The sequence below is a fragment of the Bombina bombina genome, chromosome 3 (assembly GCF_027579735.1).
Source record: "Bombina bombina isolate aBomBom1 chromosome 3, aBomBom1.pri, whole genome shotgun sequence".
NCBI lineage: Eukaryota > Metazoa > Chordata > Amphibia > Anura > Bombinatoridae > Bombina > Bombina bombina.
The window spans coordinates 959,365,407-959,509,585 of NC_069501.1; the positions used below are offsets into that span (position 1 = coordinate 959,365,407).

The following is a 144,179-nucleotide window of genomic DNA, read 5'->3' on the forward strand; positions in this document are numbered from 1 at the left end:
ATAAGGGTTAACTTCATAAATGGTATAGCGGCTTGGCTAATAATTAGTGGTTAAGCTAAGCAGTAAATTGATCAGTGAAATAATGCTCCAAACTATAAGGTTAACAACAACTCCTTCCCTTATTAAAAAGGAGCCCCCACACGCTCTCGTAGAGCCCCCTTTGTTTTGTGGTTAGGTAGAGGACTCTACATGCTGTATTATATCTGTACTTATAGTCATAATGTTTTGTTTTGTTTGCACCAGTCATATTTCATATTGTTTATCAATCACCAACAGGTGGAAACATGATATATTTGTATAAAATGATATACAGTATATGCACTTATGAACCAAGTTATTATTATTTCAAACTACTGAACGTCCTTAACTAAGCATTTAACATACGTAAAGAGGTGAAACATGTAAGTCAGATCCAGATTGACAATACACTTACTGTCCTGAGCTGGACACTGCTGGTGAGCCAATCAGGATGAACATACTGTATATGTGTAGTTGCCAATCAATGGCCTACAGCGGAATTTAACTTTGTGTTTAACCCCACTGAAGTGTGCTTTAGCATGATATTAAACTGCCCAAGCTATTAAAGCATTTTACTATCACTTTATAATATCCCTTTAATGCATATATTAAGAACATATACTGCATTGTATCTGGAACTGCATTATATATAAGATAGATATGTGTCAGATTGAATGTAACAAGATGGGGTTAATAATTTTCTAAGATGCTGTTTAGACAACAAAAATATTTAGTTGTATGTAATACTTTTTTTAAAATTTTATTAAAAACAAAAAGTAATTTATTTTCTGATAATGCAAAACTACAAATAGGTCTGCTGCTGTAAGTTCTGTTAGTTTACCATAACCCGTTGACTCCCAAACAGGACTGCAGATCAGTTGTGCATCTGTTTCTGCCAGCCAAAGGGGTATGGGCTTTTTTTTTATTATTTCAGTACTGAGTAGATTAGTACCAGAAACAGATATTAAAAAAAAACATTTGCTCAAAAAAGCTCATTGTAATCCAGCCACTGCCACTGAAAAGAAAGAGTAACATAAATGACTTTTGCTATAGTTCTTCAGACTCTCAGTCCTCGCCCCATGAGACAAGCAAACACAGTCATCACCATCTTAGGTTTCACTTCCACTAGATCTTCTGGAAGTGCGTAGACTCTTGCGCCAATTTTTCTTGACATTGAAATGGCGTATCTGTAAGGAAGAAAACATTTAATAAGATAAGTTGATAAGATCTTGAGTGTATTCAATGTCATATGGTATTCAATTTACTAAACATTTGTTTTATGGTTGTAACTATTTTACTTTAAATACAACTGTTACTATTATATTTACACGGCCTCTTGTTATCACATTGAATCTTATAATATCCTGTCTATGTACCATTACTCATGAACATAATTTGTCTTTGCTCTGAAAGTGGATCCTCATTTCTAAAATAAAGATGTAGATAAATAATGCTTATCTGTATTCTGGGGACTATTTTTGGAGGATTGTACAATTTTAAATTATAAGCAATCTGCCAAGCTTGTAAGTCAACTTAAAACTAATGTTAACCACTAATACCAATTTTTGCTTTAGGAAACACTGTGGACTACATAAAATACTAGTCAAGGCAAATGGAATATTATGTATGAAAAATACATAAATCAACACTTTATCCTATATAATAAAAGGCAAAGTGTGTTTGTCCGAAGCTGTCATGCGCAGTAGAGACAGCACGAGGACAAACACACCTGGCCTTTTATTAGTCCCTAGCTGAAGATCTGCGCCGCGGCAGAAGTGGGTATGACCGGGCGTGGCCGGGGGGTGGTCGGGTGTGAAGGGGAGTGGCCGGACATGAATGGCCGTGAAGGGGCATGGCCGGGCATGAAGGGGGTGTGGCCAGGCATAGTCGCGCGATAGATGGAAGATGGGAGAGAGATAGAGAGGGGGAGAGAGATAGAGAGGGGGAGAAAGAGAGGGGGAGAGAGACAGCAAAAGACAGGTGGAGAGAGACAGCAAAAGAGAGAAGGGGAGAGAGACAGCAAAAGAGAGGGGGGAGAGAGACAGCAAAAAGAGAGAGGGGGAGAGAGACCGCAAAAGAGAGAGGGGGATAGAGACAGCAAAAGAGAGAGGGGGAGAGAGACAGCAAAAGAGAGGGGGAGAGAGACAGCAAAAAAAAGGGGGAGAGAGCGCAAAAGAGAGGGGGGGAGAGCGCAAAAGAGAGGGGGAGAGAGAGCGCAAAAGAGAGGGGAGGAAGAGCGCAAAAGAGAGGGGGGAGAGAGACAGCAAAAGAGAGAGGGGGAGAGAGACACCAAAAGAGAGGGGGGGGAGACAGCAAAAGAGAGAGGGGGAGAGAGACAGCAAAAGAGAGAGGGGGAGAGAGACAGCAAAAGAGAGAGGAGGGGGAGAGAGTGCAAAAGAGAGGGGGAGAGAGCGCAAAAGAGAGGGGGGGAAGAGAGAGCGCAAAAGAGAGGGGGGAAGAGCGCAAAAGAGAGGGGGAGAGAGAGCATGCAAAAGAGAGGGGGAGAGAGCGCAAAAGAGAGGGGGGAGAGAGAGAGCGCAATAGAGAGGGGGAGAGAGAGAGCGGAAAAGAGAGGGGGAGAGAGAGAGTGCAAAAGAGAGAGGAGAGAGAGCGCAAAAGAGAGGGGGAGAGAGAGAACACAAAAGAGAGGGAGGGAGAGAGAGCGCAAAAGAGAGGTGGGAGAGAGAGAGCGCAAAAGAGAGGGGGGAGAGAGAACGCAAAAGAGAGGGGGAGAGAGAGAGCGCAAAAGAGAGAGGGGGAGAGAGCACAAAAGAGTGGGGGAGAGAGCTCAAAAGAGAGGGGGAAGAGAGAAAGCTCAAAAGAGAGGGAGAGAGAGAGCGCAAGAGGTGGGACCGCTGTACTGCAAAAAATGGCCCGTGTGAACGGGCTTTAGGACTAGTAGTATATAATGCATAATAGTATTATGACTGGTATTTAGGTAACAAACAAAAAATGTAAAGTTTGTTGTCAAAATGAGGTTATTAGCCAAGAGCTAAAATACCAAGAAATATTAACAGACATCATCAAATTCCATAATTTCGAGCCAAGAGACGGAAATTGTGCTTACTTCGCATTATTGAGTTTTTCTTCGTCATTTAAGTCTTCTGTTTTCAAAAGATCATAGTTGATTGAGCTAGGTTGTATTGCATCAATCAGGTCCAGGACAGGCATGCTAGTGCTGATTTTACCGTCCTGCAGAAACAATAAAAATGTTCTATAGAAGGATTTAACATTACAGAAAATGTAATATAAACATTTGATCAAACAGGGATAAATGTTCTGATTGGATTTTGGAGAAATATTTGGATAATATCTCTAAATGTATCAGTTGTATTTACTAAAAAAGGAGCTCTGGAAGGCACAATTGACAGGATATATGGCAGTTTGAAGAAACTAGAAACAGTGTTGCCATGTTACAGTGTCTTGCGATGATAAGTAATAAAGCGTACACTTAAAATGTCCCATTAATCATTACTAGTGCATATGGCGTGCTTAATCTAGGAAACGTCTATTCAACTAAATTGAATAGATATTTACCTCTTACTGTACATATTTGTATATGCTAAAGGATTTCATATGTTGCCAAACGTGAATCAATTCTGAAATCAGTCTTTGCAATTATATAGTAAATAGGCGATAAGCCTGTACAGAGGGCAGTCTATTTTTTTAAAAAAAACTACAACTCCCAAAGCTAAAATTACAAACAATAAAAAATGTAAAATTACAGAAAAAAATAAACAAAGCTATCCAAAATAAAAAATGTAAACCTAAACTAATACCCCTATAAAAATAAAAAATCCCCCCCAAAATAAAAACACCCCCTAATCTAATATTAAACTACCAATAGCCCTTAAAAGGGCTTTTGTAGGGCATTGCCCTAAGTTAAACAGCTTTTTTACCTAAACAAATTACAAATTACCCCCAACAGTAAAAACCCCCACCCACCAAACCCCCCAAAATAAAAAAAAACTAACACTAAAAAAACCTAAACTACCCATTGCCCCTAAGGGGGCATTTGTATGGGCATTGCCCTTAAAATTGCATTCAGCACTTTTACTGCCCTTAAAAGGGCAATCAGCTCTTTTCCAGCCCATTAAATACCTAATCTTAAAAATAATAATAATAAAAAAAATCCTAACACTAAGCCCAAAATAGGTAGTCACCGTTCCTGAAGTCTGGCAGAGAAGGTCTGTCTTCCCCGACGCGCGGATCCTCAGCGGCGGTCCTCAACTGAGGCTGTTCTTGGCGGCATGGAAGCTCCTCTTCATCCGATGTCCGTCGTACACTAAAGATTGAATGCAAGGTACCGCAATCAATTTGGGGTAACTTGCATTCCTATTGGCTGAAATTTTGAAATCAGCCAAGAGGATTAGAGCTACTGAAATCCTATTGGCTGTTCAAATCAGCCAATAAGATTTCTGTAGCTCTCATCCTATTGGCTGATTTCAAAATTTCAGCCAATAGGAATGCAAGGTACCCCAATAAATATTGGGTACCTTGCATTCAATCTTCAGTGTGCGACAGACGATCGCATGAAGAGGAGCCTCAACGCCACAGAGAACTGCCGCTGCTGAGGACCGCTGCAGAGGACAACCACCACTGAGGATCCAGGCATCGGGAAGACAGCTCCGCACCTCCGCTCTGCGCTGCCTTTGCTCCGGATTAAGATAGAAGATGATGGAGCCGCCTGGAAGAAGACCTCCGCCGGACTTTAGGAACAGTGAGTACCTATTTGGGGCTTAGGTTTAGGCTTTTTTATTTTAATTGTTTGGGTGTTTTTTTTTATAATTTTGTTTATTTTTTTTCTGTAATGTTAGACTTTTTTATTTTTTGTAATTTAATGTTAATTTTTTTTATTTTAATTGTAATTTAGTAGTAATTGGGGTTAATTTAGGGAGTGTTAGGTTAGGGTGCTTATTAATTTAAAAAAATGTTTGCGTTGTGGGAGGTTTTTGTGGTTTAGAGGTTAATAGGTTAATTAGGTTTATTGCAATGTGGGTGGTTGACGGTTACGGGGTTAATATTTTAATTATGCTATATGCAGATTAGGGGTTAATTACTTTATTGTTTTGCGATGTGGGGGTTGACAGTTTAGGTGTTTGTTAATACTTCATGCGGGAGGTTTGGGTTTTTTGTTATACTTCGTGCGGGCAGTTACTTGGCTTTAGTTTTATTTCTTGCGGGCGCTTACGTGTTTTTTTAGTTATTTTGTGCTGGTGGTTGCATGTTTTTTTAAAGCTTCGGGTTTGCCTATGCTGCATCCAGGTGGATTCTTTTGGCTGGCTTGCGCAGCCAACATTTCTTTGAGGATGCGTGCGCAACTGGCGACGGACACGTTACAAAAGCAATTTTAGTATAGATGTTTTGCATATTTGCACTGTATAGATAATCATCTAAAGGTCACAATTAAAGTTTCATGATTTAGATTAAGGGGGCTATTTATCATGATGTGAGCAACCATGATCCGATATTGCGGATCATGTCCGCTGCACATCAATAAATGTTGACAGCATATGCTCTCGGCATTTATCATTGCACCAGCAGATCTGGTGAATTGCTGGTGCAATACCGACCCCTGCAGATTTGCCGCCAATCGGCCGCTAGCAGGGGGTGTCAATCAACCTGATCGTATTCGATCGGGTTGATTTCTGGCGATGTCTGTCCGCCGCCTCAGATCCCCAAAGCATGCAATTTTAAAAACTTTGCAATGTTACTATTATCAAATATATTTTGTTTCCTTAGTACCTTTGCTTAAACATATCTCCTTTTCATGACTATATACCTAGGTAGGCTCAGGGTCATGCATTTAAGAGACAGTAAAACATGAGATTTAATTCAATATTGATCACTATTGTGAGTTGACTATCAATATCAATTCATGACACGTGGTATTAACAACTTCATAGCATTTTGATATATTTTATAATGAATATGTTTAACTATACATACATGTCATTGAACTTATAAATGTACAATATTATCATATTTAATTTGACTACTGTTGTCAGGGTTTAAAAGAGTCATCTCAACAATATTTGTAACTGTTTATTAAAAAAACAAAAAAATATGTTTATTAATGTGTGAACTGAGCATGCACAAATAATAAAACACTAAAGTAAAAATTAAACTTTCATGATTCAGATGCAATTTTAAACAACTTTTCATTTCACTTCCATTATCAAAATGTGGACAATATTTTTTTATGCACACTTTCTGAGGCATCAGCTGCTACTGAGCATGTGCAAGAATTCACTGTATATGCATTTTGTTATTGGCTGATGTTTGTCACATGATGAAGGTGGTAGGAAAACGGAACTGAAATTTGTCAGAAAACAATCTATTAACTTTTTATTATGCATCTATTAATTATGCAGTTCTACTGTATTTAATGGTCCTTTAACAGATGATCCATTTCTACCTGTGCTGTGCTGTTTTGGAGTTTTAAGATGCTGCTCACATTTAATCCCTAATGTAGGCCATTTTTGTGCAGTGAAAAACCCACACATATTTGTATATGAGATCAAGGCGTTTGAATATTTACCCCACCTTTAAGATCTCTTAAACTCCTTACTGGCATACCTGGATACCCCCAGCAATGCTGGGCCACTTGGCCACCTCGTAAATGGGTTTAAGTACAGGGGGCTGCTAGTAGTTCAGATCTAGTCTCTCAGGACAGTCATTACATTAGGTTGACTGTGGTTGATGATTAGGTTTTTATCAATACAATAGTGATATATTAGTAAAAGATCTGTTAAAATCCTTCTTCTTTTATGGTACTTGTGTGAATCTAAACTACCTGCTTCTAACTTATTTTGATGTACTTGATGATACAATAAAAAAAATAAGTCTAATATGTTTAACCACATAATATTTTTATGATTAATACAGCAACTATTTTTGTTTATAAGTCATGGCATTGTTTTTCCTTTTTCCATTCATCATCCTCAAATGGCAGAAGAAACCAAAACAATCTTGTGCCCTTGAAACTAGCATTATTCTATACAAAAAAATGTGTTGAGAATATATTACACATAGGGGGATATTTATCAAAGCGTCAACTGAAAATACGCTTGAATCCCGCGTTGTATCTGTCACGAGATTGATCCGCCGTAGTTATCAAAGTCATAGCATTGTTTTTTCCTTTTTTCATTCATCATCCTCAAATGGCAGAAGAAACCAAAACAATCTTGTGCCCTTGAAACTAGCAGTATTCTATACAAAAAATGTATTGAAAATATATTACACATAGGGGGATATTTATCAAAGCGTCAACTGAAAATACGCTTGTCACGAGATTGATCCGCCGTAGTTATCAAAGTGCCAAGTTCGTCAAATGTTGAAATGTGTGACAAAATATATGCTCCCGCAATCTTATTCCGACACAGATCGATGCCTGCGTCATTACAGATGTTTTGAATTCACATTCGACTCTATTTGACCCTTTTCCCAATTTATCAAACATTTAACAGGTACGCTTGCGTCTATTCCGATGCAAGTGTACCTAGTTTTCAAACCGCCACCCTTGAGGTCGTGGATGCCATAGAAATCAGTGGGAGTCTGAAAACACAGAAAGCTTATGTTCGATGCTGCAAGAGAATGAAGCATATTACATAAAAAAGTAAATTAGAAACAATTAAAATTGTATACTCTTTCTAAATCAAACAATATTACTGCTGCACATTTGGTGCACTAGTAGATATAGGGATAAAAATGAAAAATTCATTATTACTTATGGATTGTTACATCTTTGTCTCTCATTACAAAGCAAGGGGACAATATTATTGCTTCAAATTTGGTGTGAAGTATTGCTCCATATTTGGTGCACTAGTAGATATAGAGATAGAAATATAAAAACTATTTTACTCAAGCATTGACATTGCTTTATACTAGGATATATGACGCAGATATTATTAGATTATTTTCCATGTTTGACATAAAGGGCATTATCACATGATCAATAAAAAAATCAAATCAAAACTTACAATACTTTTTCTACTCACAATAATCTGCAAATCAAAAATTACAATACTTTTTTTTATCACTATAACCAATCAGATTGCTCAAAAATTGTGTCATTAGTGTCGAAGATAACATTTTTTTTCATAACATTTCATAGACGATCATGGTGCACCCACCTCCATTCTCTGAGGGGGAACTTTTCTGTCTTGTATACGGGATGGACAAGTACTTCCCGAAGAGAATTGGAGGACTACGTGGAGTCGCACATGAAGATCGAGACAAGATCGTCTATGAAATGTTTAGACGAATGTATCGCGTTGTGAGAAGGTTGCGTCGTCATTGTCTATGGAGGTTTTCTGACCTTAGACGGTGCGAAAAGGAGCACTACAGGACGCTACAATCGCTCATTAGGGCCTGTAAGTAGCATTCATTATATTGTGTATTATACTTATAAATTATGTATATTTCAATGACACTGAACCCACATATTTTATTTCATGGTAGAGCATTACATTTTAATCTACTTTCTTATTTAATCCTATTATTCATCAAATATTATTTAAATGCCTGTTTTTCTCTGAATGAAGAAAGCTGTCACATATCATGCCAAAGAGAGAGTGACCTGAGCGCTAGTACTTCTCCTAAAACTCGCTTACATAAAGTCCCCTAGCAGACTATCAAAAGAAAAGCAGTATAAATTGGGGCGTGTAAGAGAGCGCTAAAAAGCTGAATAGGTTAGGACCACAGTATTATAATTACAGAATCATTTAATTAAGCTTAAAAATCAGACATAAAAAATTAAGCATAAAAAATTACTGTCTTATCATCGTCTAAAAAGCTCATGGATCCATGTGAGAATTTATAACCGGTTAAAACATATCAGTTTACAATAAAAAACAGTTTGTGCAGTAAACAATAAAAAATTTAAAATCAACGGTGTGATTGAGTGTTACACGTCAAATCTAAGCAGATCAATTAAATACTATCAATGTTCAAAGTAAAAAATAGGTCCAAATACCCACAGGGCGGTGAGTTCTAGAAACAAAACTCCAAAGTGATAATATCCATTGAAAACAAATGTCAGTGTGGTGTGTAAAGTCCCCAATTGAAAAAAGGATTCTTAGTGTTCCATCAAGTGATTCCAAATAGTGATGGCCGTGATCTAAAAAATGATCCAAACAATAATCCAAAAAATAGTCCAAAATGAGTGACCCAAAGATAAATCCAATTAATCAGGGATGTGTAATAAAAACAATCCAAAAGTGGAATAAAAATACAAAAATGTGTAAAAAGATGGTGTGGAGGTGAAAAGTAAAAAATCAAAAAGAATGAAAAAACATACACATCAACATTCAAAATAATAGTAAAAACCTGCAAAAAAAACAGAAAAAACATATATAAAGCAACAGCTAAATATACTCAAAGGTATAAGGAAATGTGCTCACCAGTAAGTCGATTTAAAACGCGTCGACTTACTGGTGAGCACATTTCCTTATACCTTTGAGTATATTTAGCAATTGCTTTATATATGTTTTTTCAGTTTTTTTGCAGGTTTTTACTATTATTTTGAATGTTGATGTGTATGTTTTTTCATTCTTTTTGATTTTTTACTTTTCACCTCCACACCATCTTTTTACACATTTTTGTATTTTTATTCCACTTTTGGATTGTTTTTATTGCACATCCCTGATTAATTGGATTTATCTTTGGGTCACTCATTTTGGACTATTTTTTGGATTATTGTTTGGATCATTTTTTAGATCACGGTCATCACTATTTGGAATCACTTGATGGAACACTAAGAATCCTTTTTTCAATTTGGGGACTTTACACACCACACTGACATTTGTTTTCAATGGATATTATCACTTTGGAGTTTTGTTTCTAGAACTCACCCACCTGTGGGTATTTGGACCTATTTTTTACTTTGAACATTGATAGTATTTAATTGATCTGCTTAGATTTGACGTGTAACACTCAATCACACCGTTGATTTTTAAAGTTTTTATTGTTTACTGCACAAACTGTTTTTTATTGTAAACTGATATGTTTTAACCGATTATAAATTCTCACATGGATCCATGAGCTTTTTAGACGATTGTAAGACAGTCATTTTTTATGCTTAATTTTTTATGTCTGATTTTTATGCTTAATTAAATGATTCTGTAATTATAATACTGTGGTCCTAACCTATTCAGCTTTTTAGCGCTCTCTTACACATATCATGCCAAACACTAATAAAGGGGGCAATTGCTAAAATGACCTGCTGCTTGCCCTGCATGAATCATGCTGCCCTTCACTCACTGACTGACAAAACTGCCCATGAAAAGGAGGCTGAAAATTTTTATTTTTAAATGGGGGAGGGAAACAGAGAGGGAAGAGACAGACAAGGGAATGGATAGTGAAGAGAGAGAGAAGAAAGGGTTGAAAAGAGAATGAGTGGAGGGAGAGAGAGAGGTAGGAGGAAGAGGGGGAGAGAAGAGAGAGAATGGTTAGTGTTAAGAGAGATAAATAAAATAGAGAGATATTGAAGGGGGAAAACACTAAGAGAGGACAGAGAGAAGAGAAAGGGGAAGAGAGAGGAAAAAAGAGTGGAGAGAGAGAAGTAAAAAAGTGGGGGACAAAGTGGTGTAAGAAGGGAAAGAGAGGAAGGAGATAATGAAGAGACAGAGAAAAGAGATTGTGGGGAGAGAAATGGAGAGGGACAGAGGGAGGACATAAGGGGAAAAAGAGAATATAGAGAAATTACAGAGACAAGAGAGATGGAGACGTGAGAAACAGATAAGAGAGATTAAAGAATGGAGATATAGTAAATAGATTGAATAAAGAAAAGAGGAAAAGGATAGTTGAGAGAAAAGGGAAAATGTGAAACAGGGGGAGAGGCAGATAGAAGGAAGGGAGAGACAGAGGGAGTCAGCATGACAGAGTGGATAGTAAATAGAGTAAGGTTTAATAAACTGTTCTTGCTGTGAGCTTCAGGGAAGGAGGTTGGGAGCACTTTGCAGAGGCCAGGCATCAGCACAAATCAAAGAGAAACCTGCCCTTAACAAAAGCCAGACACTACTTAGGTTAGTAGCCGCCTGCCCTCTTTACCTTAAGTCAGAACTTTCTGTGTTATGCTGCGCAGTGTTCTGCCTCAATGGAGAGGATGTCAGTGCCGCACAGAGGGGGGGGGGGGGGAGAATGCTCTTGAGGGAGAATAAGTGCAGACCGAGCAGTGCAGATGTCCTGGGACTGGGAGGAAGATGGGGGCAGCAGGGCCACTATAATACCAAGCAAGTCTGCCACAGATGCGCCCACATTTTCACTAATGCTGATTAGCAGCTTGAAGCCACTTTTCTACTCCTTGGCTGTACTAGTGATATCAAGAGGAAGTGCCAGACCGGCAGCCCAGGCTCCCTCCACCGCACAAACTTGAGTGCTCAACACCCCCCTCCCAGGCCCCTCCCACAGTCCACCCCAGAAAGTTTCAGTATTGTGAGGCCAGCAATAATTAAAAATAAAATGTAATATATAAAAATAATAATAAAAAACAAACATGTTTCCTAATTAATGCTGCATCTGCCTGCACTAGGGGCCCTCTAAGATGCAGGGCCATCAGACAAGGGCTTAATTACCCGACTTGTCAGGCCGCCCCTGAGTACACCCCTAAGTGAAAATGTCCAAATTGGGCCCACAATGTCAATATTTTGTGTGGCCACCATTATTTTCCAGCACTCCCTTAATCCTCTTGGGCATGGAGTTCACCAGAGCTTAACAGGTTGCCACTGGAGTCCTCTTCCACTCCTCCATGATGACATCATGGAGCTGGTGGATGTTAGAGACCTTGTGCTCCCCCACATTCCGTTTGAGAATGCCCCACAGATGCTCAATAGGGTTTAGGTCTGGAGACATGCTTGGCCAGTCCATAACCTTTACCCTCAGCTTCTTTAGCAAGGCAATGGTCACCTTGGAGGTGTGTTTGTGGTCATTATCATGTTGGAATACTGCCCTGTGGCCCAGTCTCCAACGGGAGGGGATCATGCTCTGCTTCAGTATGTCACAGTGCATGTTAGCATTCATGATTCCTTCAATGAACTGTAGCTCCCCAGTGCTGGCAGCACTCATGCAGGCCCAGATCATGACACTCACACCAGCATACTTGACTGTAGGCAAGACATACTTGTCTTTGTACTCCTCACCTAGTTCCCGCCACACACACTTGACACCATCTGAACCAAATTATTTTATCTTGGTCTCATCAGACCACAGAACATGGTTCCAGTAATCCATGTCCTTAGTCTGCTTGTCTTCAGCAAACTGTTTGCAGGCATTTTTGTGCATCATCTTTAGAAAAGGCTTCCTTCTGGGACGACAGCCATGCAGACCAATTTAATGCAGTGTGCACCGTATGGTCTGTGCACTGACAGGCTGACCCCCCACCCCTTCAACCTCTGCAGTAATGTTGGCAGCACTCATATGTCTATTTCCCAAAGACAACTTCTGGATATGATGCTGAGCACATGCACTCAACTTCTTTGGTCGACCATGGCAAGGCCTGTTCTGAGTGAAACCTGTCCTGTGAAACCGCTGTATGGTCTTGCCCACCGTGCTGCAGCTTAGTATTAGGGTCTTGGCAATCTTCTTATAGCCTAGGCCATTTTTATGTAGAGCAGCAATTCTTTTTTTCAGATCCTCAGAGAGTTCTTTGCTATGAGGTGTCATGTTGAACTTCCAGTGACCAGTATGAGAGAGTGTGAGAGCGATAACACCAAATTTAACACACCTGCTTCTTATTCACACCTGAGACCTTGTAACACTAAAGAGTCACATGACACCGGGGAGGGAAAATGGCTAATTGGGCCCAATTTGGACATTTCCACTTAGGGGTGTACTCACTTTTGTTGCCAACGGTTTAGACATTAATGGCCGTGTGTTGAGTTATTTTGAGAAAACAGCAAATATACCTGTTATACAGGCTATACACTCACTACTTTACATTGTAGCAAAGTATAATTTCTTCAGTGTTGTCACATGAAAAGATATAATAAAATATTTACAAAAATGTGAGGGGTGTACTCACTTTTGTGGGATACTGTATATATATTATTTTACATAGGTTGTTATTTTCATCAGAGGAAATAAAGATTACATGCATTACAGCTGCAGATACGTTACACAAAAGAAAAGATATCACATGGATCTAATGTTGACATACAACTTTATATGTTCACAGATCTCAGACGGCCAAGAGACAGAATCCCCTGGTACGTCAGGTCAGTGTCAATGGCGACACCAAGGAGCAACCGCTCTTCTCCCCAGCTGTCATTGACACTGCTTGAGGGTCGTCCAGAGTATGAGTCAGGGACAGATGTGGATGTCCCTGATATCCAAGGTAATTTTCAAGTATAATACTATGTTTGCAGTATTTAACATTAAAAAGGGATTTTTCTACAGGTTCATTCAGGATGCAGGTTAATGTAATGGATTTCGTTTTACTGTAGAATTAAAATGTTTGTACAAGTTTTTCATTGTGTGTTCATAACAGTCTACAGCAATGATGTGTATAATATAGGCCTTGTCACATATTCCTCATACTAACAATGATTTGTGTTTGTGCCTTATCTCTGACAGATGACCAAGTACCGGGGGAGGATCCTTGTTTTAATTGGTAGAACATATTTTTTGTGTTTTTTTAACAATGATGTGTATAATATAGGGCATGTCACATATTACTCATACTAACAATGATGTGTATAATATAGGGCATGTCACATATTCCTCATACTAACAATGATGTGTATAATATAGGGCATGTCACATATTCCTCACACTAACAATGATGTATATAATATAGGGCATGTCACATATTCCTCACACTAACAATGATGTGTATAATATAGGGCATGTCACATATTCCTCACACTAACAATGATGTGTATAATATAGGCCTTGTCACATATTCCTCATACTAACAATGATGTGTATAATATAGGGCATGTCACATATTCCTCATACTAACAATGATGTGTATAATATAGGGCATGTCACATATTCCTCATACTAACAATGATGTGTATAATATAGGGCATGTCACATATTCCTCATACTAACAATGATGTGTATAATATAGGGCATGTCACATATTCCTCATACTAACAATGATGTGTATAATATAGGGCATGTCACATATTCCTCATACTAACAATGATGTGTATAATATAGGGCATGTCACATATTCCTCATACTAACAATGATGTGTATAATATAGGGCATGTCACATATTCCTCATACTAACAATGATGTGTATAATATAGGGCATGTCACATATTCCTCATACTAACAATGATGTGTATAATATAGGGCATGTCACATATTCCTCATACTAACAATGATGTGTATAATATAGGGCATGTCACATATTCCTCATACTAACAATGATGTGTATAATATAGGGCATGTCACATATTCCTCATACTAACAATGATGTGTATAATATAGGGCATGTCACATATTCCTCATACTAACAATGATGTGTATAATATAGGGCATGTCACATATTCCTCACACTAACAATGATGTGTATAATATAGGGCATGTCACATATTCCTCACACTAACAATGATGTGTATAATATAGGGCATGTCACATATTCCTCATACTAACAATGATGTGTATAATATAGGGCATGTCACATATTCCTCATAGTAACAATGATGTGTATAATATAGGGCATGTCACATATTCCTCACACTAACAATGATGTGTATAATATAGGACATGTCACATATTCCTCATACTAACAATGATTTGTGTGCTTGATTTTTGACAGCTGACCAGGAATCCATCCCGGGCGCTGCTGCTGTCATCTTACCAGCACTGGAAGAGAATGTAAGAAAACGTAATATTATGTTTTAACAATTGTATATTGATAATGAATTTGTAGAACGTATTTTATTTTGTCTTTTTATAGCTCGCGATCAGGGGACACAGACCGAGCCCTTCCTGCAAGATGTTTTCAATCAACTGGCAGAGGGGCTCCAGATTCTCGCCACTGCAGTGCGGGGGATACAGGGGGCCATACGCAATGTTTTAAAAGTTTGTTGGGAAAAAAAAGTTAAAATTTATTTATAATAAATAATATTTAAACAAAATTATAGTGTAGCTGTATTCATTTAAATATTATTTTGAAGGGACATGAAAAGCAAAATATATGTTGAATGATGTATAAATAGCATGCAAAGTGGTAAATTATTCTTTGGTTTTATATATATTTTATTTCTCTTCATTTGTTAAATATAATTTGATGAAGAGCATATGCAGATAAGCTATGTAGCTGCTGATTGATGACTGCACATAGATGACTCATATGATTGGCTTGCAAATGTGCCTTGCTATTTCTACTAAAAAGGATATCTGAGGAATAATAAAAGTACAAAGGTTGTAATGTTGCTTGAGATGGTCTTCTATATCTTCATAATAATATTTCTGATATGAGTTTGATGTCTCTTTAAGATCAGAAATAACATTATTTAAAAATAAAAATATGAAAGAATAATTAGAATATATATACATATATATTTACATATATATACATAGATACATATATACCCTGTATGTACATATATACATATATATTTAGATATACATATATATTTAGATATACATATATATTTACACACATATACTGCTTATACATATACTGTATATTTACATATATATATACAATTAGATACATATATATATATATATATAGATACATATATATGTACATATATATATATATATATATACATACATATTTACAAAAGTATGTATGTACAATATTAAAAATAATTTGAATACTTCACTCTCCACTTCGCACCAAATATGTCGCAACTTGGTTGTTCAGAGGTTTCCGTCATATTTGACGCAATACTCAAACTCATAAAGTCACAAAGTAGTAGAGTTTTCCACAACTTATTGGTAAATGCATAATCACATGATTATTGACATCAGCCAATCTGATTTAAAAATACATTTTATACTATCACTAACGAATCAAATTGCTCTATAATTGAGTAATTGATCACTCATCAGAACATGTAAGTGCCATTTGTTACATTTAGTATTATACTTTGGAAGCATGTATATGTGAAATTAGTATTAAAGATAAACATTGATGCTGACATTAGGACACACAGTGTAATATTTTAGGCAGATTTTAAAATTTGAATTTAAGTTTGATTCAATATAATCTTAAACTGATAGCTCAAAGGGATAGCCCACCTAACATTAAACTGTCATGATTCAGATAAAGCAGAAATTAAAATCACCTCTTTACTGTCATGCTTTACAGTGATTTCTTCCTTCTCTTGAATTTTTTTTTTCTCAGTAAGAAATGTCATCTTATAGGGCAGCCCATTTTATAACACCTGTGTAGGGGTGGTTTTTAAAACTAGATTGCAATCAGGAGGGGTTACACAGGTACAGAGAGAAAACTGGCCCAGCTCTTAAAATATCCATTGATTGCAAATAAATACATATAATACCGTGATGACATGTTATATTGGCAAATTATTCCTGCTCAGAATAATAATAAATTTACACTATATACATACAGGGAGTGCAGAATTATTAGGCAAGTTGTATTTTTGAGGATTAATTTTATTTTTGAACAACAACCATGTTCTCAATGAACCCAAAAAACTCATTAATATCAAAGCTGAATATTTTTGGAAGTAGTTTTTAGTTTGTTTTTAGTTTTAGCTATTTTAGGCGGATATCTGTGTTTGCAGGTGACTATTACTGTGCATAATTATTAGGCAACTTAACAAAAAACAAATATATACCCATTTCAATTATTTATTTTTACCAGTGAAACCAATATAACATCTCAACATTCACAAATATACATTTCTGACATTCAAAAACAAAACAAAAACAAATCAGTGACCAATATAGCCACCTTTCTTTGCAAGGACACTCAAAAGCCTGCCATCCATGGATTCTGTCAGTGTTTTGATCTGTTCACCATCAACATTGCGTGCAGCAGCAACCACAGCCTCCCAGACACTGTTCAGAGAGGTGTACTGTTTTCCCTCCTTGTAAATCTCACATTTGATGATGGACCACAGGTTCTTAATGGGGTTCAGATCAGGTGAACAAGGAGGCCATGTCATTAGATTTTCTTGTTTTATACCCTTTCTTGCCAGCCACGCTGTGGAGTACTTGGACGCGTGTGATGGAGCATTATCCTGCATGAAAATCATGTTTTTCTTGAAGGATGCAGACTTCTTCCTGTACCACTGCTTGAAGAAGGTGTCTTCCAGAAACTGGCAGTAGGACTGGGAGTTGAGCTTGACTCCATCCTCAACCCGAAAAGGCCCCACAAGCTCATCTTTGATGATACCAGCCCAAACCAGTACTCCACCTCCACCTTGCTGGCATCTGAGTCGGACTGGAGCTCTCTGCCCTTTACCAATCCAGCCACGGGCCCATCCATCTGGCCCATCAAGACTCACTCTCATTTCATCAGTCCATAAAACCTTAGAAAAATCAGTCTTGAGATATTTCTTGGCCCAGTCTTGACGTTTCAGCTTGTGTGTCTTGTTCAGTGGTGGTCGTCTTTCAGCCTTTCTTACCTTGGCCATGTCTCTGAGTATTGCACACCTTGTGCTTTTGGGCACTCCAGTGATGTTGCAGCTCTGAAATATGGCCAAACTGGTGGCAAGTGGCATCTTGGCAGCTGCACGCTTGACTTTTCTCAGTTCATGGGCAGTTATTTTGCGCCTTGGTTTTTCCACACGCTTCTTGCGACCCTGTTGACTATTTTGAATGAAAAGCTTGATTGTTCGATGATCACGCTTCAGAAGCTTTGCAATTTTAAGAGTGCTGCATCCCTCTGCAAGATATCTCACTATTTTTTACTTTTCTGAGCCTGTCAAGTCCTTCTTTTGACCCATTTTGCCAAAGGAAAGGAAGTTGCCTAATAATTATGCACACCTGATATAGGGTGTTGATGTCATTAGACCACACCCCTTCTCATTACAGAGATGCACATCACCTAATATGCTTAATTGGTAGTAGGCTTTCGAGCCTATACAGCTTGGAGTAAGACAACATGCATAAAGAGGATGATGTGGTCAAAATACTAATTTGCCTAATAATTCTGCACTCCCTGTATAGTGGTATAAATAAATACAGACATTTGTTGTTTAGAACAAAAAAATGAATTTAGGGACATGTAAATATGTTTTCAAAAGATTTCTGACATAACACACACACATATATTGTGCAAAGTTATATGTACAAATTCTAGCATTAATAATCATTTATAAAAATAGACATGAGATAAAAGCTTATCATGACTTCTAGAAATACAAATACACATTAATTTATGTGAAAATATCATATAACAAATAAATATAAAAATATCTGTCTATGAGATATTGTTTGTTGAGGTATAAATCTAGCAATTTCTTGGACATTAACAGATGAAAAATAAAAGATTAGCTTTAGAGAAATGTGCTTGTTCATGGACAGTAATGAAATGGTATAAATAAAGTTGGGAAAAACCCGAATAACTGCGACATTGATGACTGTTAGTTAACAACAGTCCAATGCTCATCGCGCCGTACTTGACACGGGTGTTTTTGATGTTTTTTTAATAAAAATGTGCATCTTATGTGGATTGACGCTTTGATAAATATCCCCCTAAGGGCTGAAATATAGCAGAAATATATTGTATTACATAAAACATGTTAGCTGTTAGAATTTGCACTTAAATCTTTATCTCTGGAACTTGTACCTTAAAACCATGTATAGAGGATGATTTTCCAGCTTCTTTCAAAGTCTGATTAACCCAGTTGACAATGGTATCATCATTAACCTTCTGCCCTCCTCCAATCTCTTCAAGGATATTTAATGTGTACCTTCAACAAAAAATAGCATGAATTTTGTGTGTCTAATATAAACAATGATTTTCCAATTATACAAATCAATTGTTTTTGAGAAATTCAGAAACAAAACAATGCTACTGAAAATGGGTAAATGCTTGTGTATGTGTTGTCAGTTATTCAGTGTAACATTATTAACCCCTTAGTGACCAGACAATTTTCTTACCCTTAAGGACCAGGGCTATTTTTACATTTTTGCGGTGTTTGTGTTTAGCTGTAATTTTCCTCTTACTCATTTACTGTACCCACACATATCATATACCGTTTTTCTTGACATTAAATCGACTTTCTAAACATACCATTATTTTCATCATATCTTATCATTTACTATAAAAACATTATAAAATATGCTGAAAAAATGGAAAAAACACACTTTTTCTAACTTTGACCCCAAAAATCTGTTACACATCTACAACCACCAAAAAATACCCATGCTAAATAGTTTTTAAATTTTGTCCTGAGTTCAGAAATACCCAATTTTTACATGTTCTTTGCTTTTTTTGCAAGTTATAGGGCAATAAACACAAGTAGCACTTTGCTATTTCCAAACCATTTTTTTTTCTTCAAAATTAGCCATAGTTACATTGTAACACTGGTATCTGTCAGGAATCCCTGAATAGCCCTTCACATGTATATATATATTTTTTTAGTAGACAACCAAAAGTATTGATCTATGCCCATTTTGGTATATTTCATGCCCCCATTTCACCGCCAAATGCGATCAAATAAAACAAATTGTTAACTTTTTTACTAACTTTTTCACAAACTTTAGGTTTCTCACTGAAAATATTTATAAACAAATTGTGCAATTATGGCACGTATGGTTGTACATGCGTCTCTGGGATCCCCTTTGTTCAGAAATAGCAGACATATATGGCTTTGGCATTACTTTTTGGTAATTAGAAGGCCGCTAAATGCAGCTGTGCACCACACTTATATTATGCCCAGCAGTGAAGGGGTTAATTAGGTAGCTTTGTAGGGAGCTTGTAGGGTTAATTTTAGCTTTAGAGTAGTGTAGTAGGCAACCCAAAGTATTGCTTTAGGCCCATTTTCGTATATTTTTTGCCACCATTTAACCGCCATATGCGATCATATAAAAAAAATGGTTAACTTTTTCACTAACTTTAGGTTTATCACTGAAATTATTTACAAACCGCTTGTGCAATTATGGCACAAATGGTTGTAAATGCTTCTCTGGGATCCCCTTTGTTCAGAAATAGCAGACATATATGGCTTTGGCGTTGCTTTTTGGTAATCAGAAGGCCGCTATCTTGTAGGGTTCATTTTAGCTTTAGTGTAGAGATCAGCCTCCCACCTGACACATCCCACCCCCTGATCCCTCCCTGGCCCCCTTTAAACAGCTCTCTTCCCTCCCCACCTCACAATTGTAATCATCATCTTAAGTACTGTCAGAAAGTCTGCCAGTACTAAAATAAAAAGCTTTTTTTATTTATTTATTTTTACCTATTGATTCTGCAGTGTTGGATCCCCCCTTAGCACCCAACCTCCCTGATACCCCCCATATAGCTCTCTAACCCTCCCCCCTCTACCTATTTGCCACCATCTTGGGTACTGGCAGCTATCTGCCAGTACCCAGTTTGCCCAAATAAAATGTATTTTTTATTTTTTTATTTCAAATAAAAAGTATTTTCTGTAGTATAGATGCCCCCCTCAATACCCTTCCTTTCTCCCCCTCCCAGATCCCTTTACCAACATCCCAGAATCCCCCTCCATCTCCATCCTTCCCATACATTTTCTTATATAATGGTAGATGTGGCACGCGTGCGCAAACACCCGCCCCCCGCGTTTCTGCCAACTTGCGCGCACGTGTGGAGACAAAGGAAATGGAAGGAACCATTGATGGGCTGCCCACCCACCTCCCTGCTGCACCCACCAACCAACGATCAGAACCATCGATGGCCGATGCAGCGAGGGCCACAGAGTGAGTGCAGAGAGAGTGGCTCTCTCTGCATCGGTGGCTAAAAAAAAGTATTGCAGTGATGCCTCAACACCGAGGCATCACTGCAATACCTTGAAAGCGGCTGGAAGCAATCACGATCGCTTCCACCGCTTGAAACCCCTGAGGACGTACAGGGCACGTCCTTGGTCATTAACTGACAGTTTTTGTAGGACGTACCCTGTACGTCCTTGGTCGTTAAGGGGTTAAAATGCTGACGAGTGCCAGAGGAATTTTAAAGGACAGAAAACCCAACATTTTTCTTTCATTATTCAGACAGAGCATTCAATTTTAAACAACTTTCCAATTTACTTCTATTATCAAATGTTCTTTGTTTTCATGTTATCCTTTGTTGAAAAGCAGGAAGGTAAGTTCAGGAGTGTGCACGTCTGTAGTACTATATAGCAGTATTACAACAATGTTATAAATAAGCAAAAGCACTAGATGGCAGCACTCTTTCCTGTCATGTAGTGCTCCAGACATGTGCACGATACCTACAGTATCTAGATATCTCTTCAACAAAGAATAACAAGAAAATGAAGAAAATTTGATATTAGAGGTGAATTGGAAACTTTTTCAAAATTGTATTCTCTATCTGAATCATGAAAGAAAATATTTGGATTTCATGTCCCTTTAACCCCTTAACGACCAACTACGTATGGGGTACGTCCTGCAAAAAAATGCAGTTAATGACCAAGGACGTACCCCATACGTCGTTGGTCTTTGAAAGCAGTGGAAGGGATCCTGATAGCTTCCAGCTGCTTTCATGTTGAGGCATCCTGCAATAACTGTTTTTAGCCATCCGATGCAGAGAGAGCCACTCTGTGGCCCTCTCTGCATCGGCTATCGATGGCCGTTATCGTTGGTGGGTGGGAGCTCATCCAGGGAGGCGGTGGGCAGTCATTGGTGGAGGAGGGGGGAGGGATCTTGTGCGGGTGCGTGCACGGGCGCGCGTGTGCATGAGAGCCGTGCACGCGCGTGCACTTGAGATCTGTTTCAGCATCAATATGCTGTAGATCTGGAGGGTGGGAGAGAGGACTGGGGAGGGTGGGATTTTAACATCAAGGCATCTGGGAGAGGGTGGGGGGTTGGATGTTGAGGGGGGGCAGCTACACTACAGAAATAAAGAACATATTTAATAAAATAAAAAAATTAAAAGGCATTATTATTTTTCAAACTGGGTACTGGCAGACAGCTGCCAGTACCCAATATGCTGCACAATAAAGGCAGAGGGGGGGGGGGGGGTTAAAGAGCTGTTTTGGGGGGGATCAGGGAGGTTGGGGGCTAAGGGGGGTCCTACACAGCAGAAGAATTTTTTTTTTTTTTTTTTTTAAAACCTAAACCCCCCCAAAAAACTTTTATTTTAGTACTGGCAGACTTTCTGCCAGTACTTAAGATGGCGGGGACAATTGTCGGGTGGGGGAGGGAAGGGAGCTGTTTGGGAGGGATCAGGGGGTGGGATGTGTCTAGTGGGAGGCTGATCTCTACACTAAAGCTAAAATTAACCCTGCAAGCTCCCTACAAGCTACCTAATTAACTCCTTCACTGCTAGACATAATATACGTGTGATGCGCAGCAGCATTTAGCGACCTTCTAACTACCAAAAAGCAACGCCAAAGCCATATATGTCTGCTATTTCTGAACAAAGGGGATCCCAGAGAAGCATTTACAACAATTTGTGCCATAATTGCACAAGCTGTTTATAAATAATTTCAGTGAGAAACCTAAAATTGTGAAATATTTAAAGTTTTTTTAAATTTGATCGCATTTGGCGGTGAAATGGTGGCATGAAATATACCAAAATGGGCCTAGATCAATACTTGGGGTTGTTTACTACACTACACTAAAGCTAAAATTAACCCTACAAGCTCCCTACATGCTCCCTAATTAACCCCTTCACTGCTGCGCATAATACACGTGTGGTGCGCAGTGGCATTTAGCGGCCTTCGAATTACCAAAAAGCAACGTAAAAGCCATATATGTCTGCTATTTCTGAACAAAGGGGATCCCAGAGAAGCATTTAAAACCATTTGTGCAATAATTGCACAAGCTGTTTGTAAATAATTTCAGTGAGAAACCTAAAGTTTGTGAAAAAATTTGTGAAAAAGTGAACATTTTTTTTTATTTGATCGCATTTGGCGGTGAAATGGTGGCATGAAATATACCAAAATGGGCCTAGATCAATACTTTGGGATGTCTTCTAAAAATATAAATCTACATGTCAAGGGATATTCAGGGATTCCTGAAAGATATCAGTGTCCCAATGTAACTAGCGCTAATTTTGAAAAAAAGTGGTTTGGAAATAGCAAAGTGCAACTTTTATTTAGTGCCCTATAACTTGCAAAAAAAGCAAAGAACATGTAAACATTGGGTATTTCTAAACTCAGGACAAAATTTAGAAACTATTTAGCATGGGTGTTTTTGGTGGTTGTAGATGTGCAACAGATTTTGGGGGTCAAAGTTTGAAAAAATTGTTTTTTTTCCATTTTTTCCTCTTATTTTATAATTTTTTTAATAGTAAATTATAAGATATGATGAAAATAATGGTATCTTTAGAAAGTCCATTTAATGGCGAGAAAAATTGTATATAATATGTGTGGGTACAGTAAATGAGTAAGAGGAAAATTACAGCTAAACACAAACACTGCAGAAATGTAAAAATAGCCTTGGTCCCAAACGGTCAACAAATGGAAAAGTGCTCTGGTCACTAAGGGGTTAAAGAAAGACAAAAGAGGAAAATATAAAAAAAGAAGACAACCACACAAGGAAGAATGGGAGTAAGAGTGTTAAAAGGCTGAACACATATTCTTACATATACATTTAACTAGAAGCAGATGTGCATGCATGATCTATTAATGATAACATGGAAGTTAAATAATATATCATACTTATAATATGCTATACAAACAATACACAGTTATGGCCTAGTTTCCATTGGGAACTGATGATAAAAACATTTATCTCCATTAAAGTCTATGGAGAATTTTTAAGTTACCACCAGTTCCAAACTTTACCACTTGTCCTATGTTGGGCATATATACTGTGTACCACAAATCTGTTTGCATGACATAAGTAGCACGTTTCTACCTCATACCTTCTCATCAGTTGCCAAAGCAAGGCTAAGGTCAGAGTTCGATTTCCTTCATGCAGATCTTGCCCAGCGATACCAACAAGAGAAAACTTGGCCTTGTTCTTACCAAGATCAACTGCATAGTTGCAGTTTTCAAGCTAAAAAAACAAACAATTACAAAAAATGTGAACATCTGAGATACCTGAGATACTCTATGCAGATCATATAAATGTCAAAGTATGATAACCTTTCTTTTTTTGTTTGCACGTGGAGGGTTTTTTGCTCCTATCACACCTTGAGCGCAATTTAAGTATCAAAAATACATTAATAAGTACACTTACACTCATAACAAGAAATATGGTACAAAAAAGTTAAAAAGACTCAAAGATATGAAGTCTCATGTGTTAGAAAAAAAGTGAAGCAAAGGGCTTTGACATAGAGATGAATACATATACATGTCTAAAGATCTCTCTCTCTCTCTCTATATATATATATATATATATACTGTATATATATATATACATTTATATGTGTATACAGTATATGTAGTTACAGATATAAATACACATATAAACACATAAATACATATGTACACATATATAGACATATATAGAAGTGCATTGGAGCCCTTTGCAATTAAGTAGCTGAAAACAAGAAAAATCATATTTCTGCAATATTCATATTTAATAAAGGTTTTAACTGTGTATTTACTGTAAATATTTCATATTCCAATGTTCTGCACATAGCAGAATATGTTCTATGTAGTTATAAATAGATATTCCTATATATATATATATATATATATATATATATATATATATATATATATATATATATATATATATATATATATATATAGTCCTGTGTATATATAATATATATAGAATAGATGTGTGTATATATATATATATATATATATATAGTCCTGTGTATATATAATATATATAGAATAGATGTGTATATATATATATATATATATATATAGTCCTGTGTATATATAATATATATAGAATAGATGTGTATATATATATATATATAGTCCTGTGTATATATAATATATATAGAATAGATGTGTATATATATGTATATATAGTCCTGTGTATATATAATATATATAGAATAGATGTGTATATATATATATATAGTCCTGTGTATATATAATATATATAGAATAGATGTGTATATATATATGTATATATAGTCCTGTGTATATATAATATATATAGAATAGATGTGTATATATATATATATATATATATATAGTCCTGTGTATATACAGGGAGTGCAGAATTATTAGGCAAGTTGTATTTTTGAGGATTAATTTTATTATTGAACAACAACCATGTTCTCAATGAACCCAAAAAAAACTCATTAATATCAAAGCTGAATAGTTTTGGAAGTAGTTTTTAGTTTGTTTTTAGTTATAGCTATTTTAGGGGGATATCTGTGTGTGCAGGTGACTATTACTGTGCATAATTATTAGGCAACTTAACAAAAAACAAATATATACCCATTTCAATTATTTATTTTTACCAGTGAAACCAATATAACATCTCAACATTCACAAATATACATTTCTGACATTCAAAAACAAAACAAAAACAAATCAGTGATCAATATAGCCACCTTTCTTTGCAAGGACACTCAAAAGCCTGCCATCCATGGATTCTGTCAGTGTTTTGATCTTTTCACCATCAACATTGCGTGCAGCAGCAACCACAGCCTCCCAGACACTGTTCAGAGAGGTGTACTGTTTTCCCTCCTTGTAAATCTCACATTTGATGATGGACCACAGGTTCTCAATGGGGTTCAGATCAGGTGAAGAAGGAGGCCATATCATTAGATTTTCTTCTTTTATACCCTTTCTTGCCAGCCACGCTGTGGAGTACTTGGACGCGTGTGATGGAGCATTGTCCTGCATGAAAATCATGTTTTTCTTGAAGGATGCAGACTTCTTCCTGTACCACTGCTTGAAGAAGGTGTCTTCCAGAAACTGGCAGTAGGACTGGGAGTTGAGCTTGACTCCATCCTCAACCCGAAAAGGCCCCACAAGCTCATCTTTGATGATACCAGCCCAAACCAGTACTCCACCTCCACCTTGCTGGCGTCTGAGTAGGACTGGAGCTCTCTGCCCTTTACCAATCCAGCCACGGGCCCATCCATCTGGCCCATCAAGACTCACTCTCATTTCATCAGTCCATAAAACCTTAGAAAAATCAGTCTTGAGATATTTCTTGGCCCAGTCTTGACGTTTCAGCTTGTGTGTCTTGTTCAGTGGTGGTCGTCTTTCAGCCTTTCTTACCTTGGCCATGTCTCTGAGTATTGCACACCTTGTGCTTTTGGGCACTCCAGTGATGTTGCAGCTCTGAAATATGGCCAAACTGGTGGCAAGTGGCATCTTGGCAGCTGCACGCTTGACTTTTCTCAGTTCATGGGCAGTTATTTTGTGCCTTGGTTTTTCCACACGCTTCTTGCGACCCTGTTGACTATTTTGAATGAAACGCTTGATTGTTCGATGATCACGCTTCAGAAGCTTTGCAATTTTAAGAGTGCTGCATCCCTCTGCAAGATATCTCACTATTTTTTACTTTTCTGAGCCTGTCAAGTCCTTCTTTTGACCCATTTTGCCAAAGGAAAGGAAGTTGCCTAATAATTATGCACACCTGATATAGGGTGTTGATGTCATTAGACCACACCCCTTCTCATTACAGAGATGCACATCACCTAATATGCTTAATTGGTAGTAGGCTTTCGAGCCTATACAGCTTGGAGTAAGACAACATTCATAAAGAGGATGATGTGGTCAAAATACTCATTTGCCTAATAATTCTGCACTTCCTGTATAATATATATAGAATAGATGTGTATATATATATATATAGTCCTGTGTATATATAATATATATAGAATAGATGTGTATATATATATATATAGTCCTGTGTATATATAATATATATAGAATAGATGTGTATATATATATATAGTCCTGTGTATATATAATATATATAGAATAGATGTGTATATATATGTATATATAGTCCTGTGTATATATAATATATATAAAATCATGTGTATATATATATATATATATATATATATATATATATATATATATATATATATATATACACTGTATATATATAGCTCATGGTTTTTCATGCTGACCTTCGCAGGAGCTGCCCTGGTAGAATTATTGTATAAAAGGGGCGGCCCCTGTGAGTGGCGAGATGTCTCCTATTGAAAGTAGCAGGAAAGGGGCACTTTGCTCTTCAGAGCGAAGGTAGAAGTGAGCATGGGGCGCATTTTAAAAATTAAATCCTGCAGCCAATATAAATCCCATTACGCTACTTTCTGCATATATTATCTTACAATCGCCCATATTTTCCGATGTATGTGTTTTTCTATTAGGGTTATAACAGTATTTTAATTGTTTTGAGATGAGCTCGCCACCTTTTAGTTTGTGAGAAAAAGCTATGAGATCTGTAGCGTAAAAAAATCTTTATAGAATTACGCTGGGATTAGAGAGACAATTTTGTATACACCAATGAAACGCCTATGTTCAGCCCATTGTATGAAAAAAACAATTACGCTTTGTATTTTGTACTTATAAGTATAAATTTCTAATTGATTTTTACACATCCAGTGTACTTAAATTACGATTTATGCTGTTCATATTTAATACAATTTATTCCTGTGTAATTTTCATACAAATTTTACTTTTTTGATAAAATATGATTTTTGGTAAAGAATTTTGTTATGATTTTGATGCACCTTAACAATACATTTTTTTCTGCTTATTTTTGTATGAGTTGTTCAATTATTCGCTTTGTAAGCTTTTTAAAAACAAATTTTAGTGCACGTTTGTAATGTCTGTATATCCTCCCCATATGAATTTGCAGTATACGTCCCTTTGCGAGACACCTTGTTTTCAGATCTTTCCACCAAGAAAATAGAAATACTGGTGAGCATTCTTAAAAAATCTCGCCAGCCGAGAGACCTTTAGATCATTGGACCCTATGTGTTGAACATAATGGACCAGATATGATTCTTCTTTCTTACCATAAATGTTCCTTTACTGGGTTCACTTAAATTTGTTATGTAGACACTGAGCATCAGTGATCTAATAGCCATAAACAGTCTGTGAAAGAATTGCAATTAACTTATATTGATCTAGTACCTTTTTCATATTTTCCCCCAGTTTAGGATAGGGGGGTTTGTTAACTCTGTTCCAGTCCACTGGTACTTTAATCTTTTCATATAGCTGGAATATCACAAGGGCATCTGATAGGTCACTGAAACAAGCAAAGTAAAAATGTATATTGAAAAATATGAGAAAGGCAAGACAAAGTACTTTAGCTGTGCAAACATAATTTTCATTAGACCTCATGGTAGACATGAGAAAATACATTGCCACATTAAAGGGACAGTAAACACCTTTTGTCTTATGTGGAAGAGCCAATCTGGGCTTTAGTCCCTAGACAACAAGGCTAGCCACTGTCATAAAGTTAATATAAAATAATTTGTTTTGCAGTTGTTATCTGATGAATCCATTAAGAGAAATATATGAAGCAGGGTTAGCCTTGAGAAGTCAGCAGGGTGTAAGTTCTGTTAATTAGAAATTGCTTAAAGGGACAGTATACACCAGAATTGTTATTGTTTTAAAAGATAGATAATCCCTTTATTACCCATTCCCCAGTTTTACATAACCAACACAGTTATATTTATACACTAAGCCTCTGCAAACTGCCCCTTTATTTAAGTTCTATTGACAGACTTGCAGCTTAGCCAATCAGTGCCTGCTCCCAGATAACTTCACATGCAAGAGCATAGTGTTATCTATATGAAACACATGAACTAAAACCCTCTAGTGGTGAAAAACTGTTAAAATGCATTCTGAAAAGAGGTAGCCTTCAAGGTCTAAGAAATCAGCATATGAACCTCATAGGTTAAGCTTTCAACTAAGAATACCAAGAGAACAAAGCAAAATTGGTGATAAAAGTAAATTGGAAAATTGTTTAAAATTACATGCCCTATCTGAATCATGAAAGTTTATTTTGGCCTAGACTGTCCCTTTAATTTTAAATTAAGTTAAAGTGATGGTAAACTTTAAATAATCAAATGCCATAAATGTAATCTTTGCCATTAAAAAGTATATGTGTACCTTTTTTTTTTTTTTTTAAATCCATCTGTGAAAGGGTTAAATTAGTGCAGTGAACATCCAATCAACATGTGTGTCAGATGACAATCTTGAAGTCCAGCCCATTTAAAGCCCATAGAAAGCCTGTGTGCAATACCAATTAGGACTATAAACCTTTTATTATAAAATATATATACACTTTAAAAAAAGTAATTATGTGGTTTTAGTTGCGAACTAATATGTTTTATTGCAACATTCTTATAGTCTGAAATTTACCATCACTTTAACATTCCCTCTTTTTCAAATAAAGAGAACGAAGAAAAATTGATAATAGGAGTAAATTAGAAAGATGCTTAAAATTGCATGCTCTGTCTGAATCACAAAAGAAAAAAATTGCGTTTACTATCTATTTAAATTATGAAAAGAGTGCAAAATAAATCATGAAAATATATTGCAAAGTTGTTTCATTATGCAAAATGAAGCATTTTATATACAAATCTCAAATTGTTTAAATCTATTTAACAAAGGTCTGTCGGACATGATCCGACAGTGCGGATCAGGTCCAACAGACCTCGCTGAATGCGGAGAGCAATACGCTCTCTGCATTCAGCATTGCACCAGCAGCTCTTGTGAACTGCTGGTGCAACGTCGCCCCCTGCAGATTTGCGGCCAATCGGTCACCAGCAGGGGGTGTCAATCAACCCGATCGTACTTGATCGGGTTGAATTGGGGCGATATCTGTCCGCCTGCTAAGAGCTCCTTCATAACTCGCCAGAAACATGGGGCTTCAAGCTCCATACGGAGTTTGATAGATATGCCCCTTTGAGACATTAATACAGAATCTTTAATTATATGTAAAAAAAGAACTTTGCAATATATTTTCATTATTTATTTTCTTGTAATTTAATTCCGAATATTGTGGACTTTCCAAAGTGGAAGTGTAGACACAGCTATATTCCACACAGTCATTGGTTGAATACTCTAGTAAGCTATTTATAACCATCCCCAATTGGCCTTAGCAGAAAAAGTAACCTAAGTTATAATTTGGCAGCGCCCACGGCTTTATGGACATTAAAACTTTACCCTTATTTTTTCAATATTTAAAGAATCAATATTATTTGAAAAAATGCATGTACATAGTATCCTCAAGCTAATCTTTGTTCTGAATATACTATTCTGTCAAGTATTTGTTTAGGGTCAGATTACAAGTAGAGCTCTATTTAACGCTCCTGCTCACATGTTAACTGCGCTAGAAGTAAGCTTTTTGTGCTCGTTGGGCTGCGCTTGTATTATGAGTTGAAAGTAAACAGTTTTCACTCTTGCTCTAACACGATGAGCGCAAAAAGCTGAACTTAGAATATTGCGTGTGCGTTCACATATTCTCCCATATAAATCAATGGAGCAAAAAAAAGTGGAAAAAAACCTACTCTCACGCAAATCCGACATGAAAATATGAATATTTTACATTTCAATATTCTTCACATAACTGAATATGTTCTATTTATTCTTAAATACATATTTCTACATATATTTGATGGTATTTTGGTACAATATATCTATCTATCTATCTATCTATCTATCTATCTATATATATATATATATATATATATATATATATATATATGATAATATTTAGGTATAGATATATACAAATATATTTAGGAATATATATTTAAAAATACTTAGAACATATTCTGCATTGTGCAGAACATTGGAATGTGACATAATCACAGTAAACACACAGTATGGCACTTTATTTAATATGAATATTGCATAAATATGCTTTTACATGTTTTCATTTACTTAACTGCAAAGGGCCCCATTGCACTTCTATGAATGTCTATACATGTGTACATATGTATTTATGTGTTTATGTGTGTATAAATGTCTGTAAATACATATATACAAAATATACATATAAACATATATATATATATATATATATATATATATATATACACATATCAACTTTTAGACATGTATATGTACTGTATGTATTTCTATGTAAATGCCCTTTGCAGCCAACACCTGAGACCTCATATCTTTGAGCCCTCATAACTTTTATGTGCAATATTTTTTTGAATAATTGTAATAGATGGTGTTATTTTGAGTGTAATTGTACTTTGTAATGTATTTTTGATCTGTTTTCCAAAACAGTTAACCACAGCTCTAAGAACGATGTAATCATTGTAACGTAAATCGCGATTGCGCTCAATGGATCACATTTACTTTCAACTCTTAATATGAGCGGTAAACCCGACGAGCGCAAACACCAGTAACTTGTTCTTTTTTTTTTCTTTCTTTTTTTTTAAAGTTATTTTAAGATGAAATTAAAGACACACAATTGGGCATAGCAAAACGTTTCGAGATTCAAATGAAAATATAAGTTGAAGGTCGCTGCCGAAAAAGAGGCTAACATATGTCTGTAAACTAATGTGTTTTTAAAACAAAAAATGAGTTAAATATTTTCCATATGAATGCATCTCCGTGAAAGAATGCATGTGCACCATTTATGTGTTCATATGTGTTTTAGATATGTGTGCATATATATATATATGTGTGTGTGTGTGTACTTACCTATACAGGTGATTTACACGTGGAGTAACACCAAGAGAGTTAATCCAGTTCCTGAATGTTCTCTCCTCTCTTGTTTCTCCTAGTAATGAAAAAATAGACTTCAAATAAATCCTCAATTATTTTTAGAATTACAATTTTATTAGTCTGTTAATTGTCTGCACAACACCAATATAACTCAAGCACCGTTTTAAATAACATGAGGGTTATATTTAATTTCTTATCAAAATGAAGTATTCAACAAATCTTAATGCAGACTTCTGAAGTTTAGTACAGCGGATGCAAATTTGGAGGACTTTTGCTCACGTTATTAATCAATAGCTGCTGTATTTGGTAAACAAGTAAAAAATAATTTATATTTCTATGAAAGTCTAGAGTTAAAAACAACTCCAAAACAGAAGGACTGGCCAGAAGAATCGTAGAACAATTGAAATGCTTTCAAGTCATTGTTGTGGTTAAGACATTACTGGAAGGGAAGACAATTATTCAAAGTTGCAGTAAGTGGTGAGATATCCAGGAGAAGAAGACAGAGAAGCAGTTAGTGGTACTGGGTAGGAAATCAGTACACATGTTAGTATTAGAAATATATTTTTGTAAGTCATCTAAATGATGAGTTGAATGGAACAATTCATTTTCCTAATGGGGACGTATAAATTGAGAAGAGAATAAAGACATGACATTGGGAGATTTTAATGACAAAGAAAGATGAAAAGAGGCAAAGAATAGATTGTAAGAGAAGTACTGTGAATGAGTAATGTCACCAGGAAGAAATGGATGTGCAGAATTAGAAAATAGTCAATAGCATCATAAACTAGACTGATAAATGGCATGCAATGAGAAATTACTTTTCATTTGGAGGAAGTTTATTAGCCCCTTAAAGGGACACTCAAGTCAAAATTAAACTTCACGATTCAGATAGAGCCTGCAATTTTAAACAACTTTCCAATTTACTTCAATTAGCAAAATGTGAACAGTCTTTTTATATTTACACTTTTTGAGTCACTAGCTCCTACTGAGCATGTGCAAGAATTTACGACATATACGTATATGCATTTGTGATTGGCTGATGGCTGTCACATGATACAGGGGGAGTGGAAATAAACATAACTTTGCAATTTATTTAAAAAAAATCTACTACTCATTTGAAGTTCAGACATAGAGGCCTATTTATCAAGCCGTCAACTGCAAATACGCTGGAATTCCGCAGCGTAATTGTTGCAAGCCTGATTAGCCCTATTTATCAAAGCCTACAGACCGGCAAAAGTTGAAATTTGTGACGTAACATATGATCCGCCGGTCTCAGTCCGACACAGATCGATGCTAACAGGTACGCGCGACACTATTCCGGCCCAGCGCACCTGGTTTTCAATCCGCCACCCTGGAGGGCGCGGATGCCATAGGAATCAATGGGAGTCTGAAAGCAGCAAAAGCTTATGTTCGATGCTGCCAGATATCCAATTGATTTCTATGCTAGAATAAAAGTAACGTTTATACCTAACACCCTAACATAAGCCCCAAGTCTAAACACCCCTAATCTGCCGCCCCGACACCGCCACCACCTACATAATGTTATTAACCCCTAGTCCGCCGCTCCCGGACCCCGCTGCCACTAAATAAATGTATTAACCCCTATCCCGCCGCTCCCGGACCCTACAGCAACTAAATAAATGTGTTAACCTCTATCCCGCCCCTCCTGGACCCCACCGCAACTAAATAAATATATAAACCCCTATAACGCTGCTCCCAGACCCCTCCGCAACTAAATAAATGTATTAACCCCTAAACCCCTGGCCTCCCACATCACTACCACTTACTAAACCTATGAACCCCTAAACCGCCAGCCCCCCACATCGCCATAAGCTAAATTAACCTATTAACCCCGAAACCTAACAACCCGCTAACTTTACATTAAATATGAACTCATCCATATCTTATAATAAATGTAATCTTACCTTTAGAATTAAAATAAACTATATTAAACTATTAATTAACCTACCCTAACTATTATCCTACAATTACATTAAACTATATTAAACTATTAATTCACCTACCCTATTATACTAAAAATACATTAAACTATATTAAACTATTCATTAATCTACCCTAGTATGCTAAAATTACATTCAATTACATTAAACTATATTAAACTATTAATTAACCTACCGTTATACTAAAATTACATTAAACTACAAATTAAATTAGCTATATTACATATTTAAACACCTAACCCTACTCAAATTATTTAAATCTACAATAAAAAATTACTAAGTTACAAAAAAATAACAACTAAGTTACACAAAATAAAAAACAGCAAGTTACAAAACATAATAAACACTAAATTACACAAAATAAAAAACACTAACGGCTAGATTTAGAGTTCTGCGGCCAAAGGGGTGCATTAGCTACGCTTGCTTTTTTTCCCCCGCACCTTTTAAATACTGCTGGTATTTAGAGTTCACAGAAGGGCTGCGTTAGGCTCCAAAAAAGAGAGCGTATAGCATATTTACCGCCACTGCAACTCTAAATACCAGCGTTGCTTACGGACACGGCCAGTTTAAAAAACGTGCTCATGCACGATTCCCCCATAGAAAACAATGGGGCAGTTTGAGCTGAAAAAAAACCTAACACCTGCAAAAAAGCAGCGTTCAGCTCCTAACGCAGCCCCATTGTTTCCTATGAGGAAACACTTCCTAAGTCTGCACCTAACACCCTAACATGTACCCCGAGTCTAAACACCCCTAACCTTACACTTATTAACCCCTAATCTGCGGCCCCCGCTATCGCTGACTCCTGCATATTATTATTAACCCCTAATCTGCCGCTCCGTACACCGCCACAGCCTACGTTATCCCTATGTACCCCTAATCTGCTGCCCCTAACACCGCCGACCCCTATGTTATATTTATTAACCCCTAATCTGCTGCCCCTGCTATCGCTGACTGCTGCATATTATTATTATTAACCCCTAATCTGCCGCTCCGTACACCGCCGCAACCTACGTTATCCCTATGTACCCCTAATCTGCTGCCCCTAACACCGCCGACCCCTATGTTATATTTATTAACCCCTAATCTGCTGCCCCCGCTATCGCTGACCCCTGCATATTATTATTAACCCCTAATCTGCCGCTCCGTACACCGCCGCAACCTACGTTATCCCTATGTACCCCTAATCTGCTGCCCCTAACACCGCCGACCCCTATATTATATTTATTGACCCCTAATCTGCCACCCCCAACGTTGCCTCCACCTTCATACAATAATTAACCCCCTAATCTGCCGACCGGATCTCACCGCTACTCTAATAAATGTATTAACCCCTAAAGCTAAGTCTAACCCTAACACTAACACCCCCCTAAGTTAAATATAATTTAAATCTAACAAAATAAATTAACTCTTACTAAATAAATTATTCCTATTTAAAGCTAAATACTTACCTGTAAAATAAACCCTAATATAGATACAATATAAATTATAATTATATTGTAGCTATTTTAGGATTAATATTTATTTTACAGGCAACTTTGTAATTATTTTAACCAGGTACAATAGCTATTAAATAGTTAATAACTATTTAATAGTTACCTAGTTAAAATAATTACAAAATTACCTGTAAAATAAATCCTAACCTAAGTTACAATTAAACCTAACACTACACTATCAATAAATAAATTAAATAAAATACCTACAATTATCTACAATTAAACCTAACACTACACTATCAATAAATAAATTAAATAAACTACCTACAATTATCTACAATTAAACCTAACACTACACTATCAATAAATTAATTAAATACAATACCTACAAATAAATACAATGAAATAAACTAACTAAAGTACAAAAAATAAAAAAGAACTAAGTTACAAAAAATAAAAAAATATTTACAAACATTAGAAAAATATTACAACAATGTTAAACTAATTACACCTACTCTAAGCCCCCTAATAAAATAAGAAAGACCCCCAAAATAAAAAAATGCCCTACCCTATTCTAAAATTAAAATAGAAAAGCTCTTTTACCTTACCAGCCCTGAAAAGGGCCCTTTGCGGGGCATGCCCCAAAGAATTCAGCTCTTTTGCCTGTAAAAAAAAACATACAATACCCCCCCCCAACATTACAACCCACATTCCCCTAATCTAACCCAAACCCCCCTTAAATAAACCTAACACTAAGCCCCTGAAGATCTTCCTACCTTATCTTCACCACGCCGGGTTCACCGATCGATCCAGAAGAGCCTCCGATGTCTTGATCCAAGCCCAAGCGGGGGCTGAAGATGTCCATGATCCGGTTGAAGTCTTCATCCAAGCGGGAGCTGAAGAGGTCCATGATCCGGCTGAAGTCTTCTATCAAGCGGCATCTTCAATCTTCTTTCTTCCGGATCCATGTAGTTCATCCCGCCGACGCGGAACATCCATCTTCACCATCGACTTCCCGACGAATGACGGTTCCTTTAAGGGACGTCATCCAAGATGGCGTTTCTCGAATTCCGATTGGCTGATAGGATTCTATCAGCCAATCGGAATTAAGGTAGGAAAATTCTGATTGGCTGATGGAATCAGCCAATCAGAATCAAGTTCAATCCGATTGGCTGATCCGATCAGCCAATCAGATTGAGCTTGCATTCTATTGGCTGTTCCGATCAGGAACCGTCATTCGTCGGGAAGTCGTCGGTGAAGATGGATGTTCCGCGTTGGCGGGATGAACATGGATCTGGAAGAAAGAAGATTGAAGATGCCGCTTGATAGAAGACTTCAGCCCGATCATGGACCTCTTCAGCTCCCGCTTGGATGAAGACTTCAGCCCAATCATGGACCTCTTCAGCTCCCGCATGGATGAAGACTTCAGTCGGATCATGGACATCTTCAGCCCCCCGCTTGGGCTTGGATCAAGACATCGGAGGAGCTCTTCTGGATCGATCGGTGAACCCGGCGTGGTGAAGGTAGGGAGATCTTCAGGGGCTTAGTGTTAGGTTTATTTAATGGGGGTTTGGGTTAGATTAGGGGTATGTAGGTGGTGGGTTGTAATGTTGGGGGGGGCATTGTATGTTTTTTTTTACAGGCAAAAGAGCTGAATTCTTTGGGGCATGCCCCGCAAAGGGCCCTTTTCAGGGCTGGTAAGGTAAAAGAGCTTTTCTATTTTAATTTTAGAATAGGGTAGGGCATTTTTTTATTTTGGGGGTCTTTGTTATTTTATTAGGGGGCTTAGAGTAGGTGTAATTAGTTTAAAATTGTTGTAATATTTTTCTAATGTTTGTAAATATTTTTTTATTTTTTTGTAACTTAGTTCTTTTTTATTTTTTGTACTTTAGTTAGTTTATTTCATTGTATTTATTTGTAGGTATTGTATTTAATTAATTTATTGATAGTGTAGTGTTAGGTTTAATTGTAGATAATTGTAGTTATTTTATTTAATTAATTTATTGATAGTGTAGTGTTAGGCTTAATTGTAACTTAGGTTAGGATTTATTTTACAAGTAATTTTGTAATTATTTTAACTAGGTAGCTATTAAATAGTTATTAACTATTTAATAGCCATTGTACCTGGTTAAAATAAATACAAAGTTGCCTGTAAAATAAATATTAATCCTAAAATAGCTACAACATAATTATTATTTATATTGTAGCTATATTAGGGTTTATTTTACAGGTAAGTATTTAGCTTTAAATAGGAATAATTTATTTAATAAGAGTTAATTTATTTCGTTAGATAAAAATTATATTTAACTTAGGGGGTGTTAGCGTTAGGGTTAGAATTAGCTTTAGGGGTTAAAAAAATTATTAGAGTAGCGGTGAGCTACGGTCGGCAGATTAGGGGTTAATGCTTGAAGTTAGGTTCGGCAATGTTAGGGAGGGCAGATTAGGGGTTAATACTATTTATTATAGGGTTATTGAGGCGGGAGTGAGGCGGATTAGGGGTTAATACATTTATTATAGTAGCGGTGCGGTCCGGTCGGCAGATTAGGGGTTAATAAGTGTAGGTAGGTGGCGGCGACATTGGGGGCAGCAGATTAGGGGTTAATAAATATAATATAGGGGTCAGCGGTATTAGGGGCAGCAGATTAGGGGTACATAGGGATAACGTAGGTGGCGGCGGTGTACGGAGCGGCAGATTAGGGGTTAAAAAATTTTAATAGAGTGGCGGCGATGTGGGGGGACCTCAGTTTAGGGGTACATAGGTAGTTTATGGGTGTTAGTGTACTTTAGAGCACAGTAGTTAAGAGCTTTATAAACCGGCGTTAGCCCAGAAAGCTCTTAACTCCTGACTTTTTTCTACGGCTGGAGTTTTGTCGTTAGATTTCTAATGCTCACTTCAGCCAAGACTCTAAATACCGGCGTTAGAAAGATCCCATTGAAAATATAGGATACGCAAATGGCGTAGGGGTATCTGCGGTATGGAAAAGTCGCGGCTGCAAAGTGAGCGTTAGACCCTTTCCTGACTGACTCCAAATACCAGCGGGCGGCCAAAACCAGCGTTAAGAGCCTCTAACGCTGGTTTTGACGGCTACCGCCAAACTCTAAATCTAGGCCCTTGTTACAAAAAAAATAAACACTAAATTACACAAAATAGAAAATAAATGATCAAATATTTAAACTAATTACACCTAATCTAATAGCCCTATCAAAATAAAAAAGTCCCCCAAAAATAAAAAAAAAGCCTAGCCTACAATTAACTACCAATGGCCCTTATAAGGGCCTTTTGCGGGGCATTGCCCCAAAGAAATCAGCTCTTTTACCTGTAAATAAAAATACAAACACCCCCCCCAAAAGTAAAACCCACCACCCATACAACCAAACCCCCCAAATAAAAACCTATCTAAAAAACTTAAGCTCCCCATTGCCCTGAAAAGGGCATTTGTATGGGCATTGCCCTTAAAAGGGCATTTAGCTCTTTTTCAGCCCAAACCCTTAATCTAAAATTAAAAACCACCCAATAAACCCTTAAAAAAAAGCTAACACTAACCCCCGAAGATCCACTTACAGTTTTTGAATACCGGATATCCATCCTCAACGCAGCGGCAGAAGTCCTCAGCGAAGCCAGCAGAAGTCTTCATCCAAGCAGGCCAAAGTCTTCATCCAACCCGGCAAAAGTCTTCATCCAGACGGCATCTTCTATCTTCATCCATCCGGCACGGAACGGCTCCATCTTCAAGACATCCAGCGCGAAGCATCCTCTTCTTCCGACGTCTTGTGAACAATGAAGTTTCCCTTTAAATGACGTCATCCAAGATGGCGTCCCTTACATTCCAATTGGCTGATAGAATTCTATCAGCCAATAGGAATTAAGGGGGAAAAAATCCTATTGGCTGTTGCAATCACCCAATAGGAAGAGGATGCTCTACGCCGGTTGTCTTGAAGATGGAGCCGCTCTGCGCCAGATGGATGAAGATAGAAGATGCCGTCTGGATGAAGACTTCTGCCCGGTTGGATGAAGACTTCGGCCCGCTTGGATGAAGACTTCTGCCGGCTTCGCTGAGAACTTCTGGCGCTTTGTTGAGGATGGATGTCGGGTCTTCGAAAACTGTAAGCGGATCTTCGGGGGTTAGTGTTAGTTTTTTTTAAGGGTTTATTGGGTGGGTTTTTGTATTTTTATTTACAGGTAAAAGAGCTGATTTCTTTGGGGCAATACCCCGCAAAAGGCCCTTTTAAGGGCCATTGGTAGTTTATTATAGGCTAGGGTTTTTTTTTATTTTGGGGGGGCTTTTTATTTTGATAGGGCTATTAGGTGTCATTAGTTTAAATATTTGATAATTTATTTTTTATTTTGTGTAATTTAGTGTTTGTTTTTGTAACTTAGTGTTTTTTATTTTGTGTAACAGTGTTTATTATTTTGTGTAACTTAGTTGTTATTTTTTTGTAACAGTAATTTTTTATTGTAGATTAAAATAATTTGAGTAGGGTTAGGCTTTTAAATATGTAATATAGTTAATTTAATTTGTAGTTTAATGTAATTGTAGGATAATAGTTAGGGTAGATTAATGAATAGTTTAATATAGTTTATTGTAATTTTAGTATAATAGTTAGGGTAGATTAATTATTAGTTTAATATAGTTTAATGTAATTTTAGTATAATAGTTAGGGTAGGTTAATTAATAGTTTAATATAGTTTATTTTAATTCTAAAGGTAAGTTTAAATTTATTATAAGATAGGGATGAGTTAATATGTAAAGTTAGCGGGTTGTTAGGTTTAAGGGTTAATAGGTTAATTTAGTTTATGGCAATGTGGGGGGCTGGCGGTTTAGGGGTAAATAGGTTTAGTAAGTGATAGTGATGTGGGATGCCAGGGGTTTAGGGGTTATTACATTTATTTAGTGGCGACGGGGTCCGGGAGCGGCGGGATAGGGGTTAATAACTTTATTTTGGTTGCGGTGGGTCCGGGAGTGGCGTGATAGGGGTTAATAACTTTATTAGAGTTGCGGTGGGCTCCGGGAGTGGAGGGATAGGGGTTAATAACTTTATTAGAGTTGCGGTGGGCTCCGGGAGCGGAGGGATAGGGGTTAATAACTTTCTTAGAGTTGCAGTGGGCTCCGGGAACGGCGGGATAGGGGTTCAACATTTTAGTATAGTGGCGGTGTTTAGTGACAGGGTATAAAGTTGTGAAAAAGTCGAATAGCAGCAAGATCGATGACTGTTAGTTAACAACAGTCCACTGCTCATTGCCCCATTCTTGGTGCGCGGCTTTTTGACAGCTTTTTTTATAAATATGGAGAGTGTATTCAGGTCCGCGGCCGCGATGATAGGCAATGTTAGGCGAGCGTATTGGTCCCAGCGAATGCAGCACAGTTGACAGCTTGTTAAGTAGGCCTCTAAGTGCTATTGCATTGTCTTCTTATCATGCATTTGTTGGTTATGCAAATCTACTGTATTGGCTGGTCCTTTAAGTAAACATGTTCTCTGGGAGTGCAGTAGACAGAATGGAGGTAGTTGTTCTTGAACACGTAAATTATCTAAGTTTAGATTAATTGTGCTTATGAACTTGAATGTAAAATATTAAATGATAGACGGATAGTAGATGGAAGGAGAGGTTTAATGATAAAAATGTTCTTTAGAATAAGCAGACCACAGCATGTGTAAATAAAGAGTTTAACATAGTAGATTAAAAGAAGATGGAAGATATATACGTCAAGCTTTGGTGAGTATTGCTGAAAAAGGAGAAATTAAGAAATACAAGTACCATATTTAATGAGATACATCCTCCTGTGTTCACATACACTGACCCCTAGGTTACCTGTATAGGGTAATCTGGCACATGAAAAGTTCACAGACATTTGCTTGGTAGAAGGAAAGAGGAGCGTGAACTCCTTATCTAGATACTACAGAGGCACATTTATGCACAGGCCTACAAGGCCATTGTATAAACTCTTGTTGTGTCTATACAAACCTATCATTATTGGTTACATTTTCCATCATGAAAATATGCACAAAAGACTTTATGGATATACAGTAGGAGATTTGATTATGAAGGTCCTTATGTAAGTTATTCACTATTTAGCTCATAGACTCTGTTGAACAAATATTGAACTCTCTGCCAGAGTTGTCCAATCTTAGGACAGAACCAGAACATGTAAGGAAGGTCCGCTCTAGGATTAGAACAACATGGGCATACTGCCAGTTTAGTTGGGTAAAATTTTGATAGTTTAAGCGGAGTTAAATAAAAATTATTTATTAATTTCAAATGAAATTCTTTCCAACTAACAGAAATAGGATATTTAGCTAAAGTAATGAGACTTTGTGTGATCTTATCTCCATCTATTGTAGGAATAATAGGTTACCAGAAGTTACATAATTTATCTACGGCTGCTATGCTTTGTTTAGTAAGCATGATATCATATATTAGGGAAATCGAAGCATCCCCCACTATAAATTTCTGGATGCAAGTCTTGACCTCGGTCCACTCAACCTTAGTAGAGAAATATCATTTTTGCGAGCAGATATAATGTCGTTTTTGAAAATATGCAAAACGATTTAGACGAGGAGAATGAAGTATTGGAGGATAGTCTCCCACGGGAGTATCTGATAGTCCGCGTTCAACATTTGTTGAATATCTTTGAGACCTCTATCCTGCCATTCTTGAAATATTTTTTGGTCTATTCCGGGGGTAAAAAGAGGATTACCCCTAATAGGCAGATATTCTGAAAAGGAGAAATCTATTCTTAAGATATGACAAAACTTATGCCAAGCAAGAATTATAGTTTTAAATGACCGAAGAAGAGTAACATTCAAAGGAAGATTCTGTAGAGGACAATGTAATAGGGCCTTTAAGGACCATGGAGCAAAAGGATATAGTTCCATATCACTAGAGGTGACAAGATTAGTTTGGGCAATCCAGTCTATGGCAAATTTAAGCAAAGTCACCCAATTGTAAAATTTCACATTAGGAAGAGCTAGACCGGCAGCAGAGTATTCTTGTGACAGTCTACTAAGAGATATACAGGATTTTTTGGATTGCCATATAAATTTTGAGAACCACGAAGCCAGCTTACGTAGGTCTTTATTTAATATAAAAAGAGGTACATTTTGCAGAGGATACAAAATACGTGGAAAGATTATAGTTTTATTTAAATTTATAGATGCTGTAATAGATAATGGAAAAGCTGCCCATAACTCAAGATCTTCTTTAACCTTTTGAAAGAGAGATGTAAAGTTTGCCTGATACCAATGCTTAGGATCTTTATGGATTTCAAGACCAAGATATTTAATAGCATCAACTATGCGAAACGAAGTCTTAGATTGTTTTACGCTCTGTTTACCAAGCCACATTAATTCACTTTTCTCCAGATTAACTTTATATCCTGCAAAAGAGCTAAACTCATCTAAAGATTGTACTACCTTGGGAATTGAATGAACAGTGTTTTGTAAAAATATTAATATATCATCTGCATAGAGTAATATCTTTAAACTTTGAGTACCAACTGGAATCCCCAATAACACCTCTCTTAATCTTACTGCCAGGGGCTCCAGCGCAATATTAAATAGTAGGGGTGAAAGGGGACAGCCCTGTCTTGTACCCCTATGAAAAATTATTTTTGGGGACAAAGTACCATTAATAAGAAGAAACGATACTGGGCTCTGATAAAAAATTTTGGTAAATTGAACAAAGTTATCTGTAAAGCCAAATTTCACAAGAGTTATAAAGAGATGTGCCCAAGATATACTATTAAAAGCTTTGACAGCATATAATGTAAGAATAGCTATGTCTTTAAAGTCATTCTTCTCCTTAAATTGATCGCAATTCCATATATAGTCAAGCAAGGTAATTAGGTTACGTATATTTTTAGAGAGATTCCGAGCAGTCATGAAACTGGACTGATCAGGATGAATAAGTTTGTCCAGACAGAGAATAAGTCTGGAAGACATAATAGAGGCCAGAATGTTGTAATTGGCATTAAGCACAGAAATGGGACTGTATGATGCTGGGTCTTCAGGGTTTTTACCATTCTTTTAAACTAATGAGATATTTGTTGCAGTAAAAAGAGCTGATATTGGATTATCAGTGGAAAAATAACTATTAAAGAGTTTAAAGAGTTTCTCTAAAGTTGGAATTAACTCTTCAGCTATACTTTTATAATATTCTGCTGGAAACCCATCCGGGCCAGCTGCTTTGTTAAGTTTAGATGTATCAATTGCTTTGCCTATCTCTTCTGCCATAATTAGGAGCATTAAGAGATAATAGATTATCTTTCTGTATCCTAGGTAAGATGATCTTTGACCAAAAATTCTCTTGATTAAAACAATTAACATCAACTTCAGCATAAAATTGTTGATAATATTTGAAAAAAACATTACATATCTCTTTTGTATCTGAATATCGATTATCACCATCGATGGCTACATTTTTAGCTGAGCATCCATGGAAGCTCCTAAAATACAGATTCATTTTGATCTCTTCTTCCTGTAGCTTTTGCAATAAAAATGCATCTCTCTCCTTCCTCATATCCATATATTTATGCCAATTCCCTATAGAACGGTAACTGATATTTTTTGTAGGCATTCTTAACTTGATTGACAATTGTATATCACGAGCCCGTTTCTTTTATTTCGAACATCGAGATATGCCTCTATGCTATTCCTTTTTCAGAAACTGTTTTGCTGATTTTAAAAACAACATTTGCACTCTGTACTAAACTGTTAATATTAGTTTGATGCTATACTGCTCTCTTCTACTATTATCAAGAACCTGTTGGAGCTTTGTAAATAAAGACAACTGAGAATTAAAATACATTTAAGTTTTTGCCTATTACAAATATTTGTATTGATATATATTTTTTTTTTAAGTTGTTTACATCCAATTACCAGTGGCAGGGGGAGTGTTTTATCTCTGTAGTAAGTATGAGATTTAGCATTGAGTGAGTGATACAGGGAAATTGTTTATGTATTGATGAAATATGTAAGATTTTAATCATGGCCAGATGAGCACAGGCTGTTTTTTACATGGATTCACATTACTTCAATGCATATCACTCATTGGTGATTGGTCTGAGCATGGGCTGGATTTATACATGGACTCACATCACTTCAATGCGTATCACTCATTGGTAAGTGGTCTGAGCATGGGCTGGATTTATACATGGACTCACATCACTTCAATGCGTATCATTCATTGGTGATTGGTCTGAACATAGGCTGGATTTATACATGGGCCTCTAGTTATGAAGGTCTGGCGGACCTGATCCGACACTGCGGATCAGGTCCACCAGACCTCGCTGAATACGGCGAGCAAGAGCTGCTGGTGCAACGCCGCCCCCTGCAGACTCGCAGCCAATAGGCCGCCAGCAGGGGGTGTCAATCATCCCGATCGTACTCAATCAGGTTGATTTCCGGCGATGTGTGTCCGCCTGCTCTGAGTAGGCGGACAGGTTATGGAGCAGCAGTCTTTGTGACCGCTGCTTCATAACTGCTGTTTCTGGCGAGTCTGAAGACTCGCCAGAAACGGGGGCCATCAAGCTCCATACGGAACTTGTTACTGGACTCATTTCACTTCAATGAGTTTCACTCATTTGTGATTGGTTGATACTCTCTGTATTGACAATAACCTATATATGTAATGAAACACATGTATTGTTTTTTAATTTTATTTACCTTTATTAGGCCAGGAATTCCAGGATATTCATGCAGTTGTGTGTTCACAGAATGGCTTTACACATTAACTATAAATAGAGATAGCTGTTCCTATAATTTAATCAGACTTATTGGGGTCAATTTATTAAGCTCCGTATGGAGCTTGATGCCCCGTGTTTCCGGCAAGCCTTCAGGCTCACCGGAAACAGAAGTTATGAAGCAGCGGTCTAAAGACCGTTGCTCCATAACCTGCCTGCTCTGAGGCGAATGACAAAAATCAACCCGATCGAATATGATCGGGTTAATTGACACCCCCTGCTAGCGGCCGATTAGCCGCTAATCTGCAGGGGGAGGTATTGCACCAGCAGTTCACAAGAACTTCTGGTGCAATGATAAATGCCGACAACGTATGTAAATTGTAAATGCTCGCACATTAGTAAATTGACCACATTGTGTATTTCAGCATTGTTTTTTATCTACTTGAACTTAGTTTATCTCCTATTTATTAAACAATTGAATAACAAACCCCATTAACAAAATGTAAAATTTGGGGTTATGCTTTTTTTCTGCTTGTTTTATTTCTCTATGTAGGAAAAGTAAAATGCTCTTTATAAAAATACAAAGGCCAAACTAACTTTGGTTAAAAATTACCATAAAATAAAATAGAACTCATGGATGTCTTCAAGGAGGGGATAAAAAAAAAATAATCTAATAATAACAATAATTGCAATGTGCAGCAGGACATTGTTGCTTTTGGTACACACATGTAACATCATTTTTAAAATGGTGACTGAGTAGCATCAAGTTCCAATCTCCAGACACCCATGGTTTCAGATCCAGGGGAATGATCTGTGACGTTATGTGGGTTTGTGGCTGTGAAAGAAGCAGGGGTCACAGATGAAGAATGACATAAATATGTATAGCTTAGAGGAGAGAAGGGAAAGAGGTGATATGATAGTAATCATCAAGTATATTAAAGGGCTTAGTAAATCTGAGGAACAAGGGGTCATGATCTCAAGTTGAAGGGTAGTAGATTCAGGAGTAATTTGAGGAAATACCGAAAGGGTGATTGATTCATGGAATAAACTTCCACAAGAGGTGGTAATGACAAACACTGTGGGGGACATTACCAATTGAGGCTATATCAGGAGGACCTGAAAGTTGGGATAGATATCATATGAGCCTCATAATATTTACAAAGGTGTTCAGAGCCATCCCCCCTTCTTATAGCTGCTAATTCAGTAGAGAAGAAAGAGGCGCCCACACACACCTACATTTTGCAGCAAATTAATGTGCCCTTCTATAAATCTGGGCAGCAAACATTTTTAAGGGGGGCAATTGCCCCCTCTTGCAGACAACCATGGTAGAACATGCATAATAAAAAGGCAATGCAGTAGCATTTAGTATTAATTTGAAATGATTAGTAGATTTTTTCTAGCAAATTTCAAAGTAAGGTCCATTTTCCTTCCCCTTTATCATGTGACAGCCACCAGCCAATCACAAAATGCATATACGTACATACTGTGAATTCTTGCGCATGTAGAAGCTGGTGCCTCAGAAACTGTAAAATGGTTGTGTGTATTTTGATAAAGGAAGTAAATTGGTAAGATTGTTAAACTTGCATGCTATCTGAAAGTTACATTTTTAATTTAGTGTCCCTTTAAATTATTACAGGTATCAAAAAGAAACATTTTGTTTCTCTAGAGGAAAACATGAACATCATGGCCTTTATAAATGATGGCAAATTACACAGTAAACAAGTTAATGTTTGTATTGATTGAGAAATTGGCAGTACTATACTGTGAATCATAATGCCATGACATATGCCATATCCCTCTATCGTGTTATACAATTTAGTGGACAAACTAATTAACTGAACTTTACACTTAAGATCCTGGTCTTCAGGTGTATACACTGGGCATATCTTGTTAATATTTGTTCAAATAATATTTAATAATGTATTCTTTTTAAGCCTAATGATAGTAACATTCTATCTTAGAATTAAATTGTTGACCAATGCCTTATATAGTTTTAATTGGGTATGTAATTATTAGATGCATAGTCTCAGATCACCTATCCTGTATTTCTGTTACTATAGTAAGTTTTAATGCTGGTTGAGCCACAGGTTGGTGAGGATTTGTATAGTGTTGGATAATTACATGGCTGTGATATTTAGATATTTCACAGTAATATAAAATGTATTTTGCAAACAAACTGATACAACAGTCAAGGAGTGAAATACATTTTAGTTTTTTGTACATAAGTTAGCCTTACTTAACAATAACAAGGTATTTCCAAATTCATAAAGGGACTTTCTACTAGTGACATGATTTTATCTATTTGTCCCCAATATTTAATATTTAAAAACATGATGGAATATAATTTTTATTCAGGTAACAAAAGCAACGTCTTTTTAGTTTATTCAAAGATTGATGCTATTTGCAAGCCCGGTTGCTTATTATACAGAGAAGATTGTCGGTTCGTACATACTGCGCATGCGCCTGGCTGTGCATATGCACAAATCAGCTTTTCAAGATGCAAAACATACTGATGCCAGACTAAAATAATGATAAAAATAGGATTGTTTAATACAAATATACTGCAATTTAAAAAAAAAGTGATTCTGGGAAGAAACTGATCTATTCATATTTCCCCTAGACTGTCCTTTTGAATTGACAAACTAGATTAAAGGGACAGGAAACCCCAACATTTTCTTTCATGGTTTGGATAGAACATACAATTTTAAACAACTTTCCAATTTACTTCTATTATCAAATTTGCTTAATTTTCTTGTTATTCTTTGCTGAAAGAACAGCATTGCACTGCTGGCAGCTAGATGAAACACATCTAGTTAGCCAAACACAAGAGACAAATGTGTATGGGTACCAATCAGCAGCTAGCTCCGCCTCCCACTAGTGTAGGATATGAGCGTATTCTTTTTCAACAAGTGATACGAAGAATACAAAGCACATTTGAAATTAGATTTGCATTTAAAAGTGTCTTAAAATGAGATGCTCTTTCTGAAACCTGCAAGTCTAATTTTGACTTTCCTATGCCTTTAAGTAAATCTTAGTGACCCCTAAAAATAAAATTATATTAATTAAATGGGAGAACTCAGTACAAGGTATCACCAGTACTTAATTATTTATTTACAAGGAACATGTTTGAGCATAAGCCCCCTTATTACCAGAGACCCTGTATTTCACCAAATGCATAATATCAGCTAAACCTGAAAGGGACACTGAACCCAATTTTTTTAGTTCATGATTCATATAGAGCATGCAACTTTCTAATTTACTCCTATTATCAAATTTTCTTCATTCTCTTGCTATCTTTATTTGAAAAAGAAGGCATCTAAGCTAAGGAGCCAGACATTTGGTTCAGACCAGTAGACAGCACTTGTTTATTGGTGCTGTCCAATCAGCTAGGACAACCCAGGTTGTTCACCAAAAATGGTCTGGCATCTAAACTGACATTCTTGCTTTCAAATAAAAATACAGAGAGAATGAAGAAAAATTGATAATAGGAGCAAATTAGAAAGATGCTTAAAAATGCATACTCTGTCTGAATTACGGAAAAAAAAATTGGGTTCAGTGTCCCTTGAAGTAAGACTAATGTATTCATATTACCTTCAGAATATAGTGGAATTATTAAGAATAAATGTTTAAATGTTGGAAACTTTAGTCGAAAATTCAAATTCCTAATGATATGCAAACTACGTAACATTTCCACAGTATTTCTAATCTTAATTAGGACTACCTGTGTATACAGAGTGTAAGACTAAAGGTGGGATTCCTAATTTCTCTCTAATTTGTTATCCTTTCCTAACTTAGGCCTAGATTTGGAGTTTGGCGTTAGCCGTGAAAACCAGCGTTAGAGGCTCCTAACGCTGGTTTTGGCCGCCCGCTGGTATTTGGAGTCAGTGATTAAAGGGTCTAACGCTCACTTTTCAGCCGCGACTTTTCCATACCACAGATCCCCTTACGTCAATTGCGTATCCTATCTTTTCAATGGGATCTTCCTAACGCCGGTATTTAGAGTCGTTTCTGAAGTGAGCGTTAGAGCTCTAACGACAAAACTCCAGCCGCAGGAAAATAGCAGTAGTTAAGAGCTTTCTGGGCTAACGCCGGTTCATAAAGCTCTTAACTACTGTACCCTAAAGTACACTAACACCCATAAACTACCTATGTACCCCTAAACCGAGCTCCCCCCACATCGCCGCCACTCGATTAAAATTTTTTAACCCCTAATCTGCCGACCGCCACCTACGTTATACTTATGTACCCCTAATCTGCTGCCCCTAACCCCGCCGACCCCTGTATTACATTTATTAACCCCTAACCTGCCCCCCACAACGTCGCCGCCAGCTACTTAAAATAATTAACCCCTAATCTTCCGACCGCAAAGCGCCGCCACCTACGTTATCCCTATGTACCCCTAATCTGCTGCCCCTAACACCGCTGACCCCTATATTATATTTATTAACCCCTAATCTGCCCCCCTCAACGTCGCCGACACCTGCCTACACTTATTAACCCCTAATCTGCCGAGCGGACCTGAGCGCTACTATAATAAATGTATTAACCCCTAATCCGCCTCACTAACCCTATAATAAATAGTATTAACCCCTAATCTGCCCTCCCTAACATCGTCGACACCTAACTTCAATTATTAACCCCTAATCTGACGACCGGAGCTCACCGCTACTATAATAAATGGATTAACCCCTAAAGCTAAGTCTAACCCTAACTCTAACACCCCCCTAAGTTAAATATAATTTAAATCTAACGAAATAAATTAACTCTTATTAAATAAATTATTCCTATTTAAAGCTAAATACTTACCTGTAAAATACATCCTAATATATCTACAATATAAATTATAATTATATTGTAGCTATTTTAGGATTAATATTTATTTTACAGGCAACTTGGTAATTATTTTAACCAGGTACAATAGCTATTTAATAGTTACCTAGTTAAAATAATAACAAATTTACCTGTAAAATAAATCCTAACCTAAGATATAATTAAACCTAACACTACCCTATCAATAAATTAATTAAATAAACTACCTACAATTACCTACAATTAACCTAACACTACACTATCAATAAATTAATTAAACACAATTCCTACAAATAAATACAATTAAATAAACTAGCTAAAGTACAAAAAATAAAAAAGAACTAAGTTACAAAAAATAAAAAAATATTTACAAACATAAGAAAAATATTACAACAATTTTAAACTAATTACACCTACTCTAAGCCCCCTAATAAAATAACAAAGCCCCCCAAAATAAAAAATTCCCTACCCTATTCTAAATTAAAAAAGGTAAAAGCTCTTTTACCTTACCAGCCCTGAACAGGGCCCTTTGCGGGGCATGCCCCAAGAATTTCAGCTCTTTTGCCTGTAAAAAAAAACATACAATACCCCCCCCCCAACATTACAACCCACCACCCACATACCCCTAATCTAACCCAAACCCCCCTTAAATAAACCTAACACTAAGCCCCTGAAGATCTTCCTACCTTGTCTTCACCATCCAGGTTCACCGATCCGTCCTGAAGAGCTCCTCCGATGTCCTGATCCAAGCCCAAGCGGGGGGCTGAAGAGGTCCATGATCCGGTCAAAGTCTTCATCCAAGCGGGGCAGAAGAGGATCTTCCATCCGATTGAAGTCTTCATCCAAGCAGCATCCATCCGGAGCGAAGCGGCAGGATCCTGAAGACCTCCAGCGCGGAACATCCATCCGGCCCGACGACTGAACGACGAATGACTGTTCCTTTAAGGGACGTCATCCAAGATGGCGTCCCTCGAATTCCGATTGGCTGATAGGATTCTATCAGCCAATCGGAATTAAGGTAGGAATTTTCTGATTGGCTGATGGAATCAGCCAATCAGAATCAAGTTCAATCCGATTGGCTGATCCGATCAGCCAATCAGATTGAGCTCGCATTCTATTGGCTGATCGGAACAGCCAATAGAATGCGAGCTCAATATGATTGGCTGATTGGATCAGCCAATCAGATTGAACTTGATTCTGATTGGCTGATTCCATCAGCCAATCAGAAAATTCCTACCTTATTTCCGATTGGCTGATATAATCCTATCAGCCAATCGGAATTCGAGGGACGCCATCTTGGATGACGTCCCTTAAAGGAACAGTCATTCGTCGTTCAGTCGTCGGGCCGGATGGATGTTCCGCGCTGGAGGTCTTCAGGATCCTGCCGCTTCGCTCCGGATGGATGCTGCTTGGATGAAGACTTCAATCGGATGGAAGATCCTCTTCTGCCCCGCTTGGATGAAGACTTTGACCGGATCATGGACCTCTTCAGCCCCCCGCTTGGGCTTGGATCAGGATATCGGAGGAGCTCTTCAGGACGGATCGGTGAACCTGGATGGTGAAGACAAGGTAGGAAGATCTTCAGGGGCTTAGTGTTAGGTTTATTTAAGGGGGGTTTGGGTTAGATTAGGGGTATGTGGGTGGTGGGTTGTAATGTTGGGGGGGGGTATTGTATGTTTTTTTTTACAGGCAAAAGAGCTGAAATTCTTGGGGCATGCCCCGCAAAGGGCCCTGTTCAGGGCTGGTAAGGTAAAAGAGCTTTTACCTTTTTTAATTTAGAATAGGGTAGGGAATTTTTTATTTTGGGGGGCTTTGTTATTTTATTAGGGGGCTTAGAGTAGGTGTAATTAGTTTAAAATTGTTGTAATATTTTTCTTATGTTTGTAAATATTTTTTTATTTTTTGTAACTTAGTTCTTTTTTATTTTTTGTACTTTAGCTAGTTTATTTAATTGTATTTATTTGTAGGAATTGTGTTTAATTAATTTATTGATAGTGTAGTGTTAGGTTAATTGTAGGTAATTGTAGGTAGTTTATTTAATTAATTTATTGATAGGGTAGTGTTAGGTTTAATTATATCTTAGGTTAGGATTTATTTTACAGGTAAATTTGTTATTATTTTAACTAGGTAACTATTAAATAGCTATTGTACCTGGTTAAAATAATTACCAAGTTGCCTGTAAAATAAATATTAATCCTAAAATAGCTATAATATAATTATAATTTATATTGTAGCTATATTAGGATGTATTTTACAGGTAAGTATTTAGCTTTAAATAGGAATAATTAATTTAATAAGAGTTAATTTATTTCGTTAGATGTAAATTATATTTAAGTTAGGGGGGTGTTAGTGTTAGGGTTAGACTTAGCTTTAGGGGTTAATCCATTTATTATAGTAGCGGTGAGCTCCGGTCGTCAGATTAGGGGTTAATAATTGAAGTTAGGTGTCGGCGATGTTAGGGAGGGCAGATTAGGGGTTAATACTATTTATGATAGGGTTAGTGAGGCGGATTAGGGGTTAATAACTTTATTATAGTAGTGCTCAGGTCCGCTCGGCAGATTAGGGGTTAATAAGTGTAGGCAGGTGTCGGCGACGTTGTGGGGGGCAGATTAGGGGTTAATAAATATAATATAGGGGTCGGCGGTGTTAGGGGCAGCAGATTAGGGGTACATAGGGATAACGTAGGTGGCGGCGCTTTGCGGTCGGAAGATTAGGGGTTAATTATTGTAGGTAGGTGGAGGCGACGTTGGGGGTGGCAGATTAGGGGTTTATAAATATAATATAGGGGTCGGCGGGGTTAGGGGCAGCAGATTAGGGGTACATAGGGATAACGTAGGTTGCGGCGGTTTACGGAGCGGCAGATTAGGGGTTAAAAAAAATATGCAGGGGTCAGCGATAGCGGGAGCGGCAGATTAGGGGTTAATAAGTGTAAGGTTAGGGGTGTTTAGACTCGGGGTACATGTTAGAGTGTTAGGTGCAGACGTAGGAAGTGTTTCCCCATAGGAAACAATGGGGCTGCGTTAGGAGCTGAACGCGGCTTTTTTGCAGGTGTTAGGTTTTTTTTCAGCTCAAACAGCCCCATTGTTTCCTATGGGAGAATCGTGCACGAGCACGTTTTTGAGGCTGGCCGCGTCCGTAAGCAACTCTGGTATTGAGAGTTGCATTTGCGGTAAAAATGCTCTACGCTCCTTTTTTGGAGCCTAACGCATCATTTGTTTGAACTCTCGATACCAGAGTTAAATTTATGGTGCGGCCAGAAAAAAGCCCGCGGAGCGTTAACAGCCCTTCTACCGCCGAACTCCAAATCTAGGCCTTAGTTTATCTAGATTACTTATATAGTTGTTATATTACCACCTTAAATAGCAATTAATAATCTATATTTTAAATAATGAATTATCTATCTATCTATCTATCTATCTATCTATCTATCTAATAGTAGTAATAGTAAAAAATAATAATAATATAAAAAGTTAAATAACACTTGTTTTCCAAGCATTTTACCTTCAATAGAGCTCCAATCAATATCTTGATTTTCTGGTTTCTGAAGAGCAGGATATTTGTTGAACAGGTTTGCAATGAAAGCCAAGTTGAGCTTTGGATTCCCACGGACAACGTCAGTGGCTGTCACAAACTGGCGGCACCCCAGCCTGTCCGCCTGCACTAGCATACACTCTGCTCTCTTAAGGTCATCTTTTTCCTATGGAGAGGGCAGCTTCAGTATATTTCAAATAAAGAAAAAAACTCAAAACCCTTGCAAAATAGTTTATTAACTCTTGCATTATTTTTATAGGCCACTGTAAAGAATTAAAAAATAATAATTAATAAATTATCTGCTTGCCAGGGTTAATGATGAATGTATTTATCAATATTTGGTTAGCAGTTCTCAACCCTGTTTCTTCATTCACTTGTAAATAACAACAATAACAACTAATAATAATAACAATAATAATAATAATAATAATAATAATAATAGCAGTGTCCCTTGTGCTATCACCCATACAAAGATAAATGAGAATAAATAATAAGCCTCTATACAGGGACATGATAATCATACAATGAGATGCATGAGCATAACATTACTATACAATTTGTTTAAAAACATGTTAAAGCACTAAAGCTTAAAGGGACATGAAACCACCCAAAAAAGTATTTTATTATTCAGACAGAGCATGCCATATTAAACAACTTTCAAATTTACTTCTATTATCTAATTTATTTTGTTCTGTTGTTATCCTTTGTTGAAAAACATACCTAAGTAGGCTCAGGAGGAACAATGCACTACTGGGAGTTAGCTACTGATTGGTTGCTGCACTTATATGTCTCTTTAAATTGGCTTACCATATACGCTCAATTATTTCCCAGTAGTACATTGCTGCTCCTTCAAGAAAAGATACCAAGAGAATGAAGCAAATGTGATAATAGTTGTAATCTGGAAAGTTGTTTAAAATTGTATGCTCTGTGTAAATCATAAAATAAACATTTGAGATTTCATGTTCCTTAATTTGAATTGGACACTTAACATGCACCAAGAATATTCTGGAAGTGAGCTTCACTCATAAAAAATATTAGTTTTGTTAGGCTTGTTTCAGCACTCCACATTATGGACCAGATTATGAGCGGAGTGCAAAAGTTTGCTCCCGAGCAATAAGGTGTTTATCCCGGGTGTTTGTGCTTGTCAGGCTTACTGCTGGTATTACGAGTTGGAAGTAAACACGATCACTTGAGCGCAATCGCGATTTACGATAGAATGATTACTGCGACTTCAGATCTCTGGTTAACTCTTTTGCAAAACATAAAAGTTGCACCAAACACATAAAAAATACTCTACTAAGTACAGTTACACTCATAATAACACATACTAATAAAAATGTATGCAATATTAAAGTGTTATAGTGTATACATTCCAATGTTCTGCACATAGCAGAATATGTTCTATGTATTTATAAATAGATATTCCTATACATAACTGTATATATCTATACCGATATATAATCATCTATATATATTGGTATAGATAGATATTGTATAAAAGAAACATCAGATATATGTAGAAATATGTATATGAAAAATTAGAACATATTCTGTTATGTGTAGAACATTGGAATGTGAAATATTTTTTATGTCTGGTTAGCGCACATGAAAATATGCAATCAGGTTTGCGTGAGAATAGGGTGTTAGGTTTGCTTTCCACTCCTTTTTCTCAATTTTCTATAGGAGAATACGTGAACACGCAAGCAATATTCTAAGTTCAGCTTTTTGCACTCATTGGGTTATCGCGCGAGGGAAAACAGTTTACTTTCAACTCATAATACGAGCACAACCCAACGAGCGCAAAAAGCTTACTTCTAGTGCAATTAATGCTCGAGAGGGAGCATTAATAACTGTCTTTCTCACATCTCTTCATGGATGTCCTCTCATTACATTAAGCTAAATCTCTCCAAAACTGAGCTTCTTATTTTCCCTCCTTCTTCTAAATTCTCCAATCTCCACCCCTCATCTCTCTATAACTGTCGACAACTCCATCATTAACCCTACCCCGCATGCCCGATGTCTTGGGGTCACACATGACTAAGTGTGACTCAATGTTCACTCCTCACCTTCAGGCCTTGGCAAAATCCTGCCACTTCCACTTTAAAACCATCTCTAAAATTAGATATTTCCTTACACAAAACACAACTAAGATTTTAATCCACTCTCTCATCCTTTACCGCCTTGACTATTGCAACTCCATCCCCTCTGGTCTCCCTAGCTGCCGTCTAGCTCCTTTACAAACCATAATGAATGCCTCTGCCAGGTTCATCTTCCTTACACGTCGCTCGTCATCTGCTGCCCCTCTCTGCCAATCCCTTCACTGGCTTCCTCTTGCCTCCAGAATTAAACACAAAATTCTGACTCTGACATACAAAGCCCTCAACTGCACTGCTCCCCTCTATATCTCAGACCTTGTCTCCAGATACTCTCCCTCCCATCCCCTTCGATCTGCTCACAAACTCCTCCTCTCCTCCTTTCTTGTTACCTCCTCACATTCCCGTTTACAGGACTTCTCCAGACTGGCTCCCATCTTGTGGAACTTTCTGCCTCCCTCCACAAGAATCTCCCCTAGTTTTGAAAGCTTCAAGCACTCCCTAAAGACTCTTCTGTTCAGGGATGTATACAACCTACACTAACCTTTCCTAGTCTTTGATTTGTGGAAATCATTATATCTAGCATGTTAAAGTATTTGCCGTTTAATATCTATATAAAGGGACAGTCTTCTAAAAAAATTGTATTGTTTGAAAAGATAGATAATCCCTTTCTTACCCATTCCCCAGTTTTGCAAGACTGTTATATTAATACACGTTTTACCTCTGTGATTACCTTGTATCTAAGCCTCTGCAGACTGCCCCCTTATCTCAGTTCTTTTGACAGACATGCACTTTAGTCAATCAGTGCTGATACATAAATAACTCCACAGGAGTGAGCACAATGGTATCTATATGACACACATTAACTAGCAGTTTCTAACTATGAAAAAATGTCAAAATGCATTGAGATAAGAGGCAGTTCAATGGCTTAGAAATTAGCATATGAGCCTACCTAGGTTTAGCTTTCAACAAATAATTTTTTTATAAGCATAGTACTGAGATTATTCCCACCTCTCTCTAGCCATGGGGGCCACCATGTTGAAATCTGGCTTTATTTACTCCATTCCAATGTTTGCACTGGTGCTGCAACTCTCCTTTAGATACTTGCAGTGAAACCTAAGTTTCAATATGGCGGCACCCATATTTAGAGGGAGGTACATGAAGAATTTAGTGTCCCTTTAAATCTCAGGGCTAGATTACAAGTGGAGCACTAAATTATCACGCTCCCACAAAAGGGGATATTTTCCCATTTGCGAAAGCGCGATAATTACCCAACCATTACAAGTGGCTTGTTATTGCTACAGTGACTTCGCGGGAGCAATTAGCGCTCCAAAAATTAATTTTCTAAAAGTGCCCCAAAAGCCATCAAAATAGAGGGAATTATAGTTTTTTATTTTAAAAAAAGTACTATTATATTTTATATATATATATATATATATATATTCATATACATACTGTATATATTAAAAAATGCTACCCATCACTGCACTACCTACCTGCTTTGCTGCGCGAGGTTCTACTGCTTTTTAGAGCCTATGGAAGAGCACTCTCATGAGTGCAATGCTTCCTAGCGATTTACTTGTAATACCAGCGCACATTATCGTGTACTGGTATTACAAAGTGGAGCGCTAATATCGATTGCATGCAAGTGATATTTAGCGCTCCACTTGTAATCTAGCCCTCGGTGTTCAATGTCCATTTTGATAACTGACATTCTTTACTTTGCCTTTTTAATAATCTAAAATATTAGAACACTTGGAAAAACAAAATATGTATACGAACAACAAGGACTGAAAAAATGAGGTCAGAGACGTGCTTGCAGATTAAAACAAAACTGCTTGATCCCTGACGAAGTGCCGATTACGTCAGGAAACGTGTCGGATAACAGCTGTGGTGTAAGGAGTGGTGTCTGTCCTATGTGTTTCACTTGAAAATAAAGCAGTTTTGTTTTAATCTGCAAGCACGTCTCTGACTGCATTTCTTCAGTTCTTGTTGTTCGTATACTTAGTTTGGCTTGTAGGAAGCCGCCAGAAGACTACGGTCGTCTCTGTTTCACTGTGGATGCCCGGACCGGTGTTGGCGAATCGGAACATTGAAGGTCGCTATTCCGCAGAGTGGGGCTAGTACCGTGAGTAAAAAGCTGTTTGTAGCCATGTGTTACTTACTACGTGAGATCAGGGTATATTTACCTGTTTGATAGAAGATGTGTGATACATACATAGGGGCCGATTTACTAATGTCTGTCGGACATGATACACTGCAGCGTATCATGTCCGACAGACATCGCTAAATGCGGACAGCATACACTGTCGGCATTCAGCATTGCACAAGCAGTTCTAGCAATGCCGCCCCCTGCAGATTTGCGGCCAATCAGGGGGTGTCAATCAACCTTGATAGTATTTGATCGGGTTGATTGCTGTCCGCCGCTCAGAGGCGGCGGATACAGTTAAGAAGCAGCGGTCTTAAGACCGCTGCTTCTTAACTGCTGTTTCCGGCGAGCCTGAAAGCTTGCGCAGAAACGGGGAACAGGGGCCATTCAGCCCTTGTTAAATTGACCCCTTTGACACTGATGCTGATATGGATATAAGTTTACTAACTTGAGCTTGACTATCGTGAAGATGTTTGCACAGCAGGTCAGATGTGTTATATAGTGCAGCTGAACGGAGAGCATTTAATCTTGAAACTTCTGAAGTATTGCTGTTATATTTAGTAAGGGAGTAGGCTTACACCTGTTGTATTTACAGAAAGGCATTTATCCTGATACGTGGTGTCAAAGCCTCCCCTGATTGCAAATTTATTTTGTTTACCCAAAGGGTGATGTGTTGACCACGGACAGCAGAAAGTATTACAGAAAACAAAATGATGTTAGCTGCTTGTTATAATAATAATAATAATAATAATAATTATAATAAAGTAGCATTCATAATTCTGCTAAAGCTGAAGTAGTGTTGATTTACTGGTCTAATTGCGGATTGGGACCTTTGTTCTTTTACAGAATAATCAGATACACATTTAACAGTTACTACAGTTACATGTTACTTTTGTATATTGGAATGTACACTCAGTTTTTGGAGTAGGCACTTAGCAGTAGGTATTTATAGCAGCAACTCACACTTACCCTGAGGCCACTTATATCAATCTCCACAGGAGGAATCCCATCATCATTCTCCTTTGGAGCTATTTGATTTAACAAATTGTAGTATGCTCTAGAGTCCTGCAAAAAAAACAAAGTGCAACATAAAATGACTGATTACCACATCAAAACAGAAATAGTAGCATCAAAACAGAAATAGTAGCATCAAAACAGAAATAGTAGCATCAAAACGGAAATAGTTAAAAGGAAAAGTACTGTAAAATGTTCTCATCTGTAATGTGTCACAGTGATCCATTGTACCTGCTGGAGTGTATTAAATTGTTTACAATTAGCTATTTGCCTTTATTTTGTCATTTAAAATGACTATTTTTGCCTGTTAAAAACCACCACCTATATTAAAACAAATCAGTTCTACAGTGTGACTACAGAAAATCTATGTAAATAAGATATATCAGAAGTAATATACCTGCTAGTGGGGGTTGTGCAAAGACAGAGACCAGCCACTTTTAAAGGGTTTTCCTGCACCAGGGGCGCGATCAAATATACGGCGCAGGTTTCGGCACAAGTGTGGGAACCTGCGCCGCCCGTAATTTCACCTTGCACATCGGGGTATTACATATACCCCGCCGGCAGTTCCTAAAGTGCCGTAAGTCGGATAAACTAGCGATGTCCAGGAATGAGCGTAAATAGAAATTTCTGGAGTCGCCAGTGACTTACGGCACTTTAGAAACTGCCGGCGCCTAAGAAAAGTACAGAAAATAACAAATCTCCCGTAAAAGTCTAACATGTCTCCCAAAAATAAGCCCGACCCGTAAAAACCCCTATATCCGCAATCCCCCCCTCTCACTACTAATAATAAATGTATTAACCTCTAGACCGACAACCCCCCACAACGCAATATGCCTATTTAAACTATTAACCCCTATATCCGCCATCAAACCCACACCGAAAGTAATAACTAAATTATTAACCCCTAAACCGCCATAGCCCACAACGCAATAAACCGATTCAAGTATTAACCCCTAAACCGCCATAGCCCACATAGCCTATTAAATGTATTAACCCCTAATCTGCCGCGGCCAACGTCACCGCCACTATAGTAAATTTATTAACCCCTAAAACTAAGTCTAACCCTAACCCTAACACCCCCTAACTTAAATATTAATTAAATACATCTAAATAAATTTGCTATTATTAACTAAATTAATCCTATTTAAAACTAAATACTTACCTATAAAATAAACCCTAAGATAGCTACAATATAATTAATAATTACATTGTAGCTATTTTAGGATTTATTTTTATTTTACAGGCAACTTTGTATTTATTTTAACTAGGTACAATTGTTATTAAATAGTTAATAACTATTTAATAACTTCATAGCTAAAATAAGTACAAATTTACCTGTAAAATAAAACCTAACCTAAGTTACAATTACACCTAACACTACACTCAAAGTAAATACATAAAGGCCTGGATTTAGAGTTGGGCGGTAGCCTTGAAAACAAGCGTTAGAGGCTCCTAACGCTGGTTTTGGGCTACCGCCGGTATTTGGAGTCAGTCAGGAAAGGGTCTAAAATTCACTTTCCAGCCGCGACTTTTACATACCGCAGATCCCCTTACGTCATTTGCGTATCCTATCTTTTCAATGGGATCTTTCTAACGCCGGTATTTAGAGTCGTGGCTGAAGTGAGCGTTAGAATTCTAACGACAAAACTCCAGCCGCAGAAAAAAGTCAGTAGTTAAGAGCTTTCTGGGCTAACGCCGGTTTATAAAGCTCTTAACTACTGTGCTCTAAAGTACACTAACACCCATAAACTACCTATGTACCCCTAAACCGAGGTCTCCCCACATCGCCGCCACTCGATTAAATTTTTTTAACCCCTAATCTGCCGACCGCCACCTACGTTATACTTATGTACCCCTAATCTGCTGCCCCTAACACCGCCGACCCCTATATTATATTTATTAACCCCTAACCTGCCCCCCACAACGTCGCCGCCAGCTACCTACAATAATTAACCCCTAATCTGCCGACCGCAAAGCGCTGCTACCTACGTTATCCTTATGTACCCCTAATCTGCTGCCCCTAACACCGCCGACCCCTATATTATATTTATTAACCCCTAATCTGCCCCCCTCAACGTCGCCTCCACCTGCCTACACTTATTAACCCCTAATCTGCCGAGCGGACCGCACCGCTACTATAATAAAGTTATTAACCCCTAATCCGCCTCACTCCCGCCTCAATAACCCTATAATAAATAGTATTAACCCCTAATCTGCCCTCACTAACATCGCCGACACCTAACTTCAATTATTAACCCCTAATCTGCTGACCGAATCTCGCCGCTACTGTAATAAATGGATTAACCCCTAAAGCTAAGTCTAACCCTAACACCCCCCTAAGTTAAATATAATTTAAATCTAACAAAATAAATTAACTCTTATTAAATAAATTATTCCTATTTAAAGCTAAATACTTACCTGTAAAATAAACCCTAATATAGCTACAATATAAATTATAATTATATTATAGCTATTTTAGGATTTATATTTATTTTACAGGTAACTTTGTATTTATTTTAACCAGGTACAATAGCTATTAAATAGTTAAGAACTATTTAATAGCTAAAATAATTAAAATAATTACAAAATTACCTGTAAAATAAATCCTAACCTAAGTTACAATTAAACCTAACACTACACTATCAATAAATAAATTAAATAAAATACCTACAATTACCTACAATTAAACCTAACACTACACTATCAATACATTAATTAAATACAATACCTACAAATAACTACAATTAAATAAAGTAACTAAAGTACAAAAAATAAAAAAGAACTGTTACAAAAAATAAAAAAATATTTACAAACATTAGAAAAATATTACAATTTTAAACTAATTACACCTACTCTAAGCCCCCTAATGAGATTACAAAGCCCCCCAAAATAAAAAAAATGCCCTACCCTATTCTAAATTACAAAAGTTCAAAGCTCTTTTACCTTACCAGCCCTGAACAGGGCCTTTTGCGGGGCATGCCCCAAGAAATTCAACTCTTTTGCCTGTAAAAAAACACATACAATACCCCCCCCCAACATTACAACCCACCACCCACATACCCCTAATCTAACCCAAACCCCCCTTAAATAAACCTAACACTAAGCCCCTGAAGATCTTCCTACCTTATCTTCACCTCACCGGGTATCACCGATTTGTCCTGGCTCCAAAATCTTCATCCAACCCAAGCGGGGGCTGGCGATCCATAATCCTGCGGCTGAAGAGGTCCAGAAGAGGCTCCAAAGTCTTCATCCTATCCGGGAAGAAGAGGCGATCCAGATCGGCAACCATCTTGATCCAAGCGGCATCTTCTATCTTCATCCGATGAGGAATGGCTCCATCGTGAAGACCTCCATCAGCCAATCAGAATTTTCCTACCTTAATTCCGATTGGCTGATAGAATCCTATCAGCCAATCGGAATTCGAGGGACGCCATCTTGGATGACGTCCCTTAAATGAACCGTCATTCTTCAGTTGGATATCGGAGGAAGAAGATTGATCCGCGCTGGAGGTCTTCACGATGGAGCCGTTCCTCATCGGATGAAGATAGAAGATGCCGCTTGGATCAAGATGGTTGCCGGTCTGGATCGCCTCTTCTTCCCGGATAGGATGAAGACTTTGGAGCCTCTTCTGGACCTCTTCAGCCGCAGGATTATGGATCGCCAGCCCCCGCTTGGGTTGGATGAAGATTTTGGAGCCAGGACCGATCGGTGATACCCGGTGAGGTGAAGATAAGGTAGGAAGATCTTCAGGGGCTTAGTGTTAGGTTTATTTAAGGGGGGTTTGGGTTAGATTAGGGTTATGTGGGTGGTGGGTTGTAATGTTGGGGGGGTATTGTATGTGTTTTTTTACAGGCAAAAGAGCTGAATTTCTTGGGGCATGCCCCACAAAGGGCCCTGTTCAGGGCTGGTAAGGTAAAAGAGCTTTGAACTTTTGTAATTTAGAATAGGGTAGGGCATTTTTTTATTTTGTGGGGCTTTGTAATTTCATTAGGGGGCTTAGAGTAGGTGTAATTAGTTTAAAATTGTTGTAATATTTTTCTAATGTTTGTAAATATTTTTTTATTTTTTGTAACTTAGTTCTTTTTTATTTTTTGTACTTTAGTTACTTTATTTAATTGTAGTTATTTGTAGGTATTGTATTTAATTAATGTATTGATAGTGTAGTGTTAGGTTTAATTGTAGGTAATTGTAGGTATTTTATTTAATTTATTTATTGATAGTGTAGTGTTAGGTTTAATTGTAACTTAGGTTAGGATTTATTTTACAGGTAATTTTGTAATTATTTTAACTATTTTAGCTATTAAATAGTTCTTAACTATTTAATAGCTATTGTACCTGGTTAAAATAAATACAAAGTTACCTGTAAAATAAATATAATATAATAATAATATCCTAAAATAGCTATAATATAATTATAATTTATATTGTAGCTATATTAGGGTTTATTTTACAGGTAAGTAATTAGCTTTAAATAGGATTAATTTATTTAATAAGAGTTAATTTATTTTGTTAGATTTAAATTATATTTAATTTAGGGGGGTGTTAGGGTTAAAGTTAGACTTAGCTTTAGGGGTTAATAAATTTATTAGAGTAGCGGTGAGCTCCTGTCGGCAGATTAGGGGTTAATACTTGAAGTTAGGTGTCGGCAATGTTAGGGAGGGCAGATTAGGGGTTAATACTATTTATTATAGGGTTATTTAGTCGGGAGTGAGGCGGATTAGGGGTTAATACATTTATTATAGTAGCGCTCAGGTCCGGTCGGCAGATTAGGGGTTAATAAGTGTAGTTAGGTGGAGGCGACATTGGGGGCGGCAGATTAGGGGTTAATAAATATAATATAGGGGTCAGCGATGTTAGGGCAGCAGATTAGGGGTACATAGGGATAATGTAGGTGGCGGGGGTGTACGGAGCGGCAGATTAGGGGTTAAAAATAATATGCAGGGGTCAGTGATAGCGGGGGCGGCAGATTGGGGGTTAATAAGTGTAAGGTTAGGGGTGTTTAGACTCGGGGTACATGTTAGAGTGTTAGGTGCAGACGTAGGAAGTGTTTCCACATAGAAAACAATGGGGCTGCGTTAGGAGCTGAACGCGGCTTTTTTGCAGGTGTTAGGTTTTTTTTCAGCTCAAACAGCCCCATTGTTTTCTATGGGGGAATCGTGCACGAGCACGTTTTTGAAGCTGGCCGCGTCCGTAAGCACCGCTGGTATCGAGAGTTGAAGTTGCGGTAAATATGCTATACGCTCCTTTTTTGGAGCCTAACGCAGCCATTCTGTGAACTCTAAATACCAGCAGTATTTAAAAGGTGCGGCCAGAAAAAAGCCAGCGTAGCTAACGCACCCCTTTGGCCGCAGAACTCTTAATCTAGGCGTAAATTAATTAACTACAATTACCTAACATTAAATACAATTAAATAAAATAAAGTACAAAAAAACAAAATGCTAAATTACAGAAAATAAAAAAAAATTACAAGTTTAAACTAATTACACCTAATTTAAGCCCCCTAATAAAATAAAAAGCCCCCCAAAATAATAAAATTCCCTACCCTATACTAAATTACAAATAGCCCTTAAAAGGGCTTTTTGCGGGGCATTGCCCCAAAGTAATCAGCTCTTTTACCTGTAAAAAAAGAAATACAACCCCCCCAACATTAAAACCCACCACCCACACACCCAACCCTACTCTAAAACCCACCCAATCCCCCATTAATAAAACCTAACACTATCCCCTTGAAGATCACCCTACCTTGAGCCGTCTTCACCCAGCCGGGCAGAAGTCTTCATCCGATCCTATCTTCTTCCATCCGACGAGGAGCAGCTCCATCTTGAAGACATCCGACGCGGAGCATCCTCTTCCATCGACAGCGACTGTAGAATGAAGGTTCCTTTAAATGACATCATCCAAGATGGCATCCCTTCAATTCCGATTGGCTGATAGAATTCTATCAGCCAATCGGAATTAAGGTAGGAAAAATCCTATTGGCTCATGCAATCAGCAAATAGGATTGAGCTCGCATTCTATTGGCTGATTGGAACAGCCAATAGAATGTGAGGTCAATCCGATTGGCTGATTGCATGAGCCAATAGGATTTTTCCTACCTTAATTCCGATTGGCTGATACAATTCTATCAGCCAATCAGAATTGAAGGGACGCCATCTTGGATGACGTCATTTAAAGGAACCTTCATTCTACAGTCGCCGTTGATGGAAGAGGATGCTCCTCGTCGGATGGAAGAAGATAGAAGATGCCGCTTGGATGAAGACTTCTGCCCGGCTGGAGGACCTCTTCTGCCCGGATTCACTGAAGAGTTCGGCCCGGATCGGATGAAGACTTCTGCCCGGCTGGGTGCAGACGGCTCAAGGTAGGGTTATCTTCAAGGGGGTAGTGTTAGGTTTTATTAAGGGGGGATTGGGTGGGTTTTAGAGTAGGGTTGGGTGTGTGGGTGGTGGGTTTTAATGTTGGGGGGGTTGTATTTCTTTTTTTACAGGTAAAAGAGCTGATTACTTTGGGGCAATGCCCCGCAAAAAGCCCTTTTAAGGGCTATTTGTAATTTAGTATAGGATAGGGAATATTATTATTTTGGGGGGCTTTTTTATTTTATTAGGGGGCTTAGATTAGGTGTAATTAGTTTAAACTTCTTGTATTTTTTTTTTATTTTCTGTAATTTAGTGGGGGGGGGGGTTGTACTTTAGTTTATTTTATTTTATTGTATTTAATGTTAGGTAATTGTAGTTAATTGATTTAATTTATTTAATGATAGTGTAGTGTTAGGTGTAATTCTTAGGTTAGGTTTTATTTTACAGGTAAATTTGTACTTATTTTAGCTAGGAAGTTATTAAATAGTTATTAACTATTTAATAACTATTGTACCTAGTTAAAATAAATACAAAGTTGCCTGTAAAATAAAAATAAATCCTAAAATAGCTACAATGTAATTATTAATTATATTGTAGATATCTTAGGGTTTATTTTATAGGTAAGTATTTAGTTTTAAATAGGATTAATTTAGTTAATAATAGTAAATTTATTTAGATGTATTTAAATAATGAAGATGATGTTGTACCCGCTGCGGGAGTTTGGTCTGTCACTATGAAGCGGGAGTAACCCTTACACTACCTGATCGATACAACATCATACCTGATGTTTTAAAGCACGTTATTCCAAACAATTTAGGAATGTTAGGTGATTTATGCCCTTTATGGATTAAAACCAGACTCTTCATCAACTATGTAATTTTCCATGGGAGTTTTGCCATGGATCCCCCTCCGGCACAGTCCAGGTGTTAGTCCCCTTGAAACAACTTTTCCATCACTATTGTGGTCAGAAAGAGTCCCTGTGGGTTTTAAAATTTGCCTGCCTATTGAAGTCTATGGCGGTTCGCCCGGTTCGCCCGTTCGCGAACATTTGCGGAAGTTCGCATTCGCGAACCCAAATTTTTATGTTCGCGACATCACTACCTTGAGATTTTAGATGAGTATTTTTTATGTGATATGAACATAATATCATCAACTCTGATACTGACTATTGTGAGTCCATTGTATTTTTTGACGGTTATAAACTAACTTACTAATATTACCTTGAAGATGAACTAATAATGATTTTTGGCTAAGCATGCTTTGGAATACACATGTAGGACGGCAACATCACATACCTTGATGTCAGAGCTGAAGTTGTTAATTTTGTTGCAGCCAGCATTTTCCAAGTGGTAGTTCGCCCATCTTAGTAGCAGTTCCTCTGGGGAAAGTTTCAGCAGATCCTCCAGACTTTCTCCTTCTCGTAACAGGGCTATCAAAGCTACCAAAAATGCCAACAAATGTCATCATAAATACAAAAAACCTTTTTACTGTGTAACATAAATATCTTTATTGTATGGGTGATATAGATGCATGACAATTAGGTTAATTTTAAGTATTGCCTCTATATATTTAGTTTTTTTAACCATAATATTTTATTGAAAATTTTTCTTTTTTTGCATAGACAAACAGATAATCATCGAACATGAATGTATACAAAATGTCAACCAATAAACAGATACTTATCCAATACAGTTGTATACAGATTGTCAAGTTATTGAAAATATTTGCATAGATACTTTTTTTTGTATCAAAACAATTAGCAAACACTGATGGTATGTCACATTATCGATGGGATTCAGTAATATATCTGAGGGCATGCATAGTAGGGACCTTAATGGTATGAACCTAATTACATATTACATTCTTATAATTTTGTTGCAGCTTGTTCAAATGCGTAAGTTAAAACATCATTAAATTATAAGAACAGTGGATAATGAAACATACAGACATACATGGAAAACCAAGGTGAATTTCTATAGGATATATTTTCCGCTGCTTACTAGGTAAGCTCAAAGGGGAGAAAAATAGGGTAAGGGATTAGGGGTAATATTTAGTGAAATGGCTCAGTTTAAAGTTCATAAAGGACAGTTACCCATCAGTTCAGAAAGAGAAGTGAAAGGGGTATGGGGATGTGTGGTGGGCGGAGCCTACAAGGATGTATGGGCTTGGACTTGATACCAACCGGAGAGGGATCCACTCACGTCCCTATAAGGTATAATAAATAAGTAATATTAAGAAGCATGGGGGCCTATCCCCCAAGGGGCCAATACTATAAATTAAACTAAAGGAAACAATTGGCGTCTCATGGGGTCATCTAACCTATCGGATGGGGGGTAGAGCCATAGGGTAGGAGATTAGGGGAGTTGCTAATAAAAATTAACCTGGGATGCAACCTTGGGATAACAATAATATGTGGGAAAAACAAATAAAATAGGCAACAATCAAGCAGTAAATAGTAGTAAAGTAAGTAGAATTAAATAAGCAAATAAGCTTAATCAACATTTCCATAGAAGACAATGCAGGGCTGTATGACCTCTTAACAATGGGTAGGGCTACATAGAGACAGCCTATATGGGTTGTCTCTGTATCTGCATGTCAGCATGTTTGTGAATTCCAAAGTGCTTGTCTGGAAAGTAAATTATCCCCCCCTCAGGGTCTGTCGGGCTGCAAGGTAAGTAATATGGGTCGGAAGACCTGTGTCCTGTGAAAAGAGTTGTTAGTGGGGCTAACACGGACTCTAGCATCCGTGCTACCCCTGGAGTAGGTCCAGTTGTGGATTGTATATGATCTGGAATGTCAGAAAGTAGTAGTCCCTAGTCAGGTCATTTCTAGTGGGTGACATCAAGTAGTCCCAGACTCATTACATAATGTAAAAGTTTCCTACTATACCTTAGTCTCTTACCCTGGATTCAGAGCCCTGTGGGGTTGTACCCTAATGTTAGGGACCTTAATTGGGTAATAGGAGATTACAACATGTTATGATAATTTATCAGCATACCTTAACAAGTAAACAGGTTAAACAACAAGTGCAGGAAAACGTTGCAACTGATTGAAAACATATATTATTAGTTAGTGCCCTCCCATCTCCATTATGTATAACTTTTAGACTCAGGAAAAGTAAACATGCTTTAGTGACATCAGTCTAGGGCGAAGCCAGAGCCCTGATTTTGTCGTGTAGCAGTTGCCATTACAAATTACTCTTGTCTTGGTGTCTGGTGTAAAAGCCTTCCCGCTATATCCTAGTCCCCTATTCTGGGTACATAACCAAGTGGGGGTGTCCCCTAAGGCTAGGAAACTTAAGTAGGCAATAAGGGGTGACAACTTGGCATGATCATATAATGACATATCGTAGTAAGTATACAGGGTAAATAATAAGTGCAAGAAAACATAACTGATTGCGAATATACATTACTATTTGGTGCTCCCCGATCTCCATTATTTATGACTTTTAGTCTCAGGAAAAGTAGACAAGCTGTAGTTCCATCAGTTTTATGTCACCGCTAATCCAATATAGTACAGGGATATCCATTGTATCTCACCTTAGGGGTTGCTGTCACCACTGGACAGAGATGGAAAAGGGGTATTGGATATGACCCACTCCCTCTCACATATATTAAAGAGGTATATTCATCTCTATAACTCTATGTATACTTTAATATGAGTGGTCTAGGGCAGTGATTTGCAAATTTTTTTTTGCCGTGGCACACTTTTTTACATTAAAAAATCCTGTGGCACACCACCATCCCAAAACTTTACAAAATCACACATTGTAGCCTAATACAGGATATATAATATAGTATATATATATATATATATATATATATATATATATATATATACACACACACACACACTGTACTGTGCTGTCATGCCATGCCTCCTACAAACTATACATGACATATTGACATTTATTCACAAACAATCATAATGATTGTCTGTGAATGAATGTCAATGTCATGGTTGTAAATTATGCCTGATGAGCCTGTCACATACCTCCCAATATTTCAAAATTTGAAAGAGGGACACCCCCGCACTGTTGTCAGTCTTCTGCGGCACACCTGAGGATCTCTCACGGCACACTGGTTGAAAAACACTGGTCTAGGGGACCCTGCCGTACCTATACATACCAGATACCACAGAAGACAACTATACAGGTACACATGTGTGACATTTACTAGGCCACCTCGGCCGCAGGCAGCCCAGCAGTATGAAGTGTGAAATCCTAGACCTAGTTCCACTTGTTTTATACATTAGAGTTACCTGTATAGGAGGTGCTAACCATATACTACCCCATCAAAGTATAACTATATGGTGAGTCTGAAAAGACATATTCCTACATTTAGTGACCGAATAAAGACTATTATCCACTACCATATATAACTGCAGAAATTGGTAATAGTATTCAATATCAAAACCTTTGTCATTGCAAGCACTTATACTACGGAATCCTGCCAGTCACATGAACATTGTAATGTATAGCAATCTGCACATGTAATAATCCTAGGGGTAAAGTATTAGTGTATGATGGCTCTCTTATGTATAACATACCAATTTAATAATATACTTTGACCTCTTGAACTAAAATTAAATGAGTGAGGTCCAATCTCAACAGGGGGATAAACCAAACCAAGCCCTCTATATTGTTAGGGTTAAGAAAAACTGAACCTATTAAACAGATTATATTCTCTCTACTAAAAAACACATATATAGGCTTAGCATAGTATAAGAAACCATTCTTGCTATATATTAGAATCAAACTATAAATAATCGTCATGTGGGTATATGAAAAAGTCTATTATGCCAAACTGTAGTGCGAGACACTCTCCGGACTTATTGATGCAGCAAAGTCCATGGTCCCATGCAGAGCAACAAGGGGCCCCCTAACCCACACCATCTCATACGGACTCCTCTGTTCTCTGTACCAGTGTGCAAGTATGAAGCGTTCTTCTTTTATAGGCTACTGGAGGTTTACTGTGTCCTGTATTACACTGCACGGGGACCGCAGCCAAGGGTGTATTGTTAGCGAAAGTCCGAGCTTTTGTATAGGACGGCTTCTCCACAGATTTGAAGGTTCCATGTAAATAGTCACCATACACATCCTTCAGTGAGCCCAAACTATCCATTCTCCTCCACTTTAGGCCAATTTCTATCTGTGAATAATTCCTCTCTCCTAAAGCAAGATGCGCCAGTTGCGGTGATTGAACAGAGGCCTGTGACTCAAGGCAGCGGGCAACATGATCTATTGGTCCTGATGTGGTGACCAATGCTCTCCGGGGAGTCCCGTGATCAGCATCAGTCACATGAAGCAAACTGGACTCACACCCTGTATCAGGTAAGGTCCGTCCTGGCAAAGGTACGGATCGTACTGGAACATTAAATTCCTCCACTTCAGCTCTATCTACATCGCCTGGGGAGATGACGCAGCTAGAATCAGGACTCGGTAAAGTTTATTTTCCAGGTCAGCGAAATGGCGATGTAAGATATCTTGTATCTCTGCCTCAGAAACATCGAGTGCAGCTGTAATCGCCGCAGGAGTGGGCACTTTATAAAGTTTAGAGAGCCATTCTGTAGATTTGTGGAGCCTCAAGCAGACAATGGCCGTGTGGCCAAACTAAGGAGCATAGGTAGGGTGAAAGGGCTTGAGGCTTGCTTTCAAATACTGTATAGTACTTGGTATAGGTTCTTAATGGTATAGTATAGTTAAGTTTAGAGCTTTTCCCCTAGAAATTAGTAGAATAGTTCATATATTTTGAAGCAATGTCAAGAGCTCCTCTGAAACACGACCTGCCACTTCTGCTGTAAGCTCTGCCACCCGTATTGCCTCTATATTTATTGTTTGCCCCAGCATACGCCAACCTTTTCATGGGTTAATGGGAGGTTACCAACGTCTTTGTAGATAGAAATCCCCATAAGAGCAGTATTAGGATGTACAAGAGGTACATAGATGACTTCCTGTTCGTTTGGACGGGAGGTCATCAGGAGCATCTGGATTTTGTTGGTTATCTTAATGATAATAATGTAAACTTCACATTTGCCCATGACTCAGTGTCATTGCCTTATCTTGTCCTTTTGCTCATTAGAGACATTGGGTCACAATCAGTAAAGACTACCCTGTATAGAAAACTTATAGCCTCCAACGCTATTCTACATGTCCGAAGTAACAACCCCAAATTTGGCTAAGGGCCAATTCATTCTTATTAAGCGAAATTGTACAGATCAAGAGAATTGCAAAAGTGAGAGTGAAGTTTTGATATCCCAACTTTTGGAAAGGGGCTACTCAAAAAAAGTAGTGAACAGAGCATACTTGGAGGTTTCACGTATAGACTGGGAACAGATATTATCAGATCAGACAGGTCAAGGGCATAATACAAACTATGATGTTCAGAAACCAACGTTCAGAAACCAACGTTCATAACATCTTATAGTGCCCAGTATGTACAGATATGTGATATTATTAGGAAACATCTTCCTATACTTACTGCTGAAGACAATCTGAAGAACTATGTGTCATCAGGTTGTAATTTTGTATCCAGGAGAGGCTGTACTCTTGGTAATATCTTGTCCCCCAGTATGTTGCACCTGTTGAGGGTACAAACTGGTAGTTGGTTGAATGCCAAGGGACATTATAAGTGCAATTTCTCCAATTGTATAGCTTGTGGACATACTGAAGTGTCTAATAGTTTCCAATCCCGAGTAACTTAGAGAGCTTACGATATCAACAAATTGCCGTACAACATTTGTAATCTACTTGTTAGAATGCTCCCAGTGTGAAAAACAGTACATAGTGTTCACTTCTACTGTGAATGGAATTGAGTGCTCAGACTTGGTTAGACACTTCATTTATGTCCACCATAAAAGAGATGCCACTTTCAAATTGCAGATCATTGAGCATGCCAAAATGCCGATCAGAGGCGGTGACAGGGTAAAAAAGCTTTTCTATAGAGAAGCCTTCTGGATTTTTCATTTAAAAATTAGGAAACCAGCGGGATTCAATATTGATGGGTATGTCATCAATTTTTGGTCACGCCATTAATAAATAAAACAAAATAAAAAACAAATAATACTATCCTCTACTGCTTTAAATTTTTGAGGGTATTATCTGCATAAACGGTGTAAATTTGAATATAGTCAGCAGTTTTGTATATATAATACTGCCCTTGAGTGAGCTTTATACCCTTTATACTTAATTGTGCTCATGTGCATCTATTATTCTTGTGGTTAATCACTTAGGATACATACACTAAAAATAGGGTATTTTTGGAATGACTTCAATGTTGTATATATTCCATATTACTCATGCTCAGGTTGTTGCATTAGGAAACATAGCCATTTCTAGGTTCCATCATATATACTGTACTATGTGTCCCATTAATATTAGATTTTTATCTACACTAGGAAGGGTTAATATGTTTGAAAGGGTTTGTAAATCACCACTAGGTCTGATCTGAATCTGTTAGTAGGGACGTATTCTTTCCCCCTCCCCACCTCTTTTTTAACTCAGCAGGCTGTAATTAACCTAATTGTTAGATGTGTACTTTAACCATGTGTAAACACATCTTTAGCATGTCTATGATTAAGGCAGTTCTCTGTCGAAACGCGTAAGATGCTATTCTCCAGGCTTGGATTTTAATGCACTCATTTTTATAGTGTATTTTTTGTCTCCATTAACCCCTTAATGACCGGACCATTTTTCAATTTTCTTACCCTTAATGACAATGGCTATTTTTACATTTCTGCTGTGTTTGTGTTTAGCTGTAATTTTCCTCTTACTCATTTACTGTACCCACACATATTATATACCGTTTTTCTCACCATTAAATGGACTTTCTAAAGATACCATTATTTTCATCATGTCTTATAATTTACTACAAAAAAAATAATAAAATATGAGGAAAAAATGGAAAAAAACACACTTTTTCTAACTTTGACCCCCAAAATCTGTTACACATCTACAATCACCAAAAAACACCCATGCTAAATAGTTTCTAAATTTTGTCCTGAGTTTAGAAATACCCAATGTTTACATGTTCTTAGCTTTTTTTGCAAGTTATAGGGCCATAAATACAAGTAGCACTTCGCTATTTCCAAACCACTTTTTTTCAAAATTAGCGCTTGTTACATTGGAACCCTGATATCTGTCAGGAATACCTGAATATCCCTTGACATGTATATATTTTTTGTTAGAAGACAACCCAAAGTATTGATCTAGGCACATTTTGGTATATTTTATGCCACCATTTCACCGCCAAATGCGAGCAAATAAAAAAAAAAAAACTTTACATTTTTCACAATTTTAGGTTTCTCACTGAAATTATTTACAAACAGCTTGTGCTATTATGGCACAAATTGTTGTAAAAGCTTCTTTGGGATCCCCTTTGTTCAGAAATAGCAGACTTATATGGCTTTGGCACTGATTTTTGGTAATTAGAAGGCCGCTAAATGCTGCTGCGCACCACACGTAAATTATGCCCAGCAGTGAAGGGGTTAATTAGGTAGGTTGTAGGGAGCTTGCAGGGTTAATTTTAGCTTTAGGGTAGAGATCAGCCTCCCACCTGACACATCCCACCCCCTGATCCCTCCCAAACAGCTCTCTTCCCTCCCCCACCCCACAAATGTCCCCGCCATCTTAAGTACTGGCAGAAAGTCTGCCAGTACTAAATAAAAGGAGTTTTTTGTTTTTTTTATAAAAAAAATAAAATATTTTAGCTGTGATGGACTCCTGCCTTAGCCCCAACCTCCATGATCCCCCCCCCCCCAGCTCTCTAACCCTCTCCCCTATCTAATTGCAGCCATCTTGGGTACTGGCAGCTGTCTGCCAGTACCCAATTTGCCCCAAAAACAAGTGTTTTTTGTTCTTTTGCTTTTTTTTATTTTTTCTGTAGTGTAGCAGCCCCCCACAATACCCCTATCCCCCTCCCCCTCCCAGATCCTTTTATATTATTTTTAAAAAAAATATTTCCCCCCCCTCTTCCCTCCTCATTGGTGTCAGTGTCAGTGCCAGCTAATGCGCGATCGCGATCGCACGCACGCGCGCACGCGCGCCCCCCGCACGCTCCCGGCACCCGGCGTGCACATTGCACTTCAAGGAACCGGATGCCGGGTAGCGATGGGCCGCCCACCCGCCTCCCTGTTACGCTCCCACCCACCAACGAACCGGCACCATCGCTACCGGTGCAGAGAGGGCCACAGAGTGGCTCTCTCTGCATCGGAGTCTTCTAAATGGTATTGCAGGATGCCTCCATATGGAGGCATCACTGCAATACCCTGAGAGCTGCTGGAAGCGAGTTAGTTAATGCATGACGTACCTGGTACGTCAGTTGTCATTAAGGGGTTAATAAAGATATCATTTTATTACACCTTGAGACTCACCGGTTATTTTGTTTGCTGCTCCTCTATATTTATTGTACATTATTTTTCTTACACTTTGGGCTAGATTAATAGTGGAGCAGTATTTTGTGCTCCTGCATTAACACCGCTAGAAGTAAGCTTTTTGCCCATGTCAGTTAGCGCTAGACATGAAATATTAATATTTCCCATTCACATGTTCTTTACATAGCAGAATATGTTCTATTTATTCTTAAATACACACATATATATATATATATGATGTTTTTTTTGTAAAATCTCTCTCTCTCTCTCTCTCTATATATATATATATATATATATATATATATATATATATATATATATATATATATATATATATATATATATATAAAATTATATATATCACACAGAGAAAGTCCAGCACTCACTCACAAGCTCTCAGCCAAGATTAAAGCAAAATGGAAGGGTTAGTTACCACATCTGGCCAAATAGGACAAGCCCAGTTACCACGTCAAGGTCCCTTCCAAAACCAGGGTCCCTAAACCAGCCAAACAATGCACGCTCTCAATCAAACAAACTGGGAACAAGTGAAGGGTGCACCGGCTTATGTAATCACCCTAGACGTATGCAAAACACAGAAGGGGACTGCACTCTTAGACAAAACTGGGTACACATCCCATGGCTCTGTAACATGCTCAGCCCGGGGTGCTCAATGACACTTAAAGGAAGCTGTGCTGTCCCCAGAGTCACAGGCAGTTAACCCCAGACAGGTCTGGGTGCAAGGCCCATAGGGAAAATTACAAAACAAATTAATACAACACACAGAGAAAGTCCAGCACTCATTTACAAGCTCTCAGCCAAGATTAAAAGCAAAAATGGAAGAGTTAGTTACTGCATTTTTCCAAATGGAACAAGCCCAGGTCTTTTGGCCAGATGAGATAACTAACTCTTCAATTGTTGTTTTAATCTAAGCTGTGTACTTGCAAAAGAGGGCCAGACTTTACTGGCATTTATAAGAAAAATAATTTAAGCACTAAAATGTAAACCGAGCAGTATCCTGGTATCCCAGAGGTAGAGTGTCAACAAAGTTGTTATGAGTGCCAGACAGAGCACCAGAGCACCTGTTGCTTTTTGTTCTCCACCCTTGACTTTTATTATTAACATTCCACTGTAAATCATTTTGATTTCATCTGTTTGAACACAACTCTTCAATCTAAGGAGTAGATTTATCAAAATGATCAATCAAAGATTTACAGAGTAAAAAAACAACAACCTTTATTAACTTTAACAGGGTCCATAATAGACATGACTAAGAACCAATTGCTGGTTTGAAACCGTTGTTGCTATATTATGGACCCTGTTTAAGTTAATAAAGGTTTTTTAATTTTTTTACTTGGAGGCTGGAAATCTTTGATTGATCACAGTGATACTGGGACCTGGCTAATCCCCTTTTCGTGCCCCAATTTTGAGAGTGGTGCTGTCTTATCTTGTGGATTGTTCTGTAGATTTATCAAACACTGGGCGGACATGATTCGCTATAGCGAATCATGTCCGCCCTGCATTGCAAAATGCAGACAGCATAGGCTCTTGGCATTTAATATTGCACAAGCATTTCTGGTGAAATGCTTGTGTAATCCTGCTCCCTACACATTTGTGGCCAATCGGCCGCTAGCAGGGGGTGTCATTCATACCGATTGGATCGGAACGGGATTATTGCAGTCCAGCACCTAAGAGGTGGCAGATGAATTAAGGAGCACCGGTTTTACGACCGCTGCTTCTTAATTTATGTTTCCAGCGAGCTGGAAACATCGGGCAGAGCAAGCGGCATCCACTGCTTGATAAATCTCCCCCTAAAGTTTACTTATCCGCTATTTTGCTTTTTTTCTGTGATGATTATTTTTTGTCCATTTAAATAAACTGTACATCATATAATACCAATATCTTCTTTATAGACATTTAAATCATACAAATCTATATAAAATGAAACATATTAATGTAAAATAACAAACCTTCATTCCTGCTCAGCTCAATGTCAGCAAACAAGCCAATCTTGATAACTTGCCATAAGAGTCCCAAGACCAGATAAGGCTTTCCCTCCTTCAAGTCTTGAGCTCCGATGTTTACAACGTGGCATCCAATTGCAGAGGCTGAGTTTAGTGCTAAGTTCAGGTTCTCCTGCATCAACACAATTAAATATAATGAGGACAGAAGAATACAGCTCAACTGTTAAAACTATATATACACATATATAAATACATATATATATATATATATATAAATACACACATATATATAAATACACACATATATATAAATACACATATATAAATACATATATATATATATATATATATATATATTGACAAAGGTCTCACAGTTTGTATTTCCGCCCTTCAGACATTTTCCAAATTGACTACATTTCCACTGCTGATGAAATTACAACTGAGTATATAAAAAATACAAATGTAATTGTTGGTGAAGTTTTTTATGATACGGAGGAGGCAACCTAGTATCAAGATAGAGATGTAAGGGAAATGGGGGTTAAGCTTAAAAAGATAGGACTTATGGAGATTGCTCCTCATGCTGTGCTAGAGGCTCCATATTTCTAGTTCCATCAATAAACTAGCAGATCACAAACTGCATTATTCATTGACTCCTAATAGCAGACTTTGCACCTAAATAAGTAGAGTAAGACTGTGCTCATACAGTGGGTTAAGTTCCAGACCACCCCCTTAAAGGGACATTCAACACTAAATACACGCTAGATAGAATGATGCATTCAAAGAAAAGATTAGTCCATGATTAACATATAGATGTATTTTTTAAAGTTTCATTAGTTGTTTAAAAAGTGACAAAATAAATGTAAAGTTTTAGTGTCTATAAAACACTGGAAGCTGCCATGTTGTAACTTGTGTTACCTTCTCTGCTGTGGCCAATTAGGGACAGTTATACATAGGTCACTAGAGTGTGCAGCCAATGGTTGTGCTGGATTTAACAGTGTTCTGCACTTCCATTTCTAACAGGAACTGAAAAGCTCACAATTTCAGAATGGAATTACAGGCAAAGAGGACAAAATAAATAATGAAAGTATATTGCAGAGTTGTTTTATATATACAATTTATCATTTTATATTACCATCTCAAAGTGTTTAATGTCCCTTTAATGCCAAAATCTCTGTAAAGCAGAAAATAGTGTTTTTTCACTTGTGAATGGATATAAAAGCCTAATAACATGTTTACACTATTAAATATTATGGGCCAGATTACAACTGGCACGCTAATTTGTTGTTTTTTTTTTGCTTTTGCGCTAACTGCCCTTAAAGTGATGGTAAATTCAACAAGGTTGTTTATCGGCAATCGATCTAACTGTAAAAAAAAAACTGACTGGTTTAGTCTAAACAAAACTTCTCCGATTCTATTGTGCATTCCGGCAGCCCTGCCACTAAGTGCCTTTTTTTTATTATGTGGTCCAATCACAATTGTGGCATTTTGGCATGTTTGCTTTTTGGGGGGGGGGGGAATTTTATCTTTTGTGCATGCGTTAGCAACATCATCGTTCTGATCATTCAAGGAATGCATGAGCATACGGATCTCCCATTGCTATTGTAATTGTATGTAATAGCATAAGTCAGTTCTACATTAGCAGAGCGTTATGCATACACAGTAACCAGGTAGGACCGCTCTCTACTACGCTTAGGAGAAAAATTTCTTTTTATTTTTAAACAGTTATTTCTATATATAACTGTGTTTGTAAAAATATATATCTTTACCTATATATCTTTATGAAAATATACAGATATATATACCTGTATATATGTAGGTATAGATAGATAAATAGATAGATGTATTTACAGACATATATAGAAATGTTTAAAAATAAAAAAACATTTTTTTCTAAGTGAAAAACATATGAGTTTCAAGTATTTCTATTCAAAACACACTAAAACATATTAAAAAGGACTAAAAATAATATTGAATTTTTCAAGGTATTTTACTAGGAAGGGCTATATTCTTACACAATAAATCACACACTCTGGATTTAAGCACAGCAAACAGGTTTATTCAGTTAAGTTTTGGGCCACCCCTTCCTCAGACTAAGAAGGGGTGAACGCTCCAAAACGTAAAGGAATAAACCTGTTTGCTGTGCTTAAATCCAGTGAGTGAGATTTAGTGTGAAAGATTATATCATTTTTTTCTGCACCCTGTTCCTGTGATTTCTGCATATGAGAGTGCGCTATAAGGTAGTTTGTTGTGTGTGTATATATATATATATATATACAGGAAGTGCAGAATTATTAGGCAAGTTGTATTTTTGAGGATTAATTTTATTATTGAACAACAACCATGTTCTCAATGAACCCAAAAAACTCATTAATATCAAAGCTGAATAGTTTTGGAAGTATTTTTTAGTTTGTTTTTAGTTATAGCTATTTTAGGGGGATATCTGTGTGTGCAGGTGACTATTACTGTGCATAATTATTAGGCAACTTAACAAAAAACAAATATATACCCATTTCAATTATTTATTTTTACCAGTGAAACCAATATAACATCTCAACATTCACAAATATACATTTCTGACATTCAAAAACAAAACAAAAACAAATCAGTGACCAATATAGCCACCTTTCTTTGCAAGGACACTCAAAAGCCTGCCATCCATGGATTCTGTCAGTGTTTTGATCTATTCACCATCAACATTGCGTGCAGCAGCAACCACAGCCTCCCAGACACTGTTCAGAGAGGTGTACTGTTTTCCCTCCTTGTAAATCTCACATTTGATGATGGACCACAGGTTCTCAATGGGGTTCAGATCAGGTGAACAAGGAGGCCATGTCATTAGATTTTCTTCTTTTATACCCTTTCTTGCCAGCCACGCTGTGGAGTACTTGGACGCGTGTGATGGAGCATTGTCCTGCATGAAAATCATGTTTTTCTTGAAGGATGCAGATTTCTTCCTGTACCACTGCTTGAAGAAGGTGTCTTCCAGAAACTGGCAGTAGGACTGGGAGTTGAGCTTGACTCCATCCTCAACCCGAAAAGGCCCCACAAGCTCATCTTTGATGATACCAGCTCAAACCAGTACTCCACCTCCACCTTGCTGGCGTCTGAGTCGGACTGGAGCTCTCTTCCCTTTACCAATCCAGCCACGGGCCCATCCATCTGGCCCATCAAGACTCACTCTCATTTCATCAGTCCATAAAACCTTAGAAAAATCAGTCTTGAGATATTTCTTGGCCCAGTCTTGACGTTTCAGCTTGTGTGTCTTGTTCAGTGGTGGTCGTCTTTCAGCCTTTCTTACCTTGGCCATGTCTCTGAGTATTGCACACCTTGTGCTTTTGGGCACTCCAGTGATGTTGCAGCTCTGAAATATGGCCAAACTGGTTGCAAGTGGCATCTTGGCAGCTGCACGCTTGACTTTTCTCAGTTCATGGGCAGTTATTTTGCGCCTTGGTTTTTCCACACGCTTCTTGCGACCCTGTTGACTATTTTGAATGAAACGCTTGATTGTTCGATGATCACGCTTCAGAAGCTTTGCAATTTTAAGAGTGCTGCATCCCTCTGCAAGATATCTCACTATTTTGACTTTTCTGAGCCTGTCAAGTCCTTCTTTTGACCCATTTTGCCAAAGGAAAGGAAGTTGCCTAATAATTATGCACACCTGATATAGGGTGTTGATTTCATTAGACCACACCCCTTCTCATTACAGAGATGCACATCACCTAATATGCTTAATTGGTAGTAGGCTTTCGAGCCTATACAGCTTGGAGTAAGACAACATGCATAAAGAGGATGATGTGGTCAAAATACTCATTTGCCTAATAATTCTGCACTCCCTGTATATATATATATATATGTGTGTGTGTGTGTGTGTGTGTATTTATGTTTATGTAAGCGCGGTCCAGCGATACTGATTATGATTATCACTTGTAATCTGGCCCTATGTGAGCATTAAAGATCACATACAAAAAAATACAAAAAAAAGCAAAATGCAGTACCCGCTCCTTACATTAAAGCATTCTGAAAAAATGCTTTAAAAGCAAGACAAGCTCCAAATATAAGGAATACAGAGATAACTGAAAACTGTTGTAAAGGGAATCCCTGTAAAGTAGGGGCCATTGTAACCAATAGAAGTTATGTAATAATTTGATATACCTTTATTGTTCTTAAGGCTGTGACACACTGCAAGCAGAGCAGCGTGCAGCACGTAGATGCGGATGTGCGTGCTCAGTGTGTCCTGCCTTTTCTCTGAGCATTCTGCTGCATCAGGTCGCGTAGCTGAGCGCTCAGAGATGAAATATCTGAACTTTAGAACTTTAGAAAATCTGCCTCATGTTAATTTTTGAAGGCTTGAGAGTCAAGTTTAAGCTTGGAATGTCTTACCCTAGTACATTCTTGTAATAAAAACTATTTTATTTCATTTAAGCTATTTTTTATAACTCTAAATCAATGTATCATACCCTATTAAAAACAAATTTATTTCAGAATAAAAAAAATATTTAAAAAAATGAAAGAAAACAAAAAATAGAATAGTCCAATGTTTTTTTTTTTAACCCTTTGGCCCCTACAGCTGTTCCATCGATCTACTATTCTGTATGTAACTCCAAAAAATTACCACTGTAGGTGACAGTTATATTTCTAATTTATTGTTGTTGAAAGAATTGGCTCCATCATTATGTATATAATGCATTCATTTTTTTTTTATTAACGTTAAGTCCATTTAACAGCCTGTTATTTGATTATAATAGTATATAGATGCAAAGTACATATAATAACTATATATTCAAGAAGAGGCTGCCACTGCCTTGCACTAAACTGTATTTATAAAACCGTAATATTTATGCTGTCTAATAATAGACTAAAGTGTACTTATAATTATAGTAGTCCCATCCTAGTGGAAAGAATTTATATATATTTAACATCTTTAAGTAGTGACTTCCTCTATGTAATAAAGTATATTTATGTTAGTAGTTTATGTACCATGGCACTGATTGAACTAAGATCATTTAAACAGCATGCACAGATAGGATAAGTCAACAAGCATACTTTTGCTTTTCTGCAGTGTACATTTTCTCTTTTTGCATTAAGAAGATTAAAGGGACATGAAACCCATTTATTTTCTTTCGTGATTCAGATAATACAATTTTAAACATTCCAATTTACGTCTATTATCTAATTTGCTTCATCCTTTAGGTATCCTTTGTTGAAGAAATAGCAGTGCACATGGGTGAGCCAATCAAACGAGGCATCTATGTGCAGCCACCAATCAGCAGCTTCTTGAGCCTATTTAGATAACAGAAGTAAATTAGAAAGTTGCTTAAAATTGCATGCTCTTTCTGAATCATGAAAGAAAAAATGTGGGTTTCATGTCCCTTTAATAGTCCAAGTATGACATTTTGCAATGGGTTTGATCTATAAAATCATAAACAGAAGGGCTGAAGGCACAGTATTCAAATGTGCCAAGATGTGGTTTATTTTCCATTTTAAAAAAAAGTCTGTATCAAACAAGGTCTAAATTTTGGGAGGAATGAAGAGGGTTCCTGAAAAAATGGGTGAAGTACTCTACTGTAAAAAACTAATTCAAATCCTTAGAAAATCTCCACCATATCAGAGTTTCATGATGTCCCTAACTTATCATATGTTCATCTGAATACTATGTTGCTGAATAACATGATTATCCTGGTCAACTGACTTTTTTTATGAAATACTAGTCCTAAAGCCCGTATCAATGGGCCAATTTTTTTAAGTACTGCGGTCCCACCCCTTGCTCTCTCCCCCCCTCCTTTTTGCGCTCTCTCTCTCCCCCTCTCTTTTGCGCTCTCTCTCCCCCTATTTTGCTCTCTCTCTCCCCCCCCCCCCCCTCTTTTGCTCTCTTTCTCTCTCTCCCCTCTCTTTGGCTCTCTTTCTCTCCCCCCTCTCTTTTGCTCTCTCTCCCCTCTTATTTGCTCTCTCTCCCCTCCCTCTAGCCCGTCCACGCCCACACGCGACACCTGTCGACCACGCCAAAATCAAGGCACGCCCGCTCGGCCACACCCCATGACAACACCCATGGCCAGGCCCCCACCTACTGCGCATGACTGCATCTGACAAACATACCTGGCCTTTTATTATATAGGATGATAACACTGTGGGCATCGATTCTCTATATGCACATCTGAAATTTCACAACTATTATCAATCAGTGTGTTTTTGAAAGCTAATACAATTTTATGTTAAAAAAAATGTTATTGACAAATATTGGTAGGTCCTTCAGCGAAGTTATTAGGTACCTGGATGGTGAAAGGTGTTAGCTTCTTCTTGTTAATGGCTCTTTCATCAATTGTATCAGGTACAGAGAGGTTAATCATTTTGCTGAAAAGGAAAAAAAAAAAAGCAATATAAGGAAATTGATTTAAAACTAGAAAAACAATAAGCAGCATTCTTATTTATGGCCATATATAAATAAGTAGAGGCTAAATACTACCTATCAAACAATATTAAATTAAAAAAAAACATAATAGAAACAATCATCTAGTGAAGTTACTAACATATTTAGTCCATTATCAAGTATAATACAAATATAGCCCTAGATTACAAGCGGAGCGTTACTATGCACAAGATATGTAACACTACGGAACCGATTTATTAACAGCCGTATTGCCCCCAATGCATCTGTTTCTGTGTGGAGTTAAGAAGCAGCGGTCTTAAGACTGCTGCTCCTTAACTGATACACCACCTCTGAGGCGGCGTACAGCAATCAGCCCGATCACAAACGATCGGGTTGATTGACACCCTCTGCAAGCAGCCGATTGGCCACAAATCTGCAGGGGGCGGCATTGTACAAGCAGTTCACCAGAACTGCATGTGCAATGATAAATGCTGACAGCATATGCTGTCAGCATTTATCGATGTGCGGCAGACATGATCGCTACAGCGGATAATGTCCGTCCGCACAATGGTAAATCTACCTCTTATTGCGCTCGAGTGAAATTGATACCACAAGTATGCCACAAGCATTAGTTTCAAAATAGTAGCTGCATTTATAAATGAATTATTAACTATTATTAATATGGTATTATTGCATATTGGGCATGTGTCTAGGATGTGTTATTTATATGCATTACACTGAAAATATTGCTTATATACAGTATATTATTTATTAATTAATTTATTGTAAAAATGTGTTTTTAAATTTAGCACAGTTTTGCTCTAGAGTGAAGATTATGTATATTCCAGCTTATGTTTATTTAGACTAATATTTATAGAAAATTAAAAGGATACTAACCAGAGTACAATTCCATCACCCACAGCAGTGAACAGGTCATCAGTATCCGGGTTCATGGGAATAACATGCTTACAATCAGGATCCTTCTCCAAGGCTTTGTTAACCCAGTTAACAAATGCATATTTTTCCTCTTCTACAAAACAGATATTAAACTGCGTATGAGTTTTAAGGTAACCTCTGATTATGTACAAAACTGATAATAATTTGTGTATGCAATAATAGAAATCATCCTCTCCGTTGGATATTGTTTTCTCTCTCTCTAACATAATAGTTTGTATTTTTTTGAAGATCCTTATACTTTATTTTATTGTTATGGTGAATAGGGATTAGGTTCAATATCCAAATAGCTTGGTTTGGGTCGTTTACTTTCATTGAAACAGAATAGTGCAACGTTTTTAGATTGCGTGCTAAGTGAGGAAGGGTGGCACTTTTAGAGTAGTCCTTTCACATAAACTCGTTTGGCTTATTAAACAATATAATAGGACCAATCCACTATAAGAACTGTGGTAAGCGTTTTTCACAGGGTTTTTAAAATCGTTGCCATTATAGACCATCAGAAATCCCAGAACTCAGTTGTAGCTGTTGCATAGTCTTCTAATGTTTCTTTTTGACTTAAGGAAAACCATCCATGTTTTTCATGGGCTGCAAAACCATTGTTAAATTTTCAAAATACAGAATATAGGGGTTATATTGCATCACAAATGCATTTTAAAAACTTGTTATCACAAAGTTTTCTAATTCATCGGAATGGTTTTGAATTTAAAAACCCTGCAAAATGCCATGCAAGGTACTTTGCACAGGAATTGTAAATTATTTAAATTAAAATCTTTAGTGACAAACTGGTATATTTTTGAATTATTATTATTTTAATGCTTTTATGAATTTCCCAATTTTTTTTTTCTAGTTTTCCTTACCTGAGTAGGAATGCTGGGTGCCAGCACTGGATTGTTCAGAGGTACCGCCAATAGCACAAATGCCTTCTTTCTTGTTTATGGCTTTTCTAAATGTTTTTGAAATATCTGAACTTTTAAGTTCATTAAAAATCTATGAAATCCAAAGAAAACAAAATTGGAAGTGAAATAAAAATTCTTTAATACTGTATTAAAAGGAATAGAAGAATGATGTTTTATACTAATCTTTTTTTTTAAATTTGTTATTCTTTTTCAGGCCTTTTGTAAATTGTGGTTGATAAAAAAAATTGACATATGCACAAAGGAAATGTCGAGGTACATTATTTTAATATTTTTTTTTTTTACAAGTCTTCCACTCTCTACAAAATGTATTTCACAAACAAAGAATATGAGGATTTACTAAATTCAAATTTTACTCACATTCAAATTTTAAAACTCACAATTGTGCTTATGTTAGTTAGTTTACAACAGGGGCAGACTGATCAGCCTGGCAAATAGGACCTGGACCGAGGACCCAGCATAAAGGGGGCCCACAAATGGTATCTCCATGGATCCTGGTGTGCTGCTTAAGATGAGATTGACAGCTGCCCTATCAGTAACTAAGCAGTTAAAGTGATGGTAAATTCAGCCAAACTGCTCCACATATTTGTAATGGTCTTATCCTAACTAGCATATTGATATGCTTTTTTATTAATAAATACATCAGCACACTGAAAAATTTCACTTTTAAAATCCTACTACGTTACCGGTTTTAATTCAGCCTCTCTCTAACATTTATAAAGCTCCTTCTTTGAGTGGCATCTGTTTTAGCCAATCAGAGCCTCACCATGCACCCCATGTTAAACTCTATCTGCATGCTCCCGTGCTTGGAACGCTGTAATCTTACTAAAATGCGCATGCGCAACTACTTACGCTACTTGCGCAATAGAATAAAGGAATTCACAGCTCAGCTTACAGTAAACAGTGCATCTGTTATCACACATGCACATTTTAGTAAGATTACAGGGTTCCAAGCACGGGAGCGTGCAGATAGAGTTTAACATGGGGCGTATGGTGAGGCTCTAATTGGCTAGAACAGATGCCACTCAAAGAAGGAGCTTTGAAAATGTTAGAGAGAGGCTGAATTAAAACCGTTAACGTAGCAGGATTAAAAGTGAAATTATTTAGTGTGCTGATGTATTTATTAATAAAAAAGCATATTGATATGCTAGTTAGGATATGACCATTACAAATATGTGGAGCAGTTTGGCTGAATTTACCATCACTTTAAGTGTGGGTTAATTGGAGGCCCTGGCCCCAGAGTGCGGGCCTTGTGTCTGGATGTGGGGGGTGTTGCTCGGGGGGCCTTAAAGTGTGGGGGGTCCTGTTGAGGGTCTGTAACTGTGCTTGTTGTTCAGCCGCGAAATACCCCGTCAAACACAGACGCCGAAGAAAGCACAAGGAATTAACATACGGTCGAGCTGCCAGCTCCCATTACTCCGAGTTCAGTAAGGTACCTTACTAGTTATAAAACTGTGACTTTCCCATCATACAGGAACTTTGTTATATCAGACATACGTGTGATATATTCATTCTATTTGGAGCCAATATTTGTTTCTTGCCTATTACACTTAAGGGAGACGTCCCTAGTGTGTGTTTTAATTTTTTATAACAGTCAGCAACATTTATATATTAATGTTTAGTATTAAATATATATATATTTTTTAAACTATAGTCATAGAGATTTATTTGCATAAACCGGCACCTATACACTTTAACAGATTTTATTATTGTTCCACTCAGCAGACCGCTATAACACCTTTTTTTGATTAATTTTTTTACACATTGTATCCTTTGGCCTGCATCATAATACTAGTTGAGGCTATTGTTAGATTTTAGCCCACACCACAGCACGGATTAGACCACAGAGTTTTATTATTTGCATTTTAAGGATTGACACTAAGTAGCAAGTGCACTTGTCATTTCTAGGTTAATTCACATTAATGTTATTTTTTTGTATCACGAGTTGTATTTGACCACAGATATTTACTATATAGGTATTGATTTAATATTACCCTTAGGTAGTGTAATCCTAGCTATTTGTTTAGCGCCAGTTATTTACCTCTAGTTTTCATTATTAACTCTATTTCGAACTACTAAGGAGGAGTAGTTTTTATAACTAGGCTTTTAGGATTACAGTTAGCGCCAACCCTTATTCTTACCACTTTCTGTAACTGTGAGGGTCATGGAATGTGGGGTCTGGCCCTGAAGGTTGGGGCCCTGTCTCTAGTCCTTGACATTGGGGGTCCTGAAAGGTGGGGGGCCTGGTGGGAGCAGGGCAGGGAGACTACCATGTTCATTTGCATACATTTGAATAAATTTGAGTCAGTGTGAGAGAGTGGGGACCCTTCCCTAATTTTTGCCCGGGATCCTGATTGGTCTCAGTCCGCCCCTGCTTTTACAACAAACCATTACGGTTACTTTCCACCAAATAAAAAGTATATTTTAATTTCAGCTTTAAAGGGAATATAAAGGTCAAAATTGAAATGTGTATCTAGTAAAAGTTATTACTGTTTCAGCAGCATATACACATATGCTACGTGTGCATCATCTCTTAAATTGACTTTATTTAAAGTTCGAAATTATATTTTCAAATAAGTTCTATAGAATTTCAAGACCCCCCCAACCATGTTTAAAGGGACATAATACCCAAATGTTTAAACACTTGAAAGTGATGCAGTATAGCTGTAAAAAGCTGACTAGAAAATATCGCCTAAGCATCTCTATGTAAAAAAGGAAGATATTTTACCTCAATAGTTTCTCAGTAGCCACATCCCATTGTAAAGGACTTCTAAGAAGCAAATCAGTATGTCTGTCCCGGGACAGCTGAAGGATTGAGCCTCGTGCACTCTCATGTTATTTCCCTATTCAGTGTAAGGAAATTTACAATGAAATCTCATGAGAGTTAAGTGAAATCTCATGAGATCACAGTAAAAGAGTTCATGACCTCAGCACTGTTGATGCTGTTTGTCTGCTGTTCATTTCTTCATTTTTTATTTTTTTTTACCTGCAGCTGGGCAGTAACTGAGTATAACATTTTACACAGAACTTACTCTGCTGAGCTGAGGAAATTGTGAAGTAAAATATTTTCCTTTTTTGTTATAGAGATGCTTAGGTGATATTTTCCTGTCAGCTTTTTACAGTTATACTGCATCAGTTTCAAGATATTTAGCATATATTATGTCCCTTTAAGGTAAATGTACTTGATAGCTTACCAAGATAAATTCATCAAAACTAATCTTGCCATCCTGATTCTGGTCTCCAGCTTCCATCAATTTTTGGGTGATTTCTCTCACTTTATATCCAGGGAGAGGCAAGTTAGCAGCTTTAAACAGGTCATTCAATTCAGAAGGACTTATGAAACCGTTTCCATCAGCATCTAAAAAGTTTAAACAAGAAGAAAGTAGATTTATTTATCACATGAAAACAATTGAATGAGCTTTAAAACACCCTCTTTTGGATACATCAAAAAAATAAACAAAAAAATTAAATTGTGTAAAAATCTTTCCATCCAATAAGTTTCCTTTTCCATTATGTTGCCAATGTTAATTTTTTTATTACAGAGGCATTAAAGGGACATTGAACCCAAAAAAAAATATTTTCATGATTCAGAGCATGCAATTTTAGGTAACTTTCTAATTTACTCCTATTATCAAATTTTCTTCATTCTCTTGGTATCTTTATTTGAAAAGCAAGAATGTAAGTTTAGATGCCAGCCCATTTTTAGTGAACAACCTGGGTTGTTCTTGCTGATTGGTGGATACATTCACCCACCAATAGTCAAGTGCTGTCCAGGGTCTGAAACAAAAAATAGCTTAGATGCCTTATTTTTTTAAATAAAGATAGCAAGAGAACAAAGAAAAATTGCTAATAGAAGTAAATTAGAAAGTTGCTTAAAATTGTATGCTCTATCTGAATCACAAAATAAAAAATTTGGGTTCAGTGTCCCATTAAGCACTGAGATTGTAATATAAATTGTTTAATTATGTCTAGTTAACAAAAAGTTGCAAAATACTATTTTATATTTTGTCATTTTTTCTTGTAATTTAATCCTGAAAATTATGGGCTTTGCCATTCCCCTGAATTCCTAGAATGTAACAGGCGCCACCATATTGAAACCTATGTTTCCCTTTTCTGTTCTATTCTGTAAAGGACAAATGGATACAGATAACGTTTACAAACAATGGATTTGTGGAATGTAAAGGAGCATTAAGCCCTATTAAATATTTACTTTAACATTGCTATATTCCGCACAGCCATTGTTTGCGTTATTTATCTGCCCCTAATTGTCCTCAACAGAAGAGATAGATCAGTGGAAAACCTAGGTTCCAACATGGTATTATTCTCAGGCAAATCTATGATTTGATTAAATCATAATATCTAGAATGTATTTGCCATTCAATATCTATTTAAAGGGGCAGTCTACTTGAAAATTTCAATTGTTTAAAAAGATAGATAATCCCTTTATTACCCATTCCCCAGTTTGCATGACCAGCACTGCTATATTAATATACTTTTTACCTCTGTGATTACCTGGTATCTAAGCCTCTGCAGATTGCTCCCTTATCCCAGTTCTTTTGACAGACTTCTATTTTAGCCAATCAGTGCAGAATGTTATCTATATGACACAAATGAACTAGCACTGTCTAGTTGTGAAAAATTGTCAAAATGCACAGAGATAAGAGGCGGCTTTCAAGAGCTTAGAAATCCGTTTAAGCCTACCTAGGTTTAGCTTTCAACAAACAATACCAAGAGAACAAAGCAAAGTTGATGATAAAAGTAAATTGTAAAGTTGCTTGAAATTGCATGCCATATCTGAATCATGAAAGTTTAATTTTTTAATAGTTATAGGATTTCCTGTCCACGTGGTACACAAATTGGCAGGAATTAATATTTTTTTTTTTAAATAAGGATCTATTACCTTTTGATGCCACCTCATCACAAATCAAGCAGTTATTGAATCCTGATCTGCATGAACCCTTTAAACTAAAGCCGGACACCTCAGAATAAATCGTTATAAAGTGAATTCCATGTTAGATGAATAATTCTTTAATTTTAATATTACAGGGAGTGCAGAATTATTAGGCAAATGAGTATTTTGACCACATCATCCTCTTTATGCATGTTGTCTTACTCCAAGCTGTATAGGCTCGAAAGCCTACTACCAAGTAAGCATATTAGGTGATGTGCATCTCTGTAATGAGAAGGGGTGTGGTCTAATGACATCAACACCCTATATCAGGTGTGCATAATTATTAGGCAACTTCCTTTCCTTTGGCAAAATGGGTCAAAAGAAGGACTTGACAGGCTCAGAAAAGTCAAAAATAGTGAGATATCTTGCAGAGGGATGCAGCACTCTTAAAATTGCAAAGCTTCTGAAGCGTGATCATCGAACAATCAAGCGTTTCATTCAAAATAGTCAACAGGGTCGCAAGAAGCTTGTGGAAAAACCAAGGCGCAAAATAACTGCCCATGAACTGAGAAAAGTCAAGCGTGCAGCTGCCAAGATGCCACTTGCCACCAGTTTGGCCATATTTCAGAGCTGCAACATCACTGGAGTGCCCAAAAGCACAAGGTGTGCAATACTCAGAGACATGGCCAAGGTAAGAAAGGCTGAAAGACGACCACCACTGAACAAGACACACAAGCTGAAACGTCAAGACTGGGCCAAGAAATATCTCAAGACTGATTTTTCTAAGGTTTTATGGACTGATGAAATGAGAGTGAGTCTTGATGGGCCAGATGGATGGGCCCGTGGCTGGATTGGTAAAGGGCAGAGAGCTCCAGTCCGACTCAGACGCCAGCAAGGTGGAGGTGGAGTACTGGTTTGGGCTGGTATCATCAAAGATGATCTTGTGGGGCCTTTTCGGGTTGAGGATGGAGTCAAGCTCAACTCCCAGTCCTACTGCCAGTTTCTGGAAGACACCTTCTTCAAGCAGTGGTACAGGAAGAAGTCTGCATCCTTCAAGAAAAACATGATTTTCATGCAGGACAATGCTCCATCACACGCGTCCAAGTACTCCACAGCGTGGCTGGCAAGAAAGGGTATAAAAGAAGAAAATCTAATGACATGGCCTCCTTGTTCACCTGATCTGAACCCCATTGAGAACCTGTGGTCCATCATCAAATGTGAGATTTACAAGGAGGGAAAACAGTACACCTCTCTGAACAGTGTCTGGGAGGCTGTGGTTGCTGCTGCACGCAATGTTGATGGTGAACAGATCAAAACACTGACAGAATCCATGGATGACAGGCTTTTGAGTGTCCTTGCAAAGAAAGGTGGCTATATTGGTCACTGATTTGTTTTTGTTTTGTTTTTGAATATCAGAAATGTATATTTGTGAATGTTGAGATGTTATATTGGTTTCACTGGTAAAAATAAATAATTGAAATGGGTATATATTTGTTTTTTGTTAAGTTGCCTAATAATTATGCACCGTAATAGTCATCTGCACACACAGATATCCCCCTAAAATAGCTAAAACTAAAAACAAACTAAAAACTACTTCCAAAAATATTCAGCTTTGATATTAATGAGTTTTTTGGGTTCATTGAGAACATGGTTGTTGTTCAATAATAAAATGAATCCTCAAAAATACAACTTGCCTAATAATTCTGCACTCCCTGTATTTTAAAGGATCAAAGCAATACAACCAATTGCAATAACCCCACAACAGCTATAAATATATGTTAGACGACATATAATACATTTTTTGTATTGTAATTGCATGTAGCAGTTCATATGAAAACAAAATTTCTTGTTTCTGACTGCATATAATAGGAGTATATTAGTTTCAATTAAATGTATACATGTATTGTATTGTGTACTTTTAAAGCACTGCTAATCACCCGTAAGGGTCTCAAGGCACTGCTCATTTTATCAACCTCGGAAGGATGAAAGGCTGAGTGGACCTCATCAGGGATCGAACCTGCAACCCTTAGCAAACTGAGCTATCAGGGATCGAACCTGCAACCCTTGGGTTGCTACAAAGCTCAGCCACAGTGCCTTAGCAAACTGAGCTATCTGTCCAGCTGTCAGAAGATGATTTAGCACTGCTTAGAAAAAGGGGGTTAATGGTTTCAGCCATAGCGGCTTTTATTTGTCTATAAATCAGCAAAGAGGATGTGCAGGAAACTTACCAATTTTGCTAAAAGCTTCCCTGAGCTCCTCCATCTCTTCACCTGTAACGGGTCCTTTTGTAGCCATATTGCTCTTCTTCTGTAGACAAACCTCAAAATAAAACAGAATACACCATATGTTTAAATGTAAAAGTTCCAATTTTGTGAACAACTTTACGGGAGAAAGCAAAAGCAAATAAAATAAGGCTAGAACCATTAAATTAAATCTAAATAGTCTACCCGATAGAATCAACAGAATGAAAATAAACATTTAATGCCACAATACAGAGATTTCTGCCACCAGAAGTTATTTGCTTACATTGAGCATTTACATTTTCTATATAGTTCATGATAGTTTTGTTATACATGTTTTTTGGTTGCTATAGTAGACACAAAATAAGTAGGTTTACGTGATTTTAGAGATGGATTTGCTATCAAAACAATACATATTTATGTAGATGACAATAACAGTAAATAATCAAACTATATTTTATATAATAGGAAGAGGAAGAATAGGTATTGCATTTTTTTCTTATTTAATCATATATTATTCTTTCCACGATAGCAAATAAGGAAGGGTCTCTGTTTATTATAGAAATATTATTATCATTATTAATGTGTAAAGCATGAATATATTGTACAGAACTGTACAATGGGATAATAGTGGCATAATAAGATTTGTTTGGCAAACAAACACATTTTATAATGTATGAAATCATTACATAACTAAACATATTGGAATATCAGTATATTACAAAAAAGGCCATGCTGATGTTTTATATAGTGTTTTATGTGTACATCGCCATTAGATATTATGAAATTTAAATATATCTTAGGTACAGATGCAATAATAAGATAAAGCCTTTTTTAAAAAAAAACAACATGTTCTAAATTCCAGATTTAAAGTCTAAACAGTAGGCGTCAGAAGTTAAGAGACATGTATATGAAATTAAGGCTCCTATAACGAAGAGTTTAAGACAGAGTAATTTAATCAAAGGATGTTTTTTGGGAGATGGATATGATTAGTGCATGTTATAAAACTCATGTTTGATGGAAAATTAAATATTACAGAGTTTAGAGATGAGTTAAAGGGAAAAGTTATGGCTAGTGTGCAATGCGGTTAGTTTGTTTAGGCAACTCAGATAATTGCGTACATTTAATTAGAATATTACCATTTGGTTCTGAGAGTCATCATAATTTTGGGCATTGCTGGCATTCCCAGTGTTAGCATAGCCAATACCCATATTGGCCAGCACAAAGTATTAGTAGGGTATTACCATACTGCGCCTAACACTTTATTATTGTTAAAGTCTTTTGAATTGGTCTTTTAAGGGAATATTTAGATATTTTAATGCGGCCAGCAAATTTTGATTCAAAGTCAAAAGTAGGGGGGCACTAACAACTGCCATGCCATACACCTGTCACCTACTAATAAATAACACAGCATAATTTACTTACAGTGGTGAAAAAAACATGACTATAATAAGAGGGTTGATCGTGGTTGTGCCGGCATACAAGGGGGCCTCCATAGAAACAGCTATGCCTATCTTTAAAAGAATTAAAGATACGCAAACATTTTCTAACACTTTAGTGATGTGGCAGTTTGGCCTAAATCATATTAAATATGTTATTATGCAATTTGTAACGTATCATGTTACCATATAAGTATTTTTTTGTGAAATATAATAAAAATGTATATTGTAGGTTTAAAATATGTCATATCAACGTGATAGTGAGAGATTGAACAATTCCCCCTGTGTGACCAGGACCAGTTCACATGAGTTTAAGGAGCACAACTGCCCAAACAGTGCCATCTAAACTTCTTTACTAGCAGGAGTACCTGTTTTGATAATCTGGGATTGAATACATCCCGTAGGGCAAGGGTTTTTGTGTCTCAGATATGGATGTGTATGAGTTTGTATACAATTATATTTCTGTATGCTTCTACTTATATTGCATATTTGCAGTAAACATAACAGTGGACATATTGGGGCCTATTTATGATGGTGCGAGCGGACATGATCCGATATGGCGGATCATGTCCGCTGCTCATCAATAAATGCCGACAGCTACGCTCTCTGTATTTATCATTGCACCAGCAGTTCTGCTGAACTGCTGGTGCAATGCCGCCCCCTTGCAGATTTGCGGCCAATTGGCAGCTAGCAGGGGGTGTCAATCAACCCAATTGTATTTGATCGGGTTGATTATTGTCTGCCGCCTCAGAGTAGGTGGACAAGTTATGGAGCAGTGGTCTTTAAACCGCTGCTTCATATCTTCTGTTTCCAGCAAGCCTGAAGGTTCGCCGGAAACACGGGGCATCAAGCTCCATACGGAGCTTGATAAATATGCGCCATTGTGTGTGTCAATTAATATGTTAACTTAATCAGTGTGTAAAGTAGATTATACCTGTACACGCACAAAATAATAGTCTAACTTGCCATAAATCACTAAATAAAGTGTCCTTAGTAACATCAGGTTTGTTGTGAAAATGTAAAAATTCCCCAGAACCTGACAACCTAGATATTTTTTTTAGTGTCAGCCAATCAAGCTCTTGTCACTTTCAATGGAAGTCAGACAAATAGTATAATAATGAGTTGAGATAGCAGCAGGCTAGCAAAAGGCACAGCAATAGTAAGAGAAAGACAGAACCTGAGGGAATGGAAAATAATGTGATCCCATGTAAATATGTTCCACTAATCTATATGCACTTATTTATGGCTATACATCTTTTAATATGTGATTTTTATGTAGTAAATGTTTTTATGTAAGATAAAATAATGCAAATGATTAAATGATTATTAGTACCATAAAAGGAAGCATATATTTATTGTATGATGTAAGATTGTGATTGTTGTGAATAATAAAGCTGTTGAGTTGAGTGAGGTCAGAGCTACTTATCTTGACTAACTTATACATTAATATCTATATGTCAATAAAAGGCCAACTGAGTTTTCTCTGAAACAATCATTATCAGTAACAGTAAAAATATTATTGCCTTTTCCTCTTTAGAAATTTGTGGTTGTCTAATTTTTGTTCTAGACATCCTCATTATGCTCACAAATATATTCAGACCACGTTACCAAACCTTTCATTGGTTTGTGCAACTCAGGGTTTGTGCAACTGCATATGACTACAGTAGATAAGTTTACAAAAAATCAAATAATGATTTTTAGCAGAGGCGTAACTAGAAACCACAGGGCCCAGGTGCAAGAATCTAAGAAGGGCCCCCAAATGCTCTATTGACATTATTAAAACAAATTCTTAAATATAACTGGATAGTGATAGTAAATATTGCCACTGAATGGAAGTTAAAAACCATTATTATGTTCACTAATTAGCCAGTTATCAGTTTAAAAGGATAGCATGGTCGAAATCAATTTTTTTTTTTAAATTTCACTTTTATTGAGGTTTAATACAATGTGTAATATATACATAGAGCAAAACAAACAAAAAAGATATGAAAAAAAAACATGAATCGGAGACATGGCAGTGATATTCTTGATACAACTCACTTCTGTCTATTACATCATAGAAAATAATAACTTGACGTACCGCGTCACATAAATAATAATTTGTATTGCCATGTAACATTAATTATGTCTGCTAACGCATATCATTTATATTAAACCTCCTTTTTCCTCTTTTCCCACTCCTTTATTGTCTTCCCATCCTTCTCCCTCTACCCTCGCCAAAAAAAAAAAAAAAAAAAAAAAAGGGGGGGGGAGAGGGAGAGAATAACTTGAATCATAAATTTCATCCATGTCCCCCCATCTCCCACCTCCATCCCCAACCCCTACCACAGATTGAGCAACACCATTTCTGAATTCCTGAATGGAAAGATTATCATTTCAATTTCATTAATCGGATAGCCTTTGATGAAGGCTGACCATTTTAGGAAGAATTTTTTTATGTCTCCATTATCAATATTTGTATCTCTTTGCTCGATCATGCATTGTTTCTTCAGACAGTTTTTTACCTCAGAGATTGAGGGAGTCTTTATACTCTTCCAGTACTTAAGAATCAGATATCTGACAGCTAAAATTGTGAGAATGATTAATTTTTCCTGAGGTTGTTGCCGTACTTCCAATTGAACACAAAAAATGATCTGTGTCAGGGTAAGTGCGAGAGGGGCAGGCACCAGATTTTTATTAAGCCAAAATTCAACTTTATGCCAGAATTGGCGTATCTTTGGACAATTCCAAAGCATATGGACCAAGTCCGCTGCAACCAGGGAACATTTTGGACAGGTCCTGAATTCTGAATTATGTATCTTATAGCCTAAGGCTGGGGTAAAGTATGTTCTATGTAAGATTTTAAGATGTGCTTCCCTCCACGTAGCAGAGAGAGTGGCCTGAGAGACTCGATCTATTGACCTCTGTACACTTTTTGACTCTACTGGTTCTGAGGAGAGTAACCTGGACCATGTCATTGCTATGTGTTCGAGTAAAGGAATTCCTTTGTTGGCATTGAGAAGTGCGTAACAGGAGGTAATTGACATACATCCAGCCTTTATCAAAGTCAGCCACTTCTCCAATTTCCCTAATGTCCACGACCAATTTGTATTCCTCGTGATCTTTAATCCATAATGTCTAAGTTGCAAGTATGCAAAAAATTCTTTGTGTGATAAATTAAATTCGTTCTTCAGATGTTCGAATGTTTTTATAACATTTGAATCATTTTCAAAGATTTGTTTAACTTTTACCAGTCCTAATTGGGACCATCTATCAAATATGGCCATTTCCAGACCGGGTTGGAATCTTGGATTTCCTTTTATTGGTAAGTATTGGGATACACTGCAATCCAAACTTAGGGTGTTCCCTATTTTCCACCAGGCCTTGATCGGGTTCGAAATACTTTTAAGCTTTTTAATTTCAGAAGGTAGTAATTTGGGTGCGCAATGCGCCAAACCAGTAAGAAGGTATGGGCGACAGATATTTACTTCTAATGAAATATTTGTAACATAGTCTTTAACGAGCATCCAATCTGTCACTGTTCTTGCAAGAAAAGCCAAATTGTATTGCCTAATATCCGGCAAGGCTAGACCCCCATATTCCTTTGCCAAAGTTAATTTTGTTAAAGAGATTCTCGCCTTTTTCCCCTGCCAGAGGAATTTCCCAACTGCCCTATTGAGCGACCTAATGTCTTTTCCGTATAGTATTAATGGGGTATTTTGCAATATATACAAAAGTTTCGGAAGGAGAATCATTTTGTATGGGGCTATTCTCCCTGATAATGAAATGGGTAAATTTTGCCAAGATTTCAGCCTCTCACAAATCATTGTTAATATGGGTGTTATATTAACTTTGTACAGCTCAGTAAAGCTTACTGGTATAATAATACCCAAGTATTTAAATGATTCAGAGACCTCTTTAAATGGACTGTCTTTAATTGAATCCCTGTTCTTATTTAGCCAAAATAATTCCGATTTAGCGGTGTTGACCATGTACCCAGAGAAAGAACCAAATTGTTGAATAATGCTAAGCAGTTTGGGTATATTCGAGTTTGTATTTGAAATATAAAGAAGAACGTCATCCGCGTATAGTGCAGCCTTCATTATATGTTCACCCATATTAATGCCCTCAATACTCTGTCGGATCTTAATTGCAAGAGACTCTATGGCAATATCGAACAGAAGGGGGGATAGGGGACACCCCTGACGCGTTCCCCTTTCAATTGCGATATCTGTGGATAGTAAGTTGTTAACTATTAGTCTAGTGGAAGGACGTGTATACAAGTTGCAAATAAAATTGACAAAGTTGTCTCTGAATCCAAATTTGGCTAAAGAAGTGAACAGGTGACTAAAATAAACTGAATCAAATGCCTTAGCCGCGTCAATCGCGACTATTGCGAGATCCTTTTTGCCCTCTGTTCCTCTCTCTCTGGTTTGAAAAAACTCTGTCATCAAGAGAACCTCCCTAATCTTGGAGGCTGAATTGCGGCCTTGGATGAATCCTGCTTGATCCTTGTGAATAATATGTGAAAGGCTACTTTGGAGCCTTCGTGCCAAAATTGAGGCTAGGATCTTATAGTCCGAGTTCAAGAGGGCTATCGGTCGATAAGATTCCTTATGACTAGGATCCTTGCCTCCCTTCAGAAGCAAAGTTGTGAAAGAGGCTGAAAAGCCAGCTGGTATAGTATTACCCTCGGTGTAGAATTCATTATAAGTTTTACATAAATACGGAACTATCTCTAAGGCTAGGATCTTGTACACCTCGTTGGGAAGGCCATCTGGGCCTGCTGCTTTGTTCATTGCTAATTCAGAGATCGTTTTACTCACTTCCTCGTTGGAAATTGGGCTATTCAGAATAGAGTTCATTTCTGTTGTGATTGAAGGACAGTTTACCTGCCCCCAAAATTGCTCAGACTGAAGTTCATCTGTGGTTCTTGCAGAGTACAGATCTCTATAGTACTCCTCAAAAACCTCGAGAATGTCCTCTGTTTTCACCAGAGGCTTTTCTCGATGAAAGACTCCTTCGATAATAGGGAGCTTATTGTCACCTTTAACTAACTTGGCTAGTAATTTGCCAGATTTATTGCCGAACCGATAAAGCTTGGCCTGGAACCTCAGTTCTCTCTGTGTTTCCACTAATAATGCCAAAGCGTCTCTTTCACTCTTGGCTTTTATATATTTAGCCCAGTGGAGAGGTGTGTTTTGCAGCAAATAACGGTTATATGCGTTGGTCACAGAATTTGTGACCTCTTTCTCTCTTTTTTTCAATTTTTTTGATATCATGGCGGCATAAGACGTTATTTCCCCTCTGAGGACTGCTTTTGCAGCTCCCCAGAATATTTCCGGGCGATTCGCAAATTCGGAGTTATAATGAAGGTATTCCTTGAATCTATTGATCAAATGATTCTTAAATTTGGAATCGTTGACCAAATGATATGGGAATCTAAATCTTGTAGTGGAGTGTATGAACCGATTTAGCTGTAGTTCTAAAAAGATAGGAGAGTGATCTGATAAAATTACAGGAGTTATTCCTGCGTTAGTTTTCATTGTGCATATTCTATCATCAACTAAAAAGAGATCTATTCGGGAAAGAGTTTTATGAGCCCTAGAAAGGCAGGTGTATTCTCGGATATCAGGGTTTTGGATCCTCCAGATGTCTTTGACAGCTAAATTCTGAGTTAAAGTTTTAAATATTTTAGTTTCGAGGTTATCTCTTTTTTGTTTTGCTTGTTTATTTGTCTGCCGAAGCCTGTCTAGTGGAGATTGTGGTACCATATTGAAGTCACCGCCTAATACCACATAACCCTCTGAATAAGTTAATATTTTAGATTGCAGCATATCCCAAAACTCATAGTCTAGCATGTTAGGTGCGTATATATTACAAAGAGTAAATAATTGATCTTGGATTTTAATTTTCATCATCACAAACCTCCCCTCAGGGTCCCTTTCAGAGTGGATTAACTCATATTCTAGTCTTTTTCCAATCAGTATGGCTACCCCTCTTTTTCTCCCGAAACTGGGAGAGGCAACAACCTCTTTTATCCAAGAGCCTTTAATTTTTTTAATTTCATCTATGTTTAAATGTGTTTCTTGCAAAAATGCGAGGTCTGCCTGCATTTTTCTCAGGTGGGAGACAATTGCTTTTCTTTTGATGGGGGTCGAGATACCACCAATGTTCCATGATATGAGTTTAACTTTGTCTAATCTTTTAATCATCTATTAACTGAAATAGGGCAATTGTGACAGAGGGCAGGAACAGGGGCGGGAGCAGGGGGGGGGAGAGAGAAAAAAAAAAAAAAAAAAAAAAAAAGGGGAGAGGAGGGAGGGGACAAAGAGAAGAAAAAATTCTAAATAATTATTCAGAACCCCACAAAATCTTAACTCAACGCTCAGCAGGGAGATCTCCCCTACTGAGTTCTTAATCCAATAGTGGTCCTCTTCTGTATCAGTTTTGTGCATATTGGTGCCAATTCTTTCCTCTTTGTGGCTGTCTCGGCTGAGAAGTCTTGGAACAAGAGGATTTTGGCACCGTCTAAACTAATTGGTTGTTTCTTTCTAAATTGTTGAAGTATATTGGTTTTGTCAAGGTAGTTTAGGAAGCGCACAATTGCTGGTCTGGGCCTATTTGTTTTGTTGTCTATTGGGGGTGGACCTATTCTGTGTGCCCTTTCTATTATTATATTAGAAGTAGGCATTCCTAAAAGTTGTACTAAAGTCTGGGTAACAAACAAAGATAAGTCTTCATATTTTTTGCCCTCAGGTATTCCTATAATCCTTATGTTGTTCCTACGAGATCTATTTTCAAGGTCCTCGACTTTTGCCATTAGTTTTTGGATTTTAGAATTAGTTTCTTCTAGATTAGAACTGTGCGAGATGGTAAGATCCTCTAGGTCCGAAACCCTCTGCTCTGCCTCCTGTAGTCTATTTGAAAATTGCCTAATTTCCTGGGAAAGTTGTGCTATGTCCTGTTTTATCTCAGATCTCAAAGTTTCAAATTTGGGAGTTAGTGCTTCTGAGATGTTAGAGACCAAGTTTTGAATATTTAAGGTCTCTGTAACAGGATTGGTAGTAGGTATAGTAGTATCTGTTACATTTTCTGGGACTCCTTTAATTTTTTTGTCCTTATGTCTGCCTGCCATGCTTGGAGAAGTAGTTCTAGGGGAGGTGTTTAAAAATCTTTCCATAGGACAAGTGAGAGCTGTGTAAGGGACGTGAGTGACTAAGTGGGTGGGGGCTTGTGAGTTATGGACCAATGGTCAGGATAAGGACGTGATTAAGTTAGTGTGGAGAGGTGTGATGTGAGAATGTAGGAGTGAGTTGTTGTGAAGTATTTGGGTGAAAGAGAAGGGGGGGAAAGGGAAAGAAGGGTAGGTTCTGTGTGTAAGGGGAAGAAAAGGGAGGAAAAAAAAAAAAAAAAAAGGGGGGGGGGAAAGTGGTGAATTAAGAAAGAGTGATCTCTATATTGTTAGCCTGTGAGGCAAGGTGCAAAAAAGCGAATTATGTGATTCCCAGCAGTGATTATGTGCGTATAAAAGGAAAACAAAAACAAAACTGTGATCCACAAGAGGATGTGTTTTATTTAAGTGATTTAGTATGAACTATTCAACCAAGCTATGACAAGTTTAGACCAAGGCAGCCTGATTCTTCTTCCCCTATTCTACCTAACAGGGGTAAGAACCCTTTAACAATTTTCTCTTATCAGTTCCAGACAAGTAAGAATATTCCTAATTTAGATTTGTGGATTGATGGGGCGATTTTATAGCATAGCTTTACTAATGCCCTAGAAGCAAGTTTTATATACAGAAAGGGCTAGATATTTTAATTTAACAAAATTTGTATCTCACATTTGCATGCGAAAGTTTACGTGATAGAGCGAGGAAGTTAAAAAGCAGCGTACAGAGATTATTATTTGAGCTGCCTAGTTATAGTTTCCCTGAGTCTTGGGTTAATCTTCCCTACCTTGCCTTCTTACAAATAAGAGCAACCCTGTATATGTTTTAGAGTGCTCAATATGATAAATAGCTCATATCTTACCCTAACTATGGTTGAAGATATTATGTACAACAACCACCTAACTTGAGAAAGTAGCGCTTAGCCTTGGACAGCTATACAAATAAGGAGGTGTTAAGGGAGAGCTGTATTTTCAAAATTGAATTCAGTTAAGAGAATAATCCTGTTGAAGCAGAAGGTTTCTTAGATTATACCTTTGCTAGTATTTTAGGAGCAATGAGCTATTACTTTTACAAGAATATACTTATCCCAACCTTCCTCAGAGATATTCATTAGTGCAATTTATTTCTATTTTCCAATACCCTTATTTTTACTGCATAGAGTCAGACATGTTAATATTTTCTTAAAAAAAATAAACAAATGTTAGATTTGTAACAGGTTAAAACAGAACTTAATGTATTATAACAACATGCATATGCTAGTTCTCCCCCTCCTGTCTCCTTTCAGAAGTGAAGCATAAACTAAGCTACAGATACTGTTCCCTTTGAACCAATAGATTATGACGTGCCTGTGACAGAGAGACAAAGAAGGCAGTAAAGTATTTATAAATTGGGATAGATAAAGTAGATTTCTCTAATATTTTAATTTCCCTTATTCCTTTTTCTTCCCCCTTCTCCTTCCCTCCGCCTCTAGGCACAGACAAGCATAGTCAGTATTTTAGGCATCTCATATCTATATTCAACTATGACTTAAGAAAAGATTTTTTTCTCTTTTTTTCTTTCCCACTTCCTTCCTTAGAACAACAGCAAAGTAGCATAGAAAAATTTTGTTTTTCTTTAGACAATTATACAGGTAAGGGAGTATGCGAGGAAGACTGCCTATTTAACAATGCAGTAAGCTGACCTATTGAAGCAAATGACCTCTTAAATTTAAACCTTTGCTGATATTATGGATACAGTAGGAAATTGCAATTGCAGATATATGCTTATCCAAACTTTACTTGATGCAAAATATACTTCTAAATACTAATACCCCTATTATTTTTACAATTATTCAGACATGTTGATGTTTCCTAGAAGGAATAAGGAGTTATTAGATTGACAACAAATTAAGGCAGGAGTTTGCTGTTTTATAGCAACATGCATATGTTAATGTTTTTTACTTTTTTTTTTCCCCTTTCCCAATTCCTGTCACCTGCAAAAAAAAAGGCTACAATTACTGTTACCCTTTAAACCAGTGGGTTATAATATGCCTATAACAGCAGAAAAAAACAAACAAGCAGCAAGATGTTAGTATGCTGGGGTACAGGGGATAAATTTTTCTATTGTTCCAGGTCCCCCTTTTTCCTTCCTTTTTCTCCCCTTCTCCTTATGTCGTGTAGGACAGAATAGGCCAAGCAAAGAGAAGCAGGTAAGGAGGTTAGTAGCTCATGCAAGTTATAGAGAATATACAGTTCCCTCTTTGTCCATCTGGCTTCTTTGTAGTTAAGCAAATGAAGGAGGCACTAACCGCCAAGCCGGGGATAAAGTGTTTTATAGGCCTCTTTAAAGCTGCTCTTACTCTTAAGTCTGGGGAACCATTTGTCCAATTAAGTTAAATATAATTTTTCAGTCTTATAATCCAGACTTGAAGTCCGTTTTTATTTTTGCAGCAGCAATTTAAAAAACCACTTATGATTGTTGCAATATTGATTAAGTTGTGACAATTGTGTTGAAAGTTTAGATTTATGCTGCACAACTTATAGTAAGTAGTACTTTGAAGCAGGCAAACAGAGAAAAAAAAAGAGGAAAGAGCAAAAAGAAAAAATGCTCGTAGCTCAGTTATACATTATATGAGTAATTTTTACTTTACCCATTGCCGATGGTCTCATCTGTGAAAGTTGGCCCCCCTCACGCAGCACCGGTGGGAGGGGGAGCGCATACACTGACAGGTAAAGTTGGTTGTCCTGGGATACCTTGGCCAGGGAGAAGAAAAACCCGGCAGATAGTGGAGTGGGGAGCCTCTCTGGTTGGAGGAATAGCGCAGCTAACAGAGACGATCCGTGCCCCTCTCGCAGCACCGGTGGGAGGGGAACAACCGGATCAAGAGAAAATTGCGCTTACGGAGCTATTACACCTTCTCTTTTGCCGCAGAAGCTGTAGCTCTTTTGACGATGGGGGTCCCCCAGCTGGAAGGAGTCCAAGCGACAAGCGCCTCCACCCCAAGGCCGCCTGACAGGATTCAATCGGCAGGACGATCACAGACCGTAGGAACCCCAGGTAGGGACACTCTCCTCCCCTCTCAGTCGGCGCCGTGCTCTTTTACATCTAGAAGCTGTGTCTTCTTCCTTATGGAGGTATGACCGCATGGGTATTTTATTTCGTGCTATATCTTTGTGGTTGCTGCCTCCTGCAGTTTTAGTGCTTTGTAGTGGCACTAATTCGGGTTCCAGTAGCAGTATGCTATGAGCTTATGCAAGCCTCCCCAGGTCAAGGGGTTGAGGCGCAGAATTCCCGCCAGCAAGCTTGCAGGTAGATAGATCAGAGCAGGTGTCTCACATGACCTCACACCTGTGCTCCACCTCCGGAACCTCAGAACATACAATTTTAAACAACTTTCCAATTTAATTTTATTATCAAATTTTCTTCATTCTCTTGTTATCCATTGCTGAAGGGACAGCATCGGTCGAAATCAATTTTAAACAACTTTTTACTTCCATTATTTAATTTGCTTCATTCTCTTAGAATCCCTTGTTGAAAAGCATATTTAGGTAGGCTCAGAGCAGCAAGCAATGCACTATTGGGAGCTAGCTGCTGAATGGTGTCTGCACATAAATGCCTCTTGCCATTGGCTCAGCTGATGTTTTCAGCTAGCTCTAAGTAGTGCATTGCTGCTTTTCAACAAATTATAGAAAGAGAATAAAGCAAATTTGATTATAGAAGTAAATAGGAAATGTGTTTAAAATTGTATGCTGTATTTGAATAATGAAAGAAAAATGTTGGTTTTCATGCCCCTATAACTGTCCTATTATAAACTGGGCTTTCTGTTTCATCCCTTAACCAGAAGTCACCACGTTGGAAATGATGAGCAATATATTTAGACATTTAAGAGGCTTTAAATTTTAATTCAACATGACCCTGGTAGCAGAAAATACAGACATTGCTTTCAAAAAATGTCGATTGACAACCACGAGAGGAATTTTTTTATAGATTTTCCTAAATTTTTTTTATTGAAGGAAAAAAAATAGGAAAAGGAGACTTATTGGAAATGAGGTACGTTCAGACTTAGGGGCCGATTTATCATGTGTCTGTAGCGATCATGTCCTCCAGACATCAAAAAATGCCAAAAGCATACTCTGTCGGCATTTATCATTGCACAAGCATTCCTTGTGAAATGCTTGTGCAATGCCGCCCCCTGCAGATTCGCGGCCAATCGGCCACTAGCAGGGGGTGTCAATTAACCCGATCGTATGCGATCGGGCAGATTGCTGTCCGCCGCCTCAGAGGTGGCGGACGAGTTAAGGAGAAGCAGTCTTAAGACCGCTGCTTCTTAACTTATGTTTCTGGTGAGCCTGAAGCCTCATGCAGAAACAAGCATTGCACAAGCATTTCACAAGAAATACTTGATCAATGCCGCCCCCTGCACATTCGCGGTCAATCGGCTGCTAGCAGGGGGTGTCAATCATCACAATCGTAGCGTATTTAAGGTACATTGTGCAGATATTGTGTATTTTCCAACCCAACTTTAAACTATATTGTAAAATTAAGATGCAGATACAGTACAAATCAAACAACTGTAAGAAGATGAACATAAAGGATACAGTGCCTAAGTGAATTGACAGAGTTATTACAAAGCATACAATATAGGGTAGCTGTCCTTGGGTGTAAACCTCTGCCTAAGAAGTCTTTCCCATGTCGGTGGTAGTAAGTGTGATAATCAAAGCATGTATAGCACATAGCAAAACATGTAAATTCTGTGCAGGCAGAGAGTTCCTGAATTAAAGTACATCCCTCATCAAGTGAATTTAGAGAGTCCAGTAGTAGAATCCCAGATGAATGAGCTAAGCATTCTAGAAAGGGAGATCGTAAACTTGCCGAATCTCCTGTATTCATTCATACATTTCTAACTTATCTCTTGAGTACCTATATCTTTCAAGTACAAGTGTGTGTTGTACCTGTTTTTTTCCAACTGTCTAGGGTAGGTAATGTGGACTGTTTCCAAAGTCAGGGATAAGTTTTTTAGCACTAATATAATACAGAATCCCTTTAACTTTTACGTTTGCAATAGAGTCTGGGAGGTAGATTAGTAATGAATGTTTACTCAGACTCTGCTCTAGCAGTCCCTGTACACATATTTATTAGTGCCTCTTTTAAATAAGGGATTCACCCATAATCCACAAAACCCTTCTCAAGAAAACAATCACCTAGATTATGAGTTTTGCGTTAGAGGCTGTGCAGTGCTAACGAGCAGTTTATGCTCACCGCTCACTTACAGACAGTGCTGGTACTACGGGTTTTTACAAACCCGGCGTTAGCCGCAAAAAAGTGATCGTAGAGCAAAATTTTGCTCCACATCTCACCTCAATACCAGCGCTGCTTACGTTAGCGGTGAGCTGGTAAAACTTGCTCATGCACAATTTCCCCATAGGGATCAATGGGGTAGAGCCAGCTGAAAAAAAAAACTAACACCTGCAAAAAAGCAGCGTAAAACTCCTAACGCAGCCCCATTGATTCCTATGGGGAAAATACATTTATGTCTACACCTAACACCCTAACATGAACCCTGAGTCTAAACACCCCTAATATTACACTTATTAACCCCTAATCTGCCGTCCCCATCGCCGACACCTGCATTATATTATTAACCCCTAATCTGCCGCTCCGGCTCGGCTGCCCCCAACATCGCCGACGCCTACATTTTATTTATTAACCCCTACTCTGCTGCCCCCAATGTCGCCGCAACCTACCTACATTTATTAACCCCTAATCTGCTGCCCCCAATGTCGCCACCACTATAATAAAGTTATTAACCCCTAAACCTAAGTCTAACCCTAACCCTAACACCCCCTAACTTAAATATTATTAAAATAAAAATTATTCCTATTTAAAACTAAATACTTACCTATAAAATAAACCCTAAGCTAGCTACAATATAACTAATAGTTACATTGTAGCTAGCTTAGGGTTTATTTTTATTTTACAGGCAACTTTGTATTTATTATAACTAGGTAGAATAGTTATTAAATAGTTATTAACTATTTAATAACTACCTAGTTAAAATAAAGATAAATTTACCTGTAAAATAAAACCTAACCTAAGTTACAATTACACCTAACACTACACTACAATTAAATTAATTACCTAAATTAAATACAATTTATTACAATTAAATAAAATTATCTAAAGTACAAAAAAACCCCACTAAATTGCAGAAAATAATAAAGAAATTACAAGATTTTTAAACTAATTAGACCTAATCTAATCCCCCTAACAAAATAAAAAAAGCCCCCCAAAATAAAAAAGCCCTACCCTACACTAAATTACAAATAGCCCTTAAAAAGGCCTTTTGCGGGGCACTGCCCCAAAGTAATCAGCTCTTTTACCTGAAAAAAAATTACAATTCCCCCCGAACATTAAAACCCACCACCCACACAACCAACCCTACTCTAAAACCCACCCAACTCCCCCCTTTAAAAAACCTAAAACTAACCCCTTGAAGATCACCTTACCGGGACACATCTTCACCCAACCGGGCAGAAGTGGTCCTCCAGATGGGCAGAAGTCTTCATTCAGACAGCATCTTCTATCTTCATCCATCCGGCGCGGAGCGGGTCCATCTTCAAGACATCCGATGCTGAGCATCCTCTTCTTTCCACGGCCGATGACTGACTGAAGGTTCCTTTAAATGACGTCATCCAAGATGGCGTCCCTTCAATTCCGATTGACTGATAGAATTTTATCAGCCAATCGGAATTAAGGTAGAAAAAAACCTATTGGCTGATGCAGGAACAGCCAATAGAATGCCAGCTCAATCCTATTGGCTGATTGGATCAGCCAATAGGATTGAACTTCAATCCTATTGGCTGATTGCAAATTCTATCAGATCCAAACCTACCTCTCCCTGGCCTCACATATTTCTGTAGTGTAGGGAACCCCGCTCCCCCCTCCCCCTTGGCACCAACAATGATCACTTCAGAGAGTGACACAGACACTGTCACCCTATGTAACGATCAGGGATCTGCCTTCATAAGATCAGTGCTCCCTTACCATATGAAGGCAGATTACTTCTGCCACCAGCTGCAGTCTCTGCTGTCTTAGTTGACAGCGGGGACTGCAGCATGAACCTTTATGTTGGATGTAGGTACTACATAAACACAGTACACTGGGCAAACTTGAGGGGTTAAAGGGACTGTGAACGTTATTTTTTTTCCCCATTGGATGTTTTCTCAATGATACATTTTTATACAACAAACAGAAAGTGTAACACCTCCTAAGACTGACTGTAGTAAAGTCTGTAATAATTTTCTACAAATAAATGAGTAAGAGTGTGGGAATATGGGCACAATGTAGAGAGTGCTATACAGGTTTATATATAAAGTAGGTAGTTAATTATGTAAAAGACGTTCCCCTCTTAGATATGGTATAAAGAAGATTGTTATTTGAGCACGTCCGGCTTCATTACTGCTATGCTCTAGCATCCACTTTGCTCTATAAAGGCTTTGCATTTTGTATACCTTGTACATTGCATCATTTTAATTTTAGGATATGTAAATATACAGTACAGTATATCCATTCACTATGTTTGGTCCAGGTACAAGTTCTTAACTATACAAATATTAACATGATTTAAATTGTAAAGCCCCCCCTCATCCTCCCCCTCCAAGATCCTTTTTTTTCTGTAGTGTAGACTCCCACAGCCTCCTCCAGCCAATTTTGTTCAGCATAGGTCCCCAACCCTACCTTTCCCCGGCCTCACATATTTCTGTAGTGTAGGGAACCCCGCTTCTCCCTTCCCCTTGGCACCAACAATGATCACTTCAGAGAGTGACACAGACACTGTCACCCTCTGTAACGATCAGTGATCTGCCTTCATAAGATCAGTGCTCCCTTACCATATGAAGGCAGATGACTTCTGCCACCAGCTGCAATCTCTGCTGTCTTAGTTGACAGCGGGGACTGTAGCATGAACCTTTATGTTGGATGTAGGAATTACATCAACACAGTACACTGGGCAAACTTGAGGGGTTAAAGGGACTGTGAACGTTATTTTTTTCCCCCATTGGATGTTTTCTCAATGATAATTTTTTTATACAACAAACAGAAAGTGTAACACCTCCTAATACTGACTGTAGTAAAGTCTGTAATAATTTTCTACAAATAAATGAGTAAGAGTGTGAGAATATGGGCACAATGTAGAGAGTCCTATACAGGTTAATATATAAAGTAGCACTATGACGAGGTATTTAATTATGTAAAAGATGTTCCCTCTTAGATATGGTATAAAGAAGATTGTTATTTGAGCACGTCCGCCTTCGTTACTGCTATGCTCTAGCATCCACTTTGCTGTGATGTAAAGCTACTCACCTCCAAGGTGGAATGCAGAGCAAATAGCAGCAAAGTACTTGGGCAATCACTATAATCCAAAACTCCTTAGTGCCATGCCTACATCTAAAACTTTACTTACCTGACATTGTGACATATAGCCGGTAATTACTTTTCTATAACATTTTGAAATATAATTAATTTTGGTTATTGCATGATGTTTTGGAAACACATTGGCCTAGATTACGAGTTTTGCATTAGCCTTAAAAAGCAGCTTTAAGAGGTCCTAACGCTGCTTTTTAAAGCCCGCTGGTATTACGAGTCTTGCAGGTACAGGTGTACCGCTCACTTTTTTGGCCAGACTCGGAAATACCGCAAATCCACTTACGTCAATTGCGTATCCTATATTTTCAAAGGGACTTGCATAGCGCCGGTATTACGAGTCTGACAAAAAGTAAGCGGTACACCCTCTCCTGTCAAGACCCGTACCGCATTTTAAAGTCAGTAGTTAAGATTTTTAGACTACAACGCCGTAGCATAAAACTCTTAACTAAAGTGCTAAAAAGTACACTAACACCCATAAACTATCTATTAACCCCTAAACCGAGGCCCCCCATATCGCAAACACTAAAATAAATATTTTAACCCCTAATCTGCCGAACCGGACATCACCCCCACTATAAGAAACATATTAACCCCTAAACCGCCGCACTGCCGCATCGCAAACATTAGTTAAAAATTATTAACCCCTAATCTGCAGTCCCTAACATCGCCGCCACCTACCTTCATTTATTAACCCCTAATCTGCTGCCCCCAACGTCGCCGCCACTATATTAAAGTTATTAACCCCTAAATCTAAGTCTAACCCACCTAACACCCCCTAACTTAAATATAATTAAAATAAATCTAAAAACAATTACTACAATTAACTAAATTATTCCTATTTAAAACTACTTACCTGTAAAATAAACCCTAAGATAGCTACAATATAACTAATAGTTACATTGTAGCTAGCTTAGGGTTTATTTTAATTTTACAGGCAACTTTGTATTTATTTTAACTAGGTACCTAGTTAAAATAAAGACAAATTTACCTTTAAAATAAAACCTAACCTAAGTTACAATTACACCTAACACTACACTACAATTAAATTAATTACCTAAATTAAATACAATTAATTACAATTAAATAAAAAAAAATAAACACTAAATTGCAGAAAATAATAAAGAAATTACAAGATTTTTAAACTAATTACACCTAATCTAATCCCCCTACAAAATAAAAAAGCCCCCCCCCCAAAATAAAAAAGCCCTACCCTACACTAAATTACAAATAGCCCTTAAAAGGGCCTTTTGTGGGGCATTGCCCCAAAGTAGTCAGCTCTTTTACCTGAAAAAAAAATTACAATTCTCCCCCCAACATTAAAACCCACCACCCACACAACCAACCCTACTCTAAAACCCACCTAATCCCCCCTTAAAAAAACCTACCACTAACCCCTTGAAGATCACCTTACCTTTGGTCCTTGGAGGGGGAGGATGAGGGGGGCTTTACAATTTAAATCATGTTAATATTTGTATAGTTAAGAACTTGTACCTGGACCATACATAGTGAATGGATATACTGTACTGTATATTTACATATCCTAAAATTAAAATGATGCAATGTACAACGTATACAAAATGCAAAGCCTCTATAGAGTTCACCAAGAGCCAAGATTACTGTAGGTAATATAAAAATGAGTCCCATGGTGAGTGTCATAAGATCAATACCACAGTTTATACTGAAATATCCTGAAACTACAGAGATGGTCACAATTCAGGTTTCATAACCATTAGTGTATCTGACCTAAAAGGAGAAGGTTATTGGTCTGAATATAACATTACCTTGCGTTGAGTTATGTTGCAATGCACTGCAACCTATGGGTTAAACAAAGTGTATTTGTAATACATCTTTCTTAAAAAAAATAAGGAAATCAAATATCTAAAGTTTAAAGGGACATTAAACACTGAGATTGTATTGTAAAATGTTTAATTATGTGTAGAAACAAACTTTATTTTGTCTCATTTTACTGTTATTTAATTGTGGGTTGTACAATTTTGATAACTAGTAGTGCACATTACATATTTCACAAGCCTATGCCTTCAATTATCCCTAATTGGCCTCAGTAGAGGTGATTGGATAGTATGCTGCAAAGCAATGCAAATTTCACTAACAAATTGAGAGTGGCAAGCATGGTCTACTCCAGTAAGGTCTGTATTGGCTCCTCTAAATCTCTAAATAAGGCGAGTGGTGGGGGGGGGGGGGGAGTTTGTCGAATTATAGCCCCCTGTAGAATGCGTTAATGAATTCTACACCTGAGTAGCATGTTAAAAAAGTGCTGTAATTAAAAAGGTGTTTCCCTTAAGTTTTCACTCAAACTTAAATAAAATAGAGAAATTCCTTGATGGAAATTCTTATCTTAAAGGAATAGTCTAGTTAAGAAAAATTAATATTTCGTGATTCAGATAGATCATGCAATTTTAAGCAACTTTCTAATTTACTTCTATTACACATTTTTCTTTGTTCTTGGTATCTTATTTTGAAAAAGCAATAATGTAAGATTATGAGTCTGGGTAGCGCTTGCTGACTGGTGGCTACATTTAGACACCAATCAGCAAGTGCTACCCAGGTGCAAATGCCACCATATGAAGTGCACATAGTAAATAACTGCATAGGACTCATTATTTACTATAAAAATAAAAAAAATCAAACACACATTTTATTGCCTGACATTTAACTTTATTTCACCTCCCCAAAACACTAACATTTGGGATTTTTTACCTATACTGTTTTATAGGTAATATTTATAATTTGTTTCACTTTTTGTCTGAAATATTTTAACATGAAAATGTTAGATACATATTATAAAGTTAACAAAATATTGATTTCCTAAAGGGTGTGATATATTGACATATTTTGACAATGGACTAAATTCATAGCTGCTCCTTAGGCTGCAGATAGACCTTGTTGTTAAGGTGAGCTTATATTCAAAAGTCATTGATGTTCAAATCACCTCTTTCTAGACGATTCCCAGTGGTTGTTCCTGCTATTAACATATCTAGTTGTGTTAAATGGCCTAATACATGATAATTTTTGTAGTGAGGGAGAACTGCTAGCAAGTCTAAAAAACATTATTACAATATTGCAGATGCAAACAAGGAGCTGACCATGTTCCAGGGTGTTTTGGTGTGTTCATGGTATAAACTTAATTATAAGGATAAATTATCTGAGATGGTAACTCTTTTGGAAAAATGGTCTAAGCTTCCATAATGTTAAATGGTAAAGTCAATATTATCAAAAAATATGCTGTTTCCAAAGATTCTCTATTTAATACAAGACATACAAATTCCTTTGTGTAAACAAGATATACTGTTTTTAAATAAGAACATAGTTACATTTTTATGGCAAGTACGAAAACATATTCCGTTATGAACTCAGACTCAGCCTCCTTTAATATATACAAATTATCCCAAAATTTAATTTGTAAAGACAACAATTACAAAAAGTATAAAGGATGGTGAATATAATGCTGGACTGGAGAGTAGGAAAATTTACACTAACCAAATTTTAGTACCTTTATATTCTTCAACAGATTTCCCTTGATTGAACTATATCTTATATTCTTAAGACCTTGGTAAAGTATATAAATGAAGATGCAATACCTCAAATACAATATGGTGTGTGTCTCTTTAAGAATCTCTATATTAATTGGATGTATGGTCCAAATTATACTTATAGGTATTACTTGCTTAATTAAAAAAACAAAACAAACAATACTTAACGTGCTATAAAATCCCAGATATTCTATGTCAAAATAGATAATATAGATTTATTTAGATTCAAACAATTTTCATTTTATGAAAATTAATTCTAAAAATGTATTATGTTGATTTCAAACAATTTCCAATGGATGGCAGAAAAAATGTATTCATATACAATTAGTAAAAATGACACATAGTAGATTACAATAATTTATACACTGGTGTATCCATTCATACTTTCAACAAACTTTTTGGCTATTCAATCTTACTATTTCCTATAGAATAAACAGTAGACTTTTGAAAAGGATCCGTATAGTTAAAAGTTAAAAAAGAAAAATATATATATTTTTCAAAATAGGCAGGGCTGTAATCTCACAGGGCTACGATGTTACTCACACACTATCTTATTTGTATATCCTTAATAAGAATTAGTGTTAAAATCCAGAAAAGGTACAGGGGCTTCAAAGGGTATATTGTACAAAGCGTCCTTTGCAGTTTTTTTGGGATGTAATTTCCTCAGATTCAGCTGTAATAATGCTGTTAGTACTGTTAGTTGAATCCCTTCAGTTCTTAAAATTCAAAAACAGCTATGACTATGTGGCTTAGCAGTATCTATTTAGCGGGTGCTATTATCGTGTCTTACACTACCACGCTTCCCTCCTACCTTCCGTGACCCTTATCAAACACTCCTGTGTTGGTCACCTTGCTGTCAGTCTACCGTCACGGTCTGCTCCAGCAGCAAGTAGAATCTTCAACCTCCGGTGAGTTGCCACTATGTAGCGACCGTATTTGCTGTGTTGTATCCTTTCTTTCCCCAGGTAGATCACGTGACCGCGGGTAACCTATTGTCTTCTGGATACACCCTGCGTCATGTCTAGATCCACTTCAGGTGCAATACGATGCTTCAAAGGTAAAAAGTTGTTTCCGTGAGCGCTCACTTTTTACAAATACACAACTTTTTCCAATTATTTTCGGAAATACTCCTGGTCTTTTATAACAAAGAATATGGCTTTCTCAACATGTTTCGGCTAGGATGCCTTTATCAAGATACCATATTGATTCCTTTAGCTCTACCTTTATATAGTCTCCAACAACTTATAAGGAAATTAAAAATGATCCTTTGAGTTCCAAATCAGGTTCTCGTCAGAACTATATAAGGAGGCGCTTTGGATTTTTTAGGGAAAATGCTCTCAATCGAAGGCTAAAGAAAGTTAAGAAAACCACTATAGATCTCTATCATCAGGAGGAACAAATTAAATGTATTTATCTGGCACACTTAAAGGGACAGTCTACCATAGAATTGTTATTGTTTTAAAAGATAGATAATCCCTTTATTACTCATTCCCCAGTTTTGCATAACCAACACAGTTATAGTAATGTACTTTTTACCTTTGTGATTACCTTGTATCTAGGAACCTTCTTCCAGCCCCCTGATCACATGACTGTGACTGTTTATTATCTATTGTCTTAAATTTAGCATTGTATTGTGCTAGATCTTAAATAACTTTCTGTGCCTGAACACAGTGTTATCTATATGGCCCACGTGTACTTTCTGTCTCTTTGTGTTGAAAAGAGATTTAAAAAGCATGTGATAAGAGGCAGCCCTCAAAGGCTTAGAAATTAGCATATGAGCCTACCTATGTTTAGTTTAAACGAAGAATACCAAGAGAAAAAAGCAAATTTGATGATAAAAGTAAATTGGAAAGTTGATTAAAATTAAAAGTCCTATCTGAATAATGAAAGTTTAATTTATACTAGACTGTCCCTTTAACTCCAGATAGAATGGCAAAGAGAAGCTACATGTATGAAATGTGGGTTGGGCAATGAACTCCTGGCTAGGAAAAAATTTTGAAACAAGGATAATTTAGAAATTTTGGAAAAGTTTAAAAACACAACTACCCGGAAATTCATATAAAAATGATGGAAATCACAGAAAGTGCCATTCTTAGGTAATTCAATTCAAGCTCTCTGTAATCAAATTATAATAGAACAGGCTAAAGTTCTCCTTCATGTAGATGAAAGAATAACACATTTCAGTTAGAAATAGGAAAAATGTATTTTTGTCTCAAGAGAAGAGATTCCAAAAACAAATTGTATATCCTTACTACTTACTATTTAACCTTACTACTCTAATGCAATGCTCAAATATAGAGCAAGAGGTCAATAGTTCCTTATGGAAGATTAGGAGGGGGTGGGAGAAGTTAGAAATGTACAGCTACAAATAATACAGGCAAAGATTTTCTGGAAATAGGAAAATATTTACCCCCTCTTCTCTCTCCTCTCTCTTCTTATATTGGAATAATATAGGGAACTTATGGAGGGTCTAGAACCATGTTTCCTTTTTTCATTTAGAATTATTAATTAAGGGAGGGGATCAGGATAAGTAGAGTTTCATACATAATGGCAACATGTAATATGTCATAATATTATAATTTGATTGGTTAATATTGGTCATAGATATGTTAAGATTAGGTTATATAAAAATGATTTGATCTATTCGGTTCCTTATTACAGACCCTATTGGTCATTTATAATTAGAAGACTTAGAACACTTATATCCTATATTATAAAAGGTCAGTTATGTTTGTCTGATGCAGTCATGCGCAGTAGAGACTGAAGCGTGAGACAAACATACTTGGCCGTAAGGAAGGATCAGACAGAGGAGGGGCGGGTTGCAAGAGGGGGGGGACAGGAGCGGGGGGCAGGTTGCGAGAGGGGGGCAGGAGCGAGAGGGGGGCACGGGGGCTGCAGCAGGTTGGACCGCTGCACTACAGACAAAAAAGTTGAGAGTGGCATTGAAGGGGAAGGAGAGGGGATCCAAGTGGATGGGGATTTTGGCCCGTGTACACGGACTTTAGGACTAGTTTTAATATAATAGCTTTGATTGTAGAATATAATTTTATATGGTAAAATATGAAAGAGTATATATAGCGATGCCAGATAGCCAAATGGTACTTGGGAGCCATATTATGTATATATGCATCTCGATATGTTAGGGTTTATGATTAAGTATGTGTATACCTGTATATTCTTAATGTATGTTTCGATTATGAGCATGACATAACTTTGAGATACCTGAGAGCTGAACCTATGCATCTACATATATAGGGTGCTCCAGGTGCATAGAATTGCATTTGAATATTGATGCTTTCAATATCATATCTGTTTACTGTATGCCATCTATTTTATGCTATGTATAGATATGCAATAGAGTCTATGAATTAATTTACTTAATCCCTTTCATAAGTTACAGCATTCCATATGTTAATACTGCATTCCATGCAGGTTTGATCTCATGTTTATATGTATTGAACAAAGTTAACTTGGTTTGTTTTAACTACCAGTTATCTACTAGCAATTATAGAGAAACTTTGAGCTAGTATATGTCAGTCTGCTGTTCTTAAAGGGACAGTCTACACCAGAATTTTTATTGTTCAAAAAGATAGATAATCCCTTTATTACCCATTTCCTAGTTTTGCATAACCAACACAGTTATATAAATACACTTTTTACCTCTGTGATTACCTTGTATCTAAGCCTCTACAAACTGCCCCCTTATTTCAGTTCTTTTGACAGACATCCATTTTAGCCAATCAGAGCTGGCTCACTGGAACTCCACGTGCGTGAGCACTGTGTTATCTATATGACACACATGAACTAACACCCTCTAGTAGTGAAAAACTGTCAAAATGCCCTGAGAAAAGAGGAGGTCTTCAAGGGCTTACACATTTGCATATGAACCTCCTTGGTTTAGCTTTCAACTAAAAATACCAAGAGAACAAAGCAAAATTGGCGACAAAAGTAAATTGGAAAATTGTTTAAAATCACATTCTCTATCTGAATCATGAAAGTTTATTTTGGACTAGACTGTCCCTTTAAATTACTGAGAGGTAGTATAGGGTTAATCCTGAGGCAATTTGCTTTTAACTAATTAATCCTGAGCCAGTTTGTTTTTAAGAAATAGTCTGTGTATGTGTAAATAGCTGTCAGTCTATGATTACGGTCCCAGACTGAAACCGGGCAGACTTTTACTAACTGCAGGATTACTCACTTGTTCCTGTGATTCTTTTACAAGATGAACGAATAAAGAATACTGCTTATAATTGTATATGGTTATAAAAAGGACATGACTACATATTTCTCTCTTGCTATTGGTTCACCAGATGTTTTCAGATAGCTCCCAATAGTGATTTGCTTATCCTTCAACAAAGGATTCCAAAAGAATGAAGCCAATTTGATAATAGAAGTAATTTGGAAAATGGTTTCAAAATCAATGCTCTGTCTAAATAATTAAAGAAAAATTTGCGGTTTCATGTCCATTTAAGGAAGTTAAATTAGATTAATTTATGTATTTATTATGTCAATTATATGTTGCAATATGTTTTCTTTAAAACTTTAATAAAAATGATAAAATTTGGAGGGAAAAAATAATTATTCACCTAAGCTATGACACAGTATGTGGGATTGTAAAGTATCTCGTCTCCTGGTCAAAGCTGATAAGGTTGTCTCATTTTTTGTTCTATTTTATTTTTCTTGACATTTTTTCAAGTTCTCTTTTATCTATAGGTTAGAGTGGACTATGTTATAGAGGGTATCTTTTTTTTAGTTTGTATAAGTTTGTTTTATACATTTTTTTAAGACATTTTTGTTATGCAAGAACAATAAAACGGAGTTAAAAGTTCCTACCTATCTCTTAGTTTTATCTCCCTCTACCTCACCAAAGTGCCATTAACTCTCAAAGGCCCATATAGAAAACTTGTAAATCCTATTATCAATTCGCAGCTTCAACACCCCCAGACTAGCAAGTATTACGTTAACATTAAAAAACACAATTACATTTATGCAGTTAAAGGGACATTAACCCCAAAATGTTTCTTTCATGATTCAGATAGAGCAAATAGTTTAAAAGAAATCTTCCAAATTACTTTTATAACCATACATGCTTCTCTTGGTATCCTTTGTTGAAAATAATGTAGGTTGTAGGTTCAGGAGTATGCACATTTGCATGAGCAGTAGATACCAGCAGTTTTTTCTGCCGTGTAGTGCTCAGGACACATGCATGTTTACCTACCTAGGTATCTCTTCAACAAAAGATACCATAAGGAAAAAAAATGATAATATATAAATTAGAAACTTTTTTTTTTAAAAAAACATACTATGCTCTGAGTCACATAATACATTTTTTTTTAGTTTTATGTCCGTTTCAGTTTTGTAGAAATAGCTGAAAAGACAATGTGATGGGTGTGTATTAAACCTTGCAAACACTCAAAATCTGACTTTAAAGGGATAGTATACCCAAAAAAAATTATTTTATGATTCAGATAGAACATACAATTTTAAACATCTTTCCAATTTAATTCTATTATCAAATTGTCTTCATTCTCTTGTTATCCATTGCTGAAGGGACAGCATTGCACTACTGACAGGAAGCTGAAAATATCTATTTAGCCAATCACGAACACAAAAGACAAATGTGTGCAGGCACCAATTAGCAGCAGCTCCCACTAGTGTATGATATGTGCGTATTCATTTTTTAACAAGGGATACTAAGAGAACAAAGCACATTTGAAAATAGAAGTGAATTTAAAAGTGTTTTACATTGACATGCTCTATCTGAATCATGCAAGTTTAATTTTGACTTTCCTATCCCTTTAATACATTCAAAACAGTTTGTTACACTTTTTCAAGATTAAGGTTGTTTTGGGAGACTTATAATCAGCTGTTTGTGTTAATGTTGTCTGATAATGTTACGTATCAAATTTAATCCTGGTTTTTATTTATCCATGCTGAAAGGTTTGTCTGATTTCTGGATAACATTTTTTATGGAATTGGTATGCTAATTAAAGGGACAGTTTAGTCCAAAATAAACTTTCATGATTCAGATAGAGAATGTAATTTTAAACAATTTTCCAGTTTACTTTTATCACCAATTTCGCTTTGTTCTCGTGGTATTCTTAGTTAAAAGCTAGACCTAGGAGGTTCATATGCTAATTTCTAAGCCCTTGAAGGCCGCCTCTTTTCTCAGGGCATTTTGACAGTTTTTTACCACTAGCGGGTGTTAGTTCATGTGTGTCATATAGATAACACTGTGCTCACGCACGTGGAATTCCAGTGAGCCAGCTCTGATTGGCTAAAATGGATGTCTGTCAAAAGAACTGAAATAAGGGGGCAGTTTGCAGAGGCTTAGATACAAAGTAATCACAGAGGTAAAAAGTGTATTTATATAACTGTGTTGGTTATGCAAAACTAAGGAATGGGTAATAAGGGGATTATCTATCTTTTTAAACAATAAAAATTCTGGTGTAGACTGTCCCTTTAATAATCTAATGATATTATATATGATAATAATTTTATTAAGAAATACATCAAAAAGAAATCAGCTCATATATAAATACAAATGTTATGTTACTAAGAACAATGATATGAAATGTATTAGAATATCTAAAAAATATATTAGAATCAATTTACACTGAAAATTAAAGTTGTAAGTAATATACTGTATCTGTTGGCGCTCTACAAATAACCGATAATAATGATAATAATAATAATATTTAAAACACATAAAAAACGCCTTATTAAATGAAGTTTTAAAGTCTCATCCTTTCATTAAGCACAATGTTTTATAAACTGTGTACTATGGAATCCTGTTTTTTCTTCTTTGCAAGATTAAGAAGAATTTACATCAATACTTTTAAGAGTAAGAAATAGGATAGCGCGAAAGTGGTGGATTCTTAGGCTGGGGTTTTACAAATGGAGAGGGGTTTTGCGTGGTTTGTGTCTTTTCTTCTGTGAATAGGATGTGTCACACAGTTATGTGGTCCATAAAACACTTTTAACGTCTTATATCAATGCCAAGGAATAATTAGTTTGGGAAACAAATAAAGCATCATGAAATAAAAATGAGTGATTATCTTGGAAAACAAAATTGAATAAATAAGCAACAAATAGTTTTATTTTGTTTTCTTGTCTTGAAATTCAATCAGTTTTAGTCAAAATAAAATGTGCAAAAATGTGTATAATAGCAAAGTATAGGCTTGATGGCCGTATTTGTTCTTATCAGCAATAGAAATCTACTGTTTTAATCCCAACTGAATCATTTATACAATAAATGGTTAGAGTATCATTTCTATCTTTTTACTAAATATTGAGAAAATCTTTTTCAGTAAAATAATGATGGCTTGCATGAGATTATTACTCAGTTATTGCTGTTGCACTGACTGACCACAAACTTCCTGTGCAGCTGCAGAACCTAATGGTGTTTTTGGAGGTGGTTATTATATGACCAAGAGCTACATAGCAATGTGCAAAGTTCCTTTATAGGTTAATTTGTATTTTAGGTACAAGCTTGGAGTTATCTGTTCAGAATTCTCAATTAACTATCATTTCTTCACTTACCTAATATGAGCTGTAGGTCTTAAGCGCCAACAAGTACTGTAGGATCACTTTTGTGCGATCAGGAGTTCTTGTCAACTGTGGTTAGAAGAAGGAAATGACAAATGTGACATATCTGAAAAACAGTTATGTCTTTATAAGGAAATGTTCACTTGCATACATGTAATTTTAAACCTTCCCCAATTTTAACAAAACCTGATTAGTCCAAAAGATTTTAACACCATTACCACTTCCTCTCTAATAAAGCAATCTTTAGTAACTCGCAATACGGGTCAGATACACATTATAACTGTGGATAAGTATAACATGGGTCTAGCAGAAGTTGAACCACAATCATTCACTTTATATTTCAATTAAATAGAAAAGTGTTAACTGGTAAACAACCATTACTGAGCAATCCCTATCTGTAATACATATGTCGTGTAAGCTATCCATATGTGTGACTTCTTAGCAGTATTTAATGTTTAACTTGGAGATTTAATAAATATTATTGCATTTTATCCCCAGAGTTACCAAAATGCCAGCATTTTACCAGCATGGGTGGTATTTGTGAGGTTCAGGTCACCGTAAATACAAAAAAAGAATAAACAGAGAAATAAATGACCTCTTATGGAGTAATTTTGTTATGAATTATGCTACATAACTATTTATGCAAATGTATGCAAATTTACATGGGTTTTTATTTTTTTCCCACAAAAGGTGTCAGTTTCATCTCAAACTAAAACCTATTAATATATTTATTAACTCTTTGAGTTACTGAAACATTTATATTGTGTTCCTTTATTTATGCTGTGTCCTGTATGGTCTGATCAGAAAACACATTTGTGGTCGCATACTCCTTAGCATTTACTGGGCCTTGGGTAAGACAAATTTGTAGTGCCCCTCAGCCCAGTGCCCTTATTCCCCTCCCCTGTATGCCATGCTCCTTGTATGGCCTACCTGGGTCCCAACAGTTACCTATATAAAGAATATAATTATATATTGCATCTCCTGATACCATAAACATTTTATTCTAAACTAAATACAGGATGTACATTGCATCTTCTCATACCCTTAACCCTGACAGTGTGAGGCACCCCCAAAGTACCTCTCTCACCCCTTATAATAATCATAAGGGAAGTGGAATGTACCAACTTGATAACCATATGAGGAAAAACAGACTTAGATTTCCATTGTTTTAGTGGGGGGGTTTTAAAACATTTTTCTAACTAATTCCATGCTACAAAAAGTTTGAATAAGAAAATCCACTTAAATGGATAGTAAAGTCAAAATTAAACATTCATGATTTAGACAGAGTATGACATTTTAAACAACTTTTCAATGTACTTGTAAAATCAAATTTGCTTTGCTATTTTGGTATCCTTTGTTGAAGAGTAAAGCTAAGTAGGCTGATAGGAGCTTAGGAGCGGGCGCGTGTCTTAAGCAGTCTATGACAGCAGTGTTTGCAACTATTTATAATATGGTTATAAACAATGTTGCAAACACTGCTGTCAGATGGCTTAAGACACATGCACGCTCCTGAGCTCACCTAGGATTACTCTTTAATAATGAATGCAAAGAGAACTAAGTAAAATTGCTAATATAGGTAAACTGGAAAGTTGTTTAAAATGTCATGCTCTGTCCAATTTATGTAAGTTTAATTTTGACTTTACTGTCCCTTTAAGGTCGCTGCTTGGTAAATGGAGCCCTATGTATCACAGTAGTAGGGTGTTCGCTAAAGAAACATTAAAAGGATATGAAACCCAAATATTTTCTTTTGTGATTCAGACAGATCACACAATTTTAAAAAAAGTTTCCAGTTTGCTTCATTCTGATGATATTCTTTGTTAGGAGACACCTAGGTAGACATCTGGAGCACTACATGGTAGGAATTGCTGCCCGCTAGTGCTCTTGCAAATGGATAATATTCTTGCAAAGCTGCTGGCATATAGTGCTCCAGAAATTGACAGATTCCCAAGCATATGTCACTGCTTTTCAACAAAAGATATCAAGAGAATGAAGACAATTTGATAATAGAAGTAAATTAGAAAGTTATTTAAAATAGCATGCTCTATCTGAATCATGAAAGAAAAATGTTGGGTTTCATATCCTTTTAAATTCTCAAAAATGTTGAAAGGCATATGAAAGATCCCTATTTACACATGTTCTAAATATTTTTGTATAGAAAAGTTTAAAACTTTTTAAACTAAGGTGGGGGGCAAGATTGCTGGAGGCGAGATCTGTGCTTTAGCCAAATGCCTCCTGGAGTGAGGCAAGCAGTAATAGCGCCATAAACCACCAAAAACGCAATAAACTGAGTGCAAATCGCTGGTGTTTTTACTTTTATGTTTGCATTTGAAAGGTTTCTAGCCTATGTTTCACAGTGCTATTGTTTTATATTTTGTTTCACTTTATTATGGCAGTTAGACAGAGTTTAGTTTAGTTTGTCTCTGTCTCATGTATTCCATAATAATAATTAAATAGGGCAGAGAGTGATACGGTTTTGATCTGCACCATTTCCTCAGCCTGGGGAATATGTGGGCCCACTTATATTATTCTGAGGCTCCTGTGGGATCAAACAATGGATGATACATTTCTATTGGGCCTCCCTTGTGTCAAATCTATGTAATTTTATATTGTGGCCCTCCCCTTTTTATTAAGGTAAACCAAATGCTATTATGATCTCATGACTCTAGTGCTATAAAATTCCTTGTAAATACTTGAAGTGCAATACTAGTTCCGCTATTATTATTTAATCTTGCATGAACTTTTATCTTCTTTTATAACACATTGCAGTATATGCCATATAAAGCACATGTCCCTGTTTAGTTTGGTTCAGTTTGCTTGGTTTAAAGGGGACGACACAGTGTTCATGCTCTGATATGTCCCTTTTTTTCATATGCAAAATCCTTTCAGAATTTTCTAGGTCATGCAAAGGCTTCTTGGGGATAAGATACATTTCTATTGTGCAACTTCAAGTTAAAACATATATAATTCCTATGAATGCTTTCATTCCTTTTCTCATGATAGGCCAACTACCATTATCATTCTATGGCTAAAGTATTGACACCTTTTCTGCATATTTGTATGATTACTTGTCGGTATTCAATCTGTATCAAATCTTTATTTTTATATCTAAGATAAGGTTTGAAGTGCAATATGCCTAGAATCCATTGTCATTTTTTTTTTCATCTTGCACGAGTATTTCTCAGCATTCATGGATTATTAAAACAATAAAACCCCAACAATGAAGATACACATCTCATATTGTTGTATATAAATGAAAATAAAAAAATAAAAAATGTAACTTGAATGTGCACATTGTTGTACAGGAACTTAGTGGCATTTTTTAGTTCTTCCAATATGTGGTTCCACTTCCTCTTTCCTGTGATTATTACAATTATAGAGAACAGGTAGAGTGTTGTTTATAGAAAGCTTTATAAAGTTTGATATAAAACTTTGGAGCCACCAAGAAGCTAGCTGCATAAGTTTTATACAACCTTGAAAATAAAAAAAAAGATAACAGTACATCTTAAATGTAGATTTGGGGTTTCCCATCATTTTTTTTTTTTGCATAATTGCAATTTAAATGGACATGAAAAACAATTTTTTCTTTCATAATTCAGATAGAGCATAAGATTTTAAACAACTTTCCAATTTACTTCATTCCCTAGGTATCCTTCGTAAAAAGAAACAGCAACGCACTACTGTGTGTGCATGTGCGTGTGTTTATTTGCATATGTTTATGTCTATGTGTGTGTATAGATGGGTGTGTGTAGGGACACCATTAGAAATATTGTGGCCCAATACTAAACCAGTGATCGTCCCCCATTTGACCTTTGTAATTACTGGCCAAGTAACTCCAAAGTGTGTGCATTTTATTCTTTGTCCTTGAAGCAGTCAAATTTGAAAAAGTAGTAACATGCATACACAAACTTAGATAAACATAATCAGACTCACACTCATACCGTTACCCCCCAGAAACACAAACACACAGACACACCCTCACACGCAGACACCAACAGAAACACACAGACAGAAACACACAAACCTACTCACACAGACAGTAGGAGCGCTAAAAAAAGCTAAAGATATAAGGCAACAATATATTTAAAGAATAATAGGCAATGGTATATTTAAAGTGTAATAACAATTTATTATAAAGCACTTAAAAGTATATCATTTAAAAAGCATGTGTAGTAAAATCGGATGTCTCCGATAAAGAATAATTCAATACATAGAAAATTAGCTCTAGTAAAACAAGGTCTAATAAAAACAATATATCGAACTCATAGGGAATATTTCCGCCACTAAAGACTAAGATTTAGTCCGCACCTGCAGGTGTTAGCTGAATTTATAACCAAAAAAAGTATCCTGAAGATGTTCGTGGAATAACAATGTTACAATGTCTCAAAGAGAACCGCAAAATTCTCACAGTGGTTGGATCCTCAGGTAATATATTTAGGAACAGACAGTATCACAAGGGGGATAAGGCACAGTACCTTGCTTCTCAGATGTAATAAGGGTAAGAGTTTCACAGACCTCTCTCGCTGTATCAGCCTCTGTATTCCTTTTCTCAGCCATTGGGTCACATGGGCCAAAACGTCACGATAAGCCGGTTCACTTACTCAAAGTTGACAAGGTAAGGTATTGTGGCATTCGCTCTTTAAGTGCTTGGATTTTGAAAAAGTATCCACCTGTAAAACGATCGGAGTATTGTGACATTTTGGCACATGTGACCCAATGGCTGAGAAAATGAATACAGAGGCTGATAAAGTGAGAGAGGTCTGTGAAACGCTTACCCTTATTCCAGCTGAGAAGCAATGTACTGTGCCTTATCCCCCTTATGATACTGTCTGTTCCTAAATATATTACCTGAGGATCCAACCACTGTGAGAATTTTGCGGTTCTCTTTGAGACATTGTAACATTGTTATTCCACAAAACCGTCCTGTATCTTCAGGATACTTCTTTTGCCTATAAATTCAGCTAACACCTGCAGGTGCGGACTAAATCTTAGTCTTTAGTGGCGGCAATATTCCCTATGAGTTTGATATATTGTTTTTATTAGAACTTGTTTTATTGGAGCTCATTTTATATTTATTGAATTATTCTTTGTCAGAGACGTCCGATTTTACTACATATGCTTTTTAAGTTATATACTTTTAAATGCTTTATAATAAATTGTTATTACACTAAAGATATAAGGCAACAATGTATTTAAAGAATAATAGCCAACGGTATATTTATATCGTTGGCTATTATTCTTTAAATACATTGTTGCCTTATATCTTTAGCTCTCTTAGCGCTACTACTTATATTTTACAGTTTGATTTGCTTTATATCCTAAGAAGGAGGCTTTAGGATTAGTTAGGAGTCTGATATATTTGCTTGGCGCACACTCTTTTATAACTTTTAGATTGTACTCACACAGATACCCACAGAAAAACTCACACCAGGGTCGGCTCCAAGGGGGGAGCATTAATGGGCAATGCCGCCCAAATAGAATGCTGTGCCGCCTCAAAAAAATAATTTTGTTATTGTATAAATAAGTGTGTCATAATTCTGGAAAGGTGGTAACCCTAGTTATGATACCAGTCACACCAAGTGGGTATTCACACAGCATTTTGTGTGTGTATCACTCTCTCAGTGGAATGATGCTGACCTTTTACAAGCAACACAAAGAAACTTTTCCCTGCACAATGTGTGCAAACCAGACTCTTACAGGGAGACTGTATAGAATAAATTTCTTGCATGCAATGCACCTTCATCTAGGGTAGCTATGACACCAGCCCCTAACTGTAAACGTTCTCAAAAAACTTTGTAAACCAGTCACTCAATGGGAACAGTTCACAAATGATACCAGCAACCACTCAGCAATTGTGTACATATCAATCATGGTGTGGGTTTTCCCTTTATAGTGTGTATATAGCAGTCATACGCAGTAGATGTTCCCAGCATAGTGTGTCTATCTATACCAGTCACACACAGGTGGTTCCTTATACAATGCCAACCTCTTGTCCAGCCCATATGCGTGTCGTGCTCAAGTTACAGTCTAATGCCTGCACTGGGCCAGCAAAACAAGCAGTAGGGGAAGGAGCCCTTTTCATCCAACAGCAGCAGCACACTAACTAAGGGAATGCTTCCACTTTACATAAACATGGCGGCCCTCAGAGGCGCACACCGGTTGCTGTATCACAGTAAGTCCCAAGCTTTTCTATTTACCATATTATACAGTGTTAACCGAGCTTTGACCCTGCTCTGTGCTCGCATTATATACCCACCGGGCAGGCAGCATTCGCTCTGAGCCTGTTACTGGCATAGCGGGTCACTCACGAACTTGTACAGGCAAGCGTGTGGTTTCCTGATGCTAATATATCTTCACGTCATGCATATTTTATGTCATTTACTAACATTACCAGCTGATTACATTAACCAGTAGTTTACTCTCTATATGCATTTGCTTGATATATCCACTTTAGTCTCAGTGCAGTATGGATTAAAAGTGCTTCTGTCAGATGCTTCTGTTGCGAGTGTATTTGAGTAGAAACGCAGATGTCACTCTGAGTGGTAAATGCACTGTCAGTGTAGCATTATTTTATTTCTCTTGTAAGGGATGTCCCCTAACTCTGCTCTTATTTTGACTCTCATACATGCTTTGTAAAAAACGCATGCCCCCTCGTGAACAAAAAAAATGCCCCCCCCATTTAATTCGTTCTGGAGCCGAGTCTGGAGTCTGACTCACACAGACACCCACACGCATAAACACTCATACACACACCCACATAAACACAAACACACACTCACAGGCACCCATAGAAACACACACACAAACATACTCACATACACTCTCACAAAGACACTTACAGAAAGACATACACACAGAGACACCCACAAACACACACACATACATACAAAGACACACAGACAAATTACTGACAGATAGATTTGATTGATTTTTTAATTCTTTAGCAAGACTTTGGAAAACTAAGAGGACAAAAATGTAACAGAGCAACAGAATGGTAAAGTCCGAAGCACATGATTTTTTTTTAATCAAACCTATTTTATACTTTGAGTGTTTAAAATATTTTTTTAGGGGGGTTAACAGTTATAAAACTTTCATAGCAAATAATATCTTATATCTTCGCCTCATGGCAACAACTCACTACTATGTAATATAATATTCTCTGGCAGCCAAAAGTTTAATAAACACTCAGCATTTTAGATAAATTGTAGAGCTACTCTAACCTGAGCTTTTTAATGGTCTTGTGCTGCAAGGCATTCTGTGACTTATAGTTCCCGGCTGTGTGGCTTTGAAAGGGCCCAGCCACACTGGACTACATTTTATGTGTGATTTTCAGTGGCAGTCAGTGGGGAACAGTGGGGGCCCTAACTCAAGTGCCCCGTTACCCCCTGATGGTGGCCCTGTGTGCATATATGTGTGTGTGTGTATGTATGTACTGAAACCCAGAGTGTAAGTAGATGAAGATTTTAAACATTTTAATATCATAAACTTTTTGTTCTGTAAACTACTAAATATAAAATTAAAAAAATATTAAAGATAGATAAAGTATACAAAATTTTGACAAATTAAGTATAAAGAAAAGGGATTGCAGCACTCTTTTTGAAAATAGTCTTATATAAATTTATTCCAGAATCAAAGTCTAAAAATGGCGGAATCCAGCCCTATCAATGGGCAGTATACCTACACATCATAGACATACATTAAAAAGGATGCAGAAAATCACACATGACTGGCCAGTCTAAAAATATAATCAATTGGTAATTTGGTAGATAGATATGAACAACCAAAAATATACACAACAAGGCAGTGTTAAACACTATAGAGAAAATATTATTCAACCGATTATAGCAATGTAGCAATAAATGTAGCAAACAAATGTTGCAACTTTAAAACAGTCCCCTTTGTAGATATTATATTACTTCAAGACAAATTATGCATAGTAAAACTGTGCTAGCATAGTCATAATTCCATATGATAATATTGCACCATTGTTTGTATGCACCAGTTCATCAGAATGACGAGAAAAAAGTTAAAGTTCACTTTACCATTTCCACGGCAGTGTCCGCCATTCGGTATTGCTCTCCCTACTGATATGGGCTTTCATGCTCCAAAATAACGTATCACTGTTGTCAAACCTTTTGCAGATTCGTGTCTTAACAGCCACGCTTAGCTCAGCGTCTCCTCACCTCTCCTGGGCTGTATACCATTCAAGGCAACCAATTAGAAACAGATATGCACAGGACCAGGCCGTGCACTGCATCCGGGGTAACTTTCAGACTTCCACTTTTACTCCGGTCAGCTTTTCGCTTTTTGTTTCCGATCTGTGGTGTCTTACCTCCCTATTTTTCAGGGATACTTCCAGGATACTTGTAAGTCGCTGCTCACTCCTCCTTTGCCTTTACCAACTTTGAGGTTGTCAGCTGTATCTTGTTTCCAATCAGGAACCGACTCATGCAGGTAAACTGATACTCCTTGATCGCGGTGCTTGCTGAAATGGTGCAATCTTACTTGGGGACTGCTTGTTAGGGTCAGTCAGTGTGACTTCTTTGGGAGCTTGCCAACGTACGTTTCACCCCTTGTCACTCCAAACATATCGGGGCTTCCTCAGGGCTAAATTACTCAGGTACAGGTGCTCTTTTTAGTACCCTAAACCCCAGGGGCTGACTGGCAACTTTTGGCCCAGGGGGCAAGTACAACCCAGAGGCCCATGGTGCAGCACCTCGACCCCCTGCCCGCCTCCTTCCCGCACCCGCCCACCTACTTCCCGTCATTCCCATAATTTAAAACAAACATAATAAAGAAAATGAAACAAATCACATGTTTAAAATAATTAATTATATTACTCTTTAATCTGATATATAGTGTGTCCTACAGTACATCAGATGATAAAGTGTGACCTGCACATATTTATATAATGACCCTGCACATATATTGTGGCCTACAGTACATCAGATGATAAAGTGTGACCTGCACATATTTTTATAATGACACTGCACATATAGTGTGTCCTACAGTACCATCTGATGACAAAGTGTGACCTGCACATATAGTGTGTCCTACAGTACATCTGATAATAAAGTGTGACCTGCACATATAGTGTGTCCTATAGTACATCTAATGATAAAGTATGACCTGCACATATAGTGTGTCCCACAGTACATCTGATAATAAAGTGTGACCTGCACATATAGTGTGTCCTACAGTACATCTGATGATAAAGTATGACCTGCACATATAGTGTGTCCTACAGTACATCTGATGATAAAGTGTGACCTGCACATATAGTGTGTCCTACAGTACATCTGATGATAAAGTGTGACCTGCACATATAGTGTGTCCTACAGTACATCTGATGATAAAGTGTGACCTGCACATATAGTGTGTCCTATAGTACATCTGATGATAAAGTGTGGCCTGCACATATAGTATGTCATACAGTACATCTGATGATAAAGTTTGACCTGCACATATAGTGTGTCCTATAGTACATCTAATGATAAAGTGTGACCTGCACATATAGTGTGTCCTACAGTACATCTGATGATAAAGTGTGACCTGCACATATAGTGTGTCCTATAGTACATCTGATGATAAAGTGTGACCTGCACATATAGTGTGTCCTACACTACATCTGATGATAAAGTGTGACCTGCACATATAGTATGTCCTACAGTACAGCTAATGATAAAGTGTGACCTGCACATATAGTGTGTCCTACAGCACATCTGATTATAAAGTGTGACCTGCAAATATAGTGTGTCCTACAGTACATCTGATGATAAAGTGTGACCTGCACATATAGTGTGTCCTATAGTACATCTGATGATAAAGTGTGACCTGCACATATAGTGTGTCCTATAGTACATCTGATGATAAAGTGTGACCTGCACATATAGTGTGTCCTACAGTACATCTGATGATAAAGTGTGACCTGCACATATAGTGTGTCCTACAGCACATCTAATGATAAAGTGTGACCTGCACATATAGTGTGTCCTACAGTACATCTGATGATAAAGTGTGACCTGCACATATAGTGTGTCCTACAGTACATCTGATGATAAAGTGTGACCTGCACATATATTGTGTCCTATAGTACATCTGATGATAAAGTGTGACCTGCACATATAGTATGTCCTACAGTACATCTGATGATAAAGTGTGACCTGCACATATAGTATGTCCTACAGTACATCTGATGATAAAGTGTGACCTGCACATATAGTGTGTCCTACAGTACATCTGATGATAAAGTGTGACCTGCACATATAGTGTGTCCTACAGTACATCCGATGATAAAGTGTGACCTGCACATATAGTGTGTCCTACAGTACATCTAATGATAAAGTGTGACCTGCACATATAGTATGTTCTACAGTACATCTGATGATAAAGTGTGACCTGCACATAGTGTGTCCTATAGTACATCTGATGATAAAGTGTGACCTGCACATATAGTGTGTCCTACAGTACATCTGATGATAAAGTGTGACCTGCACATATAGTGTGTCCTACAGTACATCTGATGATAAAGTGTGACCTGCACATATAGTGTGTCCTACAGTACATCTAATGATAAAGTGTGACCTGCACATATAGTGTGTCCTACAGTACATCTGATGATAAAGTGTGACCTGCACATATAGTGTGTCCTACAGTACATCTGATGATAAAGTGTGACCTGCACATATAGTGTGTCCTACAGTACATCTGATGATAAAGTGTGACCTGCACATATAGTGTGTCATACAGTACATCTGATGATAAAGTGTGACTTGCACATATAGTGTGTCCTACAGTACATCTGATGATAAAGTGTGACCTGCACAGTACATCTAATGATAAAGTGTGACCTGCACATATAGTATGTTCTACAGTACATCTGATGATAAATTGTGACCTGCACATAGTGTGTCCTATAGTACATCTGATGATAAAGTGTGACCTGCACATATAGTGTGTCCTACAGTACATCTGATGATAAAGTGTGACCTGCACATATAGTGTGTCCTACAGTACATCTGATGATAAAGTGTGACCTGCACATATAGTGTGTCCTACAGTACATCTAATGATAAAGTGTGACCTGCACATATAAAGTCAAAAGGGTGTGTAAGCTGTTACTAAGCTGAACCAGAATGGCCTATCTCCTAATTGCACTCCTCACAATACATGCAATCAATTCTAACAGAAGAAAAAACAAGGTTGGAGAAGGCGCCAAAGGGCTATCTGGTGGGGAATAATTGAATTAAAAAAATATCTAAATGTGCTTCAGAAATAAAGGGTAAGGAACAATAAAAATGTCTATGACTATATAAATATAAAGATGTAACTCAAAGTGTGATACACACTTGCGTGGTAAGAAGGCAATCCACTAATTTAAAATAAATAGATTCAATTTATTAATGCAATAAATAGTGAAACCGCTAATACATTTCTATTAGAATAGTATTTAAAACATTGCAATATGTTCACGAAACCAGCTGGTACTAATATCTAAAAATTGAGAAGCATCAAACATTGAATGACAATTTAAAATAACATTAAAATAACAATTTAGTGACCTATAGTGCTACAAATGTTAGAAAGCTAAACATTAAGTTAATAGACACAATGAGCTGTTACGAGCCCGGATTACATAAACCTGTATGGACGGCTATATTTGCTAGTTATTAGATTCAGGTAGGCACTGTGTGCTAATATCGATGAATAGTCTTTTGATAAAGGAGAACTTGAGCTTAACAAATTGGTCCTTATGATACAGTTCGAGTTGGAAACTAAGAGTCTTCACCCCCAATTTTGAGGGTCTTTCAAATAACACAGTCAGTAATAGGCACTCACCCGGAGCCCCGATGTTTAGGGGCGGGCCTCTTTACTCTTCTCACCTGTAAGGTTCCTTTTTCCACTCGATACTGTCTTCACATGAATTGGGAAAACAAGTATTGCTTCAAAGTGTGCACACTTCCTTGAGAAAATGCTCCTACCGCTTTCGCTCAGTACCTGGGTCAGTTTAACTGGGTTCTGGCTGTGCGGTCCTGGGAGCTTGTCGGGTCTGTATCCTTTCCAAAGTAAGCCGGATGCCGGTATGATCTACGCGTTTCAGCTCACCAGGGAGCCTTTGTCAAGATACCTTCCTCCAGCTGTGATCCCTTTTTTTAAAGTGTGTCCTACAGTACATCTGATGATAAAGTGTGACCTGCACATATAGTGTGTCATACAGTACATCTGATGATAAAGTGTGACCTGCACATATAGTGTGTCCTACAGTACATCAGATGATAAAGTGTGACCTGCACATATTTATATAATGACCCTGCACATATAGTGTGTCCTACAGTACCATCTGATGACAAAGTGTGACCTGCACATATAGTGTGTCCTACAGTACATCTGATGATAAAGTGTGACCTGCACATATAGTGTGTCCTACAGTACATCTGATGATAAAGTGTGACCTGCACATATAGTGTGTCCTATAGTACATCTGATGATAAAGTGTGACCTGCACATATAGTGTGTCCTACAGTACATCTGATGATAAAGTGTGACCTGCACATATAGTGTGTCCTATAGTACATCTGATGATAAAGTGTGACCTGCACATATAGTGTGTCCTACAGTACATCTGATGATAAAGTGTGACCTGCACATATAGTATGTCCTACAGTACATCTAATGATAAAGTGTGACCTGCACATATAGTGTGTCCTACAGCACATCTGATTATAAAGTGTGACCTGCACATATAGTGTGTCCTACAGTACATCTGATGATAAAGTGTGACCTGCACATATAGTGTGTCCTATAGTACATCTGATGATAAAGTGTGACCTGCACATATAGTGTGTCCTATAGTACATCTGATGATAAAGTGTGACCTGCACATATAGTGTGTCCTACAGTACATCTGATGATAAAGTGTGACCTGCACATATAGTGTGTCCTATAGTACATCTGATGATAAAGTGTGACCTGCACATATAGTGTGTCCTACAGTACATCTGATGATAAAGTGTGACCTGCACATATAGTGTGTCCTATAGTACATCTGATGATAAAGTGTGACCTGCACATATAGTATGTCCTACAGTACATCTGATGATAAAGTGTGACCTGCACATATAGTATGTCCTACAATACATCTGATGATAAAGTGTGACCTGCACATATAGGCCTAGATTTGGAGTTCGGCGGTAAAAGGGCTGTTAACGCTCCGCAGGCTTTTTTCTGGCCGCACCATAAATTTAACTCTGGTATCGAGAGTTTAAACAAATGCTGCGTTAGGCTCCAAAAAAGGAGCGTAGAGCATTTTTACCGCAAATGCAACTCTCGATACCAGAGTTGCTTACGGACGCGGCCGGCCTCAAAAACGTGCTCGTGCACGATTCTCCCATAGGAAACAATGGGGCTGTTTGAGCTGAAAAAAAACCTAACACCTGCAAAAAAGCAGCGTTCAGCTCCTAACGCAGCCCCATTGTTTCCTATGGGGAAACACTTCCTACGTCTTCACCTAACACCCTAACATGTACCCCGAGTCTAAACACCCCTAACCTTACACTTATTAACCCCTAATCTGCCGCCCTCGCTATCGCTGACACCTGCATATTTTTTTTAACCCCTAATCTGCCGCTCCGTAAACCGCCGCAACCTACGTTATCCCTATGTACCCCTAATCTGCTGCCCTAACATCGTCGACCCCTATATTATATTTATTAACCCCTAATCTGCCCCCCTCAACGTCGCCGACACCTGCCTACACTTATTAACCCCTAATCTGCCGAGCGGACCTGAGCGCTACTATAATAAAGTTATTAACCCCTAATCCGCCTCACTAACCCTATCATAAATAGTATTAACCCCTAATCTGCCCTCCCTAACATCGCCGACACCTACCTTCAATTATTAACCCCTAATCTGCCGAGCGGACCTCACCGCTACTATAATAAATGTATTAACCCCTAAAGCTAAGTCTAACCCTAACACTAACACCCCCCCTAAATTAAATATAATTTTAATCTAACGAAATAAATTAACTCTTATTAAATAACTTATTCCTATTTAAAGCTAAATACTTACCTGTAAAATAAATCCTAATATAGCTACAATATAAATTATAATTATATTATAGCTATTTTAGGATTAATATTTATTTTACAGGCAACTTTGTAATTATTTTAACCAAGTACAATAGCTATTAAATAGTTAAGAACTATTTAATAGTTACCTAGTTAAAATAATAACAAATTTACCTGTAAAATAAATCCTAACCTAAGATATAATTAAACCTAACACTACCCTATCAATAAATTAATTAAATAAACTACCTACAATTACCTACAATTAACCTAACACTACACTATCAATAAATTAATTAAACACAATTGCTACAAATAAATACAATTAAATAAACTAGCTAAAGTACAAAAAATAAAAAAGAACTAAGTTACAAAAAATAATAAAATATTTACAAACATAAGAAAAATATTACAATTTTAAACTAATTACACCTACTCTAAGCCCCCTAATAAAATAACAAAGCCCCCCAAAATAAAAAATTCCCTACCCTATTCTAAATTAAAAAAGTTACAAGCTCTTTTACCTTACCAGCCCTGAACAGGGCCCTTTGCGGGGCATGCCCCAAGGATTTCAGCTCTTTTGCCTGTAAAAAAAAACATACCATACCCCCCCCCAACATTACAACCCACCACCCACATACCCCTAATCTAACCCAAACCCCCCTTAAATAAACCTAACACTAAGCCCCTGAAGATCTTCCTACCTTGTCTTCACCATACCAGGTTCACCGATCCGTCCTGGCTCCAACATCTTCATCCAACCCAAGCGGGGATTGGCGATCCATCATCCGGTGCTGAAGAGGTCCAGAAGAGGCTCCAAAGTCTTCCTCCTATCCGGCAAGAAGAGGACATCCGGACCGGCAAACATCTTCTCCAAGCGGCATCTTCAATCTTCTTCCATCCGGTGCGGAGCGGGTCCATCTTGAAGCAGGCGACGCGGATCCATCCTCTTCTTCCGTTGTCTCCCGACGAATGACGGTTCCTTTAAGGGACGTCATCCAAGATGGCGTCCCTCGAATTCCGATTGGCTGATAGGATTCTATCAGCCAATCGGAATTAAGGTAGGAATTTTCTGATTGGCTGATGGAATCAGCCAATCAGAATCAAGTTCAATCCGATTGGCTGATCCAATCAGCCAATCAGATTGAGCTCGCATTCTATTGGCTGATCGGAACAGCCAATAGAATGCGAGCTCAATCTGATTGGCTGATTGGATCAGCCAATCGGATTGAACTTGATTCTGATTGGCTGATTCCATCAGCCAATCAGAAAATTCCTACCTTAATTCCGATTGGCTGATAGAATCCTATCAGCCAATCGGAATTCGAGGGACGCCATCTTGGATGACGTCCCTTAAAGGAACCGTCATTCGTCGGGAGACAACGGAAGAAGAGGATGGATCCGCGTCGCCTGCTTCAAGATGGACCCGCTCCGCACCGGATGGAAGAAGATTGAAGATGCCGCTTGGAGAAGATGTTTGCCGGTCCGGATGTCCTCTTCTTGCCGGATAGGAGGAAGACTTTGGAGCCTCTTCTGGACCTCTTCAGCACCGGATGATGGATCGCCAACCCCTGCTTGGGTTGGATGAAGATGTTGGAGCCAGGACGGATCGGTGAACCTGGTATGGTGAAGACAAGGTAGGAAGATCTTCAGGGGCTTAGTGTTAGGTTTATTTAAGGGGGGTTTAGGTTAGATTAGGGGTATGTGGGTGGTGGGTTGTAATGTTGGGGGGGGGTATGGTATGTTTTTTTTTACAGGCAAAAGAGCTGAAATCCTTGGGGCATGCCCCGCAAAGGGCCCTGTTCAGGGCTGGTAAGGTAAAAGAGCTTGTAACTTTTTTAATTTAGAATAGGGTAGGGAATTTTTTATTTTGGGGGGCTTTGTTATTTTATTAGGGGGCTTAGAGTAGGTGTAATTAGTTTAAAATTGTTGTAATATTTTTCTTATGTTTGTAAATATTTTATTATTTTTTGTAACTTAGTTCTTTTTTATTTTTTGTACTTTAGCTAGTTTATTTAATTGTATTTATTTGTAGCAATTGTGTTTAATTAATTTATTGATAGTGTAGTGTTAGGTTAATTGTAGGTAATTGTAGGTAGTTTATTTAATTAATTTATTGATAGGGTAGTGTTAGGTTTAATTATATCTTAGGTTAGGATTTATTTTACAGGTAAATTTGTTATTATTTTAACTAGGTAACTATTAAATAGTTCTTAACTATTTAATAGCTATTGTACCTGGTTAAAATAATTACAAAGTTGCCTGTAAAATAAATATTAATCCTAAAATAGCTATAATATAATTATAATTTATATTGTAGCTATATTAGGATTTATTTTACAGGTAAGTATTTAGCTTTAAATAGGAATCATTTATTTAATAAGAGTTAATTTATTTCGTTAGATTTAAATTATATTTAACTTAGGGGGGTGTTAGTGTTAGGGTTAGACTTAGCTTTAGGGGTTAATCAATTTATTAGAATAGCGGTGAGCTCCGGTCGTCAGATTAGGGGTTAATAATTGAAGTTAGGTGTCGGCGATGTTAGGGAGGGCAGATTAGGGGTTAATACTATTTATGATAGGGTTAGTGAGGCGGGTTAGGGGTTAATAACTTTATTATAGTAGCGCTCAGGTCCGCTCGGCAGATTAGGGGTTAATAAGTGTAGGCAGGTGTCGGCGAAGTTGAGGGGGGCAGATTAGGGGTTAATAAATATAATATAGGGGTCGGCGGTGTTAGGGGTAGCAGATTAGGGGTACATAGGGATAACGTAGGTGGCGGCGCTTTGAGGTCGGAAGATTAGGGGTTAATTATTTTAAGTAGCTGGCGGCGACGTTGTGGGGGGCAGGTTAGGGGTTAATAAATGTAATACAGGGGTCGGCGGGGTTAGGGGCAGCAGATTAGGGGTACATAAGTATAACGTAGGTGGCGGTCGGCAGATTAGGGGTTAAAAATTTAAATCGAGTGGCGGCGATGTGGGGGGAGCTCGGTTTAGGGGTACATAGGTAGTTTATGGGTGTTAGTGTACTTTAGGGTACAGTAGTTAAGAGCTTTATGAACCGGCGTTAGCCAGAAAGCTCTTAACTCCTGCTATTTTCAGGCGGCTGGAATTTTGTCGTTAGAGCTCTAACGCTCACTTCAGAAACGACTCTAAATACCGGCGTTAGAAAGATCCCATTGAAAAGATAGGATACGCAAATGGCGTAGGGGGATCTGCGGTATGGAAAAGTCGCGGCTGAAAAGTGAGCGTTAGACCCTTTAATCACTGACTCCAAATACCGGCGGTAGCCTAAAACCAGCGTTAGGAGCCTCTAACGCTGGTTTTGACGGCTACCGCCGAACTCCAAATCTAGGCCATAGTGTGTCCTACAGTACATCTGATGATAAAGTGTGACCTGCACATATAGTGTGTCCTACAGTACATCTGATGATAAAGTGTGACCTGCACATATAGTGTGTCCTACAGTACATCTAATGATAAAGTGTGACCTGCACATATAGTATGTTCTACAGTACATCTGATGATAAAGTGTGACCTGCACATATAGTGTGTCCTATAGTACATCTGATGATAAAGTGTGACCTGCACATATAGTGTGTCCTACAGTACATCTGATGATAAAGTGTGACCTGCACATGTAGTGTGTCCTACAGTACATCTGATGATAAAGTGTGACCTGCACATATAGTGTGTCCTACAGTACATCTAATGATAAAGTGTGACCTGCACATATAGTGTGTCCTACAGTACATCTGATGATAAAGTGTGACCTGCACATATAGTGTGTCCTACAGTACATCTGATGATAAAGTGTGACCTGCACATATAGTGTGTCCTACAGTACATCTGATGATAAAGTGTGACCTGCACATATAGTGTGTCCTACAGTACATCTGATGATAAAGTGTGACCTGCACATATAGTATGTCCTACAGTACATCTGATGATAAAGTGTGACCTGCACATATAGTGTGTCCTACAGTACATCTGATGATAAAGTGTGGCCTGCACATATAGTGTGTCCTATAGCACATCTGATGATAAAGTGTGACCTGCACATATAGTGTGTCCTACAGTACATCTGATGATAAAGTGTGACCTGCACATATAGTGTGTCCTACAGTACATCTGATGATAAAGTGTGACCTGCACATATAGTGTGTCCTACAGCACATCTGATGATAAAGTGTGACCTGCACATATAGTGTGTCCTACAGTACATCTGATGATAAAGTGTTACCTGCACATATAGTATGTCCTACAGTACATCTGATGATAAAGTGTGACCTGCACATATAGTGTGTCCTACAGTACATCTGATGACAAAGTGTGACCTGCACATATAGTGTGTCATACAGTACATCTGATGATAAAGTGTGACCTGCACATATAGTGTGTCCTACAGTACATCTGATGATAAAGTGTGACCTGCACATATAGTGTGTCCTACAGTACATCTGATGATAAAGTGTTACCTGCACATATAGTATGTCCTACAGTACATATGATGATAAAGTGTGACCTGCACATATAGTGTGTCCTACAGTACATCTGATGACAAAGTGTGACCTGCACATATAGTATGTCCTACAGTACATCTGATGATAAAGTGTGACCTGCACATAAAGTGTGTCTTACAGTACATCTGATGATAAAGTGTGACCTGCACATATAGTGTGTCCTACAGTACATCTAATGATAAAGTGTGATCTGCACATATAGTGTGTCCTATAGTACATCTGATGATAAAGTGTGACCTGCACATATAGTGTGTCCTACAGTACATCTGATGATAAAGTGTGACCTGCACATATAGTATGTTCTACAGTACATCTGATGATAAAGTGTGACCTGCACATATAGTATGTCCTACAGTACATCTGATGATAAAGTGTGACCTGCACATATAGTGTGTCATACAGTACATCTGATGATAAAGTGTGACCTGCACATATAGTATGTCCTACAGTACATCTGATGATAAAGTGTGACCTGCACATATAGTGTGTCCTACAGTACATCTGATGATAAAGTGTGACCTGCACATATAGTATGTCCTACAGTACATCTGATGATAAAGTGTGACCTGCACATATAATGTGTCCTACAGTACATCTGATGATAAAGTGTGGCCTGCACATATAGTGTGTCCTATAGTACATCTGATGATAAAGTGTGACCTGCACATATAGTGTGTCCTACAGTACATCTGATGATAAAGTGTGACCTGCACATATAGTGTGTCCTACAGTACATCTGATGATAAAGTGTGACCTTCACATATAGTGTGTCCTACAGTACATCTGATGATAAAGTGTGACCTGCACATATAGTATGTCCTACAGTACATCTGATGATAAAGTGTGACCTGCACATATAGTGTGTCCTACAGTACATCTGATGATAAAGTGTGACCTGCACATATAGTGTGTCCTACAGTACATCTAATGATAAAGTGTGACCTGCACATATAGTGTGTCCTACAGTACATCTGATGATAAAGTGTGACCTGCACATATAGTATGTCCTACAGTACATCTGATGATAAAGTGTGACCTGCACATATAGTGTGTCCTACAGTACATCTGATGATAAAGTGTGACCTGCACATATAGTATGTCCTACAGTACATCTGATGATAAAGTGTCACCTGCACATATAGTGTGTCCTACAGTACATCTGATGATAAAGTGTCACCTGCACATATAGTGTGTCCTACAGTACATCTGATTATAAAGTGTGACCTGCACATATAGTATGTCCTACAGTACATCTGATGATAAAGTGTGACCTGCACATATAGTATGTCCTACAGTACATCTGATGATAAAGTGTGACCTGCACATATAGTGTGTCCTACAGTACATCTGATGATAAAGTGTGACCTGCACATATAGTGTGTCCTACAGTACATCTGATGATAAAGTGTGACCTGCACATATAGTGTGTCCTACAGTACATCTGATGATAAAGTGTGACCTGCACATATAGTGTGTCCTACAGTACATCTGATGATAAAGTGTGACCTGCACATATAGTGTGTCCTACAGTACATCTGATGATAAAGTGTGACCTGCACATATAGTGTGTCCTACAGTACATCTAATGATAAAGTGTGACCTGCACATATAGTATGTTCTACAGTACATCTGATGATAAAGTGTGACCTGCACATATAGTGTGTCCTATAGTACATCTGATGATAAAGTGTGACCTGCACATATAGTGTGTCCTACAGTACATCTGATGATAAAGTGTGACCTGCACATATAGTGTGTCCTACAGTACATCTGATGATAAAGTGTGACCTGCACATATAGTGTGTCCTACAGTACATCTAATGATAAAGTGTGACCTGCACATATAGTGTGTCCTACAGTACATCTGATGATAAAGTGTGACCTGCACATATAGTGTGTCCTACAGTACATCTGATGATAAAGTGTGACCTGCACATATAGTGTGTCCTACAGTACATCTGATGATAAAGTGTGACCTGCACATATAGTGTGTCCTACAGTACATCTGATGATAAAGTGTGACCTGCACATATAGTGTGTCATACAGTACATCTGATGATAAAGTGTGACCTGCACATATAGTGTGTCCTACAGTACATCTGATGATAAAGTGTGACCTGCACATATAGTGTGTCCTACAGTACATCTGATGATAAAGTGTTACCTGCACATATAGTATGTCCTACAGTACATCTGATGATAAAGTGTGACCTGCACATATAGTGTGTCCTACAGTACATCTGATGATAAAGTGTGGCCTGCACATATAGTGTGTCCTATAGTACATCTGATGATAAAGTGTGACCTGCAAATATAGTGTGTCCTACAGTACATCTGATGATAAAGTGTGACCTGCACATATAGTGTGTCCTACAGTACATCTGATGATAAAGTGTGACCTGCACATATAGTGTGTCCTACAGTATATCTGATGATAAAGTGTGACCTGCACATATAGTATGTCCTACAGTACATCTGATGATAAAGTGTGACCTGCACATATAGTGTGTCCTACAGTATATCTGATGATAAAGTGTGACCTGCACATATAGTATGTCCTACAGTACATCTGATGATAAAGTGTGACCTGCACATATAGTGTGTCCTACAGTACATCTGATGATAAAGTGTGACCTGCACATATAGTGTGTCCTACAGTACATCTGATGATAAAGTGTGACCTGCACATATAGTGTGTCCTACAGTACATCTGATGATAAAGTGTGACCTGCACATATAGTGTGTCCTACAGTACATCTGATGATAAAGTGTGACCTGCACATATAGTGTGTCCTACAGTACATCTGATGATAAAGTGTGACCTGCACATATAGTGTGTCCTACAGTACATCTGATGATAAAGTGTGACCTGCACATATAGTGTGTCCTACAGTACATCTGATGATAAAGTGTGACCTGCACATATAGTGTGTCCTACAGTACATCTGATGATAAAGTGTGACCTGCACATATAGTATGTCCTATAGTACATCTGATGATAAAGTGTGACCTGCACATATAGTGTGTCCTACAGTACATCTGATGATAAAGTGTGAGCTGCACATATAGTGTGTCCTACAGTACATCTGATGATAAAGTGTGACCTGCACATATAGTGTGTCCTACAGTACATCTGATGATAAAGTGTGACCTGCACATATAGTATGTCCTACAGTACATCTGATGATAAAGTGTGACCTGCACATATAGTGTGTCCTACAGTACATATGATGATAAAGTGTGACCTGCACATATAGTGTGTCCTACAGTACATCTGATGATAAAGTGTGACCTGCACATATAGTGTGTCCTACAGTACATCTAATGATAAAGTGTGACCTGCACATATAGTGTGTCCTACAGTACATCTGATGATAAAGTGTGACCTGCACATATAGTGTGTCCTACAGTACATCTGATGATAAAGTGTGACCTGCACATATAGTGTGTCCTACAGTACATCTGATGATAAAGTGTGACCTGCACATATAGTGTGTCATACAGTACATCTGATGATAAAGTGTGACCTGCACATATAGTGTGTCCTACAGTACATCTGATGATAAAGTGTGACCTGCACATATAGTGTGTCCTACAGTACATCTGATGATAAAGTGTTACCTGCACATATAGTATGTCCTACAGTACATCTGATGATAAAGTGTGACCTGCACATATAGTGTGTCCTACAGTACATCTGATGACAAAGTGTGACCTGCACATATAGTATGTCCTACAGTACATCTGATGATAAAGTGTGACCTGCACATATAGTGTGTCCTACAGTACATCTGATGATAAGGTGTGACCTGCACATATAGTGTGTCCTACAGTACATCTAATGATAAAGTGTGACCTGCACATATAGTGTGTCCTATAGTACATCTGATGATAAAGTATGACCTGCACATATAGTGTGTCCTACAGTACATCTCATGATAAAGTGTGACCTGCACATATAGTGTGTCCTACAGTACATCTGATGATAAAGTGTGACCTGCACATATAGTATGTCCTACAGTACATCTGATGATAAAGTGTGACCTGCACATATAGTGTGTCCTACAGTACATCTGATGATAAAGTGTGGCCTGCACATATAGTGTGTCCTATAGTACATCTGATGATAAAGTGTGACCTGCACATATAGTGTGTCCTACAGTACATCTGATGATAAAGTGTGACCTGCACATATAGTGTGTCCTACAGTACATCTGATGATAAAGTGTGACCTGCACATATAGTGTGTCCTACAGTACATCTGATGATAAAGTGTGACCTGCACATATAGTATGTCCTACAGTACATCTGATGATAAAGTGTGACCTGCACATATAGTGTGTCCTACAGTACATCTGATGATAAAGTGTGACCTGCACATATAGTGTGTCCTACAGTACATCTGATGATAAAGTGTGACCTGCACATATAGTGTGTCCTACAGTACATCTGATGATAAAGTGTGACCTGCACATATAGTGTGTCCTACAGTACATCTGATGATAAAGTGTGACCTGCACATATAGTGTGTCCTACAGTACATCTGATGATAAAGTGTGACCTGCACATATAGTGTGTCCTACAGTACATCTGATGATAAAGTGTGACCTGCACATATAGGCCTAGATTTAGAGTTCGGCGGTAAAAGGGCTGTTAACGCTCCGCGGGTTTTTTTCTGGCCGCACCATAAATTTAACTCTGGTATCGAGAGTTCAAACAAATGCTGCGTTAGGCTCCAAAAAAGGAGCGTAGAGCATTTTTACCGCAAATGCAACTCTCGATACCAGAGTTGCTTACGGACGCGGCCGGCATCAAAAACGTGCTCGTGCACGATTCTCCCATAGGAAACAATGGGACTGTTTGAGCTGAAAAAAAACCTAACACCTGCAAAAAAGCAGCGTTCAGCTCCTAACGCAGCCCCATTGTTTCCTATGGGGAAACACTTCCTACGTCTGCACCTAACACCCTAACATGTACCCCGAGTCTAAACACCCCTAACCTTACACTTATTAACCCCTAATCTGCCGCCCCCGCTATCGCTGACCCCTGCATTACACTTTTAACCCCTAATCTGCCGCTCCGTAAACCGCCGCCACCTACGTTATCCCTATGTACCCCTAATCTGCTGCCCCTAACACCGCCGACCCCTGTATTATATCTATTAACCCCTAACTTGCCCCCCACAACGTCGCCGCAAGCTACTTAAAATAATTAACCCCTAATCTTCCGACCGCAAATCGCCGCCACCTACGTTATCCCTATGTACCCCTAATCTGCTACCCCTAACATCGCCGACCCCTATGTTATATTTATTAACCCCTAATCTGCCCCCCACAACGTCGCCGACACCTACCTACACTTATTAACCCCTAATCTGCCGAGCGGACCTGAGCGCTACTATAATAAAGTTATTAACCCCTAATCCGCCTCACTAACCCTATCATAAATAGTATTAACCCCTAATCTGCCCTCCCTAACATCGCCGACACCTAACTTCAATTATTAACCCCTAATCTTCCGACCGGAGCTCACCGCTATTCTAATAAATGTATTAACCCCTAAAGCTAAGTCTAACCCTAACACTAACACCCCCCTAAGTTAAATATAATTTTTATCTAACGAAATAAATTAACTCTTATTAAATAAATAATTCCTATTTAAAGCTAAATACTTACCTGTAAAATACATCCTAATATAGCTACAATATAAATTATAATTATATTATAGCTATTTTAGGATTAATATTTATTTTACAGGCAACTTTGTAATTATTTTAACCAGGTACAATAGCTATTAAATAGTTAAGAACTATTTAATAGTTACCTAGTTAAAATAATTACAAATTTACCTGTAAAATAAATCCTAACCTAAGATATAATTAAACCTAACACTACCCTATCAATAAAATAATTAAATAAACTACCTACAATTACCTACAATTAACCTAACACTACACTATCAATAAATTAATTAAACACAATTGCTACAAATAAATAAAATTAAATAAACTATCTAAAGTACAAAAAATAAAAAAGAACTAAGTTACAGAAAATAATAAAATATTTACAAACATAAGAAAAATATTACAACAATTTTAAACTAATTACACCTACTCTAAGCCCCCTAATAA

At 37.4% G+C, this 144,179-nt stretch overlaps 1 protein-coding gene across 2 annotated transcripts; it reads right to left on the reverse strand.

Annotated features, from left to right (window-relative positions):
- Positions 1–762: 762 nt before the first annotated feature.
- LCP1 (lymphocyte cytosolic protein 1) lies at positions 763–119,547 on the reverse strand. Of its 2 annotated transcripts, XM_053708007.1 has the most exons (17): positions 119,457–119,537; positions 112,726–112,963; positions 91,360–91,450; positions 87,435–87,598; positions 84,184–84,313; positions 83,270–83,402; positions 82,275–82,356; positions 76,015–76,180; positions 65,974–66,116; positions 58,281–58,376; positions 53,040–53,235; positions 31,635–31,713; positions 28,098–28,212; positions 23,945–24,078; positions 18,746–18,869; positions 3,086–3,210; positions 763–1,205 (listed from the first exon to the last, which is right to left on the reverse strand). In XM_053708007.1, exons 3-17 carry the CDS (start codon positions 91,424–91,426, stop codon positions 1,076–1,078), a joined length of 1,884 nt encoding a protein of 627 aa, XP_053563982.1. In that variant the 5' UTR covers positions 91,427–91,450; positions 112,726–112,963; positions 119,457–119,537; the 3' UTR covers positions 763–1,075. The 2 variants fall into 2 exon arrangements, with proteins under 2 accessions (XP_053563982.1, XP_053563981.1); XM_053708006.1 differs by lacking the exon at positions 112,726–112,963 and having other exon boundaries at positions 119,457–119,547.
- Positions 119,548–144,179: the final 24,632 nt, after the last annotated feature.

What these genes read in the sequence shown, in the direction of transcription:
- LCP1 (XM_053708006.1), bottom strand. Translation starts at nt 91,426, where the DNA reads ATGGCTACAAAAGGACCCGTTACAGGTGAAGAGATGGAGGAGCTCAGG. An exon ending in CACCCAGCATTCCTACTCAG is followed by an intron (nt 83,403 to 84,183) that starts GTAAGGAAAACT and finishes TCTGTTTTGTAG; the next exon opens with AAGAGGAAAAATATGCATTT. An exon ending in TGGGGGAAAATATGAAAAAG is followed by an intron (nt 24,079 to 28,097) that starts GTACTAGATCAA and finishes TTGTTTTTTTAG; the next exon opens with CTTGAAAACTGCAACTATGC.